The 143,501-nt window shown below is 44.9% G+C and overlaps 3 protein-coding genes and 1 long non-coding RNA gene across 6 annotated transcripts; 3 read left to right on the top strand and 1 right to left on the bottom strand.

Moving 5' to 3' along the window:
• Positions 1-13,796: 13,796 nt before the first annotated feature.
• Positions 13,797-60,792, bottom strand: TNFRSF21 (TNF receptor superfamily member 21). The gene is made up of 7 exons (XM_081906262.1): positions 60,788-60,792; positions 52,186-52,230; positions 47,807-48,458; positions 43,751-44,251; positions 34,574-34,839; positions 16,344-16,557; positions 13,797-15,210 (listed from the first exon to the last, which is right to left on the bottom strand). The coding sequence occupies exons 2-7, from the start codon at positions 52,225-52,227 to the stop codon at positions 14,981-14,983; spliced, it is 1,905 nt and encodes a 634-aa protein (XP_081762388.1). The 5' UTR covers positions 52,228-52,230; positions 60,788-60,792; the 3' UTR covers positions 13,797-14,980.
• On the top strand, positions 52,695-56,169 carry LOC309367412. The gene is made up of 2 exons (XR_014167148.1): positions 52,695-52,867; positions 55,560-56,169. It is a non-coding gene; the product is annotated as an uncharacterized lncRNA (long non-coding RNA).
• Positions 60,793-60,800: 8 nt separating the features above from the next.
• Positions 60,801-97,108, top strand: CD2AP (CD2 associated protein). Of its 2 annotated transcripts, none has more exons than XM_081906245.1 (18): positions 60,801-60,933; positions 66,797-66,961; positions 72,965-73,114; positions 75,000-75,100; positions 77,608-77,728; positions 78,082-78,269; positions 80,148-80,256; positions 81,696-81,790; positions 83,940-84,044; positions 85,801-85,837; positions 86,837-86,899; positions 88,216-88,375; positions 89,179-89,321; positions 90,661-90,776; positions 91,051-91,140; positions 91,840-92,027; positions 93,935-93,998; positions 95,785-97,108. In XM_081906245.1, the coding sequence occupies exons 1-18, from the start codon at positions 60,930-60,932 to the stop codon at positions 95,824-95,826; spliced, it is 1,941 nt and encodes a 646-aa protein (XP_081762371.1). In that variant the 5' UTR covers positions 60,801-60,929; the 3' UTR covers positions 95,827-97,108. The 2 variants fall into 2 exon arrangements, with proteins under 2 accessions (XP_081762371.1, XP_081762372.1); XM_081906246.1 differs by having other exon boundaries at positions 78,124-78,269.
• A 24,429-nt stretch (positions 97,109-121,537) lies between these two features.
• OPN5 (opsin 5) lies at positions 121,538-142,161 on the top strand. 2 transcript variants are annotated; one of them, XM_081906490.1, is made up of 7 exons: positions 121,538-121,707; positions 125,175-125,327; positions 133,457-133,576; positions 134,855-135,025; positions 139,013-139,347; positions 140,407-140,651; positions 141,543-142,161. In XM_081906490.1, the coding sequence occupies exons 2-7, from the start codon at positions 125,198-125,200 to the stop codon at positions 141,616-141,618; spliced, it is 1,077 nt and encodes a 358-aa protein (XP_081762616.1). In that variant the 5' UTR covers positions 121,538-121,707; positions 125,175-125,197; the 3' UTR covers positions 141,619-142,161. The 2 variants fall into 2 exon arrangements, with proteins under 2 accessions (XP_081762616.1, XP_081762615.1); XM_081906489.1 differs by lacking the exon at positions 141,543-142,161 and having other exon boundaries at positions 140,407-141,007.
• Positions 142,162-143,501: the final 1,340 nt, after the last annotated feature.

Genomic DNA, 143,501 nt, shown 5'->3' on the forward strand with positions numbered 1-143,501 from the left:
GAGCGATGAAGCTGGAGCCGGGTCTTCCACAAACGCTGGAAGAGGGCAACGGCTGAGGGCGTCGGCATGGCCCATTGATTTCCCCGGGCGATGGACGAGCCGGTAGTGGTAGGCAGCCAGGAAAACAGTCCATCGCAGCATGCGCGGTGAGAGGACCGGTGGAGTTGGACGATCACTGGCGAGGAGGCCCAGGAGCGGCTTGTGGTCAGTGATGAGGTTGAAAGTCCTGCCATAGAGGTATTCATGGAACCTCTTCAATCCAGCCACAAGTGCCAGTGCCTCCTTGTCAAGCTGGCTGTAATTCCGTTCCATTGGAGATAGTGTCCTGGAAAAGTAGGCGAGCGGTGCTTCTCTTCCGTCTGGAAAACGGTGACTAAGGACAGCGCCGATGCCAAAAGGTGAGGCGTCGCCGGCAAGGACCAGCGGCCTGGATTCACTGTACTGTACCAGCACACGGTCCGATGAAAGGAGAGCCTTGACCGCGTTGAAGGCCGCCGTCTCCCGTTGACCCCAGGACAAAGGCATCTTTGTGCTAAGGAGTCGGTGAAGAGGCTCAGCCACCGTGGCTTTGTGGGGCAGGAACATGTTATAAAAGTTCAGAAGCCCCAGGAACACCTGCAACTCCGTCTTGTTCTTTGGGATGGGGGCCTGCTGGATAGCGCGGATCTTGGATGTGGTCGGGTGAAGGCCGGAGGCGTCAATAAGATAGCCCAGGAACTCTACCTGTGGAACGGCGATCTGGCACTTCTCCCTCTTTACCTTGAGCCCGGCCTCTTGGAACCTGGTCAGCACGGCACGGAGGCGCTCGAACAACTGCTAGTGTGAGTCTGCGGACACCAAGACGTCATCAAAATATGGTACCACGCCCAGAAGCCCTTGCAGGAGACGCTCCATAAGGCTTTGGAAGATGCCAGGAGCCACACTCACCCCGAACTGCAACCGGCGGCAACAGAATGCCCCTCGGTGGGTGACAATCGTCTGGGCTTCAGCAGTGGCATCATCGACGGGCAGTTGTTGATAGGCTTGGGCAAGGTCCAGCTTAGCGAAGACCTTACCCTCACCCAGGGAATGCAGCAGGTGTTGGACAACAGGAACTGGGTAAGGGTGCTGCTGAAGTGCCTTGTTGATCGTGCACTTGTAGTTGGCGCAGATTCTCACTGACCCGTCTGGCTTGACAGGCGTGACGATGGGGGTTTCCCACTTGGCATGGCCAACCGGCTCCAAAACTCCTTGGGCGATCAGCTTGTCCAGTTATTCATCCACCTTAGCCTTGAGAGCAAAGGGAACCCGGGGTGGCTTTAGCTTGATGGGGGCGACTTGTGGATCAAGGCTAAAGGAGATGGGCGTACCTGTATATTGCCCCAAAGTGCCATCAAAAACCTTGGCAAAGTCTTTGATCAGACCCTCAGTCTCTGCATTAGAGATGCAGTTGATGCCGGTGACTCCCAGGCCGAGGGCATCAAACCAGTCTAGCCCTAGGAGGCGTGGCCGCTGACCTTCGACCACCACCAACCGGAGCAGGCCCGAAAAATCCTTGAAAGCGATCCGGAACCGGCCAACGCCTACCACGGGAATGTCGTTTCCCTGGTAGTCTCTCAGGTGTACGCGGTGAGAGTCAAGTTGCCTTTTGGACACTCTGGGTACCAGTCTTTTGATGGTGCTCCAAGACACGATGGACAGGGCAGACCTGGTGTCAATCTCCATGTCACATGGAGGTCCTTCAATGAGCACCGTGACGTTCAGCTTGCGTCGCGTAGGCGAGTCGGTTTGGCCAATCGTGGTTCCAGACGGGCAGTGGCAGTTGGTGAGAGCGAAACAGATTTCCTTGGCAGACTGGAGTGAAGACTTGGACTTGCGAGTCGGTGAAGGGGGGGTGTCAGACGGAGCCGATCGGCAGACCTTAGCGATGTGGCCCCTTCTGGAATACTTCCTACAGATGGCGTCTCTGAATCGACACTTGGCACGGGAATGGTTGCCTCCGCAGCCGGCACATTCCGGTTGGCCCTTGGACTTCTGTTGGAACTTCCTGCGCTCCCACTTTGTCTGGTGCACGTCATCGTCTTCACTGGAGGATGCCTCATCACTGCTGGCCTCTTCATGATGCACTGGAACTGGCTTCCTAGCAAAACACAGGCTGCTGGACTTGTGGATGTCCTGGGCGGAGCGTTCAGCAGCTTCTGAGGCCACAGCCTCCTCAATGGCTTTCTGTAGCGTGAGGTCTGGCTTGGCGAGGAGACGCCATTGCAGATGGATGTCCCAGACCCCGCAGACGACTCGATCCATCAGGGCATCGTCTAAGTCTCGGAACTCACAGTGCATGGCAGCCTGTCTGAGGGCAGTGGTGTAGTTGCTGATTGACTCCCCCTCTGCCTGGTTCCGGTGGTACAACGCATGGCAGGCAGCAATCTTGGATGGCTTTGGTGCGTAGTGGTTGCGGAGCTTCTCTTGGATCGTGTCCCATGGTGTTGCCTGGAGTGCTTCAGGCGCAACCAATGCTCGGGCCGTCTCAAACACCTCAGGCCCACAGAGGCTGAGGAATAGGCCCCGCTTCCGATCCTTTGATACTGCTGTCAGCTCGTTGGCCTGGAGGTAGCAGTCAAACCAAGTGAGGTAGGAGTCCCATGATTCAGAGGCTGGTGCAAACAGCGGTAGAGGCACAAGTGAAGACATGATTCTGATGCCAGAGAGAAGGGCGATGGATGGAACACAGTGCTCTCGCCAGAACGGTCAGCTCTGAATTGGTTCTGTCCAGTAATTTCGCTCAGTGATTTTGCTGTGATTCAGCTCAGTTCAGAGGATGGCCGCATCTGGCTGTGCTCTGATGTCCACCGATCCCATCCTCGTCGCCAGTGTAGAATAGTGGGTAGACATGGCAGACGACACAGCGATTTCACCAAGCAGCTCTTTATTTTGTAAGCTGGAACAGAAGACTGAACAGCAAACAGTTCAGCCGGCCTGTTTTTATAGGCAGCCGGCTGTCAACATTGTAACAACAACAACCCAGAGTTTCCCGCCTAAAATAACTGACGTGGACCTGAGTGAAAACTATCTACAGTATCTCCCTGCTGGCCCAGGGGGAACTTCACTACATAACAATATCCTTGAAATGTTTGAGCTTAAAGGTTATGTTTCATCCATTTGCTTTCTATGTGCTATTTCCTCCTCAGAAGAATGTTGTATTGTATTCTGTGCTTTGTCTGAATAGATTTCTATCTTTATGGTCCAACTCCATGGGCTCTGTTAGGTAAGTATGGTTTTGAAATGTTTGAACTAAACATTAGAAGACATACTTTAAATGAATAAATGAAATGTTTCATTTTTTAAAAAAAGAAGGGAATTTTTTTCAGCAGGCATTTAAAGGTTGATACAGTGGTGCCCCGCAAGACGAAATTAATTCGTTCCGCAATTTTTGTCGTCTAGCGAATTTTTCGTCTTGCAAAGCACGAAATCCCATAGGAATGCATTGAAAATCAATTAATGCGTTCCTATGGTCAAAAAAGGTCTAAACAAAGCCAAATTTGGTACAACAACAGTTTATTAACTGCTCTTTAAAGTCACACATACTGTAAAGAGCAGTTCAAAAACTGAAGGGAAAATAAATTAACTTTATAAACAAAACATGTCTTTGTTTTTAGACGTCGCGAGACGTTTTCGTCTTGCGAAGCAAGCCCATAGGGGAAATTCGTCTTGCGAGGCAAATCGAAAACGGAAAAACCTTTCGTCTAGCGAGTTTTTTGTCTTGCGAGGCATTCGTCTTGCGAGGTACCACTGTACATCAAAAAACCGATATATGAAAAATGGGTGTAAGCGTATAAAATATAAACATATACAGTGGTACCTCGGTTTAAGAATAGCCCTGTTTACGAACGATTTGGTTCACGAACTCTGCAAAACTGGAAGTAGTTTGTGAACTTTACCTCGGTCTAAGAACGGAAACCAAATGGTGGAAGGGCACTGGTGGTGGGAGGCCTCATTAGGGAAAGCGAACTTCAGTTTAAGAACAGATTCGGTTTAAGAACGGACTTCCGGAACGGATTAAGTTTGTAAACCAAAGTACCACTGTATTCTAAATATTCTAAATATTTTGCCTGCTGTCAAGGATTCGGCTGTTTCTGTTTTCATTATAAAGTGAATCGCACGTACGTCAGAGTGAGCAGGCAGCTTTGGTCAGTCACTCACCTTCTCCACGTTGCAGGATTAGGCACGCCACTGGAAATGGTCTCATTGCTGGCAAATGAATTCCCATGCAGCTAAAAATGGTTCCAAGTCCGTACTGTAATATACAACTTTGCCCTTTCAAAATTCTAGCAAATGCCTCTGGGACACCCTGATCTGCCAAGGACTCCCGGAGAAGTGAGAGGGTCAGTATCTGCATCATCGCTGCCGGGGGCAGGGCAGAGGTCCGGGGGGGGGTACTGGTCCTTGTTGACATATATGTGCAGCAGCTGCCCTCGGGACAGAGAAAATCAAAACGGGGGTGTTGTGTTTCAGATATGCCCCCCTGGCACAAAGGTTGTGGAGCTGCCAAATAGAGAGAGCTTCATTAACATGTGACCCCCAAACTGTTGCCAAAGTTCTGCGCATGTTTTGTGCCCTTTTGTGTAATGAATCCAACATTTTGTGCCACCCCCCAAATCAAGCAATTGACAAAACAAATTAGGGTTACAAGTTAATGCCAGAAAATCCAGCCTTGTCTGACTGACTCCAAACAAGTGCCAAGCTTTTGTGCTAGTTTTGTACGGCAAACCCCATGTTTTGTGCCACCCCACAACCTGAGAAATTGACACTCAAACCGGGGTCACCTTTGTGGGAATTATGGCAGTGCTATTACCACGTAGGAATAAAACATTGTTATTTGCATTTCTATAGTGTTTAGGATGTAATCTACTCAAAAGCAAAGCCCCTTGCCTACAGTGAGGCGTCCTCCTTGCTAGGAGCCCAGGGAGGAGGACTGCAGTTTTACAGTGTTGTGTTCAAAGGGCTAAGCATATATTATCCCAATTCCATTCCAGTTTCCCTGTTGCACTACGATAGCCTTTGATAATCATCTTAGATTACTCCCCCTCTTTTCCAAAGGCAGGGCTTCCCATGGGCAGCCGGGGACTCAGTGACTTCTGGGTCCGCAGTAGGTCAACCTCTTAGGCGCAATGATGCCCCAGCCCACAGAAACTAGTGTCAGTAGAGGATTTGGTATCTTTGTGCTCAGTTTCAGTTTGGGGTGTGAAAGTGATGCCAAAAACACATTTGTGTTGTGTTTTTCACAAGACTTCTCACAAGGCATAGGAGAAGAATTTGTATAAGTTCACTTGCAAAAAGGAAGAGTGTATCTCTGTTTCTAAAATGCATAGGAACAATACAGATCTGGGACATTTGTTTCTTAATAAGCCGTACGGAAGGCCACCTTTTCCATTCAGCCACTGGAGGGGGGGCAGTGGACAAATAACCCACCTGCTAGAATTGCATATTCATGAGATTTCTACAGCACTGATTGCTAAGGTAGACCTAATGAGCCATTTCACATAAGAAGTCTACTGGATCAGGCCCAGTGCTATTTTTCTAGAAAAAGAGGTGCTGGAACTGAGTCCCCGCTGAAAAAAAACCCTGTGCATAGGCCTGCATATATGGACATCCCACCACAAAGTGTGGCTTCCAAGAGTAAGAAGAGAAGCATGAGACTGAAGACACGATGACCTCAGGGCTCTTAAAGCTGTTTGAGCAACAACTTAGGCTGGAATAAAGCCCTGGTCAGGTCAATGGCCCATTTTGTCCAGCATCCAGTTCCCACAGGGCCAACCAGAATTCTGTGGGAAACTCACAGACAGGATTCAAGCCCAGAAGCCCTCTCCCCACATGTGATTTCCTGCAACTGGTCTTCTGGCCTCCTGCCTCAGACTGCTTTCCCCAGACCCTTCTATTTTCTCTTTGAAGCTTCTCAGAAATAGCTCCTGTGTCTAAATATTGCTCTTTTCATCAGTGTCTTGGACTTTGCCATGACAAGTGAGGAATCTGGGAGCAAATGAGGAGAGAAGGTAACCTGGAGGGATGGCAGCTGCCGTCTGCATCACTCCCAGAAACTCAAGAAGAGTCCATGGCGTCCACCTCACACGTGGGGAGGTATTTCTGGAGCAAGGACCAACCTCCTGTAAAGGTTACAACTAGTTGCTGCTGCCTTGATCTTTGCTGAAATGATGAGCCAGTGCTTCCTACCCCCTTTGGATCCCAGAAGAGCTGCTTCGTTCTGTGAATATCAAACTGCTGGCAAGAGTTTCACAAACAGTGCAGCTGGAAGGAAGTCTTAAATGAGGCAACATCCCCATTTGAAAGTGAACTTGCCAACTTCTCTGCAAAAAAAAGAGGCTTTGCAAGCCCCCTTTATTAACAGCCCCCCCCCCCATGTTTAATCAAAGCAGCAACGTGCTCCTTAGATTGGAAGGCACAGCTGCAGGGCCAGCTCTTGTCATACAGTGGAACCTCAAGTTAAGTACTTAATTCGTTCCGGAGGTCCGTCCTTAACCTGAAACGGTTCTTAACCTGAAGCACCACTTTAGCTAATGGGGTCTCCTGCTGCCGCCATGCCGCCGGAGCACGATTTCTGTTCTCATCCTGAAGCAAAGTTCTTAACCTGAAGCACTATTTCTGGGTTAGCGGAGTCTGTAACCTGAAGCGTATGTAACCTGAAGCGTATGTAACCCGAGGTACCACTGTATTTGCTACTTAGTCAATTTGAAGTTTCCACTGAATTTCACCTACAGCACAAGTTGAGGAGATTCCTGTTTGCTCTTAATGTCAAGAGTTTTGATCAGACCAGAGACACTTCCAGTTTGAGTCCTGCACCTTCCTAATTGTACCGCTGTCACCTTTTTCAATTATTATTATTGTTAATTTTTATTATTGATAATTGTATGGTTTTATGTTTTTTGTAAAAAAACCACAACACAATCAAGCTGTCTATGAATTTTATGTATTTTTTAAAAATGAACAAAATCCCAAGTTCTAGCAAAACTTGTTTCTGGTAGGGCATGGGGGGCCACTGCTGTCCCCTCCATATTTTGTGGCCTGCAGCAGTCCCTGTGGGCCTTCAACTTGTGCTGCAGGTGAAATTCAGTGGAAACTTCAAATTGACTAAGACTAGCAAATAGGACAATAGAGAGGATTAGCTTGGATTAATCATTAGCTAGAAGCCTAGAACAATCTTTGCAGACCTTAGTAGGTTTCCTTTCCAGGAAGTCACCAGCTAGTGTTTTCAGAATTGATATGTCACTTACCTTCTGCCCTCTGTAGATATAATGATGATTAGGCAACTGCTAAAACCTGAAAACTACAGGTTTGAAATTGTTCTGGTGAGCAGCCCAACGTATGGAGCCATTCAAGGTGTCTGAGACAATAAGGCTGAGGCAGTTCAGAAGCACAATATGAAGTGCAGAGTGCTTTATTTTACATAGCACTCGAAATCAAAGTTAAAACAAACTTCCATTTAATGTGAAAGCAGAGTCAGGAACAGAACTACTACCGTGGATTCCGGCGTATTAGGCGACTGGGTGTATTAGACGACCCCCCAAATTAGCAGCTGCAATTTGGGGATTTGTCTTATAAGCCCAATCACCTAATACGCTGGGCAGCTCCCCGTCAGTAGAAAGCCATCCGGCGTGGAGCTGAGCCCGCTGCCCGCTGCTTTGGAGCTGCCGCCGCGGGGAGGAGGGGGCGGGCTCCACTCTGTGCCGCCCATACCCGGCGTATAAAGCGACCCCCGACTTTCTAACCTGTTTTCCGGGGCTAAAAAGTCGCCTTATACACCAGAATCTACGGTAGTTATGGTTTGTTTGGAGAGAAACCAACTGTGATCTTGGGTTCAGCCATAATGCTAAGCTTTTTGGGGCAGCACAGCAGCAAGGAGGAGGGAAGCTCCTGTGATTTTAGCACAGCCCCATTAAACCATAGTTTATTTCAACTGTGGTTTCAAGTGATACGCAAACCAGGCCACAGTGTGCCAGCCACAGTGACATTACTTGCATGGTGTCAGCATGTTAAAAGCAGACAGCCAGGCTAGGTCAGCTGTATATTGGGCAACAAAGATTTGTGTAGTTCACACTCTCAACAACCTTGAGGGTAATTTTCAAGGTTGCACATCACTGCACAGATGAAATGCAATACGGTATCTGTTAGGGGAAATGTCAGATGAGCAGTTAATGTGCCTAAAACCTGGTCATTGAGCACATTGTTGTTTAGTCATTTAGTCATGTCCGACTCTTTGTGACACCATGGACCAGAGCACGCCAGGCCCTCCTGTCTTCCACTGCCTCCCACAGTTTGGTCAAACTCATGTTGGTAGCTTCGAGAATGCTGTCCAACCATTTCGTCCTCTGTCATCCCCTTCTCCTTGTGCCCTCCATCTTTCCCAACATCAGGGTCTTTCCAGGGAGTCTTCTCTTCTCATGAGGTGGCCAAAGTCTTGGAGCCTCAAGCTTCAGGATCTGTCCTTCCAGTGAGCACATTATCTGTCCACAAAGAAGCATCTATTATTCCCAAACCTGGTGAGGACAGTACTCACCATGCATAATAGAGGCTGCTTTTCTTAATGTATGTGCCAAGATACTAACAGCAATAGATGCTAAAAGGTTGGCAACATTAGTACACCCAGGTCAGGTGAGTTTTATTCACCATAGGCAGAGTGCAGATAATTTAAGGCTAGTAACAAATAGACCACGGGTGACACTGTGGTCTAAATCATGGAGCCCCTTGGGTTTGTCGATCGGAAGGTCAGCGGTTCAAATCCCCATGACGGGGTGAGCTCTCGTTGCTCTGTCCCAGCTCTTGCCAATGTAGCAGTTCAAAAGCACATCAAAGTGCAAGTAGATAAATAGGTACCGCTCTGGCGGGAAGGTAAATGGTGTTTCCATGCGCTGCTCTGGTTCACCAGAAGCGGCTTAGTCATGCTGACTGCATGACCTGGAAGCTGTTTGTGGACAAATGCTGGATCCCTCGGCCAGTAAAGCGAGATGAGCGCCGCAACCCCAGAGCCATCTGCAACTGGACCTAATGGTCAGGGGTACCTTTACCTTTACCTTTTAACAAATTTAAATGCTTCAAACAGTAATTATGTCTCTTTATGCTGAAAACCTAGGCAGCATCTTAAAAAGTAGAGACATCACCTTGCCAACAAAGGTCCGTAAAGTAAAAGCTTTTGAATTATGGTGCTGGAGGAGACTCTTGAGAGTCCCATGGACTGCAAGAAGATCAAACCTATCCATTCTTAAGGAAATTAGCCCTGAGTGCTCACTGGAAGGACAGATCCTGAAACTGAGGCTCCAAGACTTTGGCCACCTCATGAGAAGAGAAGAAAAGACCCTGATGTTGGGAAAGAGGAGAAGGGGATGACAGAGGACGAGATGGTTGGATAGTGTTCTCGAAGCTACCAGCATGAGTTTGACCAAACTGCGGGAGGCAGTGGAAGGCAGGAATGCCTGGTGTGCTCTGGTCCATGGGGTCACGAAGAGTCGGACTCGACTAAATGACTAAACAACAACATGCTGAAAAAGGCTTTTATTGCTTAGGAAAAATTTGGGTTTCCTCCGGATTAGACTATTGTACAGTGGTACCTCTGGTTACAAGGGATGCAGGTGGCGCTGTGGGTAAAACCTCAGCGCCTAGGACTTGCCATTCGTATGGTCGGCGGTTCGAATCTCCATGGTGGGGTGAGCTCCCATCATTCGGTCCCAGCTCCTGCCCACCTAGCAGTTCGAAAGCACCCCTAAGTGCAAGTAGATAAATAGGTACCGCTTTATAGCGGGAAGGTAAACGGTGTTTCCGTGTACTGCGCTGGTGCTGGCTCGCCAGAGCAGCTTTGTCACGCTGGCCACATGACCCGGAAGTGTCTCTGGACAGCGCTGGCCCCCGGCCTCTTAAGTGAGATGGGCGCACAACCCTAGAGTCTGACACGACTGGCCCGTACGGGCAGGGGTACCTTTACCTTTTACCTCTGGTTACGTACTTAATTAAGTTCCAGAGGTCCGTTCTTAACTTGAAGCACTTTAGCTAGTGGGGCCTCCTGCTGCTGCCATGCTGCCGCCGCGTGACTTCTGTTCTCATCCTGAAGCAAAGTTCTTAACCCGAGGTACTATTTCTGGGTTAGAGGAGTCTGTAAGCTGAAGTGTATGTAACCCGAGGTACCACTGTACTTGTAAAGGTAAAGGTACCCCTGACCAATAGGTCCAGTCATGACCGACTCTTTGATTGCGGCGCTCATCTCGCTTTATTGGCCGAGGGAGCCAGCGTACAGCTTCCGGGTTGTGTGGCCAGCATGACTAAGCCGCTTCTGGTGAACCAGAGCAGCGCACGGAAACGCCGTTTACCTTCCCGCCGGAGCAGTACCTATTGATCTACTTGCACTCTGACGTGCTTTCAAACTGCTAGGTTGGCAGGAGCAGGGACCGAGAAACAGGAGTTCACCCCGTCACGGGGATTCAAACAGCTGACCTTCTGATCGGCAAGTCCTAGGCTCTGTGGTTTAACCCACAGCGCCACCTGCGTCCCCATTGTACTTGTACCCTGGACTAAATCACTGATGAGGCCAAATGGCTTTCTCTTGCCTGGTTTAGAGATGTAAGGGCTGCTATTTGCATTAGGATGTGCAGTTAGGCACTAAAGAAAGGCTGATGGTTTCGTACATGAATGAGTGGAATTTAAAATAGCCAAAAAAACCTAGACTTATTGGATCTTGAAGGCTTCGATGCCAGGTTTGGCTGGCATGCCTATTTATGGCAAGATAAAGGTAAAGCCCATAAAAGCTTCTCAAATCACATTATTAGAGGCTCCCTACTTTAAGCCTGGAACAGGAATAAAAAAGTAATTGAAAGCGGCACGCCTTGGTGGATCTCTCCAATTGACATTATAACGCTTAAAAAAATAAACCAAGAAGGGGATAGATGGACATATGAGGATCTCTTAGTTAAACTGGAGGGTGGATGGAGAATCAGACCCTACGAGGAGCTAAAAGGAAAACTAAATAGCTGGTTACAATATCATCAGATTAATGCGTTGTGGCTTGAGCATAAAAAAACAGGGATGAGTGAAAAAAAATCAAAATATCAGGTAGAAATATTGGAATCTAATAGCAAACTCCTCTCTAAAATGTATAAACAATTGTTAATCTGGGAAACCAGAGATGAGGTAGTTAAGGGGGTCATGGTTAAATGGGCCAGAGATCTGGGACATAATTTGGAACAGGAGAAGTGGCAGAAACTATGGAAGAAGGGCATGAAGTTCTCGGCATGTGCCGCTCTCCGAGAAAATCTAGAGAAGATGATGTACCGATGGTACATCACCCCAGCAAGTCTGGGGAAGATGTACAAAACCGGAGACAGCACCTGCTGGAGATGTAAAAACAAGGTGGGGAACTTCTTTCATATGTGGTGGACCTGTGTGGTGGTGAGAGGATTCTGGGACCAAATTTATGAGGAACTAAAGAAAATTTTAAAATATAACTTCCCCAAGATACCGGAAGCGTTTCTCTTAGGAATGGTAGGAGAAGAGATTAAAAGAGAAGATGAAAACTTCTTCCAATACGCCACGGCGGCGGCCAGGATCGCGTTGGCGCAGAATTGGAAAACACCTAACACCCCCACAGTTAAAGAGTGGCAGATGAAACTATTCCAATATATAGAACTAGCAAGATTGACACAAAGAATTAGATATCAAAATAATACTAAATTAAAAAATGATTGGAGTAAATTTTTGGGCTATGTCGAAGTTACCTATGGAATGATGAAAATCTCAGTGGATGGAATTTAATACCTGTAATGTTTGAATATTTGTAATGATAATGTAATCAGCGAGTAAACTATAAGGATTTTACAACCCAAACCGGGAAGGATGGAAGTCACAATGTACGGAACGATGTTTTATTATCTTTTTTGGGGGTTTTTCTTTCTTTTTTCTTTCTTTTTCTGTCTTTTTCCTGCTTTCTTTCTTTTTTTTTTTTCCTTTTTCCTTTCTTTTTTGATCCCTTATTGTATGTTCTGCTGTGGTTTGTAGATGATTGTATGATTTGTGTAAAAAATTTAATAAACAGAAATTAAAAAAATAAATAAATAAATAAAATAGCCATGCATGCAGATGAATAGTTTATTAGTAGGCCTGAATCATCCATATCAGAATTTCTGGCTAGGTTATCAATTGGTCAAAATCCAAATTAAAGCCAATGAGCGCTATAAATTTATCTAGTTTATATTCTAACTGGCAATTTTGTTGGTGCCCAGAGGTGCAAGTGTCTCTTTCTGCTAATACCCTTTCATGGGTAGTCTTGGAGATGACCTACTTGGCAACCCCTTTATGGGTGGCATTATATAAATTATATATATATGAGGACCAGTTCTATGTGCGCTTACAATAGCTAGGGAGGCCCTGGTCTATAGTATCCCATCGCTTAGTTTGAGTCATATGCTCATGCAAAATTAATTTCATGGGTTATTCTGATTAGAAAATAGAGAGGCAGCCTTTTTGTGCAAGAGGGAGGCTGATAGTAGGATTTTCTAAGTAGGATTTATGTCAGCTCAATTAACAGGGTCAGATGAATTTTTGCCATTATGAGTTTTGCTGTTCAGATAATACTTTTCTGCTAGCACTGAATGGCAATGCTTTTTGGAGTCTATCTTTAGACTCCTACCTCTGAGATTCTTGGCATCTCCTTTACTGTGTTGCTGGAGGAAATCATTAGTTCACAGATTAGATTATAAATGCTTATTGGAATGCTGTAAAGGATCTTTGAGATGAATGCAACAGAGTTACAAATGTTTCATTCTGCAAAGTCAGTGGAAAGTTGCTTTTGCATCTGCACGTAGTGTCACTTTAGATTTAAAATTGAGCTGATTCCACCAAAATTGATGTTTTGAGTATACTGTACTCCACAGCAACTTGATCAGAAGGGTATAGCTAGGTTGTCAATGTAACCCAGAAAATGCCTCTTGGGGTCTCAGGCTCTCTCTGGACATCCCCACCTGCCCCCCAACGACTCTTCACTTCTGACACACCAACCAAGTCTTTTTACGTCCACTGAAGAGGAATTCACCAGGACTGCAAAAGGCAGTATCTAAAGCAGACAGACACGCCTGGCAACTCTTAGCTTCCCATTGGTGGCAAAATTAATTTAGAGCATGCTTGCCCCTTTAATTAATACTCTTGCGGAGTATGTCAGGGAATACCTTTATTTTAGAAAGTGCAGGAAAAGCTGTGTTTTCCAGCTGGATATGCAGGGCCAGGACAGAAGCGTGGGGAAATGAGGCTGCTGGCTTGGCAGCCAAGGAAGCCTGCGGAAAGATCCCTGTGACTCAGAGACAGGAAACAATACAGAGACTTTGTCTCCACATTCCTTCCAGTTGTGCTCACTCTGCTCTTTGTTCAAGGATTGCAACATCCATTAAGCCCATTAGCAGAACCTCCAGCGACACAAAATATTTCTGGTTTCCATGCCATGATTAGCAGCACAAGGAATGTGTAACTGCTCAAACCAAATTCAACTAGTTTAAGGCAAAACAGGTATTTGGTGTTTTTAATGGATACCTGAACTCATTCATGGTTGAAGATGTAGAAAGACTTCAAGGCACGGCAGAAACATTTCCCAAAGGATCTAAAACAGCTTGGTAAGTGAGTACAGGATTGCAGTCTCAAGACTGGACAAGTGTGTGTGTGGGGGGGGTGGGGAACGGGGACAGGACACTTACTCATTCAAATCCCAGCCACTGCATTGAGAACTCTGTTTTCAAGGTATCCAACAAAGGATGGCGGTTAAGACAGAAACATCATCACATAGCAAACACCTATTTATTAATAAATTAGTATACCAGAAGGCAAGTTTCTCTCCACGTCATCCTCTCCTTCCCCTCCCCATGGAAGGTAGGACATTCCACCTTGCAACATTCTCTCCAAAGTAAGCATTACCATGGACTGGTTTATTACTGGCATAGTAGTTGCAAATATAATAGAGGCAGATTCCTTACAATGCAGCATTTTTAATAAAAAGTGATGTCTGTGTGGAGGGGGAAATGCAAAGACCAAGTGAGGTATTTGAAACCTATTGGCCACATCCGTATAGATTTTTAAAAAACACACACAAAAAGACAAAAATTTGAAGCACAAATCAGTAAGTCTTGTAGAATGAGAAATGTGGCCCTGCCAGGGTTCTTGTTTACCTTCCAGAGTCCAGCTCCAGGTGCTACTCCAAAAATGACCCAAGTTACCAAGCCCACTGAAATCCTCAAATGACAAGGCAAAGTACTCCTCTTGAGTTGAGTGGACAGAATTACATTCATCTGCAGGCCAAAATGTCATTATCTTGAAGGCTGGAGAAATTGCACGTAACATGTTTTGGAGGAGTCACCCACCAATATCTGCTTTGTCCACTTGGAAACCATACAAGGAGCTCGTAAAACATCAACAATTGGAATCATCCAGCAGTACAGGTGCTTTTTCTTTATATTGTCTTAAGAAAAGCTGATCAAACTGACAACCGTTTTTCACATAAGCCTCCAGTTATGAGCAGAGCAGTAAACGAGAATTAAAAATACCTGCCATGAGAAAATATATATATATATATTTCAAGTTGGAGTTAAAAAAAAACCACACATAAAACATCAAAAGCAGAACAAAAAACACCCCCAATTGATGAGACTAGATGAAGCCGGTCCAAATTCAACAGATAAAATTGAAAAGAATATCTGTGGTTGTTGTTTTTAAGTGGTTAGAATGACAGGTTAAAATGTTGTAATTAAGAGGGGGAAACAAGACCTTTTAATTCAGATAATAAACATGAAAGGGTCACATTGCCCCTTCCTCCTCCGGCAAGGAAGAAAAAAGCAAAACCTAGAAGAAAATACTGGCCACAAGTTCTACAAAATATCCTGCCGGCATGTTGTCTTTAACAGGCGCCAAGCGAGCGCAAGTAGCAGCCAGAATATGTGTGCAGCGTGCAATCATTTGGTGAGCCAGTCTAGAGCAAATCAGGCAGGTGGCTATAGACCGAATCCAGGAGAGTCTGGCTTGCTTCCTGGCTCTTGACACCAGCAATTTCGAAAAGCCTGTCCAGCTTATCTTCTGCCTGTGGGATCTCTTCAATGGCATGCAGCTCTTCTGGGTTCAGTATGTGAAGCATGTCGTCAAAGATGGGCTGCAGGTCACAGGGGTCCAAGCGCACCTGTCGCAGCACAGTATCCTTCTTTTCTGTGGAAAGAAAGAGGGCGTTTTGCTATTAACCCAGGACTTGCCAGAAGTTCCTTGGCCACAGCAACCTCTGCAGCTGCAAACTGAAGCCTCAACACAGAGCCAAACTATAAGTTACACTCCTGAGGTTGGATCCAGGCTCTCAGCGTGCTTAGAGCAGACACTGTTTAATCAAAGGAAATTCTTCTATACTATTAAGACTGCCATATTTCTCTTTGCACCTGCTTTCTGCCTAACCAGGAATCTGTGTGTAACAGAGACTCCAGCAAGAGATGAGCTTAATGTTTTGAAAAATGGAGACCACCCCCTTCTTGCTTATCCCAGAGTCCTAAGGGCAGCCTGATAGCTGCAAGTGCCTAACAGAGACTAAGGATGAAACAGAAAACCTCCAACGGCACAACCAAGAAGAACTGAATGGAAAGACACCTCCACTTCATCCCAAACCCCTCCAGCCTGGAATAACAAGGGTTTGCACCGCTCTGTAAGTCTGGATCCAACCCAACAGGGAAATCTGCATTCTTGCAGCAAATCAGCCCACCCCATCCCTAAACTTGCTATGCAAATGCTGCTCATTCATCCATCCATATCTGGTTCATGTGGAATCCGCTTCCTGCCCACTTAAGGGCCTGTTTGCAAGACCCTGAGCTTCTTATTTCTATCCTGTTTTCCTATCAGCTCAGATTCCAGCATTTTTGTGGCGAAGGTTCTTCCAAACCCCTCTATCATAGTAGCTCAGCATCCTCTTGCCTGGCTTATGGAAAATGGTATCCCAGATGACCCACCTGGGCCATAAAGGTTTGTTAGGATAAAGTAGTGGGAGGGAATTGTGTATGTTCCCTTTGCACCTTGAGCAATGACAGGAAAAAATGGAACTAACAATTGCAGTTATTTAAAAATGTTTGGCATGGCATAAAATCAACAACAAAGCTGCTTTGTAGATAACTTCTTTGTAGATAACTTGCCTTATGGGTGATGATCATCAAAAGGAATGTTTAGAAAGACACACTGCTGTATTTTGGGCAACAAAATATAAGTCTGCATTCCTAATACGTTACTGTTGTTCCATTTACTTTGAAGTCTGACAAAAAACACTAAAGCATGAGATGAGATTTCAGACTGGCAAAATTCAGTACCTTTGGTAATAAAGGAGCCTGTTCGGCTCAGAGCAGAGCAGCCACTGGAGGTTGAATCACAACGCAGAAGCGGTTCTGACTCATCCACAAAAAAGCACTTGTTCTTCTCCAAGGGAGATGGATCCACGGGGATAATGGCTGCATCTGGCTTTGGAGCTGGGCTAGGACTTAGAGGAGCAGGAGTTGCAGGAAGAGCCGATTTGTCAACTTCAAGCTGAAAGACAAGGACGCAAAATGCATCGGACATGAGGAGTCAGCAGTATTGCATCTCTGCAGTGCAAGAGGTCACACCCTGCAGAGCTGAGAAGAACCATCAGCCAATCCACTTCTAGGGGAACTTAAAACAAACCGCTTGCAGAGAATTATTCGGCATTAACATGAAAAGCTTATTAGCTAAAGAAATTCCCCACTCCACAACTGAGTGTGGGGCCAATAAAAGGAGCAGGACATTGCCAATCTTTCCTGTACCTTTTTTTTGGGAGGGGGTGTTGTTGTTCATTCAGGGACAGAAAAAATGCAATGATTGATCCTCACGATGAAGCAGTTGCAGCAACAGGGCTGACTTCAGAGCACACACACACAAGATGAGTCAGTGCAGGTTCTCTCTCACTCAGGTTTAAAATCACAGGCCAATAAATGCTGGTTTTGAGCAGGAGTGGAGAACCCTTCTGGCTGGTGGGCCAGGTCATTCTCTGCACCCCACGGTCTAACTTTCACAGCTGGGTGGAACGACCTTAAGGAGAACCCCTTGCAAAGCTTCCCTGCTGAGCATGCGGGGTGAGGGGCTCGGGGCCGGACTCTGCTACTCCACCAGGCTAGGGGAGGGAGCAACAGACAACCTCTGCTTTCTGAAGCTCCCTTCCTGTTGCCTTGTCTGTTGCTGCTGCCTGAGGCAGTTGCTTGACCCTCTTCAGGAGGGCAAAAGCTCTGGTTTCATGGCACTATGAAACTGCATGCCATCTTATAGGAGTTTATAACAATTACTTTTGAATGTACAGTTACTCATTTGGGTTTCCGTTAAACACTAAAACTAATAAATGCCTTTGAGGCATCAATAACTTACATCATCATCATCATCATCATCATTTATTATTTATACCCCGCCCATCTGGCTGAGTTTCCCCAGCCACTCTGGGCGGCTCCCAATCAAGTGTTAAAAACAGTACAGCGTTACATATTAAAAACTTCCCTAAACAGGGCTGCCTTAAGATTTCTTCTGAATGTCAGGTAGTTGTTTATCTCTTTGACATCTGATGGGAGGGCGTTCCGGAGGCGGGTGCCACTACTGAGAAGGCCCTCTGTCTGGTTCCCTGTAACTTCACTTCTCGCAATGAGGGAACCGCCAGAAGGCCCTCAGCGCTGGATCTCAGTGTCCGGGCAGAACGATGGGGGTGGAGACGCTCCTTCAGGTATACAGGACCGAGGCCGTTTAGGGCTTTAAAGGTCAGCACCAACACTTTGAATCGTGCTCGGAAACGTACTGGGAGCCAATGCAGATCTCTCAGAACTGGTGTTATGTGGTCCCGGCGGCCACTCCCAGTCACCAGTCTAGCTGCCACATTCTGGATTAATTGCTGTTTCCGAGTCACCTTCAAAGGTAGCCCTACGTAGAGCGCATTGCAGTAGTGATCAAGGAGACAGGTGGTCGGTTTCACTTGTCCAAGCAGCCTGTCCACATCCTCGGAGGTAACAGATTGGAATTGATCCCATGTAACAGGACCAGACAGAACTCTAGCACTCTCCCGCCCTGGCCCTGCTCCCACGGTGGAGTCTACCTCCTTCTAAATCTGAGCGACTTTATCTGCAAAAAACTTTGCAAAGGCATTGCAGGAGATCTTGGGGTCCCTACCAGGCCCCGATGGTACAGGTGGTTCCGATGGATTGCGAACCACCTGAAAAAGTCTCCTGCTGCTGTTTTCTGCAGATGCAATAGAGGCGGTGAAGAAGGCCCTCTTTGCTGTTGCCATTGACACTTGGTAGGCTCGACGTTGAGCTCTAGCCCGTGTCTAGTCTGATTCAGAATGAGTTTTCCGCCACCGGTGTTCTAGCCGTCTCAACGGTTGTTTCATCACCCTCAGCTCCGGGCTCCATGCAATTGGAGAGGGCGCTTCGGAGCCAGACAGTCAATAGCCCTGGTTAACTCCGCATTCCAGTGTGCCACCAGGGCATCAGCTGAAAGGCCATCAGCTTGGGATAAAACATCCCCTACCACTCTCTGGAAACCATTTGGATCCATTAAGTGGCGGGGGCAGACCATCCGAATTGGTCCCACCTCCCTGCAGAGGGGAAGGGTTGTGGAGAAGTCCAGTTGCACCAGGAAGTGATCTGTCCATGGCACTTCTTTTGTTTCGCTTTTAGTTAGTGTCAGATCACCAACATCCATAGAGGTAAACACCAAGTCTAAGGCATGTCCGTGGCTATGAGTTGGGCCAAACTTATTCAGGGACAGCCCCATGGAGGCCATGCTTTCCACGAAGTCCCGAGCGGCCCCTTGTAAGGTTATGTCAGCATGAATGTTAAAATCCCCCAGGACAACCAAACTAGGTGTCTCCAGGAGATATCTGCCACGACCTGAAGCAGCTCGGGCAGGGAATCCTTGGTGCAGCGGGGAGGTTGGTACACCAACAGGAATCCTGTACTGCCCCTATTGCCCAACTTCCAGAACATGCACTCAGAAAACTGGGTCTTCCCAATAGGACGCCTGGTGCAAACTAATGACTTCCTAAAAATCACTGCAACTCCCCCCCCTGCCCACATGACCTGGGTTGCTGTGCGTAAGAGAAACCTGGTGGGCAAGCAGCGGCAAGGACAGGCCCATCTGCTTCATCCAACCAGGTCTCTGTCACACATGCCAGGTCAAATCCTCCATCCACAATCAGGTCGTGGATGGCAGTGGTTTTATTCATCATTGACCTGGCATTGCATAGCAACACTTTCAGGTCATGTGGGTTTCCCTTGCTGATTCCTGTATCCTTCCGGTCAGGACCAGACCTGGAGGCAGGGATAGTTCTCAAACAACGACTAAGCCTGCCTCCTCGGTAATGACATGGTCTGGTCTTAGCATAACTCCTCCTCCTGCCCGTGATCACTGAGATCGGGTGTCCCAATACATCCCCCCCCCGCCGTGGAACCTGCCCCAGCCATTCTATTGGCTGAGGCCCACTCCCAGGCAGCCCTGACCCTTCCCCTTAAAAAGCAAAGGACAAACTATATAATAACTTAACAGAATAATAATATAAAAACAAAGCAAAAAACAATAGTGCTCAAAATAAACTACTCCCCATGCTGACTAAATGCTTATCCCACCCCAAGCAAAAATAAAATAATAAAATAAAATAATATTATTATAAAAAACAACAACCACCATTTAAGGTGCTGCAAATTAAAAGCGCTTAAAACATTTTAAACCATTTTGTCCCTTGCTGCAGGTAGCTGCTCAGGCCTCTAAACTGTAGTGGTGAGTGCTGAGTGCTGGCCCCGCCCCCTGGCCAGGTGGAATTGGCAGGCGAGGGAGCAGTCCTCCCAGCACTCACGCAGGCAAAAGTGCCTGTGCTGAACAGTAAGAAGAGGCTGCCCTCTCCCCAAGAAGATACAGCCGTACCTTGGTTGTCAAACGCCCTGGACCTCGGACATTTTGGCTCCCAAACACTGTAAACCCAGAAGTGATTTTCCGGTTTGAGAATGTTCTTTTGGAACCTGAACTTTAAAAGTGGGGCTTTTAAAGAAATATACTTTTAAGTGATTTTTTAAAGAAGTGGACACAGTAAAAGTGTGTGGGGGGGGGGAGTAAAACTGAACTATTTAACCACTAGATGGGCAAAGAGCCTCTTAGGCCCCTCTGTGCATGCCAGCATCCTGCCTAATGCTCTGACATCAAGAGCAAGTCTATTGCAGCCGGGGCTGAACGCTGACTCACCCACAGAGCCTTGCTTTAAAGGGGGGGGGCGGGGCGGGTTCCCAAGAACAAAAGGAGAATACACACATGCACACACAGAGTGCTCAGCTAGCCAATTCATTTCTCAATTTGAACAAAGCAGCATTCATGTAAAAATGTCTTAAAACTCAAGTGAACTCAGCTGAGCACGTGCAGGTTCCACATGCAAAAAGAGGGAAGCAGAAACAAGTTTCCTACACAGCAGCTGTTTGGGCTTTGATATTTGGTAGCTTAGATGATTAGTAGCTCCGTCCTCTTCTCTTCTTCCCCCTTTGAATGAGCGCCCTTGTGCATGGTTTTGTGCTTGAGCACCCGTAATGGAGGCTAGGAGGCAGCAGAATGAGGTGGACCAGATCGCAGGAGGGGCTCATCCTGTTGGAAATTCCCTTTGTGGGTAGGAAATTAGCATGCTAAAGAAGGTGCTAGGCTACAATGTCTGTACCTGTTACAGAATGCAGAAGACTGTGTGTGAGAGAAGCCATGCTCAGAGACAATGCCAAAGGCAGATGCTAAAATGTTCCTGCGGCCACATGTACCTCCAGCCATGCAACCAGACATGTTTTTAATGGAAGGTGTTGGGGACAATGGATGTCGGCATCAGATATGTGCTTTGCTTCTGAGCTACGGCCTGTACATATATTTGAATATGGCAAGGAAAGAGAATTATTATTATTATTATTATTAATAATAATAATAATAATAATAATAATAATAAATTTTATTTATATCCCACCCTCCCCAGCCGAAGCTGGGCTCAGGGCGGCTAACAACAATCAAAATAATCCAACATTCTAAAAACATTCATTATAAAATGAATTAAAATCAAATTAAAATCAAATTGATGGCAACCATTAAGCAAAATTCTGTGCAGGTTCCCAGAGGTGGGGGTCAGGCTGCGCCCTGACCAAAGGCCTGGTGGAACAGCTCTGTCTTGCAGGCCCTGCGGAAAGATGTCAGGTCCCGCTTTTGTGCATCTGAAGAAGTGTGCATGCACACGAAAGCTCATGCCAATAACAAACTTAGTTGGTCTCTAAGGTGCTGCTGGACGGAATTTTCTTTATTTTGGACCAAGGTGAGCACAGGACCTGCTTGCCTCCCTCCAGCTCACAAGCATTCCGTCTCGCAAACATCCAAATACTTACTGCTTTGCTAACTAGAGATAGCTTGCTACTTTTTTTATCAACCCAACATTCGTAGCTGTGGCATTCCTGGCAGTTTAAGTCAAGAGAGATTAATATTGCTAACCACCAGTAAAAAGGCCTCAATACATGGCCCAAACATGAGACGCAAAATGAGTAAATATTCCACAGTCGGAATCATCAATATACAGAAGTCATTGCTGTTAAACTGAGAAGGTTTAACGGCAATAAAAACATATTCTGAGACGTTCGTTCAAGCAGCCGGCCCAATCTCCACTGGGCTCAGAAGCAGGTTCCTAAACTGCTTCTCAGCACTGGGGCTGCCCTAAATTGCAGCATGGAGCATCTGGGCCCCAGAGCTTCCTGGTCCTTCCCAAAGAAAGGGCTGCCTCTGTGCAATGGGGCTGACTGGGCCTGCGTCAGGAGCAGCTGGCACTGGCAGGGAAGGGAGAGACAGGAGGAAACGGGAAATGAAAAGGGGTCATAGGAGGACAGAAGAGGACGCCCAGGAGAGCAGATACTGTTACCCTCAGTTACTCAAGGCAATTAGCTCCCATGACTGCTAATAAAATATCTCCATGAACCCAGTACAGTGTTGCCTCGCTAGACGAAAAGAATTCGTTCCGCGATTCTCTTCGTCTAGCGGTTTTTTCGTCTTGCGAAGCAAGCCCATTGACAGCTTAGCGGAATAGTGCTAGAGCTGTCAAGCGGCTTCCAGCGATCAGCTGTTAAGTGGCTTATCAGCGGAACAGCTGATAAGCGGCTTAGCGGCTTAGGAAAAGGGCGAAAAAAGCAGAAAAAACCGCTGGGGGACGCAAGATTTTTTTCATCTTGTGAAGCAACCCCATAGGGAAATTCGTTTTGCGAAGCGCCTCCAAAACGGAAATCCCTTTTGTCTAGCGGGTTTTTCGTCTTGCAAGGCGTTCGTCTTGCGGGGCACCACTGTATAATCCACCACGACTTTCCAGACTCTGTGTGTCTCCTTCTAGGCAGCCTTCAGGCAAAACAGTCAGATCCCAGTCATGCAATTCTCTGCTAAAATCCTGTATTTTAAAAATATTATTTATTTATTTATTAAATTTGTACACCACCCTTTATCCATAGATCTCAGGGCAGTTCACAACATAAAAAATACGAGATAAAAAACACGAAGCACATAATAAAAAATGTGAACAAAACAAACCCACACGCCCATGAGAGGCGCCTGGACATGTTTTGCCTATGCTAATCTTGTACCAAGGTCTCGTATGGACATGTTTGCCAAGGTTGAACTAGTGTAACCTCTGTCTACCCCTCCCCTTTTGTGACATGTCAGTGATGTAAAGATGATGTATCAATGATGCTGTATGAACTGTATTCTGGGATATTGTGGGAAGTTTTAAAAGTCAATGTTGCCCCATGCTCGGGGTTCCTTACTCCTGTGGGGACCTGCTGAGCAACAATAAAGATCATGATCTACTGACCACTGTTTGGCTAGAATTTCCTTCTTTTACTGACCGCATGGACCCGTGGGGGACTTTTACCCCAACAAGCTGGGCTGTTGAGTAGTCTCTCACCCCAGAACTTTTCCTTATCAGCGCCAACATCAAAATGGTAGGTGTCTAGTCTGCCAGAATTTCTCCCAGGTGCATACTTGACCCCTTCCTTTATTTTCATCAGAGGTGGGTGGATTCTGTAGCCAAAGAGCAGATTATAAGCCCAAATTTCCAACCACATGCAGAGCTGGGGAAGTGAAATGATCAAGCGGGACTCAACTCGCTTCCATTCAAATCTCGCATTTGTCACAAACCCAGTAGATGGTCTTGGGCTAGTCACTATTCTTTCAGCCTCAGTCCACATGGTAATCCTGCTGGCCTACCTTATAAGGTTGTGGCCAGGTGAGATAAAGAGCTGTGTAAATGGAAAGTGTTGTATTAATTATAGCACCTGCATAACAACTACAGCCAGCTTGCCCAGTAGCCAAGGTGACTATGGCCCAGATCAGATGCAATACTAAACCGTGGTTTGTAATGCAGACAAATCTCACAGAAATATTACATGTGGGTGTTTTTAAAAAAGAAAGGTTCAGCAATTTCCAAGACCCTGCTATTTACAATTCCCCGCTCACACCACCATGTCTACAGGTGAAACTTGGAAAATTAGAAGGGTTTGGGCCCCTTTTGCATCAATTACTGCCTCAATGCAGCGTGGCATGGATGCTATCAGCCTGTGCTTCATGAAGTCCAGGGTCAACGCAGCCATCTACCAGGAGATTTTGGAGCACTTTGTGCTTCCTTCCGCAGACGAGCTTTATGGAGACGCTGACTTCATTTTCCAGCAGGACTTTGTCACCTGCCCACACTGCCAAAAGTACCAAAACCTGGTTCGGTGCCCATGGGATTACAGTGCTTGATTGGCCAGCAAACTCGCCTGACCTGAACCCCATAGAGAATCTATGGGGCATTGCCAAGAGAAAGATGAGAGACATGAGACCGAGAAAGCAGAAGAGCTGAAGGCTGCTATTGAAGCTATTGAAGAAGTCTTCCATAACACCTCAGCAGTGCCACAGGCTGAGAGCATCCATGCCACACCGCAGTAATTGATGCAAAAGGGGCCCAAACCAAGTACTGAGTACATATGCATGCTTCTACTTCTCAGAGGTCCAATATTGCTCTATTTGCAGCCCTTGTTTTGCTGATTTCATTTAATATTCTAATTTTCTGAGATTGTTAATTTGGAGTTTTCATCAGCTGTATGCCACGATCATCACAATTATAACAAATAAAGGCTTGACATATCTCACTTTGCATGTCATGAGTCTATCTCATATATTAGTTTCACCTTTTAAGTTGAATTACTGAAATAAATGAACTTTTCCATGATATTCTAATTTTCCAAGTTTCACCTGTATATACACATGCTAAAACTTCATGATTTGATGAAGTGGACGGCAGTTCGGGAAGCTTCTGCTGCGACAAATGTGTTAAGTCATTTGGATGCCACAAGACTTTGAAATGTCCCAGTTTCACTATGATTGCTTCAATTCATTCTCTTGTGCATTTGTAGAAATTGACTTTTCATGGAAATAGACTACAATTGAACATTTTTTGCAAAAGAGAATCTCTTTGCATAATTTCTGGAGTCTTTTCCAAAACTGCATTTGTCCTCAACTAAATTCCCTTCCCTTTCCTAATAGGGCAAGCTCAAGAAGATAGTGTATAGTTTAAGTTTCAAGAAACAGTCACTTTGCATTACAGATATCCGAAACTGCACCTGCTAGCTGCTAAATCCCACCAGAAGCACTGACAGACGGACACACACACACACACACACACACACACACACACACGGGGGGGGCTACTTGTGAGGTTGTGCTGCCTTTGGTGATCCAGATTTCACAGAAGTCTAGAAGGCTAATCCTGCTTTAACCTACATTTCATCATCGATGCCTCTGAGAACAAACATGGCTGGAGATGCTGTCTGAAGAGCCAGTGCAACTGTGCTCATTGTAAAATGCACCTCAAATCTGAAAAGCACTTTGTCCTTGAAGGAACATTTTTCTACAGCCAGGCCATACAGATGCGGATTGGGCCAGCTGTGTTACAGGAGGATACTTTGTGTTCTAAGCAAGAATTCTCTGGGTTCCAATAACACTGAAAAATAAAAGGGAAAGTGTTCCATATTTGCCAGAGTAATACCTTTCTTTTTATGTTTTTTAAGACTTAGATTTCTGGACAATTTTAATGACCAATAATCATTGGCAGGTATTACTGATCCATTCAGTTTTTATTGTTATACGTTCATCACGCTCAATGGAGACTGCAACATACTTTGCCCAACTTAGACAACTGCCACCTTCTTAGCTGAATATTTATTGTAGATAAGGACATTGAACAAATGTGATGGATTAAGGGAGGGGACCATCTAACCCCCAGCTTCCTGTTTCCACAGTGGCCAACCAGCTACCTATGAGATGCACAGAAGCACAACAGCAGTCTCTCCAGCTGTGACTCCCAGAAACTGGTACAGGCAAGTTGCCATTTACGTGAGTTCAAGGCAAAAAAAAATTCCTTCCAGTAGCACCTTAAAGACCAACTAAGTTAGTTCTTGGTATGAGCTTTCGTGTGCATGAAGAAGTGTGCATGCACACGAAAGCTCATACCAAGAACTAACTTAGTTGGTCTTTAAGGTGCCACTGGAAGGAATTTATTTTGTTTTGACTATGGCAGACCAACACGGCTACCTATCTGTAACGTGAGTTCAAGGCACACACAACTGCACACACATGCAGAAGTGGGCCTTAAAAGTGGCAAAAGTGGTCCTAAAAGAACACGAAAATTGCAAAAACGGGCGCCTTTGCACTGACCTTTGTGGCCAAATTCCACAACAATCATGCCCTCCATTCTACCAGGTTTTGATTTTGCCCACTTTATGCTGTCCTCTAAAACCAGTGTCCACACAACTAAATTTTACTCAGAGCAGAAATGAGGGTCTGGTTTGGAACAAATCTCCCTTTGGGATGAAGATAAAATTTAAATGGAGGGGAGTAGATCTGGGAATTCTGAGTGTGGGAGCACAGAATAGCAAGGCAGCAAGGCCAATGAAGTGCACAAGTGCCAAAGTCACTGGATATATGTCTTTATTTCCTAACACCTGGAGCCTTCAAATCAAGATGTATGAACTGGAATGCTTGCGTCCCAGCCTTGCAGTCTGAGCGCCACCAGTGCTTGAGACAGAGAAGATGAAAATTCCTTGACTAAGGAAGATGTGGGGGAAATTGCTTTCATGGAAAATGGAATAAAATAAACTGGCATTTTCCCACTAAGCTGATGCTACTGCTTGAACTGGAGAAATACTGTGAAAGACATATTTGCAAGTGTCTGAAGTTATCGTAACCAAAGGGACACCTTCCATGGGTTCACTTTTCGTGGCAAGCTTACAAAGGAAAGACCTTGCTGTACTTCCCTGAAGCTATTAAGATGTGTGTGGAAGTGACTGAAAAGACTTAAGTACAGCTTACTAAAGAGATTAATGACCCAATTCCATTACTTTCTAGCATAAGCCACAACTTGCTCTGCTGGTAATTGATGAATGCAGAGCTGTAAAAAACAAAAACCCTTCCAACTTCCCAGCTGTCACAGCTGCCTAAGAATAACATGTCCATTTTTTTGCTACTGCTTGGGAACTTATATTTTCTCAGGCATCTTGTTCTCCTACTTAGCCGGTTTCCTTTCTCTTCTGATCATTGCACCACTTCCTTTAGAAGGTAGTATGATATTAATTACCACATTTTTCGCTCTATAAGACGCACCAGACCATAAGACGCACCTAGTTTTTGGAGGAGGAAAACAAACAAAAAAATATTCTGAATCTCAGAAGCCAGAACAGCAAGAGGGATCAATGCGCAGTGAAAGCAGCGATCCCTCTTGCTGTTCTGGCTTCTGGGATAGCTGCGCAGCGTGCATTCGCTCCATAAGACGCACACACATTTCCCCATACTTTTTAGGAGGGAAAAAGTGAGTCTTATAGAGCAAAAAATACGGTACCTAAAGGGATTCTCCTAGTGTGACATCCTAGTGTGTCTGTTTAGCACACAGAATGTACAAAGGAAAGGAACTAAGAGCATAATCTGGCAAAAATGGAGTACACTTAGTTCCCACTCATTTTATGGGGAGACTGGAGGACATTCTTAACTCTGCCATTGCTAAGATAAATAAAACTGTGCTGCAAATTTTTAGGGCCATAACTATTTTGCCAACACAAACATGCTTTGCCAGCACATGCATCATCACATAAAGAGTTCCACCAATTTTGCTGGACTTCTATCAACCAAATGACCAGGATACCCTTCTGCAGGGAAAGCAACAAGGAAAAATGAACAAGAGGTCCAGATACATGTTTCAGTTTCTTGTGACCAACCTTCAGGATGGGTTCTGGATTTCAGGGGGCCTTGACATTATATTTATGGCCAGCACAGAGGAAGGCCTCCCTTCCTCTCCCGAACTACAAGAGACTAGCCTTTTTAGCAGGCTAGTAAAAAGTCTAGTAAAATTGAATGCAGATTTCCCAAAAATAGCAAGGAGAGACAAGAAGGCCTTCTTAAATGAGCAATGCAAAGAAATAGAGGAAAACAATAGAATGGGAAAAACCAGAGATCTGTTCAAGAAAATTGGAGATATGAAAGGAACATTTCGTACAAAGATTACCATAATAAAGGACAAAAGTGGTAAGGACCTAACAGAAGCAGAAGACATCAAGAAGAGGTGGCAAGAATACACAGAAGAACTATACCAGAAAGAAATGGATGTCTCATACACCCCAGGTAGTGTGGTTGCTGACCTTGAGCCAGACATCCTGGAGAGTGAAGTCCAATGGGCCTTAGAAAGCACTGCTAATAACAAGGCCAGTGGAAGTGATGATATTCCAGCTGAACTATTTAAAATTTTAAAAGATGATGCTGTTAAGGTGCTACACTCAATATGCCAGCAAGTTTGGAAGACTCAGCAGTGGCCAGAGGATTGGAGAAGATCAGTCTATATCCCAATCCCAAAGAAGGGCAGTGCCAAAGAATGCTCCAACTACCGCACAATTGCACTCATTTCACACGCTAGCAAGGTTATGCTTAAAATTCCACAAGGCAGGCTTAAGCAGTATGTGGACCGAGAACTCCCAGAAGTGCAAACTTGATTTCGAAGGGGCAGAGGAACCAGAGATCAAATTGCAAACATGCGCTGGATTATGGAGAAAGCTAAAGAGTTCCAGAAAGACATCTACTTCTGCTTCATTGACTATGCAAAAGCCTTTGACTGTGTTGACCACAGCAAACTATGGCAAGTTCTTAAAGAAATGGGAGTGCCTGATCACCTCATCTGTCTCCTGAGAAATCTCTATGTGGGACAAGAAGCTACAGTTAGAACTGGATATGGAACAACTGATTGGTTCAAAATTGAGAAAGGAGTACGGCAAGGCTGTATATTGTCTCCCTGCTTGTTTAACTTATATGCAGAATTCATCATGTGAAAGGCTGGGCTGGATGAATCCCAAGCCAGAATTAAGATCGCCAGAAGAAATATCAACAACCTCAGATATGCAGATGACACAACCTTGATGGCAGAAAGTGAGGAGGAATTAAAGAACCTTTTAATGAGGGTGAAAGAGGAGAGCGCAAAATATGGTCTGAAGCTCAACATCAAAAAAACGAAGATCATGGCCACTGGGCCCATCACCTCCTGGCAAATAGAAGGGGAAGAAATGGAGGCAGTGAGAGATTTTACTTTCTTGGGCTCCATGATCACTGCAGATGGTGACAGCAGTCACAAAATTAAAAGATGCCTGCTCCTTGGGAGAAAGGCGATGGCAAACCTAGACAGCATCTTCAAAAGCAGAGACATCACCTTGCCAACAAAGGTCCGTATAGTTAAAGCCATGGATTTCCCAGTAGTGATGTATGGAAGTGAGAGCTGGACCATAAAGAAGGCTGATCGCCGAAGAATTGATGCTTTTGAATTATGGTGCTGGAGGAGACTCTTGAGAGTCAAACGCATCCATTCTTAAGGAAATCAGCCCTGAGTGCTCACTGGAAGGACAGATTGTGAAGCTGAGGCTCCAATACTTTGGCCACCTCATGAGAAGAGAAGACTCCCTGGAAAAGACCCTGATGTTAGGAAAGATTGAGGGCACAAGAAGAAGGGGACGACAGAGGACGTGATGGTTGGATAGTGTTCCCAAAGCTACAAACGTGAGTCTGACCAAACTGCGGGAGGCAGTGGAAGACAGGAGTGCCTGGCGTGCTCTGGTCCAGGGGGTCACGAAGAGTCGGACACGCCTAAACGACAACACAACAACAAAAAGTCTTCAGGAGTCGGAGTTTGCTGCTGGTTGGTGGCCCGGTTCCTGTGTACCCCTGTTGGTGGTTTCCACATGTTATATCACATAGAACAGTGGTTTTCAACCCCTGTGCAGTGGCACCCGGGGGTGCCTTGCATGATGGTTAGGGGTACCTTGGGCAACACTGCCCTCTGGCCCTGTTTCCTTCCCTCCCTCCCTCCTCTGATGCCCTCTTGCGTCTCTGCCTCCCTCAGGCTTCCACAGCTGCATCTTGCAGCAGCCTTGGCTACAGGCTCCTCTGGGAGGCACCTCAAGAGATTCGGGGCGGCAGCAGTGGCTGCCCAAAAGAATCCCAAGGAGAGGTGAGAGGAGAGGAGGCTGAGGGAACACTCCATAGGAAGGGTGTTTGAAAAAGAGTGAGGGGCTGCCAGTGCTGCAGGCAAGGGGTGACCTAACTGGGCTCCTGAAACCCACGGAGGTCCCGCAGAAAGAAGGTCGTTGGTCAAGTGAGCCGTGGACCCAAGAAAGTTGAAACCCTCTGACACAGAATGAAAGCTTTCAGAACTGTGGGGCGCAGGGAAGCCCCCATAATGCTCTTGACTGGTCGCAGCTTGAACAGGAGCATTCCTGTTGGGGGATTTGTCACACTGCAGCATTTTGTTGCAAGCATCCATAGGGATGCAGCTGGTGCTGTGGGTTAAACCACTGAGCCTAGGGCTTGCCGATCAGAAGGTCGGCAGTTCGAATCCCCATGACGGGGTGAGCTCCCGTTGCTCGGTCCCTGCTCCTGCCAATCTAGCAGTTTGAAAGTACAAAGTGCAAGTAGATAAATAGGTACCACTTCGGTGGGAAGGTAAACTGCATTTCCGTGCACTGCTCTGGTTCGCCAGAAGTGACTTAGTCATGCTGGCCACATGACCCAGAAGCTGTATGCCGGCTCCCTCGGTCAGTAAAGTGAGAGGAGTGCCGCAACCCCAGAGTCATCCACGACTGGACCTAATGGTCAGGGGTCCCTTTACCTTTAATACCAAACTTCGGTGGTTGGGAAGCAAAGCATAACAAAACCACCCAAAACAAGTCAGTCATTTCTGCATACTTAGGGCCCTTTCCCCCTCCTCCCAGATACACAGAAGCGTATTAGTTTGCAAACAAGAACCTGAACAGCCTGACAGTACCAATATTCCAGGACTTATGAAACACTGAGAGTGTCAGTTAAAAAGGGAGGGAAGAATTAGGGATTATTAGTCTATTTGAACCCCTAACAACCTACAGTATCCTGGCAATGGGGACAAGGGTCTGGGAACACAAAGAGCCACCTAGCCAGATGCACTCAAGGGGACAGCTTTCCTTTCCTTCAGTTTTATGGCATTCATGCAATAATAGTTTTTAGAAGCCCAATTTATGCAGGAAAAATGTCATGCAAATCTGCTGACTGTACATGTACTGTAAGCAAAACACTAGGAGGCTGTTATGAAACACCGCTGGCTTTCTGCCAAAGAGTCAGTCAGTCCTGTACACACTTGATGTTCTTGGACAAACTGCAGCGATGGAGAAGGGCGGGCTGTAGCTCAGCAGCAGAGCACCTGCTCGGCATGCAGAAGAAGGTCCCTCTTGGCAGCGCTGGGATTATCCCCTCTGAAACCCCAGAGAGCTGATGCCAGCCCAGTATTGAGAGAGATGAACCAGCAGCCGAGCTCAGCAAAAGGCAGTTTCTCCTGTCCCCATGTACTGCACAGAGTGGTTTTTAAACATGCCACACCAGAGGACTCAAATGAACAATGTCCAGGATTTTGCACTGGGACAATCAGACGATGATGACTTCTTATCGGATATCCTACTGGAGCAGGAATGGATAATAACAGAATACTGAACACAACAATCCAGGACTGATTTTCTGTCACCTCCAAGACTGTATGCAAAACTGTTATCAAACATCTGCACCAAGTAACCAAATTCTGCAACTGGCTTGAACTGGGCAAATCTACACACTTCCTCATTTTACCTCATTTATTCTCTTTCCAGTAGTCATAGGGATGAGCCAAGGAATTAATTACACACAAGGCACTGAAGCCCCACCATCTGCCCCATGGAAACTACAGTGGTACCTTGGGTTACAAACGCTTCAGGTTACAGACTCCGCTAACCCAGAAATAGTACCTCGGGTTAAGAACTTTGCTTCAGGATGAGAACAGAAATCACGCGGCGGCAGTGGGAGGCCCCATTAGCTGACGTGGTACCTCTGGTTAAGAACAGTTTCAGCTTAAGAATGGACCTCCGGAACGAATTCAGTTCTTAACCCGAGGTACCACTGTATTCCTTTCACTTTGGAGACTTCATCGGGCATGGGTGAGGCATTGAGCAATAATCAATGTCAGCCATGTTCACAGTAAGCCCATTGAAATCAATGGACTTAAGTGAATTACTTTAAGTACTCAGACTATGACTTGGCTGGATATCACCCACTGAATATGTACATTTGCAACCAGAAAAGCCAATGAAAGCCAAGACCAAGACCACACCTTGTAAGGGTACGTTGCAACTTCTGGCTCCCTTGCAAAGCCCAACAAGCCCTGTGCTTCGAACTGTGAACCAGCTGTTTCAAATCCAACTGGTTTTTCTAAGAAGCAGTAGGAATTTGTTGTCTGAATTTACTTGCTTTACACTTCACCCTATTCCTTTGTCATAGAAGGGACATAGTTGGAGGAGACCGTGAGGGTCATCTAGTCCCACCCTCGGCAATGCAGGAATCTCAGCCAAAGCATCCCTCCCTCACAGATGGCCAACCAACCTCTGCTTAAACACCTCCAAGGTAGGAGAGCCCAGCACCTCACAAGACAGTCCATTTTCCTTGTGTGCCTAGGTCTTTTCACACTGCTAGCCTGAGGGCAGGGACTTTGTTCATCATATTGATATGCAAGCTGTTCTGTGAAGCTTTGAATGAACGAAGGAATGAATTCTTAAGATACAAGTTGAAGTCTGCACCCACTACCATATCCTGCAGTTCCTTTGAGTTCCCACAGAAACATAACAGACAAAGAATCATATTCATGACATGATTTTAGGTAGGGTGATGTTGCATTAAGCTTTTAGACACAAATATTTGATGCAAGAACTCATCTAGCACAGAACAGAGACAACAGCTGTATGTGGCATAGTTAAGAAGAGGTTAGAGAAAAATGCTTAGCTTTCTGCTGCTTAAAATTAGAACAGGAACTGCAGCACATAACATGGTGAGACAAAGGTATTCATTATTTAAAACAATGAATCAGAAGCCAAGCTTGGTGCACAGATGACTCTGCTCAGGTTACAGCTGAGAATCCTGCACCCACAAGAACGAAGCCCAGGAGAGCAAATTTCAGATAACACAAAACAGACGAGGAGGAGTCACTCATGCAGCACCCTGTTCATAAAAAACTGCCCCACTGAAAGGAACACAATAACACACACAAAACTTTTTGATACACCATGATCTATTGCAAAGTATATTTACTAGGGAAAACAGGAACAAGAACAAAAGCTCAATGTTGTCAGAAAAGCCTCTGGCTTTGGACCAACAACCCACATATTGTGTTAGTCAGGTCTTTCTCCAGATAGAAGATTTCCAGCAAAAAGGAAACATGAATGTCCATAAGTAATAATAATAAAAATAATGATAAATAATATATTATTTATACTCCGCCCATCTGGCGGTGTTTCCCCAGCCACTTTGGGCGGCTCCCAAGTAAATGTTAAAAACACAATACAGCATAAAACATTAAAAACTTCCCTAAAAAGGGCAGCCTTCAGGTGTCTTTTAAAAGTAAGATAGTTGCTTATTTCCTTGACATCTGATGGGAGGGCATTTCACAGGGCGGGTGCCACTACCGAGAAGGCCCTCTGCCTGGTTCCCTGTAACTTGCCTTCTTGCAGTGAGGGAACCGCCAGAAGGCCCTTGGAGCTGGACCTCAGTGTCCGGGCAGAACGATGGGGGTGGAGACGCTCCTTCAGGTATCCAGGACCCAGGCCATTTAGGGCTTTAAAGGTCAGCACCAACACTTTGAATTGTGCTCAGAAACGTGCTTGGAAAAGTATAATGCAGTTTAAAAATAAAAGGCAGAGGCAAACCTGATTTAAACAAATGTGCAGAAAATCACCTGCTGCTGACTTGGCATTATGAAATGGTGCACTCTCTGTGGTATAATCAGGATCTCCGTAATACTGAGAGATTGCTGGAAGATAGTGGTAAAGTCCCGCTTTGCTGCTTACCTACAGCATTGACACTGGCCAATTGTTTCATAAAGCAACTTTAAACTACATTATGCACTGCTTAATTGGTAGGTACTAAGTGTCATTTCATAGGGACGCGGGTGGCGCTGTGGGTAAAACCTCAGTGCCTAGAACTTGCCGATTGCATGGTCAGCGGTTCAAATCCCCACGGCGGGGTGAGCTCCCATCGTTCGGTCCCAGCTCCTGCCCACCTAGCAGTTCGAAAGCACCTCTAAGTGCAAGTAGATAAATAGGTACCGCTTTATAGTGGGAAGGTAAACGGCGTTTCCGTGTGCGGCGCTGGTGCTGGCTCACCAGCTGCAGCTTCGTCATGCTGGCCATGTGACCTGGAAGTGTCTCCGGACAGCGCTGGCTCCCAGCCTCTTGAGCGAGATGAGCACGCAACCCTAGAGTCGGTCACGACTGGCCCGGACGGGCAGGGGTACCTTTACCTTTAGTGTCATTTCAGGACTTCGAACTGCTTACAGCAGCATGGAGTGAAACAAGGAACAAGGAAACAAGGGGAAAGGGGAATTCTTCTGCTAGCTCCCTGTATTTTGCTGTACAATTCCGCTTGACACCTGTAACCAATACCAGGATGCCTGAAGGAGGCGAAGGTCTGGTCCCAGGGGGGATAGAACACAAGGGTTCCGTTATTATCTATCGGCACAGCCACCTCTCAAAACGGGAAGTATGGTCTCCTCCAGGTTCCATGAATTCATGGAACACAAAAAAATAAGTGGAGCTCCATCAGATCGTTGACGAAAATCTTTCAGGCCAACTGGCAACATTTTGCCAGGAATGTAAAGATATGAGTTAAGATTCCTGCAGTGCAGGGGACTGGACCAGATGACCACCAGTCTTCCTTCCAGTTCTACAAGTCTATGGTGCTATGAAGGTAGTTAAACCCTACAAAGGGCTAACCTGTTTGTAGGCCTTAAAATCAGCAGCAGGGACCGAGCCTTAATTCACTAATGCTGCAGCTCTAATTCCACTTACCTGAAAGTAAGTCCCATTGAATCCAATAGGTCTTACCTCTGAGCAAACATGGTCAGGATTGTGCTGGGCATGAGCCAACAGAGCCAAGCATTACATGTGTATCTTACCTGCGTCGTGTCTTCCATTAAGCCCCTGATCTTCTCCACCACATCCGTGCGCCGGTGCTGACGGAGAGCGCTGATCAGCTGGGCAAGGCTGGCTTCAGAGCCCCTGATGGTCCAGTGCTGTAAAGCTGCATAGGCCCTCTCGTGGTCTGCAGAATAGCTGCTGGTGAAAGCAGCCACCTCCCGCTCGCTTGCATTGCACAGGAACTGGTAGATCTCCTTCCACTGGCTTCCAACTTGGGCTGCCACCAGCTTCAGAATGTCAATGCCTGTTTGACGGGTGATAACCCAAAAGAAAATTGAATTTTGCTTAGTATTCCCAGGGGACATCGTTGCATTTTCGGAGCAAGCAACAAGGTCCCTCACAGCGGTATTTCAAAAGCTTTTTTTAGTCTACTGGTTAATATTTTTTCTGAACCAGAAGGTTCACTGAGAGGCCAACACCAATGCTCTGGCTTTCTTAATAGTGAGAGTGCCACCTTATGTCCTCCAAAAATGTGCCACGTTGGGGATCCTATGAGTAGCCCTGATCCTTGCCTCATGCAGTTATGGAGATGCCACTTTGGTTCACCTAAATTTGAAGGGTTCTAAAAAATGGGTATTATTGCTTGTACTTCTGCAATTCCCACACTGCAGAGATGGGCAGACTTTGGACTTTCAGGATCTACTTTGTTTTTTACTAGAACCCCAAGTTCTATCCACTGGAGTCTGGCAGTGGTGAGTTGGGCCCATGGGGAGCAACATTCCCCCATGACTGAAAGCATAATAATAGGAAGAGTTTTGGGATTTGAAAAGGATGGATGACTGGGCCACCTCTGGAGAAAGCTTAGTACAAACTGTCTCACTTATCTATCCATACAGAACCTCAGGGCTCCACAGGCACCCAGAAGGCACCTTTCCCCATTTCCCTCTAGGTGAAGTTCCAGAGGAGAGAACATGAGGAAAATACCTCTTGCAACCTGTGGATCCAGCTTACTTTGGGCCTCAACATCCCTTTCCCATATGCCCTAAGTGGTGGGAGGGCTCCTTTAATTTGCCTTCATTGCCAAAGGCTGCCAGCCAATTGTCTTCTGCTTCTGCTTCCCGTTGGCAATGGAGCAAAGGACAAGGAGACTTGTTTGTTGCCACCAGGAGCATGGAAGCCATGCACCACATAGAAGAATTTGAAGCTGAAAGACCAAGATATAGATTAAATTGAGGAGGACTGAAGATGATAGCCAATACTTGGTTACAACTCAAATGTATTTCAGAATTACTCTGGCATTTATGCTGATGCCAAATTCAGAGAGACTGCACAGCCAACTCACTAGTATAAGGAAATAAAATGTTCCTTTTTGCAAGCAGTGACCTTTCTATTCAAAGAGCAGCTTTAAAACAAAACTCAGGGACCAGGTACCTTGTTTAGTACTGATGGAGAGATGAAAAATACAAACGCAACATAGGAGCTGAAGTCCCAGCATGATAAGGCATTTTGGCTGCAAGTCTCTCAGAACACAGCTGTGAAAAGAGCCCCCATTGCAAACTGGCTGCACAGAAAGCACCTCTGCAGTTTCAGAATGGAGTTTTCTTCATCAAGCAAGCCAACAGGCCATTAGAGCCTCTTCTGGCTCTTCAGTCTTCCCTTCCTCAGGCAGACAGCCTTGTCCATGCCTCCCACTACCCCTGTAGGACATTGCAGTGGTCCTTTGGAAGAATATATGCAAGCCAGGGGTCTCTCTTTGGATCTGAGGAATGCTGTGTTTTCAGTGCCTCTATCAAGTGGGGGTGATCCACCTCCATTCGCCCTGCCAATCTGCTACCATCAGTGGAATTCAGTGGGTTCAAGGAGAGTTCCCTTAACAGTATTGAAAGAATCTCTTAAGGGAACTCTTGCCAAACTCACTGAATTCTACCGACTGCAAGAATCTTCTGACATTGGAAAACAAACAGCTTTATTGCAGCATGACATTTTCATAGAATCATAGAGTTGGAAGAGACCACAAGGGCCATCGAGTCCAACCCCCTGCCAAGCAGGAAACACCATCAGAGCACTCCTGACATATGGTTGTCAAGCCTCTGCTTTGTTGTTGTTGTTGTTGTTTAGTCGTTTAGTCGTGTCCGACTCTTTGTGACCCCCTGGACCAGAGAACGCCAGGCACTCCTGTCCTCCACTGCCTCCCACAGTTTGGTCAAACTCATGCTGGTAGCTTCGAGAACACTATCCAACCATCTCGTCCTCTGTCGTCCCCTTCTCCTTGTGCCCTCCATCTTTCCCAACATCAGGGTCTTTTCCAGGGAGTCTTCTCTTCTCATGAGGTGGCCAAAATATTGGAGTCTCAGCTTCAGAATCTGTCCTTCCAGTGAGCACTCAGGGCTGATTTCCTTAAGAATGGAGAGGTTTGATCTTCTTGCAGTCCATGGGACTCTCAAGAGTCTCCTCCAGCACCATAATTCAAAAGCATCAATTCTTCAGCGATCAGCCTTCTTTAAGGTCCAGCTCTCACTTCCATACATCACTACTGGAAGCCTCTGCTTAAAGACCTCCAAAGAAGGAGACTCCACCACACTCCTTGGCAGCAAATTCCACTGTCGAACAGCTCTTACTGTCAGGAAGTTCTTCCTAATGTTTAGGTGGAATCTTCTTTCTTGTAGTTTGGATCCATTGCTCCGTGTCCGCTTCTCTGGAGCAGCAGAAAACAACCTTTCTCCCTCCTCTATGTGACATCCTTTATTATATTTGAACATGGCTATCATATCACCCTATGGGACGCGGGTGGCGCTGTGGGTAAAACCTCGGCGCCTAGGACTTGTTGATCGCATGGCCAGCGGTTCGAATCCCCGCGGCGGGGTGCGCTCCCGTCGTTCGGTCCCAGCGCCTGCCAACCTAGCAGTTCGAAAGCACCCCCAGGTGCAAGTAGATAAGTAGGGACCGCTTACCAGCGGGAAGGTAAACGGCGTTCCGTGTGCTGCGCTGGCTCGCCAGATGCAGCTTGTCATGCTGGCCACATGACCCGGAAGTGTCTGTGGACAGCGCTGGCTCCCGGCATATAGAGTGAGATGAGCGCACAACCCTAGAGTCTGTCAAGACTGGCCCGTACGGGCAGGGGTACCTTTACCTTTTATCATATCACCCCTTAACCTCTTCTCCAGGCTAAACATGCCCAGCTCCCTTAGCCGTTCCTCATAAGGCATCATTTCCAGGCCTTTGACCATTTTGGTTGCCCTCCTCTGGACACGTTCCAGTTTGTCAGTGTCCTTCTTGAACTGTGGTGCCCAGAACTGGACACAGTACTCCAGGTGAGGTCTGACCAGAGCAGAATACAGTGGCACTATTACTTCCCTTGATCTAGATGCTATACTCCTATTGATGCAGCCCAGAATTGCATTGGCTTTTTTAGCTGCCGCGTCACACTGTTGGCTCATGTCAAGTTTGTGGTCAACCAAGACTCCTAGATCCTTTTCACATGTACTGCTCTCAAGCCAGGTGTCACCCATCTTGTATTTGTGCCTCTCATTTTTTTTGCCCAAGTGCAATACTTTACATTTCTCCTTGTTAAAATTCATCTTGTTTGTTTTGGCCCAGTTCTCTAATCTGTCAAGGTCGTTTTGAAGTGTGATCCTGTCCTCTGGGGTGTTAGCCACCCCTCCCATTTTGGTGTCATCTGCAAATTTGATCAGGATGCCCTTGAGTCCATCATCCATGTTGTTGATAAAGATGTTGAATAAGACCAGGCCCAAGACAGAACCCTGTGGCACCCCACTAGTCACTCTTCTCCAGGATGAAGAGGAACCATTGATGAGCACCCTTTGGGTTCGGTCAGTCAGCCAGTTAAAAATCCACTGAGTGGTAGCATAGTCAAGACTGCATTTTACCAGCTTCTTTACAAGAATATCATGGGATCACATCTGCCAGTTCTTTTAATACTCTTGGAATGCCAGCTGATAAATAATTGCTCTTATTCACTATATTACGTTAGGCTTTGAACAAGCTTGAGACTTCCTTACTACAGAGTCTAACACCAGCCCAACTCAAGCCAGTACCTCTGAGCACGCGTGGAGTGCCTTTCTCTAACAAAAAGCTAACTAGGCTCAGCACACAATAACCCAAACATGGACAGAAAACAACACCACATCATAAACACAAATCACTTGGAAGAGCTTGTGAGGAGGACTGAGAGGGGGGCAAGGGGAGCAGGACAAAGGCAATTTAAAGCTGCAAACTAGTTTTGAGTATTTGCAGACTGCTGTTCTCATTGAACAGATATTGCAGATCAGCTTTCCCCTTATCCCCAAATCGCAGCAGTTGGCAAAGTCACAAATCCCGAGTTTTCATTTTTACGTACGTGAACTAAGTCTCATTAGACTGGGTGGTATTTAATTGGGGGAAAATATTAAAATGATCATTTTGTAGGATATAAACATTTTCTATGCTACTATTTTCCATGAGATTATAGGCTTATGGATCAACTAAATCAAGGTTATGGATCTTAAAAAATAAGAATAATCACATATGCTCCAATTAATTTCCTCCTTTATCTAAACCCTCCCTGTTTTATTATCCATTTAATTTCCATGATTCCATCCTCCTTTCCTGTGCTGGCTTCAGTCCCCCCCTCTTTTTGGGGGGGTGCTTGGGAAAGATGCCCTCTGTCCCCCTGCTCATGAACTGCCTCATTGCCCCCTGTCAGCCCTGCCCAGTCCAGCTTTCTCCTTCAGGGCTCAACTTGCATAGTTGCCTAGAAGGGGCAAATTAATTACTAGAAGCAAAAGATAACAAATTGAAACTGAAAAAATATAAGGAAGTAAAACATCACCAAACAGGGTGGATTCAGTACCACCATCAGAACACTGTTCTGAAGTGTTCAGAACAGATAACAAACAAGGTTTTGCAAGAGAAATTCGAATATAGGACAAAGAATTGTTACAAAATAGGACAAAGGTAATCTCAAAAATGTATGAAATTTTACTAGAGTGGGAGGTGAAGGATGAACAAGTAAAAGAGGTAATGATTAAATGGGCAATGGACATTGGCAAACCTATTCAGTTATCATCATGGGGGAAATTATGGAAAGAGAATTGGAGATTTACAGCTTGTGAGCCGATAAAGGAAAATTTGTTAAAGATGTTTTATAGATAGTATTTAACACCACGCAAAATATTTAAAATGTATAAAACAAAATCTAAATTTTGTTGGAGGTGCAATCAAGCAGAGGGGACACACCTACATATGTGGTGGACCTGTGATAAAATTAAGAACTTCTGGGATTTGGTATATGAAGAGTTGAAGAAAATATTTAAACAAGCTTTTGTAAAAAAACAACAACCCAGAAGCTTTTCTATTGGGAATATTAGATTCAGATATCACTGGAGAAAACACAAAAATATTCCTGTATGCAACATCGGCGGCAAGAATCCTAAATGCCAAAAATTGGAAAAACAAGTCAGACCAACAAAAAAAGAGTGGCAAGAAAAATTATGTGATTATTGTGAGTTGGCTAGAATGACAGATGCAGTTAGGGGTCAGTCTAAACAAAAATTTCAAAAGGATAGAGATTATCTTAAAAAGCAGTGCCCTCAAATTAATACGTGGACTTCTTTTGATTAACTTTTGCAAAACAAATTAGGCTATAAAAGTCTAAAATAGAAAGAAAAGTAGGAAAAAACAAAATGAGAAGGAAACAGTTTATTAAATATGAAAGTAGACGCGGGTGGCGCTGTGGGTTAAACCACAGAGCCTAGGACTTGCCAATCAGAAGGTTGGCGGTTCGAATCCCCGCGACGGGGTGAGCTCCCGTTGCTCAGTCCCTGCTCCTGCCCACCTAGCAGTTCGAAAGCACGTCAAAGTGCAAGTAGATAAATAGGTACCACTCTGGCAGGAAGGTCAACAGTGCTTCCGCGCACTGCTCTGGTTCACCAGAAGCGGCTTAGTCATGCTGGCCACATGACCTGGAAGCTGTACGCTGGCTCCCTCAGCCAATAAAGTGAGATGAACAACACAACCCCAGAGTCGGTCATGACTGGACCTAATGGTCAGGGGTCCCTTTACCTTTTTAAACCCGCGCTGAGGATGAAGGAAGTCAATTAGAAGAAAGGAAGAAGTGAAATATGGTGATATGTTTATTATTTGTTTAGTATTTGTGTCTATATTCATACTTGTATTTGTACAGTATTTTCTTTTTAAGTTTATTCTTTTAGTGTTGTGTGTGTTGTGTTGCAACAATAACATTTATTTTAAAAAAAGAAGAAGGGGCAAATTAAGGGCAAAGGGATCAATTAAAAGCAACAGACTGAAACAACTAGGAAAGGCAGCCCTTTCTGGCAGCGTGCGCCACAGTGACCTGTTTTGCTAAGAGTGGCTTCGGTTTGGTTCCCTGCCTCCTGGGGAGGAGTAAGGCATCAAGCAAGCAAAGGCTAACAGGTAGGCTCCCGCCCCAGGATACTTGCATACAGTGGTACCCCGCAAGACGAATGCCTCGGAAGATGAAAAACTCGCAAGACGAAAGAGTTTTTCGTTTTTTGAGTTGCTTCGTAAGACAAATTTCCCTATGGGCTTGCTTCGCAAGACGAAACGTCTTGCGAGTTTGTTTCCTTTTTCTTAAAGCCGTTAATACTGTACCAAGTTTGAAGCGGGAACTGGGCTGGCAGGGAGCGAGGGAGCGAGCGAGCGACCTACCTTTTCCAGAGGGATCCTCTTCTGGAGAGGGCACAGAGGAGGCAGGTGGGCTGGGATCCAGCGGATCTGGCTGGGTCTCTGCGCCGCCGCCTCTGCCTCTGTCTCTCTCTCCCCAAAATGGCTGCTCCATTTTGCCCTAACTGCGCGAAGGCAGGAGGAGGGGGACCAAGGAGGAGGAGGAGGCATCCACTGCGCTTGGGCCGCCGCGAAGGCGCCTTTGCGGGGGTGGGAAGAAGCCGGGAGCAGCTGCCGAGACTGTGGGGAGCCCGGTGGCGTGGCGCAAGGTAACGGGGGGAGCAAGGGAGAGTCCGCGCGGGGCGCTTCGTGCGTCCGCCCTCGGTTCCTGGGCTCGAACTTCCTTTGGCACCTCGTGGAGAGAGAGGGAGAGGAGCAGGCTGGGGCTTTGATATGGGACGCGGGTTGGCGGAGCGAAGACGCGGCAAGGCTTGGCGACAGAGGAAGGGGGGCTGTTTTCGTGGGGAGGTGGGAGGGGGTGTCTTTGCCTCTTCCTGCCAACAGATCCTCCAGGCTGGGGAAACTCCTCCCACTGGGGAGCGCCCCGCTTTGTGCTTTTCCCGCTATCCCATTTTAAAAGCAGTACTGTACTGTAATAATGTTCATAATACAGTACCAGGGTGCATCCGTGCTTCGCAAGACGAAAAAATCCGCAAGACGAAGAAACTCGCAGAACGGATTAATTTCGTCTTGCGAGGCACCACTGTATCGCCATTAAGCATTAGCGAGCTTGGAGGCAGCTATCGAAAGAATGCACTGGCAGGGTGACTCAGGTGAAGACCCTCTAAGTTGCTTGTAAATCTATATTCCAGGAACTAGGCAGTTCATGTTAAACAAGGAGCCTCCCCTAGAGTGAAGTGAAGGCAGCGTCTATGTTTGTTTAAAAAGAAAAAGAAAAGAGTACAGCCTCTAGAGAAGCGTTTGAAGTTGAGGAAGATGCAGTCAGCAGCCCACTTTCACGTAATCACTTGGAAGAGCTGTGTGTTCCCATTTGCCAAAAGTAACCGGAGGCGGAGAGAAGAACCTTGGCTTTATGAATGAACGTAGAATTCCCTATTCAGGTTTAATGCCAGAGGTGGGAGGGCGAAGCTGCAAGTGGGCCTGCCAAAGGGGGCACAAAAGTGTGCTAGAGGTAGAATTTTCTTATTGTAAATTTTAGATAGATTTCTACCCCAGTTTTTGTCAAAAGGCACATCCTCTTAGGGTTTTTGGGTGGGTCACATGCCAACTGTGGGCAAGACTAAAACTAATGGCAATGGTGGTGTATCACAGGGGGGGAAAGGCCAGGAGCATAGCTTCTCTCTCTCTCTGGAGCTCCTGCTGCAAATATATAAAAGGGGTGGAAGTCTTAAAGCCATCTGTGATGTATAATCACTGATTCTGTATTTAAGTTTTGTAGCATAATATATTTTTGGGGAAGATTAAACCTGCTGAGGGGTCCATAAAATTGTGGCATAGTTTAATGGAGGGCTGGCTAACCTTTCCTGAGCCAAGAGCTAAATTTTACCTTTGCCAGCATTGCAGGGACAGTATGCCAGCAGCTGGGGTAGCCAGAAATGGAGGCAACCACCTTCCACAAGCCAGATAAGCCCTCTCTCTTCAGCTGATCTCCACCCAACTGAGCAAGTCCCAGTTGCGCAGCAGGCACCGGGCTCTGCTCACCCCAGCACAGCCTACTTTATTTCTTTTTCCTGGGAAGGGGGCAGATCGGGTCCCTGAACTGGGGCTTAGCCATCTCTGAAGACAGTAATTCAAAGTAGTCCTGAGGACTCTCCACAACCTTGAGCATACAGTATTTCTATTCTGCTGAATAAGAAAACTAACTTGGAAGCCTGCATACATTTTTCACCTGACTGATCTATCAACAGTATTATTATGATAGCCATTCTGAACTTTCTTGCTTTATTCTCTGCTGAAGACAATGGAAATGTTATGCATTTATACTAGTATCCTTATAGGAACTATTTGAAGAAACGTGCCTTAAGTAATGCAAGAATACACCTGGCACAGACACAGGCAGATAAGCCAGCAAATACGCAAGAGAAATAGACCACATCAGCATTTGCTTTAACCTGCTGAGCCATTTTGAGATAACTACCACATCACAGAGGCTCAGGAGTTAATAGCAAACAGCTTTTACGAATACAAAGTTCGTCAAGGCACGCCACTCCACTTCCATAGTGCTTTAAGTTTAGGATCAAACCAGAGGCAACTTTTAAGCTGCTGTTTCGGAATGGCCGTGCTTCTTTCCAAAAAGTAGCCATGGGAGATTCCAATCTCTAGTTCTGGGGCAGGTGGAGGTGGGAAAGATCTTATCCCCATTGCTTGTTTTCCTACTCCAAGCTGCCATCCCATAAAGCTGCTTTTCCCCCAACTGAAAAATACCAGCTTCAATAGCATGGTCTTTAATGTGCTGCGAAACTCTTGTTTTAAGTTAAACAGGATGAATACAATTTCAGTTATGAACAGAATTCTCTAGGTTTCATTTGTGGAATTTGCTCGACATCACTCACCATGGCCATTGCAGTAGTAGATCCATTTCTCCCTGTTCTGAGTCAGAGTGGAAGATTTTCTCAAAACGGACTTTTCGACAATGGCACTGGGATCCTGCCGTGGTCCTTTCTTTAGAGTTCGTGAACTTTTACGGACACTGCACACGACGATCACCACCAGCACAAGCAGCAGCAGCAGCACGATCATCCAGGGCAGGTGCTCGTTGATATCAAAATGCCTGTGGGCAGCCTGCCTTGGAGAGCCTCTCTTGGGGGGGTTGTAGGGAATGCTGGATTTCACACTGCCACTCATTTCCAGCGCTGGCTGTATTTTCAGGATGGGAGGGGCGTGCTTATGGTAATAGGTTTGCTGGTGATTCAAAGGCGTAGCATATCCCATATCAGTCACGTTGACAACTACAGTCTCATTCTTTGAAGTCCCATTGTAGCTGTTGGTTGGCTCCACCATGTCAACGGACACATTTGGGGTGGCAGAAAAATTGGAAACCGAAGCGTTCACACCTGAAAAACAAATGCAATGTTAGAGCAGCAGGTATAGAACCTACCCACTCTTACTGTAGCTCTGGCCCAAATGCCCTTTAAGTACGATAGATTCCTAGAGGACTTACAAAGGGGGTTCTCATTTATGTTATCTGAGTGCAAACAAATATACATATAACAGCATCCACAGGAAGAACTGGGTCAGCCCCAAATTTTGTTTAATAGGGAATGCGCTTCTGGGAAAGGGGCGCTCTGTTGCTCGACTGCTAGAGGCCAAGACAGCCAGACTGAAGAGGTTGCGAATAATTGCAAAGGGCAAGGGAGATAGTTCTAGGATAGAAGGTCTGTATGTGGAAGCCTGTCCCTGATGAGATTCTAAACAATTTTTTCCAAACAAGTTTGCAAGCTGCTTTGATGATCTAAAAGTGGGGGAAAGGCTATAAATAAAGCCCCAAATGTCACAGGCACAATTAAGCTTTCAGTTAAGTTTTGCAATATTCAAAAATGTTTACAACACCAAAACTAAACAGCAAAAGTCAAACCAACACCTTGCTCATCGTTCTGACAAAGTGTAGCCATTGTTTTGCAGGGATCCCCAACTTGCAAAAATACCGTATTTTTCGCACCATAGGGCGCACCGGACCATAGGGCGCACCCAGTTTTGGGGGGGGGGAAATAAAGGGGAAAAAATTATTTCCCCCCCAGGCGCGGGGCTGGGGAAGCTCGAGCTTCCCCCGACCCCAGCCCCCAAACAGGCAGCTCTCTGCAAGCCGTGGGAGCGCTCCCGCTGCTTGCGGAGAGGTCCGCAAAGCCTGGGCGCGCTGATCTCAGCGCGCGCAGGCTTCGGCATGCTGGCAACTCTCCGCAAGCAGCGGGAGCGCTCCCGCTGCTTGCGGAGAGGTCCGCGAAGCCTGGGCGCGCTGATCTCAGCGCGCGCAGGCTTCGGCATGCTGGCAACTCTCCGCTCCCGCTGCTTGCGGAGAGGTCCGCGAAGCCTGGGCGCGCTGAGCTCAGCGCGCGCAGGCTTCGGCATGCTGGCAACTCTCCGCAAGCAGCGGGAGCCCAGCGCTGGGCTCCCACTGCTTACGGAGAGATGTGCGAAGCCTGGAGAGCGTGAGGGGTCGGTGCGCACCGACCCCTCTCACTCTCCAGGCTTCAGCGAAAGCCTGCATTCGCACCATAGGACGCACACACATTTCCCCTTCATTTTTGGAGGGGAAAAAGTGCGTCCTATGGTGCGAAAAATACGGTAATCAAACATGCACATGACATTAAGCATGCTTTTTCTCCTTGTTCTAGATTAGGCATGACCAGATTTTATGGTGAAAGCCATTGATAGTTCATTACAAAGAAAAAGTGTCAGAAATGAATTAAGTTTTCTAAACATGCTGTGCTGCGACCAAGAGAATATCTTGGCTCAAGTCCGCCCACGTATATTGCTTCGCCTCATTCAGTTTGGCAGCCATGCTTTGTCAGAATGTATCGCACAGCAATGGACCAGCATCTTATTTTAACAACCTTGATTCAGTCCCTCATATTTTTGATACGATACTTTGTTACCACAATCAGATCCTACTGCAATAGCTACAGCTTGGTAATACGATGGATCCACTGAAGCCATTTTAAAGTCCCTGACTTACTTCCTCCTCTTTCTGCAGTTCCTTAAATTTATTTTTTACATTTCCTGCATATTCTAAATTAACTTAAGTTATTCATGTATTTTAAATATATACTCTTATAAAACTACAGGTTATTACAATAATCCTGCCAATGTTCTTATCTGTTTACAGTTTGTAGATATTCAATAAACCATTTCCATTCTTTTATTAAAAGTTTGTTATCTTGATTTATTATTTTTCTGGTAAGTTTCAGCAAAACTGATCAGTAGATTATTAATACAGTGGTACCTCGGGTTAAGTACTTAATTCGTTCCGGAGATCCGTTCTTAACCTGAAACTGTCCTTAACCTGAAGCACCACTTTAGCTAATGGGGCCTGCTGCTGCTGCCGCGCCACCGCTGCATGATTTCTGTTCTCATCCTGAAGCAAAGTTCTTAACCCAAGGTACTATTTCTGGGTTAGCGGAGTCTGTAACCTGAAGCGTATGTAACCCGAGGTACCACTGTACTAAGATGAGCTGTTGCTACATTGTGTCAGCTAGAAAGTTAACAAAAATACATTTTATCCCCCCCAATACAATAGTTTATGTATTGAAAAGGACTGGAGGTATCTGATAACCACTGGGAATATTCCAATTGCATTTCAACCCAGTTTTTAGTTCATTCCAAAGAAACAGCAGATATAGACTTAGGTAAAGGTAAAGGTACTCCTGCCCTTACGGGCCAGTCTTGCCAGATTCTGGGGTTGTGCGCCCATCTCACTTAAGAGACCGGAGGCCAGCGCTGTCCGCAGACACTTCCGGGTCACGTGGCCAGCATGACAAGCTGCATCTGGCGAGCCAGCGCAGCACACGGAACGCCGTTTACCTTCCCGCTAGTAAGCGGTCCCTATTTATCTACTTGCACCCTGGGGTGCTTTCGAACTGCTAGGTTGGCAGGCGCTGGGACCGAGCGACGGGAGCGCACCCCGCCGCGGGGATTCGAACCGCCGACCTTTCGATCGGCAAGCCCTAGGCACTGAGGCTTTTACCCACAGCGTCACCCGCGTCCCCTAAGACTTAGATAATAAAATTATTCCAATTATGATTTTTATGCTATGGCAAACATTTGCAATAATGGTGTTTTGATCCATAACAGTGAATGGACATTGAGTACAAACTGATTCCACAACCCTTGTTATGAAAGAGCTACGAAGGTTGCAGTTTGGATTGTATCCAAAGGAGGGATGCCCACCTGTGTGTCCATAGAGGTGTCTACATAACAATATATAAATTCCAAAACAAAATGGAACAAGCCACCATTCAAATCAATCAGCACCTACTCTCCTGACTGCTGCAAAGCAACAGAATCGTGAACAGGATGGCGCTAGTCTGAAGTGTTTGGGATCAAATAAGATCTTATCCTTGGCATATCTACCCAGAAGTCCCACGAAGTTCCATGAGAGTCCCTGTGAGGGATGCAGGCCTAGGAGGATCACAAGATAAAAGCCTCTCCCATCTCCATGGCTGCAGACTGCTCAGAAAAGTCATGGCACGGTATGCTAAACACAGACCCACCCCCCAGGGCAGAAACAGACCCTGACCAGCGTGGAGCTGACCCAAGAGATAATTGCACCGCTTGGGAGCTGGGTAAAGGGTCTCTAATACCATGTAATGCATCAGCTGGAGGTGCCTCTGTACAGAAGGCATTCCAAAACACAGCTAACGCCTTACCAGCTCCTTTCTCAGAAAAGCACACTTAATTTTTTACATATTAATATTAATATTTTATTGAAAGAATTTCAATTCTAAAGAAAAAGTGATACAGAGAAAAAAGGGGGGAAGTGAGGGTATGGGGGAGGACAACAAAGATGTGTATAATAAAAAAGATATAAATATATACAAAAATGTAACATAGCATACTTCTTGCCCAATCTTGCATGCCCTAGCTACAGACTTTTGGCAATGCCATTCACTTACCTTTGGAAAGAAAAGTAGAAGGAACTTTGTAGTGTTCTCCACCCTCTTCTGGTCGTGACAAAAGCCCAGCTCCAGTCAGAAAAGCTGGTGAAAGTCCACAAGTGTTGTCTCTCTCTTTTGTCCCTGGTTTGATCACAACCATGTTTGCTTGTGAGCAGTCAGTGAATGTTTTGCATCTCAGCATGCTAGAAGGCACATCAGAGAAGCTGCCACGAGGGCAAGGTTTACACTTGACATCTTCTGTTTCAGTTCCTTTCTTTTTTAGGCCCCACCCAACGCGGCACACGGAGTAAGATTTGCAAACATCGCCGTCTCGAAATTTACCAGGTGGACAGATGCACTCACGGTCCGTCAAAGCAGTGCAGGGGGTTTTCTCAACCATCGGCGGCTCACACAGCTTTTTACATGGATGGCATCTCTCTATCCCATTTTCATGCTTTGTGAATGTTCCACTGGCGCATGGGCTGCACTCTCTTAAGCTGGTCGTTGTGCAGTGCTTAGACACATAGGTTCCTGCGGGACATTTGTCACAAGTCAGCTTTGTGTTAGTGGCACGATCCAAGTGGCTGTATGTGCCAGAAGAGAGGCTTATGGCATTCTGTTCAGATGTCAGCTTTGACTGAGCATCAGTGGTACCAAGGAACATAAATCCCTGAAACACAAAGATGAATGTAAGTCAGCTACAGACCATAAGGCAGGTCACAGCAAGCCGTATCAGCTTTACTCTATTTAGGTAACTGCATTTGAAAGACATGCTCGGCTCGCGGCCTGGAAGAGTTTTTGCCCATCTACCAATCCATGAGCCAAAGTTTACTAATCGCTAGGCAGGTCATCGGCTTCTGAAGGGAGAAATACTGCTAAAAAGCTGCCAACAAAAATGTCTACTAATGGCACTTTAAAGATTTCCCATAGCATCCTGACAGACAAGTATAGACCCTGAGGGGTTCTTCCTTACAGGCAGGTGTAACCCATTCCCTCTGAATTGCCTTTTGGAAAGCCTCTGGCAGAGGACTGGCAGAAGACTCTCTGAGGAGAAGCTGCCTTTGACCCTTAGATCTGCCCCCATCCAGGAACTGTTGTCCTCCTCCTATAGCCCTAAAACAGCCTCTCCAAGTGCCCTCATCTGCCAGAGAACATTAAGCAGCCAATGGGAAAAGGATCCAGGAAGTTACAGGCCTGTTAGCATAACTTCGGGGTAAATTGGTGAAAGAATCATTCAGTTCTGTGACAGGGTCAATAAACACATGGAAAGGAATGATCCAAGAGAGCGGAAAGACACAGTATACTTGGACTTTCAAAAAGTGTTAGATAAAGTTTCTCAGCAAAGACACATGGGGTAAGAGAGGAAGTCCTCTTATAGTTTGGAAACGGGCTAAAACAGAGGAAGCAAAGACTGGGAATTAATTGACAACTTCCCTAATAGAGGGATGTAATCAGTGTGGGGGGGGGGGATTTATATTGGCGCCAGTGCTTTTTAGCTTGTTTATAAATTATCTGGCATTAAGGGGGTGAACAGCAGGGTGGTCAAGCTCCCTTGGAAGGTAGTGGACTCTCCTTCCTTGGAGGCTTTTAAGCCGAGAGTGGATGGCCATCTACCAGGGATTCAGCAGCTGTGATTCCTGCATTGCAGGGGGTTGGACTAGATGGCCCTTAGGGATCCCTTCCAACTCTATAGTTCTATTATTCTATTATCTCCATGCATTAGTCTCTAATGACTGTTGATTCAAATATCCATTTTATTGTGCACTGGATTCAACCAATGAGTCCTGTTTGCAGAAGCCTGCAGAAAGACTTCTGCTAGTACGATGGGGCCTTCCCCCCTTTTCCTTCCCCATGCCCCCCCATATGAGCATCAGCTAGGGGTGAGGGTCAGGAGAAGCCCCAATGCCAGCGCATCTGATTTAATGCTGGCATAATAAAATAGATAACTGCAGTGGTGTCAATTAAAAAAATTCAAAACTATTTTGAAATCATACTTTGAAACGTAAGATTTTTGCCAGTAGATAACAAAACAGAGTTGCTAAATTAAACTGGCTCAGTTTTCAGGGCTGCAAAGTTTAAGTCCACTCCACATGGTTATAGCAACTGGAATTAAGTGCCCTTCAAGACTATTATCCTGCATTCTTGCTCTTGTTGGGATCAGCTGCAGTTAGCCAGCACATGCAAGTGGTTAACACTTTTGTTGAACTCTTAGCAGTCAACCAAGTGACTGTAATTTTGGGTGTGCAGCATTTTGAGCATGATGGTCACTGGAAGAGCAAAGAATTGTTTCCATTATATCTTCCCAAATAAGATTCGGCCCCAAATACTAAACTACCACAACTGCCTGTGAAATTTAAAACCTACAAGTTTATCAAATAAATGGCCACAGGGCTGTTCACATCCTAGCAGCTACACAACTGCACTGGAGATTTCTAGAGATTTAAGAGTAGAATGTCGGTACCAACAATGGAAGGTCATTTTGTTGCTTTTGTCGTCAAGGCCCAATAAAGATGTGATGTACTTATAGCTGAGAAATGGGGAGTGGCCCAGGGTTAATATTCTGTCAGGGTTAATATTCTGATTAATGGTTGCCCAGACATGGCTTCTCAGGCAGGGCAGGAAAGACTGCGGAGACCCCCTGAGACGGAAATTTAATAGGGAGCCCTTGATGAAGCAGTTACAAAAGCCTTTTGGCTGCAGAAAGGAACATAGGAAGCGGCATTATAACATTTCATCTTCTCCAATCTCTCCCCAGTACAAAATGCTTCCACCCCAGATATTCACTTCATCCTGCCCCACAGATGGCCTGTCTTCTTCACCTTGTTCTCCAGTAACAACCACAACCCCTTAAGTGTTTTCTGCAGCCACTCCATCTCCCAGGGGCCTGAGCTGAGCGGGCTTGCTCACAGCAGCAAGGACATCTTTTAGGCAAATGGTCCTGGGATCTACCACTGGATCCCAGGAGATGTTCTGCACACCCACCCCCCCGAGTAGATTGCTGCCAGTTAAGTTGACTTAGAAGGTCTGCCGCTGGAGAAGCCCATGGCATGGCAGACAGGCCAGCACAATGGCTGGCCCTGCAAACTGCCCCGCACACTCCTTTATACCAGCTCCAAAGTGGCAGGGGAAGCTCCTCCCCACTAGCTTAATGGAAAGGGAAATTTACTCAAAGCTGGCCACCCCTGCATCAGCTACAATCTCACTCTGACAGAAAACGTAGATAAGCACAATCACAACCATGGCTGGATTGGCGGACTCCTGGGGGTGGGTGCAGTGGGAGTGCTTGCCATTTCCCCATCATTTTTTGCTTTTCAGCTTGGGTGTCCCCGCCCCCCTTCCCAGAAGGAGCACACAATGGATGCAGTTCCACCAGGGCACTCATCCTCCACTTCTGCAAAACCATTGATTTGTTGTTGTTGTTGTTTCCTTTTAAGACTCATGCTGGAGATTTTGGTAACCAGACTGTTTTCAAAGAATGGGAGAAAACGTAACAAATCTATGCCCCAGCATCTATCACAATAGTCATTTTTCTATGCACGCAAGATTAAAATGAATGATAGCCTGGTGGCAAGAACCATGCAAAGGATAAATTGGACTTCCGAAAGGCTCTGCCTGTTGGTCACGAAAACCCCAAGAAGATTGTTTGCTATTTTTAAAAAAAGCTTTTGTACAAATGGTGTATCCTGATGGCAGTTTCAATTCTTTTTGCTGGACTTTCAGGATTACTATTTGCATACCATCAAAATTTGCACAAGTTGTACACACACATTACAGAGGGATTCAGCTGCAAAGATACACATGTGGAACCCCAAACACTTAGGCTTTCAATATACCCAGAAAAAATACCATTCCAAGTTGTGTGGTGGCTAGGGGCATCCCATTAAGAATGGGGAGCCCCGGCTTCAACTCCCCGCTCTGCCAAGATACAGTCTATGTGACAGTGCCACTCCCTCAGCCCCGCCTGCTTCACAGGGGTTGGGGGGCAGAGATAATGGGGGGGGACCCTGAATGCTGCTGCCTTGATTTCCTTGAAGGAAAGGTGGGGTATAAATGTACCCAACATGCAAGTGTTCTGCTGTAACAGTACGAGACAGGGTCAGAATAAATCCAGTTCCGAGACATCGGAGGGCAGGATCCAGGGCCCCGGTCAGCAAGCGCCCCTTAAGGAGGGCTGCTCCCACGTCAGCCAGCACGGGGAGAAGCTCCTCTCTCGCCTCCTTTCTTCCAAGCCCAGCAGCAGCTTCCCAGCGGGACTTCCAGCCGCCCCCTAATGCTGCTGCTCCCTGGTGCGCAGGAGGAATATGCCCCGGGGCTCCTTGGCGGAGGTCTGGCTTGCCGCAAGAGCCGGGAACAGGACCGGCCTCTGCCCTCCCCGCCCGCCCGCCCGCCCCACTCACCGCGACGAGGCTGGCCACGAGGGCGGCTCCGGGGGCGCCCATGGCGGGCGGCGGGCGGGCAGGGGTCCTCTAGGCGCCCATGGAGGCCGCTAGCAGAGCCCCGGGCGGCGCATGGCCCGCGGAGGGAGGGAGCGCGCGGGGCCTCAGCGAGAGGCCGCCTCCGAGGGCGGCTGCGGCGGGGCGGGCGGGGGCGGCGGGCGCGGCCGGCTTCCCATAGCGACCCAGCTCGCCGCGCTGCCGGCTCCTGCTGCTGCTGCTGCTGCCGCGGAATGGGCGGGGAGCGGCGGGGGCGGGGCTTCTCCCTCCCGTGACGTCACTCCGCAGAAGCCCCGCCCCGCCTCGGACGCCGCACAATCGCCTTCCTGCGGCGTCAGGGCCGGAACTTTCGGGCCGGCGGGGATCTGGGCTGCGGGAGGAGGAGGAGGAGGAGCCGCTCCCCGGCCCCCCTCTCCGCGAAGCCCGGCTGGCTCTTCCTGGCCCCCAGAAATTGCCGCCCTGAAATGCGCTCCGTGGCTTCCCCATCTCGCTGGGGATCTCAGGCTGTCAGCATGGGAGGGAGGGAGCAAGAGGCAGGGGACCAGGCGCCCCCGTTTCCCGGGAGAGCCCCCCGATTTACAAATCAGCCCCATACAAAATCCATCGAAGTTGAAAAGTGTCCCCGGATTCATTGAAAAAAAATCGGGTAACCTTAGCGAAAGGGGGAGGGGGGGTGTAGGAGTAGGATCGGGATAATTTTGGGCGCAAAAACCTGGTGCCCCCTTGACTTCCTAAACCAGGTGTTTTAGGACAGTGTTTTTCAACCTTTTCTGGGCAAAAGCACACTTGTTTCATGAAAAAAAATCACAAGGCACACCACCATTAGGAAATGTTAAAAAACAACAACTCTGTGCCTATATTGACTATATATAAAGTAATTCTCTTGAATAGGAATCAAACACAAAGTATTTTATAATTACTTTATTATGAAATAGTAAGTAAACAGAAATATGAAAAATTATAAAATACTTTATTTTTAAATCTTTTCAATTTTTCCCACGGCACACCAGGCAACATCTTGCGGCATACTAGTGTGCCACAGAACAGTGGTTGAAAAGCACTGTTTTAGGATATGCTTGGTTTGGGGCTTACCGTATTTGACTGTTTCTCTTGAACAAAGCCTATTCTTCATTGCTCAATCAAAGTCTTGCTGTTGTTTTTCGAAATGGGAGATTGCTTCACACCTACAATAGTTTATTGTCTGTTGGGGAGAGGTGGTTCTACATGTTCTTAGTTGCTGTTGATAAGATTATCCGAAACTAAGCAGTCTGTAGAAAGCTTATTGTTTCGACTTGGAAACTGAGTTAATTTAAAGAGAGCAGTCATGCAAGTTATTGCTTAAGGCCGTGGTTCCCAATTCGGGGGTCCAGGGACCGCAGGGGGTCTGCAGCCCCATCTCTTGCCTCCCCCAACTAAATTTTTGTCATTTTGCATGGTGATATCACAAGTTTTATTCTCTGTTTTAACGCTGTGAGATTTTTCAATACATTGACCAAAATTGGTTTTGAAATCACATCGCGCTAACGATTTTGACCCGGCAATACGCAGCAATATATCGCTCCTTGTGTGAGGGAGAGCAAGGCAGCCGATTTCAAGGCACCGCTGATATCAAACGAAGGGAGATGAGGGCAGCCGCTAAGCTGCAGCCTTCCCTCACGGTGAGGGAAAACAGGTCGCAGGAAAGCAACAGCAGCCCCAGTGGACGTGCATCTTGGCTGGCTGCCCCACTGACTTGATGCACCCCCACCCCACCCCCTCCCACTCAAAGCATGCAGTGGGGGTGACTCCGCTTCCTCTCCTCCCCCCACCCATCTAATCTCCATGACTGCTCCTTCCCTCATCCCCACACCTGATCTCCAATTTCAGACTTCATGATATATTGGAATATTGCAATGTTTAGCTGCTTCCGAAATGTTAAAAAACCAAGGTGCAGCTTCTGATTGGTGCAGATGCCCCGGAAACAATAGTTGACAGCCACATCAGAAGTTCAGCTTCCGAAAATCGTTTGAAAACCAGAACACTTAGTTCCAGGTTTTCGGTGTTTGGAAACCAAGGCATTTGAGAACCAAGGTGTTTGAGAACCAAGGTACCACTGTATACCTAAAATCCTTTGCTTATCAGGGGCTACCCCACATTTTCAAAAAATTGCTTCGCAGAGGTAACCACCATAGAGTTATCAATTTTTTTTCAAAAGTAGGGGTTGGATTGGCTTTTGAAAAATTGGGGGTCCTCAGTAATTAGCTAATTGGGAACCACTGGCTTAAAGAAATATTCACAATGGAAATTGCAAATTAGCTGTGAAACTTAACACCTTTCCTAATTTTCTATTAACCCAGTGAGAGATAAAGCACATAAAAGGAATTTAGTAATTAGGCAAACTGAGATGCTTATAAATCTTTTCACTAAATTTCTAAACAAATTTAGAAGTGTCCCCAGACTGCACTCAGCTCTCACCTGTGGCTCCTTAGAAGCTGTTAGCCTGCGACAGCAGCCACACTCTGGGAAAGGGCTTTGACTGGCCGGCTAAACCAGGAGAGGGCAGCCGAAGGGTCTCAAACCCTCCGTCAGTTAAGGACAGGCTCCGGGGGATTGAGTGGATGAGACCAATAGTGGGTCCAGTGGCCAAAAAGGCAGTTTCTGCGTGTGCTGATGCCAAAAATAGTGCTCTGCTCTACTTTGGACCCCACCAGGGAGGCTGAGAGGGGGGTCTTGTTTGGGCAGCCCCGGACCTCCAGACCAGTGTTTCCCAACCTTGTGCCTCCAGCTGTTTTTGGCCTACAATTCCCATCATCCCTTGCCACTGGTCTTGCTAGTCAGGGATGATGGGAGTTGTAGGCCAAAAACATCTGGAGGCACAAGGTTGGGAAACACTGCGTCCAGACACACTGGGCAGGCTCGCATGCTGAGGAGGTCACTTCAGTGCTGCTGATGCAGCCGTTTGACTTCGCCTCCAGAGGCACACTCCATTGTCTCTTGAGACAGGTGCCAACAACAACTGATTGGCTGGGACACAAGACAAGGCCTTTTTGACAGGGGGTAGTTGCTCCCTCTCTTTTAAAATCAGGAGTGCTGTGATTTAATGCTTTTGGGTGATATCTAATATTGCGGTAATCAGGTACAGTTTTTAGTGATTTTGGATTGTTGTGTGTGTTTTGGAAATCTATGCTGCTTTGTTTTTGTTTTTCAATAAAGAAAAGTAGGATAGAAACATGTAAGGAAACAAGCAAACTACTCAATATAATAAAGCTGTCAAAATGAAGTGGTCTAGGACTGGTAATGGTTTAGCTAGAAATTGCACTACTAAATGAGAACACTCTGACTTGTTTTATTTCTTACAGTACCCCTAGGTGGCAATAGCAGCCCAGAAACCACAAACATACTTACAGGCTATGGCAGTCTTCAGGAATGGCACCAGCAAGCCTCTCACTGCAAGCGACTGAACATGTCCTCAACTCGCCATATTTTAAAGAGCTGAAATGACCTTCAGTCAGAGGCTTCTACTTTTGAGTCTTGTATGTCTCCTGTGCATATTTACATCTCAGGAGTGTCACCCAGTAGACAAGGATGCTGAAAGATTCATCATTTAGATGTCAAGAGTGTTGTTGGGGGGCTGAAGATTAAAGGCCCCAAAGCTGTCAGCTATCATTCCTCAATTTCCAAAAACTTGCTACACTAAAGCTCTAGAGATTATCTTGAACATGAGTACAGCTGAGGAGGTGCAGCAAACACTTAATAACCGACATCTCATCGCATTTCCTTGTGGAGAAAAATATTTGCTTTGAACAATGCAAGGAAAACCCCACCTTCCTGTGTATAATGATTAACTGCACGACCAGTTCTACATCATTTGATTAACATGTTCCTATTAATTCTCTTAAACAAATGGAGGCTGCTAAAGTTCTGTGATCCCAAAATGGACATTAAAGGAACAGCTTTGTTGTTGTTGTTGTTTAGTCATTTAGTCGTGTCCGACTCTTCGTGACCCCATGGACCAGATCACACCAGGCACTCCTGTCTTCCACTGCCTCCCGCAGTTTGGTCAAACTCATGCTGGTAGCTTCGAGAACACTATCCAACCATCTCGTCCTCTGTCGTCCCCTTCTCCTTGTGCCCAACATCAGGGTCTTTTCCAGGGAGTCTTCTCTTCTCATGAGGTGGCCAAAATATTGGAGTCTCAAAGGACACACTTTGTTGGCAAGGTGATGTTTCTGCTTTTTAAGATGCTGTCTAGGTTTGTCATTGCTTTTCTCCCAAGAAGCAGGCGTCTTTTAATTTTGTGACTGCTGTCACCATCTGCAGTGATCATGGAGCCCAAGAAAGTAAAATCTCTCACTGCCTCCATTTCTTCCCCTTCTATTTGCCAGGAGGTGATGGGACCAGTGGCCATGATCTTCGGTTTTTTGATGTTGAGCTTCAGACCATATTTTGCTATCTCCTCTTTCACCCTCATTAAAAGGTTCTTTAATTCATCCTCACTTTCTGCTATCAAGGTTGTGTCATATGCATATCTGAGGTTGTTGATATTTCTTCCAGCAATCTTTTTTTTTTACTTCTTTTTATTCATTTTCTATGAAAAAAAAGAAAAACAAAAGTAAACAACACACACCAAAGAAAAAAAGAAAACATCAACCAAAACAAAACACATGAACAAACCAGAAGACAAACATTAATTAACAACAAATAATGGTCGACTTCCCTCCATCTCGGTTTCGGGTTATGTAAATATTAAATCCATGCTGCAGTTTTTCATTTTATATCGTCTACACGTCGCAAGGGTTATATTAAACCTACTGTGATTTTTATATCTCTAGAATTTGTTTGCATATATGTTATGAATTTGGTCCAATCGTCAATAAGCTTTGTACCTTTTTGCTGTCTGATGTTCTGCGTCATTTTTGCCAAATCCATATATTCAAATAATTTAATTTGCCAATATTTAACGGTTGGGATATTTGGGGTTTTCCAATTTTGTGCTAACAGAATCCTGGCAGCTACAGTTGTGTATTGAAACATTATATGATCTTCTTTCTTAATCTTGTCTCCGGTCATTCCCAGAAGCAAGGCTTCAGGCTTTTTAACAAAGGTGTATTTAAGTATTTTTTTCAGTTCATTGTATATGGATTCCCAAAATTCACATTCTTCACATTTCCACCACATGTGGTAGAAACTTCCCTCTTTAGATTTACACTTCCAACACCTTTTATCACCAGTCTTATACATTTTTTGCAATTTCACAGGGGTGATGTATCAACGGTACATCATCTTTTCCATATTTTCTCTAAGGGTAGTACAGGCTGTGAATTTCATTCCTTTAGTCCACAACCTCGTCCATTTGTCAAAATCCAAATTATATCTGATGTCTATTGCCCATTTTACCATAACCTTCAAGCAATCTTAATTCCGGCTTGGGATTCATCCAGCCCAGCCTTTCGCATGATGAATTCTGCATATAAGTTAAACAAGCAGGGAGACAATATACAGCCTTGCCGTACTCCTTTCCCAATTTTGAACCCATCACTTGTTCCATATCCAGTTCTAACTGTAGCAGCTTGTCCCACATAGAGATTTCTCAGGAGACAGATGAGGTGATCAGGCACTCCCATTTCTTTAAGAACTTGCCATAGTTTGATGTGGTCGACACAGTCAAAGGCTTTTGCATAGTCAATGAAGCAGAAGTAGTTGTCTTTCTGGAACTCTCTAGCTTTCTCCATAATCCAGCACATGTTTGCAATTTGGTCTCTGGTTCCTCTGCCTCTTCTAAATCCAGCTTGCACTTCTGGGAGTTCTCGGTCCACATACTGCTTGAGCCTTCCTTGTAGAATTTTAAGCATAACAGCTTTGTACTCTATATAAAAAAATGTCTTTTGTTGCCTAAATATACAGGAGCCAACTTCTAAGGGCTGAGGTCCCTTCCCCCCCCTAAAAATATTTGAGGGGGCTGCCAAACAAGATGATGGGCATTGCTGTTCAAATGGTGTCCGTGCACTGCATCATGTTATCGATTATGCAGAGTGGGGCTTGCCTGGGCCCCAATATTTTATTAAAGCCCCCCCCCCCGCTTTGACCAATAAATATGGGTGGAAAAAAGGCTACATGAAATTAAAAAATTGCCCATGTGCCCATTTCCCCTGCCCTTTGGATTACTCCTGCGTGATTTCTGTATTACTCTTTAAGTGCCATAAGAGGCCAGCCTGCTTGTCTTCTGCTCAAAAGGTATGCCAACAAGAGTTGAAAGTTTCCTTCAGAAAGGTAGGGTGCATTTCTGTGAGCTGCTAAAATGCTCTCAAAACGGCAAATTTTTTGAACCTGGTTACTAAGGCAGCAGATCTGGAAAGAGCATAAAGGGCCTTAGGCTACATCCTTCTCTACCCCCAGGCCCAGAGTTGCTATCATTTCTTTTGAGAGGTTCAGTATCAAATACTAACTGGCATGGGTAGCCTATGACTGTCAAAACTCAACCGCCCATGGTTCATCTCTACTGGCATTGCAGGATGTGAGCTCTGAAACCTTGACACTGAACATTGCTGGTCTCAGCAGATGATGTCTCTAACTTCACGAAGCCAAACTGCCTTAGAAATGGTGCTTCTGCTTCCTAGTTGAAGATGTTGGCACACGGTGCTCAGCTGTCCCCTGCTCCTTCCTGGGAAGAAAACCAGGACAATTATATTGAGGAAAGGCTACAGTATAACTGCCCAGAATGGTCTGTGGGAGATGGCAGGATGGCTCCAGGTGAAAGAGAGCAGAGTTTTCCTTCAAGGCACAAGTCTGCTGAGACCATGCAGAGCTTCTAGTCACTCTTCAAAATGAGAGTGAACAGACTTTGGAGCAATCAAATGAAGCGGGAACAAGATACAGGGAAATAAATGGGAACAAGCTGTGGCACGGGCAACCACCTCCATTCTAGATCTGCTAGAATTCAAGCAAATGTGGTTAAAATATTCTGGTGCTAGCACAACACACCCGTGTGTCTTTGCAAAATAATGGGACCGAGCTTTCAGCTGTGCTGGAGGGAATGTGGGTTTGGAGGAACCCTGCTGCTTCTGGTGGGAATGGCCAACAGTGGGTACCACCTAAGCCTCTGCTGAGTGAGGTCTACCTGTAAATGGAGCTCCTGAACTATGCTCATCTTTCATTTTTATGGACAAAAACGGTAACTTGATAAACTTTATGTCAATGGCTGCCCATCTTACAATTTCACACCATTGGAAGGAGGCAGACAGACAGACAGGAGGCAGGCCATGCAAGAACTTGGGACCTTTGCCTTCTGGAGGAGTTAACCAATAATTTCTGGACTACTAAGAGGTAAATCAACACCTTAAAGGCATTGTGCGGTTTGGCATCCATTTATTTTGTAGACCACAAGGCCTGGAAACGTGAGGCACCCACCTTCCTACGGGAAAATAACCTGGATTGCTTGATTTGTCACCTTTGATTCCACCCCCCCTTTTGGTGGGTCATGTTTTCTGCCCAGATATTTTGGGAGGGAAACCCAGCACATCCACTTCTGCTTTTGAATGGACTTTGTAAAGCCTGGGCTTGTGTATTTTTAATATTAAAGAGGTTTTGAGCAATCTTCAAAGCAAAATTATCGAGGGAGACTTTCCTTCCCCTTGTCTTGCTGTGGAAACAGCTGCATTTTTTACCCTCTAATGAGAAAGTTAATATGAATAGCTTGGAACCATTTATCCCTCACAAACTACTGTATTAGTTTATTTATTGTCTCCCAGTTCAAACACTTCATGTGAAGTAACACTGCCAGTCTTTGCATAATTTCTAATCTATGTTGTTGTTGGTTGTTGTTGTTGTTGTTGTTGTTGTTTAGTCGTTTAGTCGTGTCCGACTCTTCGTGACCCCATGGACCAGAGAACGCCAGGCACCTCTGTCCTCCACTGCCTCCCACAGTTTGGTCAAACTCATGCTGGTAACCTCGAAAACACTATCCAACCATCTCGTCCACTGTCGTCCCCTTCTCCTTGTGCCCTCCATCTTTCCCAACATCAGGGTCTTTTCCAGGGAGTCTTCTCTTCTCATGAGGTGGCCAAAGTATTGGAGCCTCAGCTTCACGATCTGTCCTTCCAGTGAGCACTCAGGGCTGATTTCCTTCAGAATGGAGAGGTTTGATCTTCTTGCAGTCCATGGGACTCTCAAGAGTCTCCTCCAGCACCATAATTCAAAAGCATCCATTCTTCGGCGATCAGCCTTCTTTATGGTCCAGCTCTCACTTCCATACATCACTACTGGGAAAACCATGGCTTTAACTATACGGACCTTTGTTGGCAAGGTGATGTCTCTACTTCTCAAGATAATCTATACAGTATTTCAATGTGCCTTTATTAAGCTACTGCAGGAAGAGCAAAGAGGAGGACACACTTCCCGACTTCTCCTTCGGCCTGCCTGGCTGACTCCCCTGCCAAGGCCGGCCTGGGGCCTCTCGGCGGCGGGGGGGGGTCCGCGGCGCCCCCTCGTCTCCCTCCCTCGGCCTGGCGGCCCCCGCCGAGCCCCCTCCCGGCGCGGCCTGGCCCGGCGAGTCGGGGGCGGCGCCGGCCGGGCGAGGAGGCGGCGCCCAGGAGGGCGGAGGCGGCGGCGGGGCCTGCCGGGCTTCCCTCCCTCGCTTCCTGGCGGCGGCCAATCTGGCCTCGCGACCCGCCGCGTCCGGCCTGAGCGGTGTCGGGCACCGGGCGAGGGGCTCCCAGCCGGGTCCGCGCAGCATGGGTAAGGGGCGTCCCGGGGGCGGGGGGTGGAGGGAGGGGGCGCCTCATGGAAATGGCGGGTCCTGCTCGCCCCCCCCCCCGCCGCTCCGCCTTCCCTTCCTCACCAGGGACTGGCGGCGTGAGAGAGAGGGCATAATGGGGGGGGGCAGGGCTCCCCTCCTGCGGTTGCTGCTGCTGCCGCCAAAGGGGCTTCACAGCCCCCCCCCCGCAGTCCGAGCCGGAGGGGTCGCCCCACCTGGGAGTGGCCGGGCTTGGCGGTCCCTTTGCAGCCTCTCCTCCTCCTCCTCCATTTTGGAAGGAGGCAAAAGGCTTCACCCTTCACCCCAGAGATGGGCGCCCATTGCTCGGGGCCGGAAAAGCCGCTGGCGCCTCCCGCGCTGCTTCCCGGCCCCCCTGCCAGGTACTTCTCCCGGGCCTGATTCTGGCGCCGCCTTGCTGTGCAAAAGGCCTCTTGTTGTCAAGCAGCGCCCAGGCTTGAAGAAGATCCTGCGTGCTCCTCTGCCCCACGCTTTGCTTTCAGATGAAAGTTCCAGGCAAAGTTGCTGCAGCCTGTGGGGGAGTGTTAAAGGATGGTTTGGTTTTCTCCGTCGAGTATAAGGGCCACTGTCTCTCAACAGCTCCCTTTAAGATTAAATTGGAATTACAAGGGACAGCTGGGAAATTTCATGCAACCTGATCCTGTGTACGATTTAGAAGTCAATAATTGGTTATCCAGAGGAACCTGATTCCAAACAAATGTTCGTGTTTGCTGAATGTCCTGATGGTTTTGGAAATAAACTCACAAAAAGATACCAGCAAAGCCTGAATCCCCCTGAACATATTGAGGAACAGCACGCTTGCAAAATGATGCATGTTTTCAAAATTCTAAAAGGGAGAGGATATTCATGTGAAAGAAGAACACCTGTGGACAGAGTAGCGTTGGAGGCTAGCTAGGAAAGCATCCATTGAGCCACAGAGAGTAGAAAAACTTAATGAGAAACTAATGACATGCAGTTCTTTGGAGAAGACATTTGGGAGGTGGCAGTGGAAGTTACAGAAGGCTACATTTCAAAAAGCAACTGTATATAGTTATTGAAAATAATAAGATCCACGTAACAAATGCCATGTAATAACTGGAGGAAGTGCCCAGTGGCTTGTTTTTACTCTTTAATTACTACTTGCTTTAAACGTGGCTCAACAGTGATTCTGGCTTCTTTTATATGGAAATAATATACAGTGTATGTTGTGTATTGTAATGTTGCTTGATAAAACTTGATTATTTTTCTTCCTTGGGAAGAGGATGTTGTTGCTGATGGGCTTTGCTCTACATTTGATCACCTCTAAATTGGAAAGTACTGAAGCAAAGCCCAAAACTCCAGCATATGCTGTCAGTGATCACATAGTGTAGCAAAAGAAGCACTGTGTGCCTAACTACTTAGTAAGAAGGAAAAGTTTTTCTTTGAAGTTTGTCTGTCTACAAGTTACACCTTTCTCTTTGTTCAGAGGCAAATTTGTTGTCCGTTACCTCTTGCATTATTTTAATTACCTTTGTTTCCTGCTAACTGGGCAGTTTTCAAAGATGAAAAGACCTGATTTGCATGTCTTGCTAAACCCTGGTTTAACAAGATGAGGAGGAGGAGGAGGAAGCTGACAAGAGCCTCAGGCTTCCATGTTCTGCTATCTTCATCCCGCACAGCTTGGTAGAAGGACTTGGGAAGCTTTTTTCCTAAGTCCCTGAATCACATTCCTTCTGCCTACGAGGCCAAAAAAGGTTAACCACCCTTGATTTAGTGTGACAGGTGAACTAGGCTAGAAGTTCTGATTCAGAAATTCTTGCATATTATAAATGCTTGTATCTTCTCTACCAAACAGATGTTCAGGACAGCCTACCTACCCAAATGTGCACTGATTTCTGCTGTGATACAGTGGTACCTCGGGTTAAGTACTTAATTTGTTCCGGAGGTCTGTTCTTAACCTGAAACTGTTCTTAACCTCAAGCACCACTTTAGCTAATGGGGCTTCCTGCTGCCGCTGCATAATTTCTGTTCTCATCCTGAAGCAAAGTTCTTAACCTGAGGTACTATTTCTGGGTTAGTGGAGTCTATAACCTGAAGCGTATGTAACCTGAAACATATGTAACCCGAGGTACCACTGTACTGGGATGAGGTGGGGAAGGAATTTCCTGTGTGTTACAAAGTATGTTTTGCTATACAGTGGTGCCCCGCAAGACGAATGCCTCGCTAAACGAAAAACCCGCAAGACGAAAGGGTTTTCCGATTTTTTAGCGGCTTCGCAAGACGAATTTCCCTATGGGCTTGCTTCGCAAGACAAAAGCCCATAGGGAAATCTCCGGGGACAGCGGGGAAGCGCAGCGCGCCTTCTCCTCTGTTCCCGGACCTGTCCTAAGGCTTGCGGTGGGAGGTCCGGGAACAGAGGACAAGGCGCGAAGGGCTTGTCCTCTGTTCCCGGGGCTTGCGGTGGGAGGAGGGTTTTTCCTCCCCACCGCCAACATTCAGAACAGCATTCTGAATGTTGGCGGTGGGGAGGAAAGCCCTCCTCCCACCGCAAGCCTTCAGGACAGGTCTGGGAACAGAGGGGAAGGCGCGCAGCGAGGAACAGAGGGGAAGACTTGCGGAACGAATTAATTTCGTCTTGCGAGGCACCACTGTAGTCACATGCCTAGACACATCAGAATGCTTCTAACATTCTGTAAATATGTAATGAGTAGGAAACATCTTTAAAACATACTTATCTCATCTACTCCACAATAGTCTTGTGCAAAATTGAGTAAAAGTTTCCTTTGATTATCCTAATTTAAAGTCATCCTTTTATAATCATTTTGTGGGACGCGGGTGGCGCTGTGGGTAAAACCTCAGCGCCTAGGACTTACCGATTGTATGGTCAGCGGTTCGAATCCCTGCAGCGGGGTGAGCTCCTGTCGTTCGGTCCCAGCTCCTGCCCACCTAGCAGTTCGAAGGCACCCCTAAGCTCAAGTAGATAAATAGGTACCGCTTTATAGCGGGAAGGTAAACGGCGTTTCCGTGTGCTGCGCTGGCTCACCAGCTGCAGCTTTGTCATGCTGGCCACGTGACCCGGAAGTGTCTCCAGACAGCATGGCCCCCGGCCTCTTAAGTGAGATGGGCGCACAACCCCAGAGTCTGTCAAGACTGGCCCGTACGGGCAGGGGTACCTTTACCTTTTTACTTTTACCTTTATAAACATTTGGGCACAAAGTAAAGTTTAAAATGCAGTATGTGTGTATGTATGTGTTATACGTATACATATTGTGTAACATCTCTAAAGCTTTTCCACTAGTCTAAAGTGGTTGAATGTTACTTCGTAGGTTGGAGAGAGAAATAAGCAAGTAGCAGCCGGGGGTGGGGGTGGGGCGTGTAGTGGTGGCAAAGCAGCTTGCCAAGTTCAGCTCATAAGTTTATTGTTCTAGGCAAAAGCCATGACAAACTTGTATTAGGCAATAATATTAATAAAATAATGCAGAATGTGATCCTTATTTCCGTCGTGCATAGAATGAAATAAAAACTTTTGACCACTATTAAAAATTCATATTTTTATCTCCAAAAGTTACTGAAATGTAAATTGCTGTGCTTGAACTGTTTAGCCAGAAGCCTTTTCCCCCGTTTTATTATTTTTTAAAAAACGGCCTGTTGCTGAAATGGGAAATGCTGGCATATGTAGAAAATGCTTGTGGTAGTGTGGGTGACGCTATATCAGTCTATTTATAGCCAGAGAGGAGGAAAAACAGCAGACACACAAAAATGGCTAAAATTAACTCTTGGTTATTGACTTGCTTTTAACCTTCAGGTCTAAATCTGTGACTTTAAAAAAACAAGCAAACTAAAATAACAACAAAACCTGTGTTCTGGACTTGCACCCTAATCCTATGTAAATAAAGATTACCATATATACTCGAGTATAAGCCAACCCGAATATAAGCCGAGGTACTTAATTTTAGCACAAAAAACTGGGAAAACTTATTGACTCGAGTACAATCTGGTTCACCACACCACAGACCTGGTGGCGGCGGCGGCAGGAAGAACAAGTAGCCCGAAACGGCTCCTTTTGGGCCGCTTGTCCTGCCGCCGCCCGCCTCACTCAAGTATAAGCCGAGGGGGACCTTTTCAGCATAAAAAATCTGCTGAAAAGGTTGGCTTATACTCGAGTATATATGGTACTTCCATGTGATTGTGCACAGGATTGTCACCTAAATTCTTCATTGTGGCCTTTGTGTGGCCACATCAGAAGGAAGCAATATTTGGAAGGGAGCTACAAACCTCTGGGTACAAGAGGCCTCCTGCCCCATGAGAGTGTACAAGACTCAAGGGGCAGGAATTACTATCTTCCCATTAAGTTCCCTTCTGGCCACCACAAGAGCACTATTGTCAAGTTATTTCCTCATCCTCCCTTTTACTGCCCTGTCCTTTACCTCTTTTGCTTTCTCTTTTCTTTTGTTTGGTTCTTTTCTTTCTTGAGTGCACTTTATTCTGTCTCTCCCCCCCTTTTTTCTTTCTTTTTGCTGCTTTATTGGCCTGAGGGCCTACTGGAGGGCTAGCACCCTGCCTTGGGTGAACAGGAATGTTACTTACTCTGTCTCCCTCCGGAGCATGTTGGATTCCTATTCCCATTGTCCAGTGTTTACTAAGCAGTCCTGCATCTGGTGATGTGTGTGTTTGGGGGGGGGGAATTGTTAGCCGTTAATCAGTTATGTGATTTATTTTGTTTTGTATTGACTTGCCTGCAAGTGCTAAAAAAAACCTCTGGTCTGCTTATTTGCGTGTCTGTTTTCCCAGGTTAGGAAGACTGAAGCTTTGATAAGAGCAATTGCTTCAGTCTGGGAGCTTCTATAGGAACTGGGGCTCTCAGTTGGGTTCTGATCCAAGCAAGCGTTACTGTGTGCTTTCCCGTACTCCTGAGGAGCCCCATGCACAGCTGGTGGACACTTTGCCAGCGGCTTTGAAGTTCTTGCCTGGCTCTTAGTCTCCTCTTCTCCTCATCAGATAGACATATCTGATGGCTCCTTGGAATGAAGACTGTGGCCATGGTGGATATCTGCTGGAGGGCCCAGCTCCTCATCTGAGGAAACCTTGGGTCTGCACAGGGTTCAACGCTAACACTGGGTGCCAGGGTGGCTTCCTCAGGTGGCAGTAGCTTTGATGGGCCGTGGAGCCTAAAAGGGATAGAGATTGGAAGGGCAAAGGCAGGTTCAGGAATGGTGTGGGCTGGAAATCAAACCCTTGCATGGACAGATGTAGGCAAAGCCACACACTTCGCAATCTTGAATATCAACTTAGTTACCGTCTCATTTGAGCTTCTTTTTTGTAACTTACAGCCTTGGTATGTTGCTCCTCTTTGGTTTTGTGAGTGTTATGAGTATTAAAGCAGTTTGTAAAAACACACACAAGTAGGGCTTGTACTTCCATGTGCCTGAATTACATACAGTATGTTTCCGAGCAACAATTCAAAGTGTTGGTGCTGACCTTTAAAGCCCTAAACGGCCTCAGTCCAGTATATCTGAAGGAGCGTCTCCACCCCCATCGTTCAGCCCGGACACTGAGGTCCAGTTCTGAGGGCTGCGAGAAGTGAGGTTACAGGGAACCAAGCAGAGGGCCTTTTCGGTAGTGGCACTCGCCCTGTGGAACGCCCTCCCACCAGATGTCAAGGAAATAAACAACTATCTGACTTTTAGAAGACATCTGAAGGCAGCCCTGTTTAGGGAAGTTTTTTAATGTTTGAAGTTTTATTCTGTTTAATATTCTGTTGGGAGCTGCCCAGCGTGGCTGGGGAACCCCAGCCTGATGGGTGGGCTATAAATAAATTATTATTATTATTATTATTATTATTATTGACTCTTCTCTTCTCCCTCCTAGTTGAGTATGTTGTGGAGTATGACTATGATGCAGTGCATGATGACGAGCTAACTATTCGAGTTGGAGAAATCATAAGGAATGTGGCAAAACTAGAAGAAGAAGGATGGCTTCAAGGAGAGCTCAGTGGGCGAAGAGGCATGTTTCCTGACAACTTTGTTAAGGCAAGTTCATCGCAGTTCTTTGCTATAACAGTTGTGCAACTTCAAACATTAAATCATACCTGTACTACTTGACATTAAGCTTGGAGATCAGAACTATTTCAATAATGATACAGCTGAAATTCTAGAGTGGTGTGCGAAAACCTTTGTAGGAAGAAAGACCTTGATTAGTTCTAGAAATTGGCTGGCAATATTCTGCAGAGTTGTAAATTTAAGGCTGTGATTTGTTTTCTTTCGTATTGCAGCTTACTATTCGACTTTCCCTATTTATATTTTATGGCATTTTCTTCTTAAGGTTGCAACTTGCAAAAGCTCTGAATTGGAACCCATTCTATTCTTTAATGCCAGTTGTATTCCTCTCTGCAACTGACATAACAAATGTGCAAGGAAGAAGTTACTAGGTTCTTGCATATTGCATCACAGTGGGCCAAACTTGACATTACGGGTGACTGATGAAAATTGTATCCCTGCATCTAGTTACTCCCTTCTCAGCCTTTATGTCTGATTTAGCTTGTACCAATATAATGACTTCAAGATGGTGTGCTAGATGCAGTTGGATGGGAAATGGATAGTGTACAGAGTCATTTATGTTTGGTACCTCACTAGTGGCTTTTGGTCCAGAAATGGGTTTGGGTCTTGTCTCCCTCACTGCTCCATTTGAATGGGTCTTCTCTCTGCACAGAAGCTTGTACAGAGTGGTTTTGGAGCTAAAGTTCAAAGACTTTATAAAAAATGAATATCTGTGGCCAAGATATTTCTCAATCAGTGCAGAGATTCTTCTGCACTGTATAGAAGTTTTCATCCTTCTTGAATATTTACCTGCTTTGTTGTTTGCAACCACCATCTGACATTCTGCAATTTGGATTGTATGAGTTACTTGTTATTTTGCCTAACATAATGACTCCTTGAAATCTCATAATATAAATTTAAAAGGAGAAACAGCTGGTGGCGAAATGGGATGGAGAAGATTCTGATCCCCTGGATATCATGACTTGAGTGTGGTGAAAAGAGCTGTTAAAACAGAATTGGAGAATTGGATCTGGCCAGGTGGCCAGATCCTGATCTCTTCTACCCCTTGTGGGCCAGATGAGCAGGTGGGCAGCCAGTCACTTGACATGGCCATGATGTCAGATGATGGGACCTTTTGGCGAGTCCTGACAATTGCTGGGACTTCAAAGCACCATGCAAAGAGCCTTGCTGGGTCCTTTGAAGCACCGTCTGCCAGGTGATTGTTAGTGCTTCAAAGAGCTGAGCAGGGCTCTTTGCAAGGAGCAAGAGGCTTGCAAAGGGCCCTGCTCCATAATATGCAAGCCCCTTCAAGGATTGCACAGCTGATGTCAACTAGCTCCCTTTTACTGCCAGTCAGCTGATGGGCAGTAAGAGCAAGCCTCTTTTACCCAAGCACAAAGAGGAGCTCAGTTTAAGGTTCCTGATTCTACACTAGTATGATGGGGGAGGTGGAATAGTTTGGGGAAACGAAACTGGAAGCCAGATTGGGACTGCTGGTGGGGCCTCATCAGGCCCAGGGGCTGATGTTTCTCCATCCCTAAGCTAAAGGATTCGAAATAAGGAAACAAAGCCAAACTTCCACATTTTCAGGATGTATGTAGAATATTTTTCATCAGGGCTGTAGGGTACAATTTCTCAACAGCAGGATGACATTCTTGATGTCCTATTCTGAGTAATGAAATGCTGTTGATGTTGTTGCACTGAAACAAATTGCCTGCCAAGTATTAGGAATGTAATGGATTCAGAAGGGGAATGGACTTGAGAATACCCTCAACAATTCTACAGTACAGATACCTTAACCTACACTTTAAAAAACCGTGCTTTCAAATTTGGTACTACTGTATTTTAAAACTTGAATTTCTAGAGCTGTTGTTGGCCTGTCAGAATGAGAGTGTAAGGTGCCTCAGCTGCCAGGTGTAAAGGTAAAGAGACCCCTGACCATTAGGTCCAGTCGTGATCGACTCTGGGGCTGCGGTGCTCATCTCGCTTTATTGGCCGAGGGAGCCGGCGTTTGTCTGCAGACAGCTTCCGGGTCATGTGGCCAGCATGACTAAGCCACTTCTGGCGAACCAGAGCAGCACACGGAAACGCCGTTTACCTTCCCGCTGGAGTGGTACCTATTTATCTACTTGCACTTTGACGTGCTTTCAAACTGCTAGGTTGGCAGGAGCTGAGACCGAGCAACGGGAGCTCACCCCGTCGTGGGGATTCGAACCGCCAACCTTCTGATTGGTGATGTTAAATAATGAACTTAGCAGCAGTGGGCTTTCTTTGTTCTCCCAAAAGCTTTGTTTAGCTCAGGGGTGAGGAACCTTCAGCTTGCATGCCCCTTGTGCCCCTTCAGGCTTCTCCACGTTTGTCCGCTGAGGCCATTTCAGGCAAGCCACACCTACCTGCCCTACACCTGGCATCATACAGGTGAGGATGGGGCTTGCCCCAAACCTGCTTTGTGCGGCTCCCGAAGCGCCTGGCAACCAGCTGTTTGTCAGGAGCCTTTGAAGCGCTGCACAAAGCTGGGACCCAGTTTCAAGGGGCATCCCTCTCTTTTGCACCAGCTGATTGTGCGCCTGAACCCAGTGCCAAGCAGCCTCACTCCCCCTTTGCACTGACTGAAGGGAGAGTGATCCTGCTTAGCACTGGATCCCCGCTTTGGCAGTGCTTCAACTCAGCAGGGTCACTCTCCCTGAGCATCAGCAGATGGGCAGGGTTCGAAATTCCCAGGAAGCCTTTTGATGTGCTGAGGAGGGACCCTTTCCATTGTGGTATGATTTTACATTCACAGTAAACAAGCTGTGAATGTGGTTACCGTAAATGGATTGCTTCTCTCTTGGCGAAACCTCCCCTTCAAATGGAGAACTTTGCAGGTAGCAACTGAAGACGGTCTTTCAGGGTGAGACACCTTGTGGCTGGCAAGTTTTACTTGTAAGGCCTTCATGAGCTGGTTGATTACTGAAGGGGCTTCTCATGGTGATCTTGCTTTTCAAGAGTGCAAAGGCCTCTTTTCTTGCATTTCCCTTCATTTCTTCTCATAATTATATTTTTGTTGGCTTGCCAGGAAGAATCATGGTTTTCCCCCTTTATTTGAATTCTGCTGCATCATTTTGCTTTTTAGGCGTGCAGGCTGAGCATGGGGGTGGGGAGAGCAGACTGGAAATTACGACAAAAAGAGGGTTTTTGCGGGGTGGGGGGGATGCCCTACCTGTGCATTCTGAAGTTTGATTTTGTGTATCTGATGGCGTATTTGGTATGGAGAGAAGAGTGTAAGTGGAATAAATATTCTTATATCTTGAAATAGATAACAAAACCATTCTGGGTTTTGGTCCTGCCCACTTGTGACCGTGAGTGAGATTTACTGAATGTGTGTTGTCTGCTTTTTGAACTCAAGTCTGCAGCACAAGACAGAGCATCTTAAGATCTAGCCCTTCCTGGAGATGCTGGGGGATTAACCTTCTGCACTCAAAGCAGCTGCTCTGCCACAGAGCTACAGTTTGCAAAGGAAGAGCATTTCAGAGAGGCTAAAGCGTACCCTATAAAACTGACTCTGACCATTAGAACGTCAATCCAGTTGTAACTGGGTGTTAGAAACAAGCCAGCTTGAAGCCCTAGCATGTTCCCCTCCCCTCCCCTCCCCCACTCCAGCATTTCATTTCCAGATTGAAACAGACTAGTCCCCCTGCCCCCCACCCACCAGCATTTTCACATTACCATTATTGCCCTGCTTCCTCCTGCAGCAAGAAGGTGGGTGCCTTTTCACATAAGCAGGAGTTTCACCTTAGAATTTCCTGAGTGCCACACGCTGTACACATCGTTTTATCATGAGTACTTCTGGAGAAAGCAGCTTTTGGACTGCTGGGAGTTCAGCCCTGTAAAACTGCCACTTTCTACTCACAAGGTGAACATCTGAAGAGCAGTACCTATTCTGATTTCTCAATCACTGCCTAGATTACGTACAGCATACATACATCATTTTAGGTATTTGTAAGATGTCTTCCCATAGTCTAAACCAGTGTTTCCCAACCTTGGGCCTCCAGCTGTTTTTGAACTACAATTCCCATCATCCCTGACCACTGGTCTTGCTAGCTAGGGATGATGGGAATTGTAGTCCAAAAACAGCTGGAGGCCCAAGGTTGGGAAACACTGGTCTAAACCATGCTCAAGGAGGCTTACGACATAAAAAATTACAAACACAACAAAAGTGACCATTAAAATAAAGCATCAAAAAGTACACAGCCAAATTGAACCATTTCCACACAAATCATAATAAGATCTAAAATACAGATACAAAAAACCCCTGCAAAACAGCAACAATACCCCCCCCCCAAAAAAAACCCACTTCTAACCCAAGACCCAGTGGAAGATTACTGGCCTGTACTCCTTCCACTATCAGGCAGCAACACAGAGTATGTTTCTGTCTGCATAACGTCATTCTTTGTAAACTATGGATTATATTCCTATTTCTGCCCGCCCTATTCCAGCAACATCCCTGTGGTCCCTCAAATAATCCAGAAGCTACTGTAGGCCTGGAAGACCCAGTCCAGCCTCCAGAGCAGATTTTGGGGGCTGTGAGAAGAAGTCCTGTTGAGCGAATGGAGACCTTTTCTGCTCACGCAGGAACAGCATTGGATTCAACTTGCAACCTTTATCTTTCCAGTAAATAGGTCATGAATACCCCACCATTTGTTCTTTCTGCTAGTACTCTTAAAAATATTTATTTTGACTTTGTGAAGCAGTTTATCACGTAAATGAATCTTTTGCATAAATATTTCTGATATTAATATTGCAGACTGAACTGTTACTTTGATTATCTGTTCAAGGCACTTAGGCAAATGAAAGAGCTTTTTATTTATTTATTTTAAAACTTCTTAATTTTTAATTGCTTGTGCTCATGAGCTGTGATTGGAGCTCCAGTTCACTGCTGGAGAAAAGGTTGGTGATCTCCTTGTGCAGCAGCAGCGGCAGCAGCTGCTGCTACAAACATCCTATGAACCAGGAAGCTTGCTAGTTGATACTTGAACTTTGGCCAGAGCAAGAACTTGGCTTGAAACTTGGTTCAAAATACACAATACGCACAGACATACCTGGGTGTGTTCAAGCAAATATGTCTTTAGAACCAGTAAGTTCATTTTTCCCTTGTTAAAAGCAGTGATATAGTATGAGAATCACAACCTTTTGTGAGTAGTGGGTTGTACTCTGATTTTTTAAAAACAATTAAGCTGAATGTTTCATTTCATGACCTAGTCTGATGTAATGTCTGTAAATTATGTGAAGTTTCCTAGGTTTACATAACTGCCTAGTTTAGTTCAATTTTATAATGCTTGACTTCAGATGCTGCTTTTAATTTTTTGGCAAGTTGTTAATAATGTTTTTCGTGAACTCATGAAGATGCAGCTCATCTGAATTTACATACTGGGGAGTGGAGCTCCTCACAGCGTTCCTGCTTTGTTCAGGAAGCTTGCACTGGGGTTTTTGGTACAATTTTGCTTTGGTGCTGTCTTCTAAAGTGAAAATACAAATAGACTCTGGTTGTTGGTTATTTCCTTAACTCTTGCGCCAAATGTGACAGTTGCTGTAAGGAAAAACTTTACTTCTCTACTTTTATCGTCAGTGCAGAAGTTCTAAATGTGGTTTTGCCTTTGCCAGTCCTTTAAAGTGTTTTCAAATCAAATCTCTCCTATATTTGTTATGGCAAAGCAAATCTTAGATAACTGAGTTTATATAGAGGGTTAAATAAATGCTTTGGACCAGGAATGACCCTTTTCTGGTACATTATGAGGAATGGTTGAAGGAGCCGAGTATGTTGGCCTGGAAAAGAGGAGGCTGAGAGGAGATATGAGAGACATCTTCAGATATCTACAGGGCTGTTCCATGGAGGAGGGAGCAAGCTGTCTGAGGCTTCCCTTCCTTCAGTGCAGGGCTATAGCTTGTTATGAATATTTTAGGTTCCTGTAGTCCATCTCTCTTCTCACCCCACTGCCCCCCTGTTCTTCTCTTTACTAGGAAGTTAAGAAAGAGACGGACTCTCAGAATGAGGATTTGCCAGTCAAGAAGGAAAGGCATGGAAATGTTGCCAACCTTGTTCAGCGCATGAGCACTTACGGACTTCCAGCAGGAGGGTTCCTGCCCACTTCCCAGTCTAAAAGCTTCAAGAGGAGTATGCAATCATTTCCTTGATAGCTAGATAAATCTCTTGTTAAGTGGTGATATCATTGGGGTACTCTCAGATCATGTGCAAATAGGTCTTGCAGGTTGTTTTCCTAAATTATTTCAGAAAAAATAATAATGCAAGGATATCTGTTTAATATATGATAACATTGTCACTCCATTGGCAGGTATTATAGGTATTATACTGCCCTCTCAAACCATTATAATTCAAATACTGTCATACTTTTCTTATTCACATGTTGACATGTTTTTTACATTTATTTTTTGAATAAAGCTGGTGGAAGAAGTTGAAATCTGATCACAAATTCTAACAGCCATGCCCCACTGCTGTTAGAATGTACAGTTACAACAGGAAAATCCTTTTGTACGTGCTGGTAGTTAGATAATCATTAACAGGATCCTGGTAAATGGGCTCCTAGCCTGATACAGCAGTCTCTTCTTACATTCTAGACTCCAGTCATTTTCCATCTGCTTGGCAGCACCCAGCAAGGGTATCTGCTTTTTCCATCATGTTTTCTATTGAACTGTTAGCAGAACTCTTCCATGCCACTCCTCCTGCTCTTAAGTCTGTGTGGTGATGTGAGAATAGTCCTTAAGAGATCTTCAGCAAGTTTCCCAAATGTCTCTACAAATATCCCTTCAAATATCTGCATTTGGCCTGTATTAGTGCTGATATCAGGAGGTATTTCTCGACATTGTTCTGAAATGCCTTCCTCCAGAGCCTAAATAGGTATGCCTCATGACTAGAGGATAATGATGATGCACAAATATGGCTCACTGAATGAATGCATCTTCAAATGACATACAACTTTGCAATAAGAGGGTAGAAAATTTCCCCTTTGGCAGTATGTTTGTGCAAATCCTTAGAGGGATCCCAAACAAACATGTTTGTAGGCACACTTTTAGAATATCATGAACTTGTTTCATTCCATTTTCAACAGATACATGGATTATGCTCTACATTGTGGAGCCTTGTAACCAGATACTATGTGCTGCAAGTATCTGCCTGTTCATGTGGATTTACTCAATTTCTATTGAAACTGCTGTCTGCTAACTCATCTTTAATGATTTTAAGGACACCCATTTCTGAAAATATTTATGTGTTCCGCTAATAAACCAACACATAACACTTCCTGTATTTGCACTTGAATAGCTGCAGTTAGGAACCATTGTTTACACGCAGCTTCAGCAAGTGCAATGATAAGTATAGTTTCTTTTACAGATCTGTTTAATTTTGGTTCCAAATGCAAGCCAGGACACAATTGATTGAATGAGTTCTGTGTTCCTTTCATTGTTAAATGCCCCATCAATTTCAAGATGTCTCCTAGCCACCATCTTGAATTGAGAGTCCCTTGCAATTCTCAACAGTTTTTCATGTTTAGAAATGAGTAATGAAACTAAAATGAACACCTGTGCTACGTTTCAGCATTTACAAATGAATTTCAAACTGATCCACACAAAAATTGCTTGTTCTAGGCAACCAGAAAGAAGGCATATATATGGGATAATTTCCAGAGGGTGTCGCTGCAAGGAAGAGTTTACAAGCACCTGCTTCCTGCTTTTAACTAACTGGTTTATCATTGCATGCAAAAAGAACAATTCATCCTTTGGGGACATAATGACAAATCACCGTTAGTTTAGGACAGGAACCATAGGGCTTGCTGTTGCTTGTTCACTTAACATTCAGCCATGGTGTACATATAGACCACAAAGCCTGTGCTATAAACAATATGTTAGGCTTTAAGCTGCCATGAGAGTCCTTGATCATTCTATAAGAATGCATATCTTAATGACTTAATTCCAAAATGTAACATATAAAATTGTTTTTAAAGGTAAACTTCACTTTGAGTTAATTTGTTTCTCACTTTCAACAGAATCGAAAAAGCGGCAATGTAAAGTTCTTTTTGAGTATGTTCCTCAGAATGAAGATGAGTTGGAGCTCAAGCTTGGAGATATTATAGACGTTAATGAAGAGGTAAGCCATTTTACAAAATTATGGGGGATAAAATGAAAGTTGTTTCTCAGAGAAAGAAATAACTGAACTATCCACATAAACATTGGGAAATTAACCAAATGGGATAGTCAGAATGAAGATGTCGACAGTTGAAGATAACCTAGAAATAGATACTTAGAAATTAGAGGATTAGAGGATTTTGGAAGTATGTAGTATACATAGTGAAATAATGAGGAAGCTAGATTTGATAAGAGGAGGATGTGAAGCTGCCTATTTTATAAAACAAATAGACTTGACTGAGAAGGTGGTAAGGGGGTTCTGTCTGAAATGCGTTTCGGGATATAAAACGTCATGGGAAAATAATGGAAATAACTTGCTTAGTGTTCAATTGTGACAGATTCCAAGTACTTGGCAAAATGCAGGAAGCACTTGTAATCTGTTTAAAATCACCAGATTGGATAATTCCATTTCTACATCCTCAGGAAGATAAATTGGAAACCTGCAAAAAACCTCAGGCTTATCAATTTTATTTATTTAAGACATTTATATATTGCTTGATTATTCATATTTCTAAGCAGTTTGCATAAAAACAATTTACAGAAAATCACACACACAAACTTACCATGAAAATGGGACTAGCTTAAACTTCCTGCTGGAACAATACAACCTTAGTTGTGTGCCTGAAGTTCAGCAAGGAGGGTCCTTGTTTAATCTTAGTAGAGAGGGAGAGGCACAGGCTTGGGGCCTCTACATGGAATATACAGCTTCTAGTAGCTCCAGGGGCATCCTCCCCCCATGCAAAGAGGAGCCCCTGCTCCAGTTCAAGGCCCATTCAGAGTAGGATAAGCACCCTGCGAGGGCCACAGCCTGGAGGCAGGGCTTAGGGAGAGCCTCCAGGCCCAGAGAGAGCAGCCTGGAGGACCACGTCTGGTCGTGGGCCTGAAATTCCCCAGCACCTGGCTGTTTGCTTCCCCCATATAAGTTGTGGCAAGGTATTGCTGGAACGATTCTGGTGTAACGTGAACGGAGGGACAGGGGACGGGTTTGGTGTGTGTTAGTTACAGTATCCAGCTTGGAAAGGGTGAAAGTGGAGACTCCTTCCTGCCAGGACACAGCAAGTTCCTGCTCCCCTTGCTAGCCATTCCTTGGCCCCAGGCCTTATCTCACTTCTAAGTACTTTGAGGTAGGAGTTGCCAGTGTGGTGCCCACCAGCTGTGGTTGAACTCCAGTTCCCATCATTCCGGATACCTGGGCCATACTGGCTGGGACTGATGCAACCTGGAATCCAACACTTGACGGCACCATGTTGGTGAGCAAGAGACACTCTAGCCTATCACTTTAAAAAGCTTGCAAAACTTCAGCCTTAGCTTTTGGAACTGCCTTTACAGGTGAGTTGATCATGATGACCCATCCGAGCAGTTTTATACATCTCTGTCTCCGTGATCTGATTTCAACTTGGCCACCACAAAATTAGCTTCTTTGTCTCAGAGGAAGTTCATTTTCTGTCCCCCGCTCCCTTAGACCAACCACTGCCCCCTAATTAGAATGTAACTGTGATGCGCCTGATTATTTGATATCTGACTTAAAATGTAGAACAGGACATTTGTTACTTACTTACCATGAGGATTCCTTCTGGTTAGGTGCATGGATGTATCCAAGATTATATTCTGCTCTCAGGCGCTGGCACAAAACAACTTGAAATGGGCCTTTGATGCTACTCTTTAGCACAGGGGTCAGTACTTTTTTAGGAGGTCCCTCAGACCTTGTGGTGGAGGGGGGCTTCTCTCTCTCCTCCGGCCCCTCCCCTCCCCCTGCTTTCCTACCTCCTCCGCTGCTCTGCCTGTGCTTTGGGCGACAGTGGCGGCGCCTCTCCTTTTTGGGCCAGCTTTCGCTGGCGCGGGGCCAGAAGGCGCTCCAAGCTCCAGCCAGAGCCCCGCAACGCCCGTCACGATGCCCACAGCGCGGACATGGACGGAGAGGGCGGTAGGCTTCAGATTGGCTGGCACCAATCAAAGCCCAGCTCCCCCGACGCCCGGGAAAAAAATGCCCCCAAAGTGGTGCAGCCTGAACGATCACACTGATCCAAGCAGCGATTCCAGGACCATCTGCGGGCCAAATCCAGAGGGCTATTGGGCCGGATCTAGCCCGCGGGCCTTAGTTTGCTGACCCCTGCTTTAGCCCATTCACGAGGGCTGCATGTGGTTTGCCCTGCTGAGGCTCTTTCTCTTTTTCTCTCCTCTCTGCATTCTGTCTCAAGCTTGGTCGTGGGGCAGAACTGATGGCAGAATCTGCAGTGGAGAAAGCTAGGCTACTTTATTTGCTGCCTTCTTAAGCAAGTGCAGGATATTAAGCCATTGTTGAATACCAAGGCAGGAGAAACCCTCGCTGTCCGCAACCTGTGTTCTGTTTGATCCCCCAGTGCTAATATTAGATACGTATTATCCAGTATTGAATGCCTGACGGTCTTCTTTAATTGGCATATTACAAAAGCTGTGAGTTAATTTTCCCTTTGATCCTCCTTTCTACAGGTGGAAGAAGGCTGGTGGAGCGGAACACTAAATGGCAAATTAGGACTATTTCCTTCTAATTTTGTAAAAGAGTTGGAGGTCATAGATGACGGGGAAACCCATGAAGACCCGGATGATGCAGGTAGCGTGTCTTGTGTTTGCAGGCACTTATATGGTAGGAGAAGAGGGCAGCAGCTCTAATCTTCACTCGTGCAAAATGGGTCAGTGATAAAAACAGTATTTTAATAGACTAAAGGAAAAAGGTCTGCTATTTTCTGAGGAAATATGTAACAATTTCTGCATGTTTTTTTGCTGTTGTAATGTATGAAGGTGTCAACCGTCAACTGTCAATTCTATTTTAGTTCAAAAATTTAAACCAAGTTAAAACAAAAAGTAAAACTTGAAACAAGTCCTAGAAGCAGGCTTTCACATAGGCATTAAGACATTTTCCTCCTTAACATTGCTTGTTAACTATTTCCACACATTTCCACACAGAGCCTGTTTTTCCTGACCCGCTCTCACCTGTAACCCCACCAGGGAATATTATTGATTCTGGGCCTGCGCTGATAGCACAGCCAAAGAAAATCCGAGGAGTTGGGTTTGGAGATATTTTTAAAGAAGGTTCTGTGAAGCTTAAGACAAGATCACCCAGTAATGATTCAGAAGAGAAGAAGCAAGATAAGGTATTTTATTTTCCATGTGTAATTTGTGATGGCATCTTTTCCAAAACAGCAACATTAGTTACTACTCAGCATCTTAAGCGTCTATTAGCAATTGTAACTTATTTGCTGAAGATTTTTATTCTATTGAAGAGTTGCTGCTTCACAGACAACCTTCTGCAACAGTTACTGTTGGCGGCTTTTATGTAGAGCAGTGGCAGGCACAGAATTGTTAAATTGCACAGTATCCCACTTTTTGCATTGGGAAAGGAACATCCTTAGTTTCTAGTCTTTGATCGTTACAGGGAGAAGTTTGAAAATGTGACAGTTTAAAAAAATCTGAAGTTGGGATGCCAATCAACTAGTCACGGCCAAATGTTCTCAGATATTACATGAAATGAAAAATGCCCTTCTGTAGGTGGCAGAGCAGCCTCCCGTTTGAATGGCGCTGTTGTGTCCACTGATAGTCAAGGTAAGAGTCAGGGCAGGGAGTCGCGTCTGTGGTCCTCTAAGTGTGCCTGTTGAAACGCGTTTGGATAAAATCAGTTCCTGCTGTGGCTGTACTTTTCTCAAGGCAGTTTTGGATGGGCACTTGCCACGTTAGAAGCTGTTGTTCCTCTTCCATACACGTATCACAATAGGCAGATTCACCTCGGGAAGTATATTGGTCAGTAACCTGCCAGGCTTACTTTTGAAAGAGAAAGTGCAGTCTTTCCATATGCCCAGAATTCCTTGGTAGTAAGCAGTTTTTCTATGTATGATTTCTGATGTGGTAAGTGTAGGTGCAAAGCTGCCTTGAGAAGACCCCCTCACATAGTTGAGGTTTGCTCTCTCTCCCCTGTGGTTGTTTCATCATCCCATTCTGGTAGTATAGAGAAAACAAAAAAATTCCTTCCAGTAGCACCTTAAAGACCAACTAAGTTAGTTCTTGGTATGAGCTTTCGTGTGCATGCACACTTCTTCAGATATCTGAAGAATTAGACTTAGTTGGTCTTTAAGGTGCTACTGGAAGGAATTTTTTTGTTTTGACTATGGCAGACCAACACGGCTACCTATCTGTAACTGGTAGTATAGAGGTTTCTCCTGCTCTGCTATTTGACAGTGAATGGAGAGCTGTCTGTTCTGCATGATTCTCTATATGCGACGCTTACCTTGGTTCTGGTGCTGCCACCTGTCATTTGCCAATGCTGCTGTTCCCTCTGGGAATGCTGAAGCCTCATCATAGACCTTGGCAGCTCTTAAGGATAGAGAGTGCACCATTAGAACACAGACCAAGCTGGAGGAAGCACATTCGTGTGCTCCATTTGGAGAGGATTAATTCTTAAACTAGCAGCCATAGAAATATAAATGCAAATCCAGATAGCTTGGCACAGAAAGCAGGTACAAATTGTGTAAATGTCTGCATATTACCTTTAAGGAACACTTAAAGGTACAGTGGTACCTCGAGTTACAAACGCCTCAGGTTACAAACGCTTCAGATTACAAACTCCGCTAACCTGGAAGAGTTACCTCGAGTTGAGAACTTTGCCCCAGGATGAGAACAAAAATCATGTGCCAGTGGCACAGCGGCAGCAATAGGCCCCGTTAGCAAAAGCACGTCTCTAGTTAAGAACAGTTTCAGGTTAAGAACGGACCTCCAGAACAAATTAAGTTGGTAACTAGAGGTACCACTGTAGTAGCATTTTAGTTGGCAGGTGACTGTTTCCAAGTCAGAAACATTGCTACTGTTCCTAAACTTAAGTAATATTTTTCCAAACAAGAATAAAATTCTTGCCATATGTATTACATTATAATGCTTGTTCTACACCTTGTTGATCATATGGGCAGGAGCTTTAATTGCAAATTCAAGTATATTTGGCTCTTGCCTAGGGACCGTTTATAACCTTCACATTTCTTGTGTAGCCATTATTTACTCATCCATCTGGACCAAAAGTAACCCAATTTCCTGGTGCAACGAAAACAGAAATTGCAACTGAGGTAGCAAAAACAGAAACAGAAAGCAAACAGAAAGGTATTGTTTTATATTTTCATATTGTTCTGTGATCTTCATGTTAAATCTTTAAAATAGAAGCCATTATTGAAAGGTTTGCTGTTAAAGCTGTGCAAAACTTCAGCAAGCCAGTGTTTTTCTCAAACGCTTCCACAAATTCCTCATTTGACGGATGAATAGGAATAGCTCCCTGTCCAGCTGTTAGTCTACCTCTCTGTCCCTTTACTACCAGCATGATAATGTAGCCCCTCCAACCCCGGGCTCTGCGGGAGGCTTTCTCCCAGCCTGCCACACTTGATCGCGGGAGGCTTCTCTCGGCTAATAGTTTAGCATTCTGCCTCTTCCATCACCCCTTCCCTCAAGACGCTGCTTTCCTGCTGCCATATTAATCCCCCATCTGTCAGTCACCCACTGCTAATTTTCTAGAAAAAGAGGTGTTGGGACTCCCTTGTTCTCTTAGAATGACAATGGTGCCCACCTGAGAGGTGCCAGAACTGAATTCCAGTGAGTTCCCACTGAAAAAAAGCCCTGCAGCTGCCCACCTCCTTGGGCCCCATACACCATGGTCTCCATACCAATTTGGCAGGGGTGGAGTAAAGCTTATGGGTGACAGAAAATACCCACACACAAAGACAGCATTTCTGCTTTATGAGGGTTTCAAGGACAGAGAATATTGCAAGGCAATGTATGCAAGCACATGGTAGGTACTGTATTTTTTGCTCTATAAGACTCACTTTTTCCCTCCTAAAAAGTGAGGGGAAATGTGTGTGCGTCTTATGGAGCGAATGCAGGCTGCGCAGCTATCCCAGAAGCCAGAACAGCAAGAGGGATCACTGCTTTCGCTGCGCAGCGATCCCTCTTGCTGTTCTGGCTTCTGGGGTTCAGAATAATTTTTTTCTTGTTTTCCTCCTCCAAAAACTAGGTGCGTCTTGTGGTCTGGTGTGTCTTATAGAGCGAAAAATACGGTGTATAAAATCCACATGTTGCATCTTTGTATATCCTCCTTGTTCTCTTTCTTATCCTTTTAGCTCACTTCCTCTATCCTTCTCTTTCTCTTTATGACTCAGAATTTGAAGCCACAGCTGACTATATTTTACTTGCTGCTCTTCTGCTACCAGTGGACTCTCCCCCACCCCCCGCCGCCGCCAACTCCAGATCACCAATCCTTGCTCCCTCCCACTGCTATTTGCCCATCTAACTAGTCTTCTGGGCACATCCCTGATGTTCTGAGGAACCACCAACACATTATTATTATTGTTGCCAACTAAATGTTAAACATTGGTCTTGTTCTGGGCAATTACATGTTGGATTTTAAAAGTACATTTGTGTTCAATTACTGTAAATTCAGCATATTTTGTTGCCATTCATCTCCCCAATGTCCTACTGGTGAGCTTTAAACACTGGCATTCATGCAACAGGAGTGCGCTGGGCACGCATAATATTTATACTTCTTTTTTCAGCTAAGGAATATTGCAAGACCTCATTTGCCTATGAAGGTACTAATGAGGATGAACTTAGTTTTAAAGAAGGTGATATTATTCAAATAATAAGCAAGGTAAGACATTCATCCATGTTCCTTTTCTTTTAGTTCTAGGCATGCCAAAGTGAAGTTTCAAAAGTTTTTGGATGTTGTCCAGTAAAATTAAGTTTTGAATGCTTAAACTAACAAACTAACAAATAAGTATATTCAATATTGGACTATTCTTGGTTCATATATTTTATAAGAGACGCGGGTGGCGCTGTGGGTAAAAGCCTCAGCGCCTAGGACTTGCCGATTGAAAGGTCGGCGGTTCGAATCCCCGTGGCGGGGTGCGTTCCCGTCGCTCGGTCCCAGTGCCTGCCAACCTAGCAGTTTGAAAGCACCCCCGGGTGCAAGTAGATAAATAGGGACCGCTTACTAGCGGGAAGGTAAACGGCGTTCCGTGTGCTGCGCTGGCTCGCCAGATGCAGCTTGTCACGCTGGCCACGTGACCCAGAAGAGTCTGAGGACAGCACTGGCTCCTGGCCTATAGAGTGAGATGAGCACACAACCCTAGAGTCTGTCAAGACTGGCCCGTACGGGCAGGGGTACCTTTACCTTTACGATTAAGACTTCTGTACATCTGAATTGGAGCCTCCCTATATAATTAACATTTATAATATATATATTTTGATTGCTTGGACATACAGCTTGTGGTGATGATGATGATGATGATCATTCATTAATTGATCTATTAGACTTGTTTGCTATGATATGCATATGTAAGCATTCACATAAATGCTTGTAAGCATATGCATAAATATGCACTCATATGACAACTTGTGCATTAGTTACTGAAGCCCCAGTTTCTTTAAAGGAAGTGATAATTGCTTGTGGAGAAATGTAGTCTGGACCCAGAGGATGTCAACAATCCTATGCCAGTGACTAACATTCCCTTCCTGAGTAAGTGACTGGCCACCTCCAGTCACTCCTGGATGAGACTGTTTTTCTAGAATCATTTCAGTTGAGTTTTAGTATGGTTTTGGAACAGAAACTGCCTTGGCCGCCCTGTGGGATGGCCTCTTCCAAGAGAGGGATGGGGAATAAGACCCGGTAGATTCTCTTGAACCTCTCAGTGACTTTCAGTACCATTAGCCATGGTATCCTTCTGGAGGCACTGCTTAGCTGTGGTTCCACTTCTGCTTGTATGGCTGATTGCAGAAGGTGGTGCTGCTGGAACGTTGATCGAGCCCTTGGCCTTTATGCTCTGAGGCCCTGGGGGATCTGGTTCTCCCCCCGCCCCTCATGCTGTTTAACCCTCTGGGAGAGGTCATCTGGGGATTTGGTCTGAGGTGTCACCACTATGTGGCTGGCACCCAGCTTTATCTCTCTTTTTCATCAGATGCAGGTGAGGTGGTAGATGAGCTGAATCGGTGCTTGGGTGCCGTAAAGGACTGAATGAGGGTGAACAAACTGAGATTCAATCCAAACGAGATGGAGGTACTATTGGTGGGTGGGTCATCCACCCAGGTGAATGGTATTCAGCCCATTCTGGATGGGCTTGCACTCCCCCTGAAGAATTAGGTCCACTGTCTAGAGGTGCTTATTGATCCAGCATTGTTGTTAGAGGCTCAAGTGGCCTCTCGTAGATAGAGATCTTTTTATCAGCTTTTCTCGCTAATATACCAGCTGCAACCACAGCCAAATGGAAATAGCTTGGGCGCTATGATCACATTTCCTTTAGACCATTCTTCCTTCAAGAATGGTCTGGAAGCTGTTGTTGGTCCAGAATACGACCACAAGGTTTTTAACAGACAGGGTGGTTGAGCCTGTTTTGCCGGCCTATTTCTGGGCCCAATTTAAAGTACTGTTGTTTACGCTTTAATGGCTTGGGACCAGGTTACCTGGGAGATTGCCTTCTCCTCCGTATATGCTTGCCTGAACCTCTAGATCCTATTCAGAGTCCCTGCTTTGTATGTTTCAGCCAAATGAGGTTGAGGCAGGTACACAGCAGACTTGGCAGTGAAAGGCCGGCTGTGGGTGCCAGGCTTTCTTAGTCGCTCAGGCTTTTTAAACAGCTGTTGTTTTAAAGAAACAAAATCTGGGCTCTCATTGTGTAGGTTGCATTTATTTTGAAAACTGAGCAGTAAATTATATTTTCCTCCAAACTATGTGTTTTCTGGAAAAAAATACATATTCTACAACTTTTAAAATTGTTTTTACAAAGAACTGTTTGTTGTTCTAGGATACTGGAGAGGCTGGGTGGTGGAAAGGCGAGCTTGGTGGAAAAGAAGGAGTTTTTCCAGACAACTTCGCAGTTCAGATTTATGAATCAGATAAAGATTTTCCTGTAAGTTCTCACTATCATTTTATAGAAATCATGTACCCCTACTTCAAGGCAGAAATAGAACAAATACTGAACATATTTAGCTCATTAGTCATTTTTACTCTTTAGGCCTCATTATTACCGTATTTTTCGCCCTATAGGACGTACTTTTTACCCTCCAAAAATGAAGGGGAAATGTGTGTGCGTCCTATGGGGCGAATGCAGGCTTTCGCTGAAGCCTGGAGAACGAGAGGGGTCGGGCTCCCCCCGCCCCATGCCCCATGCCTGGGGGGAAAAATTCTTTATCCCCCCCCCCAAAAAAAAACAAGGTGCGCCCTAAGGGGCGAAAATTATGGTAATTTCTTTTAAAATTACTTTTTAGTCATAGCACTTAAGTTACAGAAATATACAATACCTGTGGCATTTTACAGACTAGTAATGGCACAGTTTGTCCCTGGGTACATCCAGTAAAGCAGAGGTGTCCTTAATCCAAGTGCAGCTAACCTACAGCAAAGAAAATGGACTTGCTGGCTACACCTGGGGACCATTGTCTAAGTCAGTGTTTCCCAACCGGTGTTCCGCGGCACACTAGTGTGCCGCGAGACGTTGCCTGCTGTGCCGTGGGAGGGAGGCGGGCGAGTCGGGCGGCGAGAGGCCTTAGGCGCCCTGCAGAAAGGCGTCCTCTTTGTGGGTGGGTTCTCCCCCCTCCCTTAGCGCATCGTATTTAGTTGGGGATTCTGGAGAGGGGGGCGGGGGCGCGCTGGCCCCGAGCGGAACAGACGCGCCGTCGTCCCCACCTCCCTCTCCTCAGTAGCTCCGAGCCGACTGACTGAGGGTGGGACGCGGCCAGCGGCGTCCCCCCCCTCTCTCTCTCTCTCTCTCTCTCTCTCTCCACCTCCCAGCACCGCTTTTCCCGAGGCGGGCGCGCGCCTAAGGCTGAATGGGAGCAGCCTGGAGGCTTGGCGGCCTCTCAGCGGCTCATGACGGGCGTCCCCGAGGCGGGAGGTGCTGAGCAGGGGCTCTGCGAGAGGGCGCGAGGGATGCGTGGTGGTGCCTGCGCGCGCGTGACTTAAGAGGGCGACCTGCTCCCTCTCCTCTCTCTCCCCTCCCTCCCCTCATGGGCACGGAGTCCCCGGCACAGCTTGGCGCTACTACAGCTACAGCTGCTGCTGCTCCTGCTTGGATGAAGGCGGCTGCTTCTTCCTAACGCCCAGCCTCTGAGGGACCGCAGTCTCCCGCCCTTTTTTTTTTTTGGGCGGGATGCTGAGGTAAAGGATCCCCTCGCGCGCGGGCGGGCATCTCTTTGGGCAGGGCGCGTGTGGAGGCTTAAGGTGGGGAGTGTGGAGGGGTTGCCGCTTGCGAGGGGAGGGTTCATATTGTATTGGGCTGCAGTGTGGGCGACACGGCTCTCCAATGGCCAGCCCGCGGAGGAACATTGAGTTGGAGCATTTCGAGGAGAGGAACAAAAGGCGCACTGAATAAAGTATTTTATAATTTTTCATATTTCTGTTTACTTACTATTTCATAATAAAGTAATTATAAAATACTTTCTTTGTGTTTATTTGATTCCTATTAAAGAGAGTTACTTTATATATAGTCAATATAGGCACAGAGTTAATTTTTTAAACATTTTCTAATGGTGGTGTGCCTCGAGATTTTTTTCATGAAACAAGTGTTCCTTTGCCCAAAAAAGGTTGGGAAACACTGGTCTAAGTCAGCATATAGCATTCAGCATTATGATTGACCCTCAGTGGTGATTGATATCATGTCCCCTTTGCAGAAGCCAAAGAAGCCACCGCCTCCTGCAAAAGGTCCAGGTATGCAAACCAAGATTTTATCTCTTTAACTTTTGAGTAAAAGAAGAAGAATTGATTTGGGGCTGGTACACTGTTCTATTGGAGATACACAAGTTTGTTTTTAAAGCCCTGCCTTTTAGTTTAAAATAGTGCGCAAGGTGGTCCAACATTAAAATATACTGTATTTTTCGCCCCATAGGACGCACTTTTTCCCCTCCAAAAAATGAAGGGGAAATGTATGTGCATCCTATGGGGCGAATGCAGGCTTTCGCTGAAGCCTGGAGAGCGAGAGGCATCGGTGCGCACCGACCCCTCTCGCTCTCCAGGGAGTTCACGCAGGCTCACAAGGCTTGTGGGCAGCAGCCTGCAGCCCCGGCGAGTGTCCGCAAGCCTTGCTCGCCTGGCGGGACCTCCCGCCGGGCGCGTGAGGCTTGGGGCTGCAGCCCGTAGCACGGGGAGCCCTCCGGAGGGTGCCCCGTGCTTCGGGCAGGTGTGCGCAAGGCTTGGGGCGGCAGCTGCGGATTTATTCATTCCCCCCCCAAAAAAAATCCGAGGTGCGTCCTATGGGCCGGTGCGCCCTATAGGACGAAAAATACGGTACTTAAACACAGTTGACCAGTATTAAAGATCATAGGGGAAATCTTGCTATGGCTGAGATTGTATGAGTTCTTAACTCGCAATGTGTACGTAAGCATAAACACCAGTGTGTTGCATGAGTTGCTTTCATGTGATACCTTGAATGTTATGTATCCAACATTTTCCTACTGTTCCCTTTGTAGCAATGCATATAATAGTATAAAGGGTTTTCCATGACCATGTCATGGAATTATTTCATTATTATTTTTTTTACAAGGACTGTGGACTTAACACACATTTTGAAATACTTGTACTTTCTTGTGTTGCCTGCCATTTTTGCATAAACTTAAAAACTATAAGGATTCTGATTCTTCCTTCCTCCCTTCCCCTCCCCCAAAAAGAAAAAAACATAGTTCCTAAGTTAATTATGGGCTTTGCATTCAGGTTTAAAGTCAGAGTTTCTGATGGCAGAGAAGAAGTTTCCTCTTCCTAAGAATGAAGAAAAAGGTAAAGGCCAGTTTGATCCCTGATCACATCAAGACAATAAATGACTGACACAGTAGTTTATATATATATATATATAAAACTATATATATATAGTTTATATATATATATATATAAAACTATATATATATAGTTTATATATATATATATATATATATATTAATGTACACGGGCAGTGTCTCTGAACCTGCCATGCCTGACAATTTCTCTGTAGTTGACCACTACTCTACACTCCCCAAGAAACCTTCCCTCTTCGTCCACAGGGCTCTCTGACAGGGAAACCTTCGCTGCCTCTTTGCCAATTCTTAACATTTGGTGCTTTCGCCGCCTGCATGGGCTTCCCCCTCACTAGGGCCTCGTAAAACATGGCATTCTCTCTTTATGCTCTGTCACTCCTCTGTCAAACATCTCAAGGGCCTGCCAACTGCAGAAGCAACACCGGGACAAGTTTGCTCTGCTGGTTTATCCAGTTCAGAGCTAGGAAGACCGGTAATCCAGTGTAGTTTATTTTCCTCATTACTATTACACAGCCATTTTGGAAGGACTACGGCTTATTGTTGATTCCAGCTGAAAAGTGATAAAGAGCATTTCCTAAGAAGTTAGAAGCCATCAATCAGTTGTATAAACTTGAGAGAGACTCATAGCTGAAATTGACTTTTTACCGGGTACCTGTAGTTGGTGGTTCATAGTATTCCTTGTTGGATATTTTGTATGAGTGTGGGTTTTTTTAAAAAAATGTTCTTGATAATTTATATTAAGTATTATATAGATACTATTTATATATGCTTGAGTTTCCTCATTGTTCTGATCATTCTGAAATTCTTACAGTACACATCTTTATCTTTTGATTAAGAGTCAAGGAGTCCATTAGAAATGATGGCTCTTCCTTTCCTAGGGCTCTTGTTGACCCACCTACTGATTTAGAGAACTTTATAATGTTCATGAATGTTGATGTTTTAGAAGTGTAACTTTTTTCAGCTCTTGACTTTCTGGACACCAGCTTCAGTCCCCATGGGACTTTCTGGATCTGAGAATACCGACTAGAAGGGAGTAGTTTGTTGCTTTAGGCCTTAATCCAGTTTTGGCTTTCTCTACTTCTTTCACAGCCAGCCTTGTTCAGAATTCTTCCTAGCAGGGCTACACATTTTGGGGCCCTCTGTTCAGACAGAACACCCTATATCTGGGAGAAGCTCCTAATAAATTGTAACTGCATTGTTTGTATGATGTCAGCTTATGAAATAGCTAATGGTAGTTGTAGAAGGTCGTTTTCTTCCAGTCACCCAAATACTACTGACAGATATTTCTGTTTTATTTGCCAGATGAAAAATCAAGTTTGGATCAGAAAATATCTAAACCAGCAGCTCCTCAAGTACCACCCAAAAAGCCTATCCCGCCAAACAAGGCAAATAATGCGTTGAGATCTGGGATTTCGCCTTTAAAATGGCCAGATAAACCAGTTGTGCAACCACCAATATCTAAGTAAGTATGCCCTTTCCTTACATGTGAAAGCCACAGAATTGTAGGGTTGGAAGGGACCCCAAGGATCATCTAGTCCAACCCCAACCACATGCCTACAGGAAGCCCACAGGTAGAACAGGTGGGCAACCGCCCTCTTCCACTGTTCTCCAGTGGCCAGTATTTGGAGACGGGAGCCTCTGATCCTGGAGGTGGCTGTCATAACTAGCAGTTACTGAAGACACTGCCTTATTCCTTATCTACCCAGTAGGTCGCTGCAGTCTGTAGGAGAGCTTCTCCTGCAAGCTCTAAGCTCTCCAAAGCCCCCTCTGCAGTAACTCAGCAGGGTTTACAGTGTGGTTGCCCCTGTTCTGTGGAACAGCATTTCTGTCAAGATATGACAAGCAACTGCCAGCTGCTCTTTCCAGAAGCACTTGAAGATGTTTTTGTCCCAAAGGCTTTTCCCTGCTGGGTAAATGGGTCTTTACCACAAGTATCCATTTGTTAGGGTTTCAGTCTTGCTTTAAATGTAGTAGTAGTAATTGTTGTTGTTTTACCTGTTTTAAATTATTCTGTGTGTAATTCTCCTTGAGAGAATGTTTTAGAAGGATGATGAAAGGGAAGAGGAGAGACTGAAGCAGGTGGGACCAGATCCACTCCTGAGCCTCCAAACCAAGATTTGGAGAACTAGATTCATGAGCCTATTTTTATGAACATGTGCATCAAAAAATAAGCCTTAAATTGTCAAAATTATGCCGGGGGGGGGGGGTTGTTTCCCTATTTTGCTGTAATACCTAATGTTAAATCATTTTCTCTTTCAAACACAGGACAAATGGGGATGTTGTTTCCTGGCGACCAAAATCGGAAATTGAACCAGCAACAAAACCAAAGTTAGATTCTGAACAGTTACCACTGAGACCAAAATCAGTAGAGGTAGATTCAGTTGCAATAAAGAACTTAAAAGAAGCAGGTAAGCTTTAAAAAGAAAGGAAGAAGCATACCTGGACAAATCTTCTGTTCAGGAAAGCTAATGACATAAATGCGTGGGTTAGTCTGTGGCATAGTACGATGCTTGCTTTTACTGCAGCAGGTTAACACATAGACTTTACACCTGGGGTCGGCAACCTAAGGCCCATGGGCCACATGGACCCCTGCCACCCGCTCAGTTGGCTAAACCGGTGGCGGAGCAGAGCGGGGATCGCCTCCCACGATGCTGGCTCGCTTCGCATTGGCTGCAGCCAATGGGAAGCTGCGCACGCCTCCTCCGCGCTGGAAGGAGCACTGGAAATAGCATTTGCGCATGCGCGCATACACCGAGAACCAGCCCAAGCCACAAAAACTTTGCTGACCCCTGCTTTACACAAATGAACTCCTCAAGGCGCTTAGTTTTCACAACTTGGCAACCCTGCTCATATACATACATTCATGCCTCCTTTTGTTACTCAGGTTGCTGCATTACAGATTCGGTAAGTTGAGACTTTTGTGGCTGAATAGCTGTTTAATCGCATAGAATCATTTACTTAACACTTGTACAGTGGTGCCCCGCAAGACGAACGCCTCGCAAGACGAAAAACCCGCTAGACGAAAGGGTTTTCCGTTTTGGAGGCGCTTCGTAAAACAAATTCCCCTATGGGGTTGCTTCGCAAGACAAAAAAATCTTGCATCCCCCCGCGGGTTTTTTCCGCTTTTTTCACCCTTTTCTTAAGCCGCTAAGCCGCTTATCAGCAGTTCCGCTGATAAGCCGCTTAACAGCTGATCGCTGGAAGCCGCTTAACAGCTGTAGCGCTAATCCGCTAAGCTGTTAATGGGCTTGCTTCGCAAGACGAAAAAACCGCTATACGAAGAGCCTCACGGAACGGATTAATTTCGTCTTGCGAGGCACCACTGTAGTTGTATATGGTTTTCTAAATGTTTAATTGCAATCTTATTCTGAGAAAGAGATCAGAAAGTTACAGAGTCAGTTGAGTTTTGTGTCTTGCTCCCAATTTTCATTGTCACCTTTATTTTTAATATGGAGTCCTCTTTTAGCATATTAATTGCCACTCTAATCTTTATTTTCTGCACTGATATTGGTAGAATCATAGATTCATAGAAGGGTAGAGTTGGAAGGGACCACGAGGGTCATCTGGTCCACTTGCCTGCAATGCCCATCGTGGAGCTTCAGAGTCTCCAGCTCTACCGACCGAGCTGTCCCAGCTGTCATATTGTGTTGATGGTTTTTGTCATATATTTTGACAACATTTTATACTTCTCCTCTAAGATTGTTTTCTGAGCTTTAATTGTGACCTCTGTTTTCAAATCTTTTCCAGAAATTTCAAGTTTTGATCATATAATAGCTACCTCAGATAATTTATCACATCCCACTGCTAATCGGCCAAAGATGCCTGGCAGGAGACTTCCCACTCGCTTCAACGGCAGTAATTCTGTGAGTACAGGGAACTGTGTGTCTTCTGTCTCTCTTCTGTGTATTGGGGGGTATACCATAAATTTAATCAATAATAGGTAGTAATAAGAATAATAATACATAGAAATGTCAGGTTTCATAATTCTTTCACTTACAAGTCTAATGTATGTATGAATGTACTAGATGCATATTACAAATAGGAGTAATAGATGGAAATGTGTGCTTTTAGCCTTTAAAATAGGTGGGTTTGCTTCACACAGAATGCAGATTTTTCCCTTTTCTTTTTTCCCTCTAGACTACTCAGAATTTAAGCATAGAGAAAAGTGGGAAGGAGCATAAAGAAGAGGAAGAAAGTGCCAAAGTAAAGCCACCCGAAGTTAAAAAGGTACAGAATTGAGATGGCTTAAGTTAGTTGTAATAAGAAATCTAATAATAGCAGGTCATAATTTTGTTGTATCCACTCATGTAATATGATTCTATACAGAAAAGGGGCATACATTTATTTTGAGTGGCTCATAGAAAAAGTCACTTTAGCTGAATGTATTCTCTGCTGTTCTAAGTAAAATTTCCTCAGAGTATTAGCACTAACTTTGTTAGCAACTTTTTTAAAACTTGCTTAGAAGATTGCTTGGGAAAGGTAATGAGGGTCATAACTGATACGTTGCTTTTGTGGAGATGCTCTTTGTCAGATGGACAGAGTTTTAAGAAACACTGAAATAAGCCTGGCTTTCCACGGTGTGGGAAATACAAGAAACAGCTTTTTCAGCCACTGTCGAGTGGCAGGAGTGAGTCTGTGGCCCTCCAAATGTTGCTGCACTTCCATCCCCCTTGGTTATTGTGCAGGCTGTCAGGGGCTGATGGGAGGGAGTCCCTCAGCTTCTAAGGGCCGCAGGCGAGCCTCCCCTGCCACCGGCAGCTGTCTTCCCAGGGGTCACTGGAAGTATTTCAAGCTTCACTTCTTTGCAGGGGTAGGGGTCAGCAGCAATTAAGCAGACTTTGCTTGTCCTTCAATATACAATTTTGACAGCTTGCATTATTTGCATAGTGTACATTTACTTATTAGATGATTTCCTTCTTATTTCAGCCATCTCTATTTGCTCAGCCACTTCTGTCTTCATCACCCAGACCAAATTCTTTTGTACTCGGTGCTGTTACTGGGGAAATGAAACTTAAACAGGAAATAGATGAAAGGGAGAAGCCTTCTCTGGAAGACCTCAGGTCACAGGTTTTTGACCTGCTAGCTGTCGTAGAAACACTAAAGAAAGAACATGGGTAAGTGCTAATTTCACTGGATTTGTAGATGAAAGATACAGCAGATTTATGTCATGGCTCTTTTGTGCAAGGATTTTAGCATAGCCTCCTGTATTAATATGATATGATGTCTTAAGGGCAGGGTGGGGAGTGGGTTGGCATCAAGTGGGGATCAGCAGGGGCAGTAAGGTTTGGTTTTGTTTGTTTTAAAAAAGAATCTATCTTGCATTTTTTTTATAAAATGGACCAATTGGAATGTGTGTGTGGATATGACCACCCAAGATTTAAGCACTGGCCTGCTAGGCTTCAGCTTTTATCTAGCCAGCATTTTATTCATTTATTTGTTCAATCCATTTAAATACCTCCCAATGTTCCACCTTTGCTCCCTTATGGATTGCAAGGGAGCAGGCCTTTTCTAAGGTTCTCCATCGAGACGCTGAGCAGACCCAGGTGTCCTTAGCTTTAAGGTGTGGGTCTCATGTGCCTTCAGATGATACCCTGAGACTTGAGGAAACTATACTACAGTGGAGTCACATCGCACATGCATTGAACCTGTTCAAATTCAGTCTTAACTTCCTGGGCTCGAGCTGATCTCCAGGCAGAAGTAAAAGCCTGGAATGGAAGTGCTGCTTCTGCCTGGGTCTCCCTCCAGCTCCCTTTTTGTCTTGCTGCTTCCCACTGTTTCAGGAAGCCGGGTGCCACTCTGCACCCTCCCCTCTGTGGTGTCACAGTGAGGAGGACAGAGTCTGGAGCAGGCACTTGGCTCCCATGGCTGGGACAGCCAGCAGAGAAGCAGTGGTGGGGTGATTGGTTCCTGTGGTGGCCTTCCAAGCAAGGGTTGCAGCAGAGGAGTGGCAGGAAGACATGGAAGCAGGCCGAAGGTGCAGCTCCATTTCAGACCTGTTCCTGCCCTGTTCTCCTGCCTGCGTTTCTCAGGGTTTGCTTACCTTCTGTCTCGGTGTCTCTCCAAGGGAGCCGGGTTGCCTATCGGCACTCTCTCCTCCTTGCCTCAACATCCCAGGGAGCAGGGAAAGCTGTTGTGGAGAACTGAGGGAAGGCAGTGGAGAAACAAGTAGGACATTCACACAGGGCTGCCCCCTGCTTGCCAGCCAGCAGCCAAGAAGTTTGGCATTAAGCATTTTTGCACTGCCTCTGGAACAAAACTCCTGCATGTGATGTGATTCTACTGTGCTGTAGCCTGCTCCATACCTCTCAGCCCTTCCTTTGAACCATCAGTCATGGGTTGTTTTCCTTGTTTCTTGTTTCATTGGTTGGTGGTGGCAGTTCTTTGTTTTTCTGAGGGTGGGTCTAAGCCAAGACAGAGGAAAGCAGGAAGGGGCAGCCTCAGAAAGAAGACAAGCCGTTCTCCCGTGTGCCAGTTCCTGTATTCCCACACTTTGGCTGAAATCCCTTACCCTCTTACCTGGGAGAAAGCCCCCTTGAACTCATCAGGTCTTACTTCTGTGTAAACATATATAGGATTGTTTTTGACTAACAAGCTGTCATGGGTGCTACTTGTATGAGAAACCCTGTAGGATAATATTTTAAAGACATTCCCTCTAGTGGTAAAAAAGGGGGAGGGAGCAGTCGAAATGTTTATGCAAGGCCCAGTTATAAAAATGAAATGAGTGTCAGTAATGCTCTTTAGTTGCAAATTAACATAGTTTAGTGGTCAGATTTTGCATGATTGTTTAGGAACTATATAAAGCAATATGAATGAGATGGATTTAAACCAGCCGATGTTCTTGCTGATTTAGATCCACACTGTGAAATTCTGGAGGCAATGCACTTGCGCAACTTTCCTCTGTGGCCGTTCTTTCTGCTTTGAGTCTGGGCATAGTTTATATACTATCATGTTTCTTCAACCACAAAAAGAAGTAAAATTTCACATGGCAAAATTTAACTAGGTTTGCCTTTAACTTTTAAAGGAAGGAACTGGAAAAACTGAAAAGGGAGTTGGAGAAAGAGAAGCAGATGCGAAGTAACCTAGAGGTAATGTGTTTGAATAAGTTATTTGAAGCAGTAGGAGGCTTTGTTTTTCATAATTCCATTATTTTTAGAAGTTGAATGAGGGGCTATTGTTTAATAAAGCAGCCCCTATTGGGGTGGGAGGGGTGGACCGTGGCAATATGCTGCCCTGTGCAAGACCCTTTGATGTGCTCCCCACTGGCCTTGCAGAGCCAGGCTTTGGGAAGGAGGTGTGGGGCTCTGGCAGAGTCCTAGAGCCATTTACCTCCTTCCCAAAGACAGGTAAATACTTGCTCAACTTGAGGAAGGAAGCAAGAGGACTCAAGGGCCCTCTCAGAGTCCTCACACCTCCTTCCCAAAGACAGGCAAGCAGTTACTGGGCCTTGAGCAGGTGCCCTCCTCGGCTGCATGCCCAGTGTGACTGCATGGCTCGCTCTGTCCTAAATTCAACTCTGCCACTAAAAAATGCTTCACACATTGACTTTATTGTTTTGCTGACGGGGAGAAGAATTCCCCCAAATACAAAGTAGAGACACTAGACTGAATAGGAAACTTGGGGGAACAATATTGGAGCATTGTTTTTCCTGAGATATCTCCCAGTCCTTAGGTTGAAATCCAGGTGTTGCCATTTCCACGAGTGTTGTTTTGAGAGCAGGAAGGGGGGGGCATTCAAAATGGCTAAAACCTTTTCTAGAAAACTGGGTATATACCGTATTTTTTGCTCTATAAAACTCACTTTTTCCCTCCTAAAAAGTAAGGGGAAATGTGTGTGCGTCTTATGGAACGAATCCGGGCTGCACAGCTATCACAGAAGTCAGAACAGCAAGAGGGATAGCTGCTTTCACTGCACAGCGATCCCTCTTGCTGTTCTGGCTTCTGAGATTCAGAATATTTTTTTTCTTGTTTTCCTCCTCCATAAACTAGGTGCGTCTTGTGGTCTGGTGCGTCTTATAGAGCGAAAAATACGGTATATGCCTCATTTAAGATTGTTTAGCAGCTGTTCATGACTAAATTAATCATAATTTTATGCTGTATCACTTTGATGTAGGTTTGTATTAAGGAACAGTTTTTTCATAGAATTGTAGAATTGGAAGGGGCCATGAGGCTCATCTAGTACCTCGTGCAAGGCAGGAATCTTGCCTAAAGTGGGGGCTTGAACCCACGATCCCGTGATTGAGTCTCATGCTCTACCAACAATGCTAGGTGCCAAAATATTGAGGGGATGAGCCCATGCTTCTGCCATGTTTCTTTATGAATCACACCTTAAGCTTAAGTAGCCTCACTTGCAATTAGTCTAGAAGCAGATAATGAATAACATGAAATTATCATCATTTGTGCTAGTGAAAAGCTTTAGAATTATTATTTTTTAAACCACAGTTTCAGTACACATTTGTATTCAACACATTCAGCTGTGAGCAAATATGTTTATCTGCTGGAGTGTTTTATGGTACAAAACCTAACTCAGGTTAGATGCACATTAATTTCACAAAGATGTTTCAATGGCTGGATGGCTCAATGAATACAATTGAAATTCTTAAGCTTTTCACTAGCCCTACAATAGAAGATACAGAACTTGTGGGCGCCTGATGTTGTTGGCCTGCAACTCCCCTCCTCCCTGACCGATGGCCAGGCTGCCCGGGGCAGATGGGAGTCTGACCACATCTGGGGAGGGGGCACAGGCTCCCCCATCCCGGCTCTGGTGATCAGCTTTCCTACCAAAGATGTTGTAGCACGTATTTAAGCATTACTGGAAAATATAGACAAAGTTATTCATTTCTGTATTAAAAGTTTTAATGTGTCTCATCCACAGGTGGAAATAGAGAAGCTGAAGAAAGCTGTCATAACCACATGAAAGAGCCGTAGACCTTGCCAGGATTTCAGAGTCAAAATACAAATGAAGCTAACTTGACTTTACTTTTTTTACTTCAAACCAATGAATGGGCAGCATTCCATAAAAAAGGATAAATGAATATAATCTTCTATTTAGTGAGCTAAGAGAAGAAAATGAACCGCTTTTTTGTTTCTTACCAATATAGGAGGGGCCTTATTTCTTACTGTGCTGGAATCGCAGACCTTTATTTCCTTGGTTTGCTTGAAAATACTACTGAATCTGTATAAAAAGAGGGGTTCTTATTAGATTTTTATTGAGCATCTATAGTCTAATTTTTAAGAGATCTGTACTATATATATAAGGCAGTATATCTTTGCAAAGAAACTCTGTAAAGGAGCCTCTAGGGAGGCCCCTTGGTCTACCCTTGTACTTATTGCAGCCACTACTTTCCCCACAATGCTAAAGGGAATATGATGTTTGCATTTTTTTAATTATTTTTTTTTTTTGCATTTCTACCCAGGGTTACACTGTTGTGCCTGTCTGCAGAGAGAGTATTAATAATATGCTGTTTTATAGTTCAGGATGATGCTGGGAGTTTGTTCTTGCTATGGAGCAGAAAAGTCACAACTGCTTAATAGTTTGAGAAGAATATTCTGTCACTTGCACTATAGGAGTCATGAAAGGGACTTGGGGTTGGACTCCACACAAACCCCCACACCCAGGTCAATGCTTAATTTCCTCAAGGAATGTGGGCATAAGGTTGAAATGGTCTTGTAATTCACCCCGTTGTGCCTAAATATTGCAGCACATGGCATGCTAAGCAATTCTTCACTTTCATAAATTTTATTCTAACACTACAGTATCTTACAGCTTCATACAGATTTTTAGCACTAATCATAATAGCATTATTAAAATCTTCATGTGACAGTGAAGTGTTTAGAGCTACCCACCTGTTGGCGACATGCAATCTTGCCAGGGCTGCTGCTACCTACACTAAGCACAAGAGGATTCGTAGAGACTGATTCTTGTGTACATCATAGAACTGCAATGTGCTCCTAAATGAAAGGAGTTGATTTTCTTTGGAAGAAAAGACTTCTTTTTGGAGTCATTTTGCCCCTCCCCATTTCTTCCTACAAAGGAGGAAAACTAAAAAGGCTCCACGTTGCATTCAAGCCAATGCTAAAAATACAAAACCCATTCTGTCTCTTGTTTCTCCTTCATTTCTTTTCTTAAAAGAGTATAAAAAGGCAATATTTCCAGAGTGGTTTTTAGTTAACCAAATTAAAATAATGTGAAATCTTAACTTTTCCCGTGTCAGTAGTTTTCATGTTCATCTCCTCTCCTTTAATTAAACAAAACTTGGATGGCATAAGTATTTTGTCATAGTTGCATAAGAATACCAACAATTATTAATTGTTAGCCAGTGCAGAAATCTGAATTTCTACTTGCAGGTATATCACTTGTGAATTAGTGGATTAAAATGCTTGGCAGGGGGTTGGACTTGATGGCCCTTGTGGTCTCTTCCAACTCTATGATTCTATGAAAATGTAGGAACGGAAATGGGTGTCTAAAAACAAAATGCCTGTTTGGTTACCATATTGGTGCTTAACTAATGACAAACATCTAATGAATCAGTTGTTAATGTTGTTTTTTTTTGTTGTTGCCATTTTTCACACTTGCTAACTTACTAGTCAAACCATCAGTCTAGTGCAGCCTTTCTTAACCTTGAGCTCCCAAATATTGCCGGACTCACATCATCCCTGACTGCTGCTGGCTATGGATGATGGCAGTTGTAGTCCAACAACATCTGGGGACCCATGGTTAAGAAAGGCAGATCTAGGAAATCTAATCTGATACTAATTCATAATTTTTGTTGGTCAACAACTTTTGTCTTGTCTTACTAGCCAGACCTGTGACTTGTGTTGCCATTGATTCCTCCTCCCACTGAGTCTCCTGGCATGTGCAGAGGACGTGGGGAGGAGGGCGTCTGCCCCAGAGTTGGACTTTCTGCAGAGGGTTCAAATGGCACCTTCCTGCCGTTGCTGCTGCAGAAGCTCAAGGAAAAGCGGAGGAGACAGGTGACTGCCATCCTACAGGTTGTGCTTTTGCTGCAGCCTTGAAAAGCCCAAAGGGGGAGCAAGAAGCCATCTCTTCCACCGCCCTGGTTCATGTAAAAAAGAAGGGGCCATTTCTTTCCTTTCCATTGGGATTTTTACAGGAGTACTTTGCTCCCGGAGCTTTCTACAAAAACGCAGTTTGCCGGACTGAAACTGCCACTCCTTTCTTCTCTATTCTCCATGAAGGAAAAGGGAGGTGATTTTGTTTGCACTGCAAGTTGGGCCTTTTTAGAAACACCAGCCACACTCTACTGCTGTCTCCTGCCAAACAGCAGCTGCTTTCCTTTGCCATAAAAAAGGCTTTTCAAGAATTTTTAGGAGTAGCATTTCTTTACTGCCTCTCAAAAAAACACCCTCTATGGAAAAGAAAAGAGGAACAGTTTCTCTCCATTTCTGTTGGGTTTTTGCAGAAAACTACCATGAGGTGCTAAAAGGTTTTTAAAAAAAGAAAAAGGGGGGAAAGAAACAACAGAAGCCCAATTTGTCAGAGGCAAAACACCTTATCCTTATGTTCTTTCTTGGAGAAGTATTTCCCCCACAAACAGAACTTTGGGTGGAAGCACAGATGCCTGCCGCACCTGGGGTGAGGGCCGGCCAGAACAGAAGAGGGGCCAGTTGGCCTGGGCCTCTGATTTTAAAGGGATGCCCTCTGAGCCCCACTGGCAGAGGGAAAGGAGGACCCTTGGGTCAAGATAATTGGTATTGTAAAGAAAGTCAAGGGCACAAAATATAAATATTTTAAAAAGATTCAGAAGAGATTAATGCAGATAAAAATAGATAGGTGTAGAAATGGGGCCTACATTTGTCCTGTCTGGTTTGGGCCCCCAACTCGTTTTGCGTGGCCCTAGGCGAGGGGCCCTTGCCTCTAGTCCTTACAACCTGGCGGTAGTTCAGCTGCATCACAAATACTAGTCTGTGCTCTCTCAGATAAATGGGCAATGAAATAGCTCCTCTCTGATCCCAGCTTGTTGAAGTTTTATTCTTGTGCAGAACAAGAAGTGAGTCTACTGGAAAAAAAAGTTCTTTTATGTGGTCTTCACATAAAATTCAGAGTGTAAGGCAAAATGGTATTAATTATCAGTTGTTGTGTGACAGTTTTGTCTGCCTTGAAGCTCATAGCAGATGAATGGGACCTGACAATCAATGAAATCGGACGTGTTAATTATTAAATGGCCTTTTTTGCTGCAGCAATAAATGATGAAGTGCAATGACTTGATTTCATAATAATAATAATAATAAAAATATTCTAAAAGATGCTGCTATGAGTATTTTTAGCAATAGAGGTCTCACTGATATGTCTTAAATTAATGTTGTATAATGGGAAATAGGGAACGTATGCAGACATTCCAAAGAATGCAAGTTATTTCAAGCAGTTATGCTTCACTGACTTCTTCACAGGTGCTGTAAAATTATGCATGCTATTGAAACTCCACAATAAAATTATATGCTGTTAATATGTTATGTGATTTTACCTCCATAAACATTCAGACCCCTTAGATGTAATTCAGCTAGATGTAACATAGAACAAAATATTTCCATGCTTTAAAGAGTCCACACTGCAATATGGAAATAATTCAACCATATTGCTACCACTGATATTCATTATTTGTATTGAGGTGATGGCTATTATGGTTCTCTTTTGTTCTGCCCTTTTTAACTGCCATAATATTCTCATTTGGAAGCTATAGAAAGTTGAGTGCAACTTTTTTTGGGGGGGGGGGTGTTTCAGAATCCCTAGTGAGAGTTCTTTTCATTTCACTTATTTCCAGCCCTCCATACAGTTTGTTTTCAGACGGGAAAAGACAATCCAATGTCACGTGGGCTTCTTGTTTGTGGGTTTCTTTAAAAGTCCAAATTTATACACCCAGCTGCAAAACTGGAAATCTTTCCCCATAGACATAGATGTCTATAGGGCGGTGCTATATATTTATGCCCCTTCATTTTTGTATACGAGGAATATAGATGCATGTTTTCATAATCTAAATGTAACAAAAAATTCTATACGACAAGATTTTAAGTGGAGAGAAAGTTCTCTTTTGAGGGGATTGTTGATCAGTACCCTTGGTAATAGCTTGAAAAACACAGCTCTACTGGGGACTGTTAGAAAATATCCTTTACTGTATATTCTTAAAGCCAAATGGCATTAGTGTATTAAAATGTTTAATCTGTTCTTTAGATACATTTCGCCTCTCATGTCTTCCTTTCTGCGGTTCAAGCATACAAAACAATACCAGCACTGTCCACTTGGAAAGAAATGGGCATGCGGGGATGTTGCCCCGTCTTTCCGCTGGCACTGCCTTCGCACACCCCGTGGCAGCTCTGGAGAGAAGAGTAGCAGCTGAGGACAGGGCTATGTGGGGCAAGGGATGTGCGCTGAGTAGGACAATGTGCCTGCAGGTGAGAAGGAAGCGACTGGGGCTATTTCACACCTTGGCTGAAACCGGTGAGGGCCTTTGCCCTTCCTTCGTGGTGCCAAGAGACATCATTGTTCCATTTGTCGTGTAAATGGGAACTTTTCCAGTAGTGGAGCTGGGCCTGTGCCTGCTCTCCGAGCTTTTCTGGATTATAAACTTCCTTGGTAAAGTGATATACATAATTATTTGTCATCCTTTTTACTGTGTTTAAAATTACTTGTTTTAGTTATTATTATTATTATTGCCTCTGGGGATAACTGCAGGATCACAAATGGAGCTGATTGGTTAATGCCCCTTCAGATCACAGTGAAACTGGAGCCCACAGATACCTGCCAGTGAGCAAGGTGAAGTCCCCCCCCCCCAGCTTTTTTTACTTTCTCCTCTTCATTATTTTACAAGGCATGGCTTGGGGCTCATCTGCATGCTCCAGTTGTTCTGCTATGGTATTCCGACTTCCCCGACCACAGTATAGGGGGAAATCCTGTGCGCTGAATTTATTCTCCAGTGATAGTTTTGCACAGAAGTTGTCAAAGCAATATTTCCCCTTAAAGCTGCTTTGAGCATAAAACACTAAGATTGCCTTTTCTCCTTTGGATGACATTTTAAATAAATGCCAAACAGTTCAGCTGTTCCTAATTATTCCTGCTACATGATCATACAATTGTAGAGTTGGAAGGGACCCCAGGGGTCATCTAGTCCAATCTGCCTCAATGCAGGAATCTCAACTAGAGCATCCATTACAGATTTTGCTTCAAACCTCCAAAAAAGGAGAGCCCACCTCTTCCCGAGGGAGACCGTTCCACTGTCTAACAGCTCTTACTGTCAGAAAGTTCTTCCTGATGTTTAGTAAGAATCTCCTTCCTTGTAACTTGAAGCCATTGGTTCAAGCAAGAGAAAACAACCTTGTTCCATCTTTCATGTGACAGCCCTTGAGATATTTGAAATTGGCTATCGTATCTCCTCTCAGTCTCCTCTTTTCCAAGCTAAACATATCCAGCTCCTTCAACCTTTCCTCCTAAGGCCGGGGAAAACATTTGCCCACCTCCCAGTAAGGGTAAATTGTGGCCAGCTCCAGAGATGGCATACTTGGGGGCTCCTTTGGCAGACATTTTGGGAGAACAAGAGGGGGTAAGATCTTCAGATCTTTGTCTACTCTCCAGCACACTGCCTTTTAGACTCTTCTGAAGGAACGACAGCAGGACATCTTCCCTTGAGCTTTTTCTATCTGTTGAAATCAGCTTTGCAATACAGGCATATGCTTAAATACCATTACCTTAGTTTTGTGATTGGTGGGTACCGTATTTTTTGCTCTATAAGACTCACTTTTCCTCTCCTAAAAAGTAAGGGGAAATGTGTGTGCTTCTTATGGAACGAATGCAGGCTGCACAGCTATCACAGAAGTCAGAACAGCAAGAGGGATAGCTGCTTTCACTGCACAGCGATCCCTCTTGCTGTTCTGGCTTCCTAGATTCAGAACATTTTTTTTCTTGTTTTCCTCCTCCAAAAATTAGGTGCATCTTGTGGTCTGGTGCATCTTATAGAGCGAAAAATACGGTAACTTGTCATGTGAATGCTAAATCTCCGTCAACATATTCTGGGATTATGTGTGAGAGATACTTCACTAAAAGAAATTGCCAATGGGGTGATGCTGCCACCTGGGGGTGCTGTGTGCAAGGCTGGGCCAAAGCACTTTGGCACCTTGGGCAGACTCCAAAATGGTGTTCCCCACGCCCTGCCAGGGAAGAAGAGGGGAGGGAAGATCTACCTTCGGATCAAGGCAGGAAGAAAGATCAACATCTGGATCTGCCCCTGTGAATCCTGATGCCTGTCAGGCTTTGGGCCAGCTTCCTTCTCACTTCGACTGTAGATAAGCAATGCAAGATAAAGCAGTCTCTTGCCATCATCAGAAACGTTTAATGAACGCAGCAAAAAAACAACCATTTTCGCAGTGCAGGTGCTCCCCATTAAGTTCCTCCCACTTCCACCACCCCCTCTCTTATTTACCCAATCTCAACCAATAGCCTTCTGTGAAGTTACCTTATCCAGTCTCCTAGCCCTGGGACTAAGAGTCTGTATACCTTCCAGTGTGGGAGATTTGGTTAACTTGTTATGTTGTGGATGAACATATCAGATGACACAGCGATTCTTCCAAAGCAGCTCTTGTTTATAAACAGAACAGAACTGAAGGGTTCAGCCAGCCTGCTTATATAGAGCTCCACTAGAACGCAACAGTAACCATTTTCTGTAACTATCCAGTCACTGAATGTCACTTTCGATCCCTTATTTGCATATGTGGACCTGAATTATCTACAGTATCCCCCTGCTGGCCCAGGGTGAGAACTTGAGTACATAACACCCCTCCCCACCGAGATAAGTCGTTAGTTACAATCGTGATGGTTTCCTTATATACAGTACTACACGTAATGGTTCAATTAGGCACAAAAGCATATCGGTTACATTTCACATACTTCCATTAGATCGGCAGTGTTACATGTCCAACAACATAGTCCTTTAAATAAGTTGGGTGCTTGGAAACTCTGCCAGACTGCCAGGGACCGGTACCCAGGTCCGGGGGGCCCGCCCGATTCTTGCTGAGGCTGTGGCGCAACCTTAGGTGGCGTTGAAACCAAGTCCCCTGGATTCACTGCTGTGAATGCAACCTCCGCAAGTGGAATTGGTGGAATGTCAGGCACAGCAGTGGTCTGAGTCTGTGATAAATCTGGCAGACCCTCTGAAGTGGCTTGGTTCGGCTCAACGCCCGCAATTTGCGAGAGAGGTGTAGGTGGAGCCTCGCCATCGGTAAGTGTTCCGGAGCCACGAGTGCAGCTGGGGGCACTGCGGTAGTGTCCAAGTCCCCCACCCTGCGCCTAAGCAGGTCTATGTGCCGGCGCCACAAACATCCATTTTTTAGTGCCACCTGGTACGAGCGAGGTCCAGTGACTCCCACTACAGTGGCTGGCAACCAAGCAATGTCCCCCACAAAGTTCTGGGCAAAGACCTGGTTTTTCTGGAACAAATGACCTTGGCGTGTTGGCACAGCCTGGGGGTTCGGCCACGGCAAAGTCAGGGTGCAGCCAGTCGAACGGAGATCTGAGGCAGCGGCCCATAAGCAGTTCAGCAGGACTCCGCCTTGTGGCCGCATGAGGGGTGAAGTGTTGCACGAACAAGTATTCATAGAATCATAGAATCATAGAGTTGGAAGAGACCACAAGGGCCATCGAGTCCAACCCTCTGCCAAGCAGGAAACACCATCAGAGCACTCCTGACATATGATTGTCAAGCCTCTGCTTAAAGACCTCCAAAGAAGGAGACTCCACCACACTCCTTGGCAGCAAATTCCACTGTCGAACAGCTCTTACTGTCAGGAAGTTCTTCCTAATGTTTAGGTGGAATCTTCTTTCTTGTAGTTTGGATCCATTGCTCCGTGTCCGCTTCTCTGGAGCAGCAGAAAACAACCTTTCTCCCTCCTCTATGTGACATCTTTTTATATATTTGAACATGGCTATCATATCACCCCTTAACCTCCTCTTCTCCAGGCTAAACATGCCCAGCTCCCTTAGCCGTTCCTCATAAGGCAACGTTTCCAGGCCTTTGACCATTTTGGTTGCCCTCCTCTGGACACCTTCCAGTTTGTCAGTGTCCTTCTTGAACTGTGGTGCCCAGAACTGGACACAGTACTCCAGGTGAGGTCTGACCAGAGCAGAATACAGTGGCACTATTACTTCCCTTGATCTAGATGCTATACTCCTATTGATGCAGCTCAGAATTGCATTGGCTTTTTTAGCTGCCGCGTCACACTGTTGGCTCATGTCAAGTTTGTGGTCAACCAAGACTCCTAGATCCTTTTCACATGAACTGCTCTCAAGCCAGGTGTCACCCATCTTGTATTTGTGCCTCTCATTTTTTTTGCCCAAGTGCAATACTTTACATTTCTCCCTGTTAAAATTCATCTTGTTTGTTTTGGCCCAGTTCTCTAATCTGTCAAGGTTGTTTTGAAGTGTGATCCTGTCCTCTGGGGTGTTAGCCACCCCTCCCAGTTTGGTGTCATCTGCACATTTGATCAGGATGCCCTTGAGTCCATCATCCAAGTCGTTGATAAAGATGTTGAATAAGACCTGGCCCAAGACAGAACCCTGTGGCACCCCACTAGTCACTCTTCTGCAGGATGAAGAGGAACCATTGATGAGCACCCTTTGGGTTCGGTCAGTCAGCCAGTTACAAATCCACTGAGTGGTAGCATAGTCAAGACCGCATTTTACCAGCTTCTTTACAAGAATATCATGGGGCACCTTGTCAAATGCCTTGCTGAAATCAAGGTAGGCTACATCCACTGTGTTCCCTTCATCTACCAGGCTTGTAATTCTGTCAAAAAACGAGATCAGGTTCGTCTGACATGACTTATTTTTCAGAAATCCATGCTGACTATTGGTGATCACAGCATTCCTTTCTAGGTGCTCACAGACTGTTTGCTAAATGATCTGCTCCAGAATCTTCCCTGGTATTGATGTCAGACTGACTGGGCAGTAATTATTTGGGTCCTCTCTTTTCCCCTTTTTGAAAATAGGGACAACATTTGCCCTCCTCCAGTCTGCCGGGACTTCGCCTGTTCTCCAGGAATTCTCAGAGATGACTGCCAGTGGTTCTGAGATCACATCTGCCAGTTCTTTTAATACTCTTGGATGCAGTTCATCTGGCCCTGGAGGCTTGAATACATCTAGACTAGCCAAGTATTCTTGTACTATCTCCTTAGTTATTCTGGGCTGTGTTTCCTCTGCTGAATCATTTGCTCCAAATTCTTCAGGTCGGGCATTGTTTTATTTATCGGAGAAGACTGAGACAAATAAGGCATTGAGGAGTTCAGCCCTTTCTGTGTCCCCTGTTTGCATTTCACCATCTTCTCCTTTGAGTGACCCCACTGTTTCTTTGTTCTTCCTTTTGCTACGAACATACCCATAAAAGCCTTTTTTGTTGCTTTTAACCTCTCTAGCAAGCCTGAGTTCATTCTGTGCTTTAGCTTTTCTGACTTTGTGTCTACACGTGCTGGCTATTTGTTTGAATTCCTCTTTGGTGGTTTCCCCCCTTTTCCATTTTTTGTACACATCCTTTTTAAATCTTAATTTAGTTAAAAGTTCTTTAGATAGCCACCCTGGCTTCTTTAGGCACCTTCCATGTTTCCATCTCATTGGTATTGCCTGAAGTTGTGCTTTTACTATCTCCCTCTTAACAAACTCCCAGCCATCATGAACTCCCTTTCCTTTTAGTATTACTGCCCATGGGATCTCACCCAGCACTTCCCTAAGTTTTATGAAGTCGGCTTTCTTAAAGTCAAGAAACTGAGTCCTAGTATGCTTGGCTGCTCCTTTCCACTGTATAGTAAACTTCAGAAGAGCATGATCACTCGCGCCTAATGATCCTTCCACTTCTACCCCACTAACCAGGTCATCAACATTGGTTAGGACCAGATCTAAAATGGCTGTTCCTCTTGTTGCTTCTCCCACTTTCTGGACAATGAAGTTGTCTGCAAGGCCAGTGAGGAATCTGTTTGACCTTATGCTCTTGGCTGAGTTTGACATCCAACAAATATCCGGGTAATTGAAGTCCCCCATTACTACTATCTCCCTTCCTTTTGCATGCTTGGCCATCTGTTCCAGGAAGGCATCATCTATGCTCCGTTTGGCTTGGGGATCTATAGTAAACTCCCACAATGAGGACCCTGTTATTCTTCTCTCCCTTAATTTTGACCCAAATGCTCTCACTTTGGCTTTGAGGTTCTAAATCTTGGATCTCTTCACAGGTATACACATCCCTGACATATAACGCCACTCCTCCTCCTTTATTGTCTGGTCTGTTTCTCTGAAATAGATTGTATCCCTCCATTATTACATTCCAATCGTGGGACTTATCCCACCAGGTTTCAGTGATGCCTATTATGTCATATTTAGTTTGCTGTACCAAGAGCTCAAGCTCATCTTGTTTATTTCCCATTCTTTGCGCATTAGTGTACAGACATTGAAGTCCATTAATCATTCCCCCGTGTCTCTTATTTAAGGATTTTTTCCTCCCACCACTAGGTCTGCGTGCTGTTTGCTCCATTCGGTCTATGACATTTAGATGATCATCTTCATCAATTGATAGACTCCTACCTTCAGGAGCCCTGTCTCCCTCCCCCACATTAGTCAGTTTAAAGCCCTCCTGATGAGGTTTCTGAGATTTTTTGCAAAAACATTCCTCCCAACCGTTGTGAGGTGCAGCCCATCGCTTGCCAGAAGTCCATCTTCAAGAAACTGCAGTCCGTGATCTAAGAATCCAAACTGTTCCTATTTACACCATTTGCAAAGCCAGTTGTTCACTTCCACTATTTTCCCCTCTCTCCCTGGGCCACGTCGTTCAACTGGGAGGACAGATGAGATGACAATTCGTGCATTTAATTGCTTCAATTTCCTGCCCAGAGCCTCATAATCTCTTTTGATCTTCTGGAGGCTATTGCTTGCAGTGTCATTGGTTCCCACATGAACCAAGAGGAAGGGGTATTTGTCAGTGGGTTTTATGATTCCTTGCAGTCGTTCGGTTACATCTTGGATCTTAGCCCCAGGGAGACAGCACACTTCCCGAGACCTGATCGTGCCACTCAGAAAAGGCAGAGGCAGCAGCACAGGTCATCGAGGCTTTGACAGCCAGAAGAGGCAGAGGCAGCAGCACAGGTAATCAAGGCTTTGACAGCCAGAAGAGGCACGGGCAGCAACGCAGATTGTCGAGGCTTAGACAGCCATAAAAGGAAGAGGCAGCAGCGCAGGTCATCGTGGCTTTGACAGCCAGAAGAGGCAGAGGTAGACGTGCAGGTCATCGAGGTCTGAAAGCCAGAAGAGGCAGAGGCAACAGAACAGGTCGTCGAGGCTTTGACCGCCAGAATGGGCTGCGGAAGCATCGCAGGTCATTGAGGCTTTGACAGCCAGAAGAGGCACGGGCAGCAACGCAGATTGTCGAGGCTTTGACAGCCAGACGGGGCAGCGGCAGCAGCGCAGGTCATTGAGGCTTTGACAGCCAGAAGAGGCGGAGGCAGCAGCGCAGGTCATCGAGGCTTTGACAGCCAGAGGAGGCACGGGCAGCAACGCAGATTGTCGAGGCTTTGACAGCCAGACGGGGCAGCGGCAGCAGTGCAGGTCGTCAAGGCTTTGACAGCCAGAAGAGGCGGAGGCAGCAGTGCAGGTCATCAAGGCTTTGACAGCCAGAGGAGGCAGAGGCAGCATCACAGGTCATCGAGGCTTTGACAGCCAGAAAGGCGGAGGCAGTAGCGCAGATCGTTGAGGCTTTGACAGCCAGAAGGGGCAGCGGAAGCAGCACAGGTCATCAAGGCTTTAATAGCCAGAAGAGGAAGAGGCAGCAGCGCAGATCGTCGAGGCTTTGACAGCCAGAAGGGGCAGCGGAAGCAGCACAGGTCATCGAGGCTTTGACCGCCAGAAGGGGCTGCGGAAGCAGCGCAGGTCATCGAGGCTTTGACAGCCAGAAGGGGCAGAGGCAGCAGCGTAGATCGTTCAGGCTTTGACAGCCAGAAGGGGCAGCGGCAGCAGCATAAGGCGATCCGGAACCAGCCAACGCCTACCACGGGAATGTCGTTTCCCTGGTAGTCTCTCAGGTGTACGCGGTGAGAGTCGAGTTGCCTTTTGGACACTCTGGGTGCCAGTCTTTTGATGGTCCTCCAAGACACTATGGACAGGGCAGACCCGGTGTCGATCTCCATGTAACATGGAGCTCCTTCAATGAGCACCGTGATGTTCAGCTTGTGTTGCGTAGGCGAGTTGGTTTGGCTAATCGTGGTTCCAGACGGGCAGCGGCAGTTGGTGAGAGCGAAACAGCTTTCCTTGGCGGACTGGAATGAAGACTTGGACTTGCGAGTCGGTGAAGGGGGGGTGTCAGACGGAGCCGATCGGCAGACCTTAGCGATGTGGCCCCTTCTGGAACACGTCCGACAGATGGCACGGGACACTTGGCACGGGAATGGTTGCTTCCTCAGCCGGCACATTCCGGTTGGCCCTTGGACTTCTTTTGGAACTTCCTGCGCTCCCGCTTTGTCTGGTGCACGTCATCGTCTTCACTGGAGTAGCCTCATCACTGCTGGCCTCTTCATGATGCACTGGAACTGGCTTCCTAGCAAGACGTGGGCTGCTGGCCTTGCGGATCTCCTGGGTGGAGCGTTCAGCAGCTTCCAAGGCCACGGCCTCCTCAATGGCTTTCTGCAGTGTGAGGTCTGGCTTGGCAAGTAGACGCTGTTGCAGATGGATGTCCCGGACCCCGCAGACAATTCGATCCATCAGGGCATCGTCTAAGTCTTGGGAACTCGCAGTGCATTGCAGCCTGTCGGAGAGCAGCGGTGTAGTTGTTAATTGACTCCCCCTCTGCCTGGTTCCAGTGGTAGAATGCATAGCGGGCAGCAATCTTGGATGGCTTTGACGCATAGTGGTTGCAGAGACTGATACAGGCGCAACCAATGCACGGGCCGTCTCGAACACCTCAGGCCCACAGAGGCTGAGGAATAGGCCCCGCTTACGCTCCTGTGATACTTCCGTCAGCTCGTTGGCTTGGAGGTAGCAGTCGAACCGAGTGAGGTAGGAGTCCCATGATTCAGAGGCTGGCACAAACGGCGGTAGAGGCACAAGTGAAGCCATGGTTCCAATGCCGATGTGGAGGCAATGGATAGAACACAGTGCTCTAGCCAGAATGGTCACCTCCGAATTGGTTCTGTTCAGTGATTTCGCTCGATGTTTCAGCTCAGTGATTGAGCTCCGCTCAGAGGATGGCTGCATCTGGCTGTGCTCTGTTGTCCATCCATCCCATCCTCGTTGCCAGTGTTAAGTTGTGGGTGAATATATCAGACGACACAGTGATTCTTCAAACAGTTCTTGTTTATTCACAGGCCAGAACAGAACTGAACTGAAGGGTTCAGCCAGCCTGCTTATATAGAGCTCCACTAGAACGCAACAGTAACCATTTTCTGTAACTATCCAATCACTGAACATCACTTTCGATCCCTTATTTGCATATGTGGACCTGAACTATCTACAGTATCCCCCTGCTGGCCCAGGGTGAGAACTTCAGTACATAACATAACTCTCCTCCCATTTTGCCTCAATTCTGCCCAGCTTCCGTCCTCCGAACTGTGCCCCTCAGTCATTCCATCATTCCAGGTCAGTCCTCCTCTCCTGCTCCTGTAGAGCCCCAGGATCCTGGTTCTGTGCGGGGGGGGGGGCTCCCACCACTTCTCACCAAAGTAGGACTCCCCAGCCTGATCCCTGACGCCGCCTGAGGACATTTGTATCGTGTGGGAAATACTATTTATATGAGTGCATAGGTTCTTAATTAAATCCCTAACGCTAAATAAATCAGTCAGATGCTCGTTCTTGGAAGTAACACTTTTAATGTAAAACTCCCCTACAGCTCTCTTCACAATCTGAATTTGGTTATGAGTTTCCCTCTGGGGTGGAAAGGATAAAGGTTGTGTTGCCTGGTTATCTCTTTCATTTATCAGAACGTTACCATAATTTAAGTTGGCCCCTATGCTCCTCGAGCGTCAATATATCTGGCTGAATGTAAAAGTACACAATGTAAGCAAAAGCCTGATTTGTCTTAACTTTGCAGAGTGTTGATAATTAGAAGTTTTTGCTCTAATTAGTGGCTTGCCATTTTCTCAGCAGTTACAAAATGCTGTCCTTAAGGCATACAAGTGGCTATGGGGGGGGGTGTCCATTGGAGTGGCATTCCTAAATGTGAGTGCAGAAACACCACAATAAAGCGTGTTTTAGAGTGCTTTTGCTGCAACTATTCTGCTGTACCTTGGCTTGTAGTAGCCAACAGGCAGAGGACTAAGCCAGGAGAGGCTACTTGGGATCATCCTGGTCCCCATTCTCCCAGCCAAGAAGAGTATTATATCTTTCGCCCGCATCAGTTTGTTTGCCCTTTGAGATACCAGCCTGGAGGTAGGAGAGTGTTGGTTGCAGTTGCAGGGTGGGGCTGTGTTTGGTGGCTGGCTGAATGGATATGGCTGGGGTGGGAGGTCTGGGGCCTGACTTTGCTGTGGCCGGATACCACCTGTGGCAGTCACAGGGAAGGGCGCCCCCCACTGTCAGCCGTGGAATTGTAGGCCAGGCATAATGGGAGACGGTCCTGTGACACCCTGGGGAGAGAGACTGGCAGAGGGGAAGCTTGACTTGGTGGGGGAAGGCGTGAAGGGGACTTACTATCTTTTTCCTGAGAGTGTGGGATGTGCACACTGCTAGCCCGGAGCTTCTCATCTGTGGCCCTGATCTCCCAGTTGTATATGGTAATGCTGAATGATGGTGCTAAAATGGGTGGGCAGGTACCAGGGGGTTTCAAATATGTTTTCTAATTTCAGGAGTGCCGTCTTGGGCAGAGACCTGGGTGTTTGGTATCTGTTCCTTGTCCAGCCCTCCCGCTCCTCTTGAAGGAAGCACATCCATTAAGCCCTCGGATTGGACCATAATAAAAACATCCTCACCCATGATTTGTGCTTTGGATGTAAGTCAGAATCACAGAACTGTAGAGTTGGAAGGGACCACGAGGCTCATCTGGTCCAACCGCCGGCAATGCAAGAATCTTTTCCCCAATGGAGGACTCAAACACATGACCCTGAGTTGAAGAGTCTCATGCTGTACCCTTGTCACCCACAGAAATTGACGGGTTGCAAGTTTCTTGTCCCCTCTTTCCTCCTTCAGATATTCATCTCCCTGGAAAGTCTACATGGGCTCAGCCAAGAAGCCCCCCTGAGCAACGTGGAATCAGGTATGGGGTAGGGGGAAATGGCTGTGGTGCTTTCTAACTTAAACACAGATTTGACAGCAATAAAGAGGGGGAAAGGGAAATAATATACAGTAAATAACAAAACAGATCAGACAGTGTGAGAAAGACTTGGTCAAAAACCCCCAAAAATGAAAAGGCCAGACAAGATATTAAGATCCTACAAGCACACATTTCAAATTTAATTAACAAAGAAGTAGAAAACAAAATTAAATGGCTTAGGCATTAGGCTTAGGCGGATGTTAGCATGGTTACTAAAGAAAAGACAAAAAGATAAAATAATAGGGAAAATAAATAATCAAAGGGAGGAGATTGAGGATCCAGAAAAAAATAAAAAGGAGCTTCATAAATTATTACAAAATATTATATAAAACTGAAGAAAAAGAAGAAACTAAACTAGTAAAATATTTGAATCAAAATAAATTACCAATAATATCAGAAGAGGAACAGATGTATTTAAACTCACCTATAAATACAGAAGAATTACGACAAGTAATGAAAACAAAACAAAAATGGGGAAATCCCCCAGGCCAGTGAATAAAGATAAAACAAAATGGTTAGTGAAAAATTTGGATGAAGAAGAAAAAAGAATTGGGGGTTAAAGATAACCAATAAGCGAAATTCTTAGGAATTTGGATCACGACAAAAAAAAAATCTTTACAACGATACTTTACGTAAAAACATGGAAAGAAGTAAAAAAAATATTTGGAAATCTGAGGAAGGTTAAATTTGTCCCTTTGGGGAAGGATACCCACAGTTAAGATGACCGTGCTGCTGAAGATGTTCCTGTTCCAAACAATTCCAATAATTAGTGGAGAAAATTGTTTCAAAGATTAGCAAAATTCATTTGGCAAAATTCATTTGGCAGGGTAGAAAGCCAAGAATAAAACACAAATTATTAACAGAAATTAGAGATAGAGGCAGGTTTGCGCTACCAGATCTTAAATTATATTACAAAGCAGCATGCCTGTTGTGGCTCAAAGATTGGATGACTCTTAAAAATGTAGACATACTCAACATTGAAGGCTGGGACAATAGATTCTGATGGCACAGCTATCTAGGATATGATAAAGTTAAAAACCACAGAGGATTCCTTAACCATATAATTAGAAAATCATTATTCACCGTGTTGGAACGAAACTATTGGAACTATTGGAACCTAAAACGCCATGGTGGCTGTCCCTAGTTGAGGCAATAGCAGTAAAAAATAATAATATGGAAGATAACTGGCCAACATACAAGGAACTACTAGAGGAAGAAACAACCAACTGAAACTTAAGGAAAAGAGGAACTCCAAGAAACAGGTATGACTTGGTTACAAAATTACCATTTAAATGAAATCTTTAAAATAGACAAAAAAAAATGATGAAGGACTTTGAGACCAAAATATCGGATTTAGACAAAGAATTATTACAAAACAATAGAAATATATTATCAAAAATATAGAGAGTACAACTGGACTGGAACTTGAAAGATGAAGAAGTTAAAGATGTGATGGTGAAGGCGCAGGATTTTGGATACCCAACTGAACTACAAAAATGGGAGGAATTGTGGGAAAGCAATTTAAAAATTACAGCGTGCTATCTAATTAAAGAAAATTTCATGAAAATGACCTTTAGATGGTACCTAAGCCCATCAGAATTAGCCAAAATAAACAACAGCAGCAGCAACAACAACAAACGTTGGAGATGTAAACATCAGGTAGGAACAGCAAGTGGACCTGTCCCAAAATTAAATTATTTTGGGACATGATTTATGAAGAGTTAAAAAAAAAGCTAAAACATACATAAAAAAAAACAACCAGAAGCATTTTTATTGGGCATTTTCGCAATAAACATTCCAAACAAAAATAAAAGAGTGTTCCTCTACACAGTTACAGCAGCAAGAGTCTTAACAGCGAAATATTGGAAGAATGAACTAACGCCAACAAGGGAGGAATGACAATTAAAATTATGCAAGTATTTAGAACTTACTAAAATGACACAGTTGATAAGAAATCAATCGATAGATAAGGTTAAGAAAGAATGGGAATATTTTAAAAATTACTTGAATAAATATGGTTCCAGCAATAACACTTGGCTGTGTTTAGATTAATTTCGCAGATAGAGGTATCCCAAGATTGAGACAAATAATTAAATACAGATCAAAGATAGAAATGGCTGAATTGAAACTGCAAAGAGTAGGCGCAAGTCAACAAACCAACAAAATAAAAAAGGGACTCAATCCAGTATGAGGGACTTTGTGAGTAGAATACACTGGTACTAGTTTGAATTAATTAAATATTGATTTTTGTTTAAATAGGTAGTTTTAGTTTTGTTAATTTTTCGGTTTTCTTTTTTGCCTTTTTCCTTTTCTCTCTATTTTTACTTCTTTTATATAATACATATTTATTTTGCATTCTTGACAATTCAATTACGTATACTGTAATAACTATCTAGGAATATCTAATGTGCTATTAGTTTGGCTTTTGCTTTTTTTGTATGTTATGTTTGTAATGTTTGTTTAATAAAATTAGATAAGAACAAAACCAAAAAACACAGATTTGAAGAGTTCCCCCAGAATATTCTTCCCAAGGCTGCTGGAGGTGGGGGAGTAGAGAAGTTCCTTCCAATGATTCCCTTCACTTAACTTGGCTAAGTCACTAGTAATGCAGTACTTAAACATAAAGAAGGAAGCACCAACTCTACAGATGCATCATTAAAAGTTTGAGCTGCCTGTGACCTTGATAAAGGGAGTTTCGGTCTACACAAAGTCAACACTCTCCTTGCATTTGCACTGTGCCATTTTATTCCAGACAGCCACGGAAGGTGCAAATGTAATGCAAACTGTCATTTCACTGTAATGCAGTTTTTCTTTTCATGACGGTTTGCATTGACCCTGTGGGAATTTGAAAATTGACTGCAGAGGCCTTTGTGTGAAACACTCCCTAGTTTGTTCAACCAGGCAAGGCAGCACACAGAAGTTATTTGTTTCTTAACGGATGCCTTCTGTTAAGAAAATTGACCAACAGATGAATAGCAAATTAATTCTACTTGATTTTTAAAAATCTGTAGCAAAACTGATATATACTTCTTCTGTAAGTCTTTCCATTTAAAGATGAGAAATGCCATGTATTGCAGGTAGTGTGAAAAAGGCTGAGTGGACTCTGAATCTAAGTTAACCTGCTTTTATTTAATATATACTTCTATTCAAGGATTCTAAAGAATATGAATATGTGAGAGCTTCAGCTAGGAAGGAGTGGGAAGGTGCTCTCTCCCTTGCCAAGGTGAACACAGCTCCTGATCAAGGGGGCGGGGGGTTCCCTTCAAGCTCCTTGCAGACCTTCCGGGAAGGTCCAGGGTAGAGCAGACATGACGGGGGGCACTGGGCGCAGGCCTGGCATGCAGGTGCCCACTCTTCCCTTGAAGCCATAGTTTATCCTATTGCTAGTTTGGGGTCTGGCAAAATTTTGTGCCGTGGGGTGGGGGGGTGTTTCAGCATCATCTTAAGATTCAGTTCAGTTGACAAGTTTATAAAGTTGAGTGCAGAATGTTATCACAAATCTTGTGGGGATTTTAGGCTTTACGAAACCTGTGAAAGAATCTCAGAAACTGACACTTCACACAGAAGTGTTGGGTGGCTTATTCCCCAGACGACTCTTCTTTTTCTCACTATTCAAGTGAACCATTGGCAACATTTATAATGCATTTAGAAGTTCTGTAGAGATTCCAGCATCATGGCCCAAATGCTGAAATGTGTGGCATGCATTCTGCAGCTGTGGTGCCCAATGCGAGACAAGGCCATGGGAATTAACCCTTTTCTACCACAGCTCCAGCGAAGAACTCACCACCATTCAAAGCTTCCATTCTGTGCCAAAGAGAAGCTGGGGGTGGAGGGTTGAAAATGTCTCAATCCCTACCCAAGCAACTTACTGGTTCAAGTCTCCCCAGCATAACTTGAGGCAGTTTAACTTAGTACTTCTCTGCAAAGAAACCCCCAAGGCATTTGTCACAGAGCGAGTCAGCAGTAAATCACACTGTATAGTAGCAGAAGCACAATCTTCACAGACTTGGCTGAGTGTCAGGCCTAATGAGCACAGCAGCTCATCCCCAGCAGGTCTGACCCCATGAATCAGTTGCTGAGACTGAAAGTCCCCACCTCCCCACAACTGTCTAAGTCCCCTCCTCTGCCGGGCCTTTTCCAAGCAGTCAGAAACTATGTCTCTCCTCCACCCATTTCAGCCCTCTTCTAGTTCTGGGAGACAAGAGGGGAGGGGAGCTAGTTGCAGCAGGAGGGGGAGACACCTGTGACTCTTGACCTGCAGGACTCATCTCTGCCTCTTGGTCCCATCCCCCGTCCCCCCCCCCCCCGCCGCCAGCTTCGGCTTCTGATTCTGGACTTCTCTGCGACCCTCTCCTCTGCAGGGAGGTGGGACCGATTCAGATGGTCCACCCCTATCACTTGATGGATCCAAATGGTTTCCAGAGAGTGGTAGGGGATGTTTGAAGGACCAGGTGCTCAACCTGGGAGTCATTTTGGACTCACAGCTGTCCATGGAGATGCAGGTCAATTCTGTGTCCAGGGCAACTGTCTACCAGCTCCATCTGGTACACAGGCTGAGACACCATCTGCGGACACCTGTCCGCAGACTGTCTTGCCAGAGCGGTGCATGCTCTGCTTATCTCCCGCTTGGACTACTGCAATGCGCTCTACATGGGGCTACCTTTGAAGGTGACCCGGAAACTACAACTAATGCAGCAGCTAGACTGGTGACTGGGAGTGGTCGACAAGACCACATAACACCAGTCCTGTAAGAGCTACATTGGCTCCCAGTACACTTCTGGGCACAATTCAAAGTGTTGGTGCTGACCTTTAAAGCCCTAAATGGCCTCAGCCCAGTATACTTGAAGGAGCGTCTCCACCCCCATCGTTCGGCCCGGACGCTGAGATCCAGTGCTGAGGGCCTTCTGGCGATTCCCTCATTGTGAGAAGCGAAGGTACAGGGAACCAGGCAGAGGGCACTGGAACACCATCCCAATAGATGTCAAGGAAATAAACAACTGTCTGACTTTTAGAAGACATCTGAAGGCAGCCCTGTTTAGAGATGCTTTTAATATTTGATGAATCATTGTATTTTAATATTCTGCTGGAAGCCGCCCAGAGTGGCTGGGGAAACCCAGCCAGATGGACGGGGTATAAATAAATTATTATTATTATTATTATTGACTTCTCGTTGCCAGAGTCTTCCAGCTGATGAAGACCCGTTAACCCCTCCTGAGACCTCTTGTTCCCAGTCTTCCCCCTCTGACCACCACTCCCTGGGCTCAGAGCCTTCTTGCCTTGGGGGTCTCCTGCTGGTTCCCCCCACCATTCCTCTGCAACAAACTGGTCCGTGACAGTATCTGACCATTTCAAAAAAAAAGACAGCTTTTACAGTATTAACTTTATGTGATGCATTTATGCAGATGCTGAACAATATTAAACAGACTCATTAACTCAAATAAGCCCCTTTTCCTCTCTGATCATTATTCAATGGAAAGCAAATGGAATCTTGTGTATTGCGCTTATTTTGGCTAAGCATTATCTGGTTTCCTAATACAAGAGAACACTTGTGTGTGCAGTTTTCGTCAATTCCTTCAGTAAGGATAAAGAAACAGCACCACATGCCCCCTGGCCACGCGAGGCGAAAGAAAACGTCAGTGGCTGTGATCCAGAGCTCATCATATGCTGTTATCGGTAGCCTGAGGAAGTGGGCAGGGCCGTGGTTCCACATTGCAAAATATCTATGCCCTGCAATGCAGACAAGGAATCTGCATTCATAGATCTCACTCCAGAAAGCAAATCTACATGGAAAAATTGTTTGTTTATCAGTCCTGGAACTCAGCCAGCAGAGGGAGGAGGATTCTAGGAAAACCAGAATCACTTGGCTTTGCCTGTCATCGCCTCTACCGCCACCTACTGATGAGCTCCTGGAATCCTGCCCCACCAGCCTCACTGCACTCGGTTCATTTGGGGCATTTGCCTGCCAACAGCCTTTGTGACAGGTTAGTCTAATTGCAGGAACTTCTTCAGGGGATTTGAACCAGGATGAGTCGCATGAATGTCTAGTATTCCTTCTACCTAGGGTCTTGTTCCTCAAGCCTGTGCCTTCAGTTCCCAGCTCTGACTGGGACAGGCTTTTGGAGATGAAGACAAACACTTTGGAGCCCCGCAGACACAGAAGCAAAGGACAGGGCTTATCCAGAAAGCTCAGAGATAAAAGTCACTCACTAGTTTTTTCAGACAAAAGAAATAAATCTGTTTGCTGCTCATTGGGTGTGATGCGCAGCGTAAATTAATAATGCAGAGTTTTAAAGAATAAAAGCTTTACTGAATTAAAATAAACTTCTTCATAAACAACATGGTTCCAAACAGTTTGACTGAGATTACATACTGATCACAACTGAGGCAGACTGACTCTGACTGAAATCTTACAGAGAACACAGAGAGAAAATGGCTGCTCTTATAAGGAGAATGAGTCCCATGCCAGAGTGACAACTGCTAACAGATATCAATCAATGGCAACAGCTTCCTGAAATATGATCACACCTCCCTGTCAACACAGTGCAAACTTTGCAGTTCACAGAGGATATTTACTCCATCAAATCCAATATTTAAGGAATTGCTGTGTGTCTCTGTGCCATGGTCCTTCTGGACCATGAAAAACAACCAGAAAGAGCTGAGAATGTGACCGTCTCCTACATGCAAAATGACTGCAAATCTCCATACTTCTTTAATAACTTTGCTCTTCAGGTCTCCAGTGTGTTCTCCTTTCATGAAATAGAACAACAAAAGGGCATAGCTTTTTACTCTGGATGAGTGCTGCGTCAAAGCATCTGACTTGCAAACCTAAACCTTCTGTAAAGTATCCAGCAAAGACCTTAAACTGGTTCATCATTGACCATCATGTTCCCAGAATAAACTCTGGGGAAATGAAAGGGGAAATAAGGCTAAATCTCACAAACCACCCTTTCCCTCTGTTGCCTCCCTGTTATGCAATAAAATAAATGCCATTCAAGATATAGTGTGAATGCAGTGTTCAGTCTTATCCAATATGCTCTGTTGAATTGCAGTTTTGATTGTATTAGTTAATTTTATGTGATGTTGTGAACTTTATGTATTGCAACGTGTACTGGGGACTAGTATGGTGAAGAGTGTATTATAAATATACCATATACACTATATAAAATAAATACACTATGCTGGCTACCTATTACTTGCTTGTAAGTGCTGAACTATCAATTGTTACATAAAATAACTATCTGCTATTTTTCTAGCTCTTGTTTCCTGAGAGGCTGTATTATTAAAGAAATATTTGCACCCAAAGTTGCTTCTTGCCTATAGCTAATACCACAGCGTCATTATTGCGTATATGTGGGTAATGTTTTATTATGTTTTTATATATGTTGGAAGCTGCCCAGAGTGGCTGGGGCAACCCAGTCAGACGGGCAGGGTAGAAACAATAAGTTTATTATCATCATCTAAACCAATTACCATATATTAATGAATCAGATGTCTCTGCTTTTTTAAGATGCTGTCTAGCAAAGACATCACCTTGCCAACAAAGGTCCGTATAGTTAAAGCCATGGTTTTCCCAGTAGTGATGTATGGAAGTGAGAGCTGGACCATAAAGAAGGCTGATTACTGAAGGATAGATGCTTTTGAATTCTGGTGCTGGAGGAGACTCTTGAGAGTCCCATGGACTGCAAGAAGATCAAACCTATCCATTCTTAAGGAAATCAGCCCTGAGTGCTCACTGGAAGGACAGATCCTGAAGCTGAGGCTCCAATACTTTGGCCACCTCATGAGAAGAGAAGACTCCCTGGAAAAGACCCTGTTGCTGGGAAAGATGGAGGGCACAAGGAGAAGGGGACGCCAGAGGACGAGATGGTTGGACAGTGTTCTCGAAGCTACAAACATGAGTCTGACCAAACTGCGGGAGGCAGTGGAAGACAGAAGTGCCTGGCGTGCTCTGGTCCATGGGGTCACGAAGAGTCAGACACGACTAAACGACTAAACAACAACAGCAACAAATGAATCAGAAAGTGACAGATGAGGCTTCTGTCTCTGAGTTTTAAAGAAGTCTGTAGTTCTGCCGTTCATCGTCTCCCAAACATAGTCTTGCAATAATGGTGCAAACTTTGCCAGTGCATGTGGACATTTTTCAAAAACATTTCATGCAAATTGGTTAACCATTCTGAATAATGTTATATAAATATGAAAAATAAATAAGTATTTCAGATATATGGAAGCGATGAATGCTCTCTCACCCTTTTGCCCCATTGAGTAATGGCTATTTGGTCTTCCCTCTATCCCTACAAGAGAAGATGCCTTTGTGCAGAGGTTGCTGAACTTTTTTTACCCAGAGAGCCGCATCGCCCTGCTGCAATCTCTTGGTGTGAGGCGTCAAACGTGAGCAGTGGTTTGTGCCCCAAAAGTGGGCATGGCTACCTGACAGTCTCTAACAGACAGAAATAGATGCGCACACTACATGCAGATGCATCCCACAAATGTTGGCACACACCTACAAATGTTCCCAGGTTTCCCAGAGGCCTCTGACTGGTCCCTGTGAGATGGGCCTTTGGTCTGATGAAGTTGGCAACGGAGGCTGCCCAATTAGGGCATTGTCCCACCAAGGGAAATGCCAAGCAATTATTTTTATAGTTTTCCCCAAATCTCAAAACCACACTTTTTATTGCCCCCTCCATACTCAAGTCCTTTCATTTGAACTTTGAGAGACTCCTGGGTTTTTCCGTCAATCTCCCACTCCCCAGCTAGTCAGCTCTCTGCACCACTCAGCCAGTCACCATGTAAGGCCCAAAAGACCTCGGCCATCTCTCTTCCAGGCAGGAACAAAAATGTGATAAATTTGTATTTTACTAGAGCTGCAGATTCCTTTGCCCTGTTTTGCTGGTTCCAGCCTCTTGTTGTCACAACAGCAATCCAGTCATCGTGTACAAGGCCAGAAGGGCTGCTGCTGCTGCTGTGATGGGAGATGCCTTAGCTTGTTAAGCCAAGGAGGACACACATTTCTTTGGGGCCAGCAAATGGATGCTGCAAACCTGGCAACACTGGATTTGCCAAGGAGGTGCATGTAAAGTCCAGTGTTTGCAGGCCTGAATATCCTCCACCAATCCCGCCATCAAATTCAAGTGGGTGGGTACAGAAATAAGTTTGGAGAGGGGCAGGATCAGCCTGCAGACCAGCAGGTCAAGGCTGGAGAGAGGGAGGTTTGGAAGAGAGATTTCTTACTCTCTCGTAGCTGAGATAAGCACAATGGTGATTGCTCCAAGCACATCAAAATTTGTGTAGATTTGTTCCCCACAAAAATGCTTCAGCTAGGCTAGAATAAATTGTAGATGCTTAGCTTTGCAAATAAATGAATGTTTTACTCAAAGTGTTTCCAGAATTAACAGCAAACAAGTCTCCATCTGTTAGCAGTAAAATGAAGATGAAAAAGGTTCCAAATGACCACAATTATCTAGTATTATCTGGTGAAGGCAGTTGGGAGTTTGGTGGGGTCCCAGACTTCACAATCCATACTAAAGTTAAGAGATTGTTTTTAAGCATTTACATTCTTGGACAGTGGATTTTCAATGACAAAAATAAAATTACACAAGGACACATCTGTCTTCATTCTCTTTTTTCAATTCTGCCCCCTGAGTTTATCTTATCAGCAAAAGTAGACCTTCTTCATCCTCTTTAACCATCAATAAACTAAAAATACCCTACATGATGAACATCATTAGCTCAGGCACTTGCATTAATCAACTATGTTTGTAGAGCTTCTGTTTCTTTTATGGACACCAGATAACAGGATAATTTTGTTCTATAGACAAATCATCGGAGTTGCTTGTCACTGCTAAAGGGAGGCTCTTTCGGGCTATGTAAAATCCTCACCTTTTCAATTTGGTCTGTGGAAATCTATGTGTTGTTTTGGTTATGTCTCTAAACAAGTAACCTCGGGCTTGAAAGGTGACAAGATCTGTGAAATGTTGGCTCCTGGAAAAAAAAAAGTCAAAAATAGACGATTCATTCAAACAAGATTTGCATGATCCTTCCAATAATTATTGAATTTGACATAGTAAAACTGCTTCAATTTTTGCAAATGAACAGCAGCTAGCAGCAAAAGAGAATACCAGTGTTTATATGTGGAATTTCACCCCAGTCACAGGCAAAGTCCAGGACTGAAGCAGCATCTCCAGCATCTCTCTCTGCCTCTTGTTCTCTCATTGGCTCCTCAGAGCTCTGACTGGGCAGGTCCCCAAGGGGAGGGGCTGCTCCAGACGGAGAAAGAGCTCCAGGCAGGTGCTAAAACGCCAGACTCTCAAGCCCCAGCATGCGGGAAGCGGGGAAGGCGGGTGGGATGGAGCAGCACATCCTGCCAGGCTGTGAGGAAGCCCTTTCCTCTTCTTGACTACCACTTGCCACATCTCCGCTGAAAAGAGCACAATTCGGCATAGACAGTAGTCAAGGGATTACTTCTGATCTGGAAACCAAGAGCAGAGCTTGGAGGGATGTACTGTGCAAAACTCAAGACACAGGTATTTCCGAATTCTTTTCTAACTTTTAAGAACATTTTTGCTCAAGGGTACATCTGAGGGTTCTGCACGTGTGTGTGTGTGTGTGTGTGTGTGTGAGAGAGAGAGAGAGAGAGAGAGAGAGAGAGAGAGAGAGAGAGAAATATATGAGGTCATTTTAAGAATAACTTTTGTTGTCTGGGTAATGCCTTGCCCCACAAGAGAATACATAGTTGAAGGAGGGGCTTTTGTGCAGCTGCAATCTGTACAATACAGTGTGTCACATCTTTGGCGCTGCAAGAAAGCTTGCTGAGGAATCCTTGGCTTTTATTAATGCTCCTTTAGGCTTGCACAATGGAATCGGTGTTCCCCATTTACAAAGTTTGGGCATCATCCCATCAAATTTAGTTCCCATTGTTTTCAAGGAAATGTGATTTCAGTAAACGAGACTTAAGAAACTTGCATGGCACCTTTAAAACAAGAGACTGAGATTAAAATTGATTGGCTTATTTAATATAAAGATAATGTACTAATAGGGGGTTCAGATTGTTGCAGCTATCATGTCTAGAATCTTTTACTTGCCGATGCGCTATATTTATTTAAAGTACAAAAGATTTGGATTACAGCAGCATTAATCTGACAATAACACCTCCTCTTTTAGGGGTTTTCAAATGGCTTTAACTGAAAACCAGTTATCCATTTTACCTGTTGAAGAGTTTCACATACTCCCAAAAGAAGATGATGGTGCAAAAAAAAAAGGTCCTATTTTGTGCCCCTCTTTCAATTTTAAATGAACCAAAATGTTATTTTGTTGATCTCTCAGAAAAGGTAAGAATTCCAGGTGAAGATCCACAGTACAATCGGAATGCTAGCAGCAGCATTTCAAGTTAATAAGAGCTACTCTGGTATTCCCTTTTCTTCCTTCCTTTTCAGGCAATAATTTAGGCAGGAGGCAACTTGAATAATATATGACAATAAAGAAAGTGAAGGAGGTGCTTTAGTTTAGTTTATAAGCTTTTAGTGTGAGGGTTGTGACCATTCAGTTGTGTCTAATTACGGGGCGGATCCTATTCATGTCACAACCACTATTTTTCTTTGTCTTTTTACACTTTAACAGGAGAAAGAGAATGAAAAAGACAAATATGCATAACTAAAATATAAAAATTCCTGTATCTGGTGATGGGAGTTAAATGGGAATGGCAGGTCTGGAAAGGTTGATGAAGGCTCTCCTATTAGACACTGACAGCAATCTAGCACCGTGGTCCTCAACTCAACTCTTCCAAAGTTGTCCAATATGACTGTAAAACCACCCAAATCCTGTGGGGTGGAATTCATAAAACCATTACTTAAATCGCAGAGCTAAATTGTTTTGAGCGAAAGGGAGTCCAAGGCTGGCCATCCACCCATTGAGTCCACTCTTTTCTCTCTCACATTTTTTCCGTATTGCATTCAAATATAAGTCCATCCTGTCACTCTTTCTTGCTTGACCCACAGAAACCAGCAGAATCTGCCATTTGTTTGGTGGATACTGTATAAGAAAAGGTAAAAAACAAACAAACCCTAAACCTCCAGAGATGCTACAGGCATTTACCTTCTGCTGTCACGCTATATTTGTAAAATACTACATCTAAGCTTTTCACCATGCTTCCTGCCTTGCCCAACTTGGGATGTGATATTGAAATATCTTTAATACAGGACAGGTAGATGCAGGGCAGAGTGTCGGGGAAGTTCTTTCCAAGGCTTCCTTGGCTCACATCCCCCGCTGACACTCTTCTTTCCCTCCGTTCTGCTTGTTGCGTCTTCTCCTCCACCACAGAAAGCTCTTCAGAATTGGGACTTAGTGTTTTGTTTTTGCCTACATTGCCCTTTCAAGTTCTTCAGGCAAATAAGGACACAGCTCAAAAAGGTGTACTGTGTTTTCAAAGAAAACTCAACAAAACCATTCTTGGTATAAAGTAAAGAGTTCTAAAATACTTTCTTGCATGTAAGTCTCCTAATATGGCCAGGTAATTGCATCTGCATAATAAAATCCATGGCTTCACAATTATAATTAATAATTATTTGATTATATCTTTGAGCTGGTGCTTCTCATGTTTTACCATCAACTTTAAGGGTCTGCCTGCCTCCACACAAGTTGGAATATCGTTTCAGAGGAAGAACTATGAACCTATTTATTAAATGATTGAACATATAGACGAAATTCTGCTGGAAAGTTTTTTTATTTCTCTGTATGGAAACCCTTGGTAAATAGCAGAGAGGAGATTTCCTGGTGGAAAAGCACCACTTCCAGCTAGGGGGAAAGTCAAGCAGGTCTCCCCCCCCCCCATTTTGTTTCAGTGTCTCACTTAAAAAAATAAAAATCGCTCCCATCGAAGTGAATGGGAAGGAAAGCCACTTCAGGTCTTGCAACAGACATGACTAAGACCTGTTATTTTCAATAGGTCTACTCTGAGTAGTACATAGATTCAATTTCTTACCCTCCCTTCACCGTAAGGTCCCAGGATAGGTTACAGCAATATAAAACGTTAAAATTTGTTGGATGCATTCCTTAAACATTTGGGCAGCTATAGTATTGCACCCTAAATAAAAAGGAAGATCTTTGATGGTGTTTCAGGGATATCTTCCGTTTGGCACTCTCGAGGAATGTGGGCTGAGGCGCAACCTTCAGCCATCTGTCCTCAAACAAGTCGTCCTCCATTCTGGTTCCAGTTAAGCCCCATGGAAGGCTTTCCAGAAGCCTAATGGTGTCCTGGGAGGGATGTTTGAGGTGTGGAAATCACAGCGCACAGGCAGGGAGGGCCATCCTTCTGCCTGCAGCTGCTGCTCTCAGTATAATTGCTACTACAGTGGTACCTCGGGTTAAGAACTTAATTCGTTCTGGAGGTCTGTTCTTAACCTGAAACTGTTTTTAACCTGAAGCACCACTTTAGCTAATGGGGCCTCCTGCTGCCGCCAGAGCACAATTTCTGTTCTCATCCTGAAGCAAAGTTCTTAACCCGAGGTACTATTTCTGGGTTAGCAGAGTTTGTAACCTGAAGCGTCTGTAACCTGAAGTGTCTGTAACCCGAGGTACCACTGCATTTACTTCCATATTATTAATTATTAGGCTTGTTCACCCCAGCTGACCATTCCACTGCCCAGCACATGAATAATTATAAGAATAAATTTTGCATTAAAATTGTTACGTGGTTACATCTTGTAAGTACCAAACCATTAACAGGGCAGTGCTTAGCATGCCTACTCAGAAGTAAGCCTCCACATTCAGTGATGCTTACACCCATGTAAGTGTGCATAGAAGTGCCCAGTTGGTGCAGCCAACACCATTTAATCAGTTTTAATCAAACACAAAATCAGAGGTGGCCATTTCACATTAAAAACTTTCATCAAATAGGAATAAAGTTTTGGTATTTCCCCATTTTTATAAATGAAAAGGTTTCTAGATTTGTACCATTGTGCCAGGTATGCGCCATTAATATTATTCTACTTCTCAGGTACTAATTTCTATTTGACTGAAATGGACTCAAAACAAAATATCTCATTTGAAGATGGCTCTCTTCCTCCCTACGAGCAACATGAAGACCCCTTTGAATCAAAACTCTCAAAAGAAGCTGACATAGTTGCTGGATTTTATTTATTAATAATTGGTAAGATTCTCAAATTATTCCCGTGAATATACCGTATAGTACTATCTCTGGATGTCTGCAAAGGAACTAGATATATCCAAGTATCAACCATGAAAATAAAGTGTGGGTGGATAATATTAGTTTTGATTTCCATCGTGCCCTAATCCAATGGGGGGACCCCACCCCCTTTATCCCCCCTTTGGCATGATAGCCATTTTCCTGTTATTAGATGGTTATGGGGATTCCAAAATGTATTGCGAATGCAAACTTCATAAGCCATTCATCTGTTAAAATTTGGCCTCAAGGTGGCTCACATTATGTCAAATCAACAACAATAAATAGAACAGAGCACATATTGGGGGAAATTACAAATAATCATAACAGGTAGAATTCACCATTGGGGGGGAGGCACTTCTGTTTGTGCAGCAAAGCTTGGCGTACTTTTCCTCTCCCTACAGCCCCCTTTGCACCTCCCAAATCTGCCCTAGAGCGTCTGCCCAGAGGGATGCAGGGGGGAGAAGAGGAAAAGGAAACCTTGTCATGCAAGCCAAAGTCTGCCATCTGGTCCAACCCCTGCAATGCAGTCTTGTGACCAACGCAGAGTCTCGTGCTCTAGCGACAGATGCCACTGGCCTCGGCCCTGTAGGAAGACATGCCAGGGTTTCAAGCCTTTGCTCAAATGGGAAAGCCCTGATCCACAAGAAGCCCTCCTATGGAAAGGGGCATGTGGGGCGGAACAAGTTTATGCTCCTGGCCCTCCAAGGCTCGAGGGGCTGCCAGGTCAGAAGCAAGCAGCTGCGTCTTTGTTGGGCTTCCCAATTTTCCAGAACCTTGAGCCCAAGAAGTGAAGCGAAGAGAAAGGAATGGGCTTTGGGCCGCCATCCCCGTCCCGGGACGCCCCAAGACCTGAGTGAGTAGCGCTAAACTCTCCGAAAAATAAAGACAATGGGGACGAGCACCAGGCTATATCAAAACTTTAAAACAGAAAGCTGAATCAGGAGAGCCGCCATAACTCGTCAGTTCAAACTGCAATTTAAATTACCTTGCAGCAATTACACTACAATAAGACTGAAGACGTAGGGACGCAGGTGGCGCTGTGGGTTAAAGCCTCAGCGCCTAGGACTTGCCGATTGAAAGGTCGGCGGTTCGAATCCCTGCGGCGGGGTGCGCTCCCGCTGCTCGGTCCCAGCGCCTGCCAACCTAGCAGTTCGAAAGCACCTCCGGGTGCAAGTAGATAAATAGGGACCGCTTACCAGCGGGAAGGTAAACGGCATTTCCGTGTGCGGCTCTGGCTCGCCACGCTGGCCACGTGACCCGGAAGTGTCTCCGGACAGCGCTGGCCCCTGGCCTCTTGAGTGAGATGGGCGCACAACACCAGAGTCTGTCAAGACTGGCCCGTACGGGCAGGGGTACCTTTACCTTTACCTTTTTAAGACTGAAGACATTTCATCAGAATCTAGAGAGCCGAGACGGAAAAATTCTTTATTACAACTTACACTGTGCATAAAGACAAAGGAAGAGGGGGAAGGGAGATATGAATGGAGTAGTCTCCACAAACATGGATAAAGCACAAAGACTTGTGATATCTAAAGACGGGAGACTACCAAAGACCTTTTTTGAAATGACTGACACCATGGACCTTATAGACATTTGGAGAACAAGGAACCCTCTAGAAAGAGAGGGAACCTTCTTCTCTGAAGCAAAAATGACATGGACCAGAATTGACCAAATCTGGATTTCTAGTAATCTGGCATCAAGAGTGAAAAAAATAGAAATCTGCCCAAAAACCTGCTCCGACCACAATGCTGTAAAGATGGAAATGAAACAAACAACAGCGGGAACATTTAGATGGAGAATGAATGACACCCTCTTAAGAGATGAAGAAATTTACCAGAAGGCCCAAAAAAACACTAAAAGATTATTTTGAAATAAATTTGAGAACAGAAGTGGAAAAGAGAACAATCTGGGACGCAAGTAAAGCCGTGATGCGCGGTTTCCTTATTCAACAGAATTCTTTAAAGAGGAAAAGGCAAAAGGAGAAGGAAGAGAAAATTTTGGAAAAGATGAAAGAAGCAGAGAAGAAATTGAGATCTAACCCAAAGTCACAACAGATATTGAGAGAAATAAAATACTACCAGATGCAATATATGGAGCTGACGAATCAGGAAATAGAATGGAAAATAAAACAGATGAAACAAAAGACTTTTGAATCAGCAGATAAATGTGGGAAACTGCTAGCATGGCAACTGAAAAAAAGACAAAAATTGAACACTGTGACATCTCTTGAAGAAGATGGGAAAACTATCACTAGACCAAATGAAATAAGCAATTGTTTTCAGAGCTTCTTCAAAAAACTGTATACACAAGGGCCAATAAATGAACAAAAAATAGAGGAATTTATTGGAAAACATGGACTATCAAAAATTTCAGAACAAAACAGGAGGATCTTAAATGGGAAAATAACAGAACAAGAAATAGAGGGTGCCATTCAGAACATGAAAGTGGGGAAATCACCAGGACCAGACGGCCTAACGGCAAGATACTACAAAATGTTAAAGGAATGGTTAATTCAACCATTGAAAGAGGTTTGCAATCAAATACTAGAAGGGAAAAGGGCTCCTGAATTGTGGAAAGAGGCATTCATCTCACTTATACCGAAGACGGAGACTGGGAAAAACCAGGTTAAAAACTACCGGCCTATATCCTTATTAAACGTGGATTACAAAATTTTTGCAGATATCTTAGCAAAAAGACTCAAAGGAGTATTAGCAGGGGAGATTCATAAGGACCAAGCAGGCTTTCTCCCAGGAAGATATATGTCAAGTAATGTGAGGAATGTCATAGACATTTTGGAATTGCTGGAAAGAGACATCAACAGAAAAGTAGTTTTGATTTTTGTGGATGCGGAGAAAGCTTTTGACAACATTTGCTGGAGCTTTATGAGGAAGAATCTCCATGGGATGGGGGTAGGCCAGGGATTCGAAAACGGTATTGGTGCGATATATTCTGAACAAAGAGCTAAACTAATTGTGAATGGTATGGTTATGGACGAAATCCCAATAGAAAAAGGGACACGACAGGGATGCCCAATATCTCCCCTTCTTTTTATATCGGTCCTGGAGGTTTTGTTAAATATGATTCGAACGGACCCGCTGGTTAAAGGAATCCAGGTCGGAGTGAAACATTACAAACTAAGGGCTTATGCAGATGATATAGTTTTAACACTGCAACAGCCAGACGAGAGCACCAAAAGAGTGTTAGATTTAATTGAAGCATTTGGTCAAGTGGCAGGATTTAAACTGAATAAACAAAAAACAAAAGTGTTGGGGAAAAATTTAACATTGGAAGAAAAAGATAGATTTCAGAGTGTAACTGGTCTGGAAATAGTAAAGAAAGTGAAATATCTGGGGGTAGATGTAACATCAAAAAATACCAATTTATTTAAGGATAATTATGAAAAATGCTGGACAGAAGTGAAAAAGGATCTAGACACATGGTCTAGGCTGAAACTTTCCTTGTTAGGCCGTATTGCTGTTATTAAGATGAATGTATTGCCAAGAATGCTGTTTTTGTTTCAAACATTACAAATTCTGGACAAGGTGGAGTGTCTCAAGAGATGGCAAAAAGATATCTCTAAATTTGTCTGGCAGGGCAAAAAGCCCAGAATTAAATTTAAGATCTTGACAGATGCGAAAGATAGAGGGGGTTTTGCCCTGCCGGACTTAAGGCTTTACTATGAGGCAGCAGCTTTCTGCTGGCTGAAACCATGGCTACTTCTTGAGGACACTGATATCTTGGATCTAGAAGGATATGACAATAATCTAGGTTGGCATGCGTATCTATGGTATGACAAGGTGAAAGTTCACAAGGGCTTTAGAAACCATATTGTCAGAAAGGCTCTGTATAATGTTTGGATTAGATATAAGGATCTACTTGAAAGTAAAACCCCTAGATGGTTGTCACCAATGGAAGCAAAGGCAGTCAAAAAACTTAATATGGACTCTGACTGGCTAAAATATTGTGAAATCCTAGAACATGATGGTGAAAAATATAAACTTAAGAGCTATGAGAAGCTAAGGTTTAAGGTTCGAGATTGGTTGCACTATCATCAGATAAATGAAGTATTTAAGCAAGACAGGAAGATAGGATTCCAGAGTGAAAGGTCTAAGCTAGAAACAGAACTATTGGAACCCAATACTAAGAATCTTTCTAGAATGTACAATTTGCTGCTGAAATGGAACGTACAGGATGAAACGGTAAAATCAGCTATGATTAAATGGGCACAGGATGTAGGTCATGATATTATGTTCGCTGACTGGGAACAGTTATGGACCACCGGTACCAAATTTACGGCATGTTCTGCCTTGAAAGAAAACATAATGAAGATGATCTATAGGTGGTACATGACCCCAGTCAAGCTGGCTAAGATTTATCATTTGCCCAAGAATAAATGTTGGAAATGTAAAGAGTCTGAAGGAACCTTCTATCACCTTTGGTGGACCTGCCCAAAGATTAAGGCCTACTGGGAAGTGATCTATAATGAAATTAAAAAAGTCCTTAAGTGGACGTTTCCTAAGAAACCAGAGGCCTTTCTCTTGGGTATGGTGGGCCAATTGGTACCGAAGAAGGATAGGACATTCTTTATGTATGCCACTACAGCAGCAAGAATTTTACTAGCAAAGTATTGGAAGATGCAAGAACTACCTACTCTGGAGGAATGGCAGACGAAGCTGATTGAATATATGGGACTGGCAGAGATGACCGGCAGAATCCGCGACCAGAGGAAGGAGGCGGTGGAGGAGGACTGGAGAAAATTTAAAGTGTATCTTGAGAACTGTTGTCAAATAAAGGACTGATAAGATGTCGAGGGGTAAGATATAAAGAATTACAGCTGTAAACTATAAATTGCAGGGAATAAATTTTAAGGAGGAGATATATAGAAATGGACTGAAGGGTTGCTAAAAAAATTGTAAAACAAGGATGCAAAGTAGGAGAGGTATGGGGAAGTCTTTCAGTTCGTAAGGTTCTTTTTTTTGTGTATATGTTTTGTCTTTCTCTTTTGTTGTATTGTATTCTTTCTATGTTTTTTGTTGTGAAAACCCAATAAAAATTATTATATAAAAAAAAAAGGAAGAGGGGGAAGGGAAACCAGGCGGAAACACACACACCCCCATATCAGAATTAAAGGCAGAAAAACAGAAAATATCCTTAAAAATAAAGCATCGGGAGAAAGAAGTGCGGCGTGGGGGGGCGAAGCGGGAAAGCGAAGGATGCCATGAAGGGCGGAGGCAGAAGCTACGGCTGAGTTGGTCGTGCGGAGGAGCAGAGGAGGATCAAGAGAGCGAAGGGGAAAGAGGGGGGAAACGGGAGAGAACAATGGCTGGAGACCAGCAGCGAGCAAAAGTGAAGAAAAATGGCCATGACAAGAAGCTGAGTCATCGCCTCCTCCTCCTCCTCACGGCTGGCTGTAACAGGAAGAAACTTCGATTCATGGCCAAGACACCACCAGAGTGAATAGATACAACCAAGATGGCAAGGACACCTAGTGGAGGGACAAGGCAACTGCACCTCCAAAGATAGAAATTGGTTTTTATATACCAATATATATATACCAATACCATCTGCCTCACGACTATAGGAGTATCCCATCCATCCCAACAACAGAATCTACTATTCAATTCCACAAGACTGTTCAAGTAATAAATTCCACAAGACTGCTCAATTAATCAATTTTATAAGCATTTACTAACCTGTATGAATTCAAAGAGCCTGTTGATTTATATTGATGCTATTTGTTGTTGTTTAGTCATTTAGTCGTGTCCGACTCTTCGTGACCCCATGGACCAGAGCACGCCAGGCACTTCTGTCTTCCAATGCCTCCCGCAGTTTGGTCAGACTCATGTTTGTAGCTTCGAAGACACTATCCAACCATCTCGTCCTCTGTCATCCCCTTCTCCTTGTGCCCTCCATCTTTCCCAACATCAGGGTCTTTTCCAGGGAGTCTTCTCTTCTCAGGAGGTGGCCAAAGTCTTGGAGCCTCAGCTTCAGGATCTGTCCTTCCAGTGAGCACTCAGGGCTGATTTCCTTCAGAATGGAGAGGTTGGATCTTCTTGCAGTCCATGGGACTCTCAAGAGTCTCCTCCAGCACCATTGATGCTATAATGTAATGTAAAAAGCAATTGATTGCATGGGTCCCTCAAAGTTTGTAAAGTAATATAATTTGGTAAACTGATAAATCTGATACATTGGTATTATGCAATTTAACGGATATAAAGGTGTACACATAGAATTACAAAAAGAAATGAATCCCTTTTTATTTAATTGGGGTGTGTTATATTGCTCCTCAAGTTATCATTGTTAAAGGAAGGATTTGGAATTTAAGATCTAGTAACCCCAAATGGGGGGTAGTTAACTGACCAAGTACCACCCAGTTCTCTCTAAAATAATACTGAGGCTCATTTTTAATTTTAATTCTATATATTTTCTTAATATTTTTATTTCATTTCATTATTTTTGTTGGAAAACTGTAAATAATAATCAAAAGGAGTCAACTAAGACTGAGACAAAGTTTATACTTGTGTATACATAGAAAGACAGTCATAATGGCAAATAAGAAAAATCAAACCACACAAATGACCTCCACAGTAGCCTCAAGACATCAATCAGCTGAACTAGACACCAATGTAGACCAAAGAGAGCTCATCATAGGAATGAATAAATCAATAAATGACAATCTTGATAATATGGGCAGCAAGATAGAACAGAATTCCAAATTAATAATGGATCTATCTGGACAGCTAAAAGATTTGACTATCAAGAACATGGAAACAGAGAAAACTGTTCAAGATCTAAAATCCAGAACTAATAAGCATGAGGAACTCACAAAAGAAATAACTAAGAAGATCCATAACGAGAATAAAGACCTGAAGAGGGTCCAGAATACAATCATGGAGGAAATGACGGAATTAAAGAGAGTGCAGGAGGAATTAAAGAGAGTGCAGGAGGAAACATTAGACCAGATTGCAATTCTTGAGATGCATCGAAGGGAACTCATTCTGCGCTTTAGAGGTGACCCAGAAACTCAAGATGAAGATATAGAAGCTAAACTATCAAAAGAGCTCACCAGTTGGCTAGGAGTACAAAAAGATGAATTGCTACAAGATATAGATAAAATATTCAGAATAAGATCAGGAAAACAGGTGATTGACGAGAAATATAATAACATACAAAGAAATACCAAAAAGACTTCTTAAAAAGAGACTGAATTACAGGACAATAACAGAGGCCTTAAAGAGCAATCATGTAAGGGAATTCCCTGAGAGGATTTCCTTTACATTTAACGACAGGAGGAAGACCTTCAGATCTGTTGAATAAGTTTCGAAATTCTGGCAAAGATATAAGAGAGAACTGGGGGGAGAGGCATCACAGGAAAGCGAAGAGACACTGGAGGCCACGGGAGGGGAGTGATAACAACAAACAGCCCAAATCCATATATTTCTATTGCACGTCTTTGAATATTGAAACTAATAAAAATTGATGAATTTAAATATTATCTCTTGGAATATTAATGGTTTCTTGATTCTGTGGGTGAATTTTTAACAAAATGAAAATAGAAAGCAAAAATGGGTGCGTTGTCTGCTGTGTCTCATTGTCCCAAAGGAAACCTGGATCCTGAGTGAACACTTGGAGCCCCTGGGATCTTGCACAGCTCAGAGATTGGGGTGGCAGGCAACACTGCCATTCCAATGAAAATTATTGCCCCCCCCCCCACATCCCAAGGTACCCCAAGGGGACTTCCTTTTTGGCGTTCACCCCCTCCTCTCCAACTGCACAACAGCATTTGCATTTTTAGACATGCACAGATTGATGTGACATCTGATGTGGCCTTTGGAGCCCATAGTGTGATGATGGTGAAGAAGCTTCATTTCGTTGCGCCATGGGGTGAATCTTGTGGCAAAAGAATGTCAAGGAAAGGGCAATGGCTGAGCTCTCCAGCTCTTTATACTAGTCTTGTTCATTTCAAGAATCTTACAGTTCGTTTTCATTGCTGTGTATGCAAGTGGAGCAGAAATTATTTCAGTTCTGGGGAAAATATTTTGAAGTTTCTTTTGAGTACACCGACACCATTTTTGTTTGATTTTTCATTACAGGGATTATGTCCACTTTAGGCAATGGATATGTCCTTTATATGTCTACACAACGGAAAAAGAAGCTGAGGCCTGCGGAAATAATGACTGTCAATCTAGCAGTGTGTGACCTGGGTATTTCAGGTAATTTAACTTGAGCGGAGCTGAGAATGAAAATATTACCATAGTTCCTGTTCCTATGGACAGGCGTGGACTCTACATGGTTTTCACATTCAGATTTCGGTTGGCATCATTTCTGCCTTGAGTAATGATTATAGAAAATCATTAGTGACATTCAAAGGCCCAAATGTTTAGCACTTCCACAGGTTACTTGGTCTAACATATAAGTGATCAACATTGTTAAATTGATTACTTAAACATGACAGCTTTGTTTTCTTTTTAGCCTTATATTTAATCATTTATTATTTTAAGAAACACTGAAAATTGTGTGTGTGTGTGTGTGTGAGAGAGAGAGAGAGAGAGAGATTCACAAACAGCAGAAATGAGGAATCCTGCAAATTTAGATGTTCTTACCAAAATCTGCTGTGCTTCCTTGAACCCACTGTACATATTCACTCTGATAGCTACAGTGTGTGTTCTCATGACATCATTCTGCGACATTTTTCATTTAAAAAAATTCCAGTTCTGAAGAAATGTAGCCTTATTTTAACAAGAATAATGAAATAATTTATATCACTTAAGTTACATTAATATTCAGGTGACTTATTGAAATCACATAATTCACACTTTCAAAACAAAAACAGCAGCTAGAACTGCCATGGTTCATATTTGAAGGCAAATTTGTTCCGGCAAAGCAGTATTAGGAATATCATGGGAAGATAAAATTATCTTAAAATAAAATAAGCAACTTTCCCACCTCCAGCTCCTCCCTGCATCACAATTCTTTCACGAAGACTTCTCTCAGTCTCAATGACCTTGCCTGGGCTGCCTTCCATTGCCCCTGCTCCCCCCTGAACTCTCCATTGTCCATATGCTATATAGCGCCTTGCATCCTGCTAGGGATAAATAAAAATTTATTGGTAATGATATGAGATACCACCTTGCACCGGGAACCCCATCTTGGTCAAATGTGTTTTGGAAATTAAAATGTTTAGAATTCAAGCGTCAGAGTTCTGAAATTACGTAATAGCTGAATGTCAGCAAAACATTCTAGCTTACTAATCTCTACCTGAGAATGAATAATTATCCAAGTGTTGTTGGTTTTGGTTGTTGTTCTTCTCAGTAATTTATTTGCATAAAAAGGCAGATCTGTTTATACTCTGTGAATCCTGCCATGTCATTCTGTTTTTGAATATGCTGTTTTGCGCTGCTTGAAAAGTTCGCTTTCGCGCATCTCCTTCTTGAAATGCTGCTTTGAGGGCGGCTGTGCAAGATCATTCAACTCTGCGCTTTCCTTTCCAGTGCTGGGAAAGCCTTTCAGCATCATTGCTTTTTTCTCCCATCGATGGATTTTTGGTTGGAATGCCTGCCGCTGGTATGGATGGGCAGGTTTCTTTTTTGGCATCGGAAGTCTTATTACCATGACAGCAGTCAGCCTGGATAGATATTTCAAAATCTGCTACTTATCGTATGGTAAGTGACCGGGTGGGCTGGGGAGGATTAATCTCCCTCCTTTATTTTGGAAACTAGAGAGTAAATTTCTCTTTCCATCAATTTAAGCGGCAAACTTTTGTTCAGAGGACTGTCATCCAAGAATTGTGTCCTTGTAAATGGGCAAGAATTAATAAAAATCCCTTTGTGCTCATAAAATTGATGTAGAAAACATCAGGAGGTCTAAAGTCATTTGAATAGTCAGATGGTTAGTTAAACATAACTGTAGTGTTATAATTACTTTAGAATTAGAATTTTGAGTGACTGCTATGAGTTGGATAAGATGGGTAGAAATTAAAAAGCAGACGAGAAATCCAAAACTATATAGTTAGGCATAATAAACTAGAAAAGATTTCTTAAATCTTAGATTTAAAAAGTTTTTAGAAAATATCTGGCCAACAATATCACAGACCCAGATAAAACACAATCCAGATCTATTTCCACCCACGTGGAAACTCTGAGCAGTTCCACTCTGAGCCTTTTCTCCAGCCTGTGTATGTGTTTGTTCAAGCGTGAGTGCATGCGTGCACAAGAGAGAGATTTTTTGCCAGGATCCTGGCATTAGGGAAAGGGCCAAACACTGCTACTCATCTCACTGCTGGTCCAGATCCTGATTTGGATGCAATGCAACTGATTTAAAAGAATATTTAAAAGGGTGTGAAGGCAGTGTTACCTGAAGGCGACAGACAAATCACAGAGATCGGAAATCTATAGAGACCATGTCTGAGCTCCTCTCTAGCTGAAAAGCAATGGGATAGCTGTGCCCTGACTCACCTTAACCCTCCAGTTTAAGAAGGCAGATTTCCTAAGCTCTGAAAAGAAGAGGAAGCAAAAGGGGCAAAACCTGAGAGGCCACATTTAGCTTACAGTATAATGTCACGCCCCCTTTGAATAACTCAGAGAAGGCTATGAACTATGTCAAGCAGGGCACTCAAGATGGACAGGTCATAGTGGAGAGTTTTGACCAAACGTGATCCACCTGGAATAGGAAACGGCAAGCCACTCCAGTATCCCTGCCAAGAAAACTCCATGGACAAAGACAACAGGCATATAAAAGTTATGACGCTGGAAGATGAGCCCCTCAGGTCGGAAGGCGTCCAACATGCTACTGAGGAGGAGCGGAGGACAAGTACAAGTAGATTCAGAGCTGATGAAGTGGCTGGGCCAAAGCCAAAAGGATACTCAGTTGCCTGGAAGCGAAGGGAAAGTCCAATGCTGTACATAAAAATATTGCATAGGAACCTGGAATGTAAGAACCATGAACCTGGGTAAGTTTGGTGTGGTAAAAAATGAGATGGCAAGAATAAATATTGACATCCTGGGCATCAGTGAACTAAAATGGATGGGAATGGGCGAATTCAGTTCGGATGACCATCATATCTACTACTGTGGGCAAGAATCCCGTAAAAGAAATGGAGTGGCCCTCATAGTCAACAAAAGAGTGGCGAAAGCTGTACTGGGATGCAATCTCAAAAATGATATCATGATCTCAATACGAATCCAAGGCAGACCTTTTAACATCACAGTAATCCACGTTTATGCACCAACCACTGGTGCTGAAGAAACTGAAATTGACCGATTCTATCAAGACTTACAACACCTTAGAGATATGACACCAAAGCTCTTCTTATTATAGAGGATTGGAATGCTAAAGTAGGGAATCAAGAGATAAAAGGAACAACTGGCAAGTTTGGCCTTGGAGTTCAAAACGAAGCAGGGCAAAGGCTAATAGAGTTCTGTCAAGAGAACAAGCTGGTCATCACAAACACGCTTTCCCAACAACACAAGAGATGACTCTACACATGGATATCACCAGATGGGCAGCATCGAAATCAGATTGATTATATTCTCTGCAGCCAAAGATGGAGAAGCTCTATACAGTCAGCAAAAACAAGACCTGGAGCTGACTGTGGCTCAGATCATCAGCTTCTTGTAGCAAAATTCAAGCTTAAACTGAAGAAAGTAGGAAAAACCACTGGGCCGGTAAGATACCATCTAAATCAAATCCCTTATGAATACACAGTGGAAATTAGGAACAGGTTTAAGGATTTACATTTGCTGGACAGAGTACCTGAAGAACTATGGATGGAGGCTCTCAACATTATACAGGAGTTAGCAACGAAAACCATCCCATTCCATGTATGGAAGTGAGAGCTGGACCATAAAGAAGGCTGATCGCCGAAGAATCGATGCTTTTGAATTATGGTGCTGGAGGAGACTCTTAAGAGTCCCATGGACTGCAAGAAGATCAAACCTATCCATTCTTAAGGAAATCAGCCCTGAGTGCTCACTGGAAGGACAGATTCTGAAGCTGAGACTCCAATACTTTGACCACCTCATGAGAAGAGAAGTGTGATGGCCTGGGAATTGGATTCAGAGGCTGAACCTGAGGAACCCCAGCCTGCACTGGAGTCCCCGCCTCCAGGGCTGGCTGAGCCAGGGCTGGGGCTTGAACCTGAAGGGCCATCACCTGTGCCGGATCCTCAGGAGTAGACACCAGCTGAATCCACTCTGGCTCCGGAGGTGATCAGGGACCCATTGCCTGCAGGTGCTCCACTATCAGCCATGTCAGGGGAAGGTGAGATTGCCTCTGGGTCCAGTAACCCTCCAGCCTCTCCTGAGCTGCAGAGGCTCAGGGCAGAGAGGCGGAGGGAACTAAGTTCTCGCAGGAGGAGTGCTCGCCTTAAGGCCAAGAGAGGCGAGTCACCTGTGGGCCGGGACCGCCCTATGCCTCAGAGGAGATAAAGGCCAGTCAGCCCAGTCCCAGGTTGCGGGAGCAACATCGTTAGTAACCTGTTCCTGCTGGCACCCTGTCCTGCTCTTCCAGAGTTCCTGACCACGCCCGGCTCCTGGCCTTGGACCCCGCTTCGCCCTTGACAGACAGCCTCCATACTCTCGACCCAGGACCGGACTCAGACCACGCCGCATGGTAAAGCCCCCCCCCCCCCGGGACCAGCACAAGAAGACTCCCTGGAAAAGACCCTGATGTTGGGAAAGATGGAGGGCACAAGGAGAAGGGGACAACAGAGGATGAGATGGTGTGACAGTATTCTTGAAGCTACCAGCATGAGTTTGACCAAGCTGCGGGAGGTAGTGGAAGACAGGAGTGCCTGGCATGCTCTGGTCCAGGGGGTCACGAAGAGTCGGACACGACCAAACGACTAAACAACATAATGTCATGCAGATTCCCTGTAAAGTGCAAGTATGCAAAGAGTAGCAATTCCACAATAGATGTGGAAGGAGCCTAATGTGTGGGGGTTGTGATCTTGCACCCCTGGCAGGACCATCCAGATTGCGCCCCCCAGACACGGACAAATTAGCTCTTTTTTCTGCCTCTCCTCCAACCCCCCCTCTCCATCCATTCAATTCCTCACACACTTCAGTTGCTCACACACTAATCAATATTTTTATTTATAGATGTATTTATGGACATATTTTAGCCAATTTTCTGCACGCGCCCCTTGCCTGCCTAGCGGGGGCCCTCCTCACCCCCCTAGCTACAGCCCTGTGTTTTCATGGGGTCACTGCCATATGAGGAGGGCACCGAGATCAATGGGAAGGGCCCGTACAATTATGCCAAACCTCCATGGTTGGTAATTTAAACATTCTCCCAAGGACTTTTAAAAGGTCTGATAAATTGGATTACTCACATGTGTACATGTACAGTGGTACCTCGGGTTAAGTACTTAATTCGTTCCGGAGGTCTGTTCTTAACCTGAAACTGTTCTTAACCTGAAGCACCACTTTAGCTAATGGGGCCTCCCACTGCTGCTGCGTCGCCAGAGCACGATTTCTGTTCTCATCCTGAAGCAAACTTCTTAACCTGAAGCACTATTTCTGGGTTAGCAGAGTCTGTAACCTGAAGCGTATCTAACCTGAAGCATATGTAACCCGAGGTAACACTGTATATTTATTGCATAGGCATGTTTTTAGCATTTACTTAGCAATAATACATTTATTCTTTTCTAGGTACTTGGCTAAAGAGATGCCACGCCTTTATCTGCTTGGGAATAATCTGGTCTTATGCTACGTTTTGGGCAACAATACCATTTGCTGGCTTGGGAAATTATGCTCCAGAACCATTTGGGACCTCGTGCACCCTGGACTGGTGGCTAGCTCAAGGTTCTGTGGCTGGACAAGCTTTTATTATGAATATCCTTTTCTTCTGCCTCTTATTCCCAACTGCAGTGATCATGTTTTCCTATATTAAAATAATAGCAAAGGTCAAGTCATCCACAAAAGAAGTAGCTCATTATGACACCAGGATTCAAAAAACCCATGTGCTGGAAATGAAGTTAACTAAGGTGGGTACAGGACTCCCAGTGGTTTTTGGAAGTCATCTGCTTGGACTGAAGGATAAAAGCTCAATCAAACTTTTGCCTGCTCACCCAGAGAGCATAGGCATATTTTTGTGCGCTGTTATGTCCAAATCACAGTTTTGTATCCATCTAAATCACGCGGATGGCGCTGTGGGTTAAACCACAGAGCCTAGGACTTGCCGATCAGAAGGTCGGCGGTTCGAATCCCTGTGACAGGGTGAGCTCCCATTGCTAGGTCCCTGCTCCTGCCAACCTAGCAGTTCGAAAGCACAAAGTGCAAGTAGATAAATAGGTACCACTCCGGCAGGAAGGTAAACAGTGCTTCCGCGCACTGCTCTGGTTCGCCAGAAGCGGCTTAGTCATGCTAATCTGGAAGCTGTACGCTGGCTCCCTCAGCCAATAAAGCAAGATGAACACTGCAAACCCAGAGTCGTCCACAACTGGACCTAATGGTCAGGGGTCCCTTTACCTTTACCTAAATCACACACAGAAAAGAAGTCACTCGACTTGGGCTAGCCATGTCCATGGATTTCAGAGGGCCTTCTCCAAGCATGACTGGTGGATCCATGGGGTGAACAGTATGTCTCCCTCCCATCCGTACCCCATAGAGGGTGATGGGTGGATAAGAAAATATCATACAATCTGCCACATCCATGTGATTTGCCTGCCTATTATTGGAGCACCATGGAAGAAGAAAGAGGCTGTTGCAGTATTGTATGAATTAGTCCTAACCTTCAGTGGAGTCCTTCCATTCTAATTTTTGCCACTGTTTTATATATATATATATTATCTTATTCTTAACCTTAAGCATAGATGTCTGCTAAAAGAATGTCTGTGTTATACCAAGTGGAAATAGATCTGAATATAAATGTCAAAACTTAAATAAATGTGTTCTGCTTTTCTCAATGTGAAAAATACAAAATCTGCTTGCTTCACAGTATCTGCCTTTTGTTATACAGCTCACAATGTACAGTATATTCATATGTCTATTATACTAAGTGGGGTTTTATCCTCATCATTTCATGAAATGAATCTTCTCACCAGGTGGCGATGTTGATCTGTGCAGGATTCCTAATTGCCTGGATCCCCTATGCGGTTGTCTCCGTCTGGTCAGCGTTCGGAAGGCCGAATTCAGTTCCCATCAAAGTTTCTGTGATCCCAACCTTACTTGCAAAGTCTGCCGCTATGTACAACCCTGTCATTTACCAAGTCATTGACTGCAAATCTGCCTGTTGCCGGCCATGTCCTCTCAAGCCACTGCAGAAGAAAACCTCCTTAAAGAGATCCCAGTATGTTTTTCAGAAGTGGCCAATTTCTGCATGCTGTTGTCAGAGTACTGGTGTGAGTTTGGGGGGTCAGTCTGTTTGAAACCTGAGTCCCTTCTAGATTACGGGGTCCTGGATCCAGTAAGGGTTGTTATATGTGGGGAAATAACCCAAATAGCATAAATACGCTACAGTCTTCACCGCTCCTCCTTCCAAGGAAGGCAAAGGCCTAGGACCCCTGGAATCTCTCACTGCTCGGAGACTGGGGTGGCATGAAACAGTACTTTTCCAAAGACGTGTAGGACTTGAGGGATTGAAATCCATTTCTGAAAATACATGGGGTTTGTAACATGACAACAATATGAGCCAGGGGACCAAACTTGAAGGTCCAATAATTCATATATTGAGGGTGAGGATTAGCATTTAAGGAATGCAGATATACACCCCCCCAACATATTCCTTCCTCCACCCCAAGCACTATTCATCCAGCTGAATATACTTCTGGTATCAGGATCAGTGGAGGAGAAAAAGTGCTTAACAACAACAACAAAAACTGTAGAAAGTACGTTAATCTTATGGGCAGGAGGGTTTTGTATTCCGCATTAATTTTTTACCCAATTCTGTTCGAGTTCTGTGTTTTAACATATGGAAATGCCGTATTTACATGAGATACTCCTGTATTTTAGTTGTTTTAACATTTATTCAGATTTTAGGTGTCTCAAGATAGCAGTTTTGTGGGCCATTTGATAAATACACACTCATTTTCCTTGATTGTACTCAGATATTACTTGGGATTCAGTTGTGCAATCTAAAGAGGGAGGAAAAGTCTGGGTGAACACCTTATTTATTATTTAACATTAATCAAGATTAATATGACATCAAGGTCATATGACATTATTTTATTTCTTCCCATAGGCCATATACAATATCTGCAGATAACAATTCTGAAGTAATTAATGAAACTCAACTGGACAGCGAAGAAACTCTGTAAACAGTAATTTTAACCTACCAAGCAACTCTTTTCTTAATTGCTTCCTTTACAACGTTTAACATTAATTTAGCTCTATTTTGCTGTGTTTTTATTTGCATGCATTTTTCCATGCCAAGTGAAAGATCCCCCCCAAAAAAATAATTGTTTTGTTTGTGTATGTTATAAGAATGTAAACACAAGCTTCATTCTTGCAAAGTGCTTGCCAGACAAGGTTGACATCTGCTCTGCTCTGCTTTCATTCATTAAAATATATCCACTCTGGTCAGCAACAGCCATACATAAGCAGCAGACTTCATTGGGCAAATGACTCAAGGTCAACCCCCGCAGAAAGATTGTTTACGATGTGTGTTTCTTATTGAGTTGAAAATTGTTAAACAGAATTGCAAGAGTAATGGGTGTCTCTCCATGTGGGCTGTTTGCTCACTCCCACTTCCTGGGCATCCGGTTGCTCCCACCAGTAATTTGTGTTGCTGTGCACACATGACATCAGCCACAGTTCACTTCTAACTGGTAGTTCCTTGAGAAATACTGTGGTTTTATGTGTCCTACCACCTTTGATCCAATTTGAAAAGGACATCTATGTTCCCTCTTCACCCACTGACGTGAACAGAACATGAGATTAGAGACACAGCAAAGGGGGGGAAAGGTCCAACTTCACTGTGTTTTAAGCTGGTGGTGTGTACATAGTCATAGTCTTCATTTGCCGTAGAAAATATATAATACTTATGAAAATGTACTTGCAGAACAATAAGAAAATTGCAATGCAACATTTTCAAGATATGAGTAGAAGTAGTGATTCAAAATTTGTTGTTGTGTGGCCCTTCCCATGCCTTCTGCAGCAAGTACTTTTCTCTAGTCCAGGAAAGAGGTCTCACTGTGCACTAAAGTGCTGCTGATGGGATGGCCATTTAGTCCCTTGGAGCTTCTGGGCTGTGCGCCATGCAAGCGGGGCAGCACATCAGAAAGGGGGCTGGATTGAGGGCTAAGGAGCCATCCTTTCAGAGTTCCTTCTCAAAACCACATCCCACTTTAGATCTGGAGCAATATTGATTGCCTCCTGCTCTAGGTACGTAGATTGCTGAGACTGCAGCACCATGTATGAATGATTTATTACCGCGAGGCAGATAGTGTGAAAATTGTGTTATTAGATGGCTTTCTTTTAAAAGGTAATTTACATGTTAATGCAAGGGACGCGAGTGGCACTGTGGGTTAAACCAAAGAGCCTAGGGCTTGCCGATCAGAAGGTCGGCGGTTCAAATCCCTGCGATGGGTGTGAGCGCCCGTTGCTCGGTCCCTGCTCCAGTGTGGTGTCCCAGAGCCAGTGTGGTGTAGTGGTTAAGAGCGGTAGTCTCGTAATCTGGTGAACCAGGTTTGTGTCTCCGCTCCTCTACATGCAGCTGCTGTGTGACCTTGGGCTAGTCACACTTCTCTGAAGTCTCTCAGCCCAACTCACCTCACAGAGTGTTTGTTGGGGAGGAAGGGAAAGGAGATTGTGAGCCGCTTTGAGACTCCTTTGGGTAGTGATAAAGCGGGATATCAAATCCAAACTCCTCTTCTTCTCCTGCCAACCTAGCAGTTTGAAAGCACAACAAAGTGCAAGTAGATAAATAGGTACTGCTCCGGCAGGAAGGTAAATGGCGTTTCCGTGCGCTGCTCTGGTTCGCCAGAAGCGGCTTAGTCATGCTGGCCACATGACCCGGAAGCTGTACGCCGGCTCCCTCGGCCAGTAAAGCGAGATCAGCGCCGCAACCCCAGAGTCGGTCATGACTGGACCTAATCATCAGGGGTCCTTTTACCTTTACCTTTACTACAGATATGGGAAGGTTCTTTTATTACCATCTTTGCCAAAACTTTCATTTGAGAAAACAGGTCCTCAAAGAAAT

The sequence above is a fragment of the Podarcis melisellensis genome (genome assembly GCF_964234715.1).
Source record: "Podarcis melisellensis genome assembly, chromosome: 3".
Taxonomy (NCBI): Eukaryota; Metazoa; Chordata; class Lepidosauria; order Squamata; family Lacertidae; genus Podarcis; species Podarcis melisellensis.

Excerpts from the sequence above, each read along its gene's own strand:
- TNFRSF21 (XM_081906262.1), bottom strand. The coding sequence starts at position 52,227 with ATGGGCGCCCCCGGAGCCGCCCTCGTGGCCAGCCTCGTCGCG. Across the intron at positions 48,459-52,185 it reads TCGTGGCCAGCCTCGTCGCG|GGATTTATGTTCCTTGGTAC; the intron begins GTGAGTGGGGCG and ends TTTGTGTTTCAG. Across the intron at positions 15,211-16,343 it reads AGGCTCCTTTATTACCAAAG|AAAAGAAGGATACTGTGCTG; the intron begins GTACTGAATTTT and ends TTCTTTCCACAG.
- CD2AP (XM_081906245.1), top strand. Across the intron at positions 80,257-81,695 it reads AACAGAAAGCAAACAGAAAG|CTAAGGAATATTGCAAGACC; the intron begins GTATTGTTTTAT and ends TTCTTTTTTCAG. Across the intron at positions 90,777-91,050 it reads GCTTCAACGGCAGTAATTCT|ACTACTCAGAATTTAAGCAT; the intron begins GTGAGTACAGGG and ends TTTTCCCTCTAG.
- OPN5 (XM_081906489.1), top strand. The coding sequence starts at position 125,198 with ATGGACTCAAAACAAAATATCTCATTTGAAGATGGCTCTCTTCCTCCC. Across the intron at positions 133,577-134,854 it reads GTGTGACCTGGGTATTTCAG|TGCTGGGAAAGCCTTTCAGC; the intron begins GTAATTTAACTT and ends TTTCCTTTCCAG. Across the intron at positions 139,348-140,406 it reads TGGAAATGAAGTTAACTAAG|GTGGCGATGTTGATCTGTGC; the intron begins GTGGGTACAGGA and ends TCTTCTCACCAG.